This window comes from Cavia porcellus, unplaced genomic scaffold (assembly GCF_034190915.1).
Source record: "Cavia porcellus strain 051 isolate PalLab524CR breed Dunkin Hartley unplaced genomic scaffold, mCavPor4.1 scaffold_27, whole genome shotgun sequence".
Lineage (NCBI taxonomy): Eukaryota > Metazoa > Chordata > Mammalia > Rodentia > Caviidae > Cavia > Cavia porcellus.
In genome coordinates, this window is record NW_026947510.1 from 49,727,620 (window position 1) to 49,871,798 (window position 144,179).

Here is a 144,179-nt window from a genome sequence, read left to right on the forward strand (position 1 = left end):
TCAGTGTGTTTCTATACCCTGAGCACATCACTGTGCATAGCACCCAGCCCAACAAACAGAGCATTACCAGAACTGGGTGCATCTCCTTCTGCTTTTTCTTGCAACCTGAAGTTCTTTCTTCACTTGAGGTGTCTCAGATTTTCCACCTTCATCCCTTGGAAAGGGAGGTCTCTACAGATCACAAAGAACAAAAACTCTCCTTTTGGACAGAGATGCAAGAACAAATCAAGAGAGATGAAAGAATATGAATCATTCTGAACTGATTTGTCTACATCTGGAAATGTTTTTGTGTGGATTAAGATTCATGCCCACTGTTTCTCTTACAGAACTTTTGGGCTTAGAGTAGGGCCAGTGTCCTTTCTAGGAGACCCAGAAATTCCTGTGCTTAATTTAGTTTGTTTATCTCTGTCCTCTTCATGTCCCAGAGTCCTTTATGAAGACTTAGAGTTAGTAGCTTCCTGCTTTCAGTATGGTGAAGGCCCAACTGTTGGTCAACTCAACTGAAGTAGCCTACATACTCCAATTCTCAGTGTGCTATTCATTTGTACTAAGTACATCTCAGACATGCAGAGAGAGCTGATACAGACAGGGTTCAGTCCTCACTTTCAGAAACATGGGTGCAATTTTTTGTCCATGCCATGACTGTGGTCCTCAAATTTATCTGTGCATCTGAATTATCTGGAGATCTTATAAATATACAGATTCCTAGGAATAAATATACAGATTCACTGTTAATCTAACCAGACCTGCAAATCTGAATGTTGACCAACTCACCGAGTGATATTATGCAACCAGACTGGCATGTACTGGAGGATTATATTTAGAAATCACCCTTCCTATGGCCTGTTAATTATATTGTAAATACAAAGATCCAATTCAGTGCTGTCAAAACCCACTGAGAAGGTGATGATAGGATATAGAGAGAAGTCATGTGGTAAAGATCCTCTTCTGTCCCTCATTCAACCAGTCTGATTGAATTTGCATGAAGATCAAGAGGGTTTGTAGACTCTTGGGCCACTATCAACCACCACCGAGCACACCTTTTGCTATGTCATTTATTTTATCAATGGGGAAATTTATGTGAGGATCGGGGTACCCTGGGGGAACCCCTCTCCTAAGCTCTGACACTGTTGGTCTCTACCTTCTAGCATCATGCCAGTATCTGCAGGTCTCCTGAGGCTCCTGAGAAATAACATCACGGATTAGATTATGTCCTGTTGATTAGAGGTCCCTTGTGCCTGGATATGGAGGCTTTTAAAGCTCAGTTTTCAATTATTAGAAACACAACAAGGGTGGAGAGAACATTCACAGTGGAAAACAAAGAAAGGCCTTTAAAAAACCACAGCTGTAGCAGACTGGATCACTGCTCTAGAAGGAGCTAATCTGAAGTGTGAGCTCCAAGTATACTGACCCATTAGGATGATGTGTAAGCCAGTCACCAGCCACATTTAAACTATGCACCGCTAAAGCCAGCACTGCTACCATTAATGACAGAGCTGGTCTCTTGTGTGGGCCAGCCACTGAGTGAGCTAGGAGTACAGCTGAAGTACAGAGTCTGCCAATGGAAAAACATGGAGGGGAAAGAGACGAGAAAGGACCCACATTCGGAACTTGGATTCCTTACCTCCAAGGGGAAAAAAAATCTCCAATTGTGGCATTGGAAAAGTTAGAAAAGATATAGAAGGAACTTTTCAAAAAAACCAAAACCAAAAATGGAGCAGTTATTCTGTCACTCAAAATCCTGGTACTGCAGGAGAGAGGCTGCTAAGTTTGCAGCTGTTAGAGCAGAATCCTCAAGACTGAGTGATTTCTAATGAGCAGAAATTTCAAGACCACACAGATCTCAAGACTAAAAGTCTGAGACCAAGTGCTGTCACCAAGCCAGATCCTCTTGCTGTGTCATTGCATAGTGGAAGGTGAGAGGGGGAGAAAGTGAGGGAGCAAGAGGGAACCCACTCTTGACAGCCCTTTTCCCTGTGGAACCTCATGCCCTGGACATTTCCCATGATGCTCTGCCACCCAGAACTTGCTTTGGGGATTGTTTCCAGTACAGGAACTCTGGGCACATATTTAAAGAAGAGCAGATGAGGAACATTTTAACCTCTCCACTGGATGCAAGAAGCAAGAATAGGGAAATCAGGATTACATGAGCTTTTTAAAAAAAGTATTTGCTTTGATTAAAGTAAATTTATTGAAAGATAAGCTTCTTATTGAGTTTTGTACATATAAAAGAAGTAAAAAACATGTATGAATAGCTAGGTGAATTGTTATAGTGTGAATATGTCATATTTATGAAATGAGCCCAAAATGAAGGAATAGAAATTGACAGTTCTAAAGAATTTCACTTGCTATCTCCAAACACTGCTTTCCACAAAGGGGACTGCTGTGTTTTTCACTTTAAAATTTTGTAATTCTTATTAGGCCACGTCTTCAGTGCATAATGATTGCATTCATCATGAGGAATTGGTACATGTAGATAACACGTTTCAATTTTTTAAAAATCTCCTTCCCTTCCATTTTTCTCTCCCTCCCTCCCTCGATCCCCTTTTTCTTAATTACTAACCCCAGGGCCAGATTTGAATACTTTTGAGCCTTACTTAAATAGACCCCTTAAACAGTACTCTTTTTGTATCTGGCTTCTTTTGAGCTATATTGTGTTTATGAGATTCATCTACATATTTGTATACAGCTGTTCATTTTTATTACTGTATAACAATGTTCTATTCTATGAACAAGCCACAGATTTTCCTTTCTGTTTCAGACCACTAATTTCCAAGGTTTTCCTATTACGAAAAAAATCTTGCTGTAAAATTTTATTATGCTTTTAAGATAATTTTACCTTTTATCTTATTATAAAACTAATTAAACCATTTTTATTTAAAAAAAGTATTAAATATATGGCAAAATTTTTCTTGGAAGTAAAAGTTATACTTTAGTACTACCATTTTCTATAACAATAAATTATCATTAGCATACACATCTCCACAGGCCCTCATCACCATTTCCTCACTTTTTTGAACAGTGGGAGAAACACACAAATACACGAATAGAGAGTTGAGAAAGTACCTGTATTAAATATTAAGAAAATTGCAAATTTGAGTAGGGCTCTTTAGGTTGAGAAAATAAACTTATAATGTAGTTTTATTTGTGTTCTAGAATCTGAATGATCTTTTCATGTTAAGTTTGACTCCCCATTGCAAAATGGCACTATGAAATAAACCAACGTGGCCTAAAAATGATAGAGGCGTAATTCTCTTAAGCAATCTAGGGATATAATGTGACATCTTAAGATAATATCAGAGACTCATGTTACTATTCTCCTCATCTGTCATCCTGAGCATATGGCTTCTATTTCCATGGTCATTCAGTAGTTCAGTATTGTTGTTAGCAAACTGACAGTATGTCCATATTCCAAGTCAGAAGCAGAAAGGAAGAACAAAAAAGGGCATGCCAACTTCTGTCTAGGCAGAAGCCACATGTACTTGCACTTACATCTCGCTTGCAAGAATTTCAGGGAAATAGGAACACCCATATAAATTAGGGCTACTTTAAATGCAGGACAAAACAAAGTATCGGGGTAGAGGCAGGCATGAAAAGTTTGTCACAGCTTTAAAGATTAGGCAAATGCTGTATTTGGCCCAAGGGTGGCAGACCAAGGATGGGTAGCCTTGTGATCGATACCAGGGAATCACCTAGAAGACTGCAGAGCCACAACTGTACTTGACAGCAGCAGGTACTAGACGTGGTTGACTTGTTTCAAGGAACTCTCCATGACACCTTTAGGAGCAACTTTCATAGTACTGAATGATGCTTCTCCAAAATATAAGAGGTTAATGAAGGGAATACAAATACTTTTATCAAGGGCAAGAAGAGACAATGTGCTTTCCTTTGTAAAGTGGTCTTGTTTTTCACAGTATGGCATAGAAAAAATGATAGAATCTACTCTGGAGATTTTCATTCATAAAGAAAACTACATCTAGCTAAATTGGTGTTAAATGTAGCTCTTTCTGGAGGTAGAAAAATGAAGTAGGTTACATTTTAATGGAGTTTTGAAAATAGTAGTGAAAAATAAATCTAAGTTTAAATGGTTCTTGAAGTACTTAATAAAAATATTTACCAAATGACTATTCTAGCGCTCTAACATTACAGCGTAGTCACGTTTTACAAACTTTTAAAAAATTTCAAAACATTTAAATTTATTTGAAATATAGTTCTCACTGTATGTATCCAGGAAATAATTCTTAAATATTCTCTAAAGTGGCTTGGGTTCTGTACTATTTATTTCTTAAGTAATTTTCTCGGTATATTTTAGCAATAATAATAGCAATAACTAAATAAAAAACAGAGATAAAATTGTGCTTATTTACTCACTGAAATAAAGTGAGCGTGTAGGCCAAGACCAATTTCAAAAATCAGGGAGTGAGATTACTCCAGCTTTGGATCGGACACAGACTCCACTGTGTAATCAGAGTTTCTACTGAATACTTTACACAGTTGTAAGAAAAGACATTTACCAGTCAATGTAGAATGGTTGAACAATTGCATATGCTCTTCTTTTGTGAGGTCTGTACCCAAAATAACTTTACTAAAATGGCAAACAACAACTTTAGCCTTTTAATAGTACCAACCATCCAGTTGGTTTCCTTAGAGGTTTGGAAGGTAAGAGTGGCCGAGCTTCATTTCATCAAACGTGTGCCATATACTAATTCTATACAATATAGTCACAGAAAGTTTTGGATCCTTTTGACATAGAAAAATGTGATGTTCCTGGCTGAGGACATGGTTTACCTGCCTAGTATGTGTGTTTGTGCTCTTAATTTTTACAGGTAAGGGAATAGACAATAATGAGGTTGAAAGCTAGCCCAAGGTCACATGGATACTTGGGTTGAATAAGAACTGAGAGCCCCACACTAAATGATTTAAAAGGTTTTTCCCAGGGACTTAGATACTATGCTTCATTTATGTGACTATTAAAACCATGTTGTAAAGTCAGCTCCAAGCATGGTGGGCGGTGTTCCTAACTGGATGCAAGAAATGCACCCTTGATGACTAAGACTGCAGTATGATACTCCATGTTCAGGTGGAATTGATTCACAGAAGTGTTTTTTTCTTTAATCTCCCAGGATTTTCAGGGCTAATCTAAATACACAGCCAAGGTGAAGCTATTTCTAGTTTTAATGTTCTTCTATTTTCCTTCCTCGTGGTTTCAATAATACTTCCTGTTTGTCATACATACTTTCTGTTTCTTCCACCACAGAGTCTTTGTTGCTGCTCCTACTGCTGGAACTTTCTTCCCTTCTTGTCCTCAAGTGGCTTGGTGCCTCCTCTTTTTAGCGTTGGCTGACACAACCCTTTCCCTGGACACCCTACTTAAATCATAATAATATGCCGGCTATTCCTTCTTACCCTTCCTGTTTTATTTACCAGCATATCACACCCTTTAAACATGCTTTATTATCTTACTGGCTTACTTTGATCATTGTTAGTCTCCCATCACTAAAATATAAGCTCCATGAGACAGGGATGTTTGTGTGTTTCCTGTTTCTGGATCCAGCTGGAGATGTTCCAGAATTAAGAACAGTCCTTGTGATTTTGTAGGCAAATCATTCTATATTGGATTTATTGCTTACAAGAAGCTTCATATATTACTCTTCTAGATTATATGTACAATGACCAAAATATTTTCTAAAGCCAAATTTGATGTATCAGGTCTGACACTTTAAAGTCCCTTCTAGATTTCTAGGCAGCCTGGGATATAGAGTTTGGGCACAAATGCTACAGTTTTTTTTTTTTGAGAAATCATAATGATTTAGTGACAGTGAGTTAAAAATCAGATGGTTCTGTAAAATCTAGAATTTACCACTGCTAAAGTGAGCCTGGATAGACAATAAGTTAAATGCCAGTAGAATTCCTTTAATTCCCTACAAATGGGTACTGTGTCTCATGTGAGAGCTGTGACAGTTCAGAGATTCTTGAGAAGTCAGTTTTTAAGACTTTCTTTAAATGAAAAGTTAATTACCTGGTTCATTTAATAGGATATGTAAGTGGCTATAAGCTTAGGACACCAACATTTTAAATATATATTTGGTCCCTTCTACATATACATTACATACTTCTTTATTATTGATGTTTATCTACCATTTATATATATATGTAAAATGTATGTATCATTTATATATAGATAAAAATAATTCCTCTGGGTTTCTATTGAAAGACTCTCAGTGAAGCAAGTATTATTATGTTTTGGAAATCAAGTCTCTTCAGCAGTATTTGCCTTCTGGTAATAGAAATTAGCTGATTGTAGGTTAGGCAGAAGTGAATCGATTCAGAAGATAGTTCAACATGAGTATGAGAATAAAATGGAGGCAAAAATTTTCTGTTTTAAACTTTAGGCTATAAAACTATCATCGTCAGCATGTACACATTTGACAGTTTTAGTGATTAATTGCCTAAATTTGACTAAAGCAACAGAAGGTAACACATTGAGACCAAATAAGACTGCATGTTGATCCCAGAATCACACCAGCTTCAATGGTCTCTTACATTTTAATTTTACACTTCCCAGGGATTACATTTTTTATAGTGTGACAAAGATAATTAATCTTAATGTTCTAAGACAGTCAATCCACCTTTATAAGAAAAGAGAGAAATTAAACCCCAAGATTCAACACAGGGAACTCTTAAGACTTAGTGGTCGACCTATGATGTTTTTGATAATGATTTTGAGAATCTCTTTTCCTTTTGAACAAGATTAGTTAAATTTTGGAGAGTTTCTTTGTTAAAGTTACCAAGTGAGATCAATAATGACATTCAAAAATTAAAAACAAGTGTGTATTTTTTCACAAAAGAAGAAACCAGAAGTGCTAGTACTACCACATTGTCAGTGTTTCTGGAAGATGATCCTCTCCTGTGTCCAGTGCAGGCACAATGTGTTCACAGAGTCCCTCTTGTGCCTGGTAGGGTGATCCTATTTGCATCCTGCTTCCTCACTTGACGAGCTTGGGGACAGCTGTACACAATTTAATTATCATTTGTCAACAGCCCCAAATTCTGCGTTCAAATAAAAGAAGGCTGCTAGGGCACCCCACACTTCAGAATATGTGCTCAGTTGTGTTACCCAACTAGTGTGATAGAGCATCATTACGATTAAGAGTTTTAGAGCAGTGACCACATCTTTGTAAAACTGTTGCCAGTCAACTTCAGAATCTTTTTCTCATAACTCATTAGCTCATCATTTCTTTGGGATTCCCCCCATCTTCAATGTTGACGTGCCACACAAGAATGAAGGATAAGTAGCAGAGAATAAAATGGAGATCAAGCATGCCAGTGCAGGTCTCTAAAAACAAATAGTTAATGACTAACCCTAAGTTTCCTTGGGCAGTGAATTTATGACTAAGAATTCTAGTCACTTAACTCTTTGGTTAAAATGTGTCTTTCCTTACATTAGTAGTCTAGAGTTTAATATGATTTAGAGGATCATATGACCAGCTTTACCTTCCTAACTAATCCTCAAGGTTGTGTCTATTTATTGAAAATCTGCCAGGAGTATAGCTCAGTGACATAAGCACCTGCCTGGCAAACACAAGGTCGTGAGTTCAATTCCCGCTAACAAAAACCAATAAACAACAACAACAAAAACTATTTATTAAAAATCAAAGCTCAGGCAAAAGTAGATTTGCCTCGAATTTGCCAGATTGTTGGGGGGAAAGTGTTTTTACATTATCGGGACAGTTACTTTTGAATTTTTCTACTGGAAATTTTTTAAAAACTTAGGAGTTAAGGATGGGAGAGACATATCTAGAAAATATTTATATCTTATGCAATACAGTGAAAGTCTTCTAAATAATTTTTCTTTTAAAATAGGAATATTTGATTAGCATATTTAGATGTCAAATAATACAATTTGTAGAACAGTTTACATGAATATATTTATTGAAACATTGTTTATAGTAAGAAACATTTGGGAAATAATTTAGGTATCTCATAGAAGAACAAATAAATAAATTATGAAAAATTTGATTAAATAGCCATTTTAAATATTTATGAAGTCTATGAAGCAACATGTACTATGCTTACGGTGAAATAACCAAAGAAAACCCAATGTTAGTATTATAAAATGAAGAGGAACAAAAAACCAGGATGTAAAAAGGGGATGTACTGATTTCAAGTTTATTTCTTTGTATGTAAAGCTGCTAAAATCTTCATGCCTATAAATTGATTGACTTAATTTGAAGTAATGTATTAGAAAGATTTATTTTTATATAGAAGATAGACTGTGCAAACCTTACTGATACCATCTTAAAAGAAGAGAGAAGTTTAGGATACCTGAGCTTATTTTTATTTATGTATTTATTTATTTATTCCTAGTATCATGAATTGAAGACACGACCTTGTACTTGCCAGGCAGGAGCTGTGCCACTAAGCCATATTACTGGCCCCCCTGATACTTGAGTTTAAATAAAAACCCATTCAGTAAATATTCTTTTGAGTTGTCTCTTCTATCCCCCAATTTGTTCAGCATTTGAAAGTTTTGGATATGCATATGTATAATTTATGCTTCTAAGAGGAGGCCTTATTTTTCTTTAATCCTTCTGTTTTTAAAAGTTAGCAAGAAACAAACACACAAACTCTCAGCTCACAAAGAAGCACTGTAAAGAAGGACAGACATCCATAGTGTGTTTTGTTTGTTTGGATTTTGTGTTGTTTTTGCTGGTTGCATAAACACTGGCAAGAAAATTTACTTGCATTTGTAAAATTTTCCTTTATTAAGTAAAGTTTAACTATAATACTTCCTTCAAGGACATCATTTCTGAAACATATAGCAATTAAGTATCTGAACAGGGTGCATATTTTAGTTCCCAGTGGCCAAAAGTAACAAATTTATTATTTAGGTGAAATGAGTCAAATCACATAAACTAGAAGTACTTACATATAAAGTATGGAAAGAGGAAATATTATTTTATGGAGATGTAGAAGGAAGTCGAAACATAAAAACTTTAAAAATTTTTGCAAATAGCTAAAGTTCAGAATTAAAGCCATTTTTTTCTATTTACTTTTGCATTATTAATCTTTTTTGCTTTTTCTTCTGAGGATGTAGGGTCATCCATATCCCCCAATGCTGAACCAGCAGACCTTAATCAACAAATATCTGAGCATTCTGTGAATTTAGTAACATATTGATTACTCTAGATTATGCTTCTCTAACTTTGATGTGCACATTAACCACCCAGGGACAGAATTAAAGCATGGACACTAATTAGTGGGTCTGGGATGGGATCTAAGAAGACAGATTTCTAAAAAGTTCCAAGCTGATGCAATGAAACCACTTAGGAACCAGTCTTTGATAGCATCTCTCTCTGGGGTATCAAGAAACAAAGTCAAACATCTTTATAAACAGAAATGGAATAGACAATTAACTGAGATGAACCCCAGAGCTCTCGCCAGATGGTAACGGAAGAGCTGCGCTTGATCTCCAGCCCACTGCTGGTGCTGGAGGACCAACATCACCTAAAGATAATGGGAGGACTGGCTGAGTATATCTAGTTCAGTTGTTGATTGAGATGCAAGAGCTCAACAATCGTTTTTCCCTTTCTTTCTATAAAGTAATTACCACATGAAGCTGTTAGGGCATGTGATCAAATAACATTTCAGATCCTAAAAAATGGCAGCTTGCATTTTCTGTTTCTTAGGAACCTAGTTTCTAGAAAGCCGGGCACCATGATAAAATCTAATGCCAAATAGGGAATGGAGCCCCAGGGACAAAGTCGTGTGCAGAAGACATCACTTTTTAAAATCCAAAATTTAGAAGAAGACTGAATAAATTCAACCAAAACACCAGAAAGATAAACTTTCCAAAAGAGAAGTCATGTAAAGTCTAAGTGTAGGGAATGGAGGTGTGGTGGGTGGGGTTTGGGGAGGAGCAGAACTGGACCAGGAAGCTAATGACATGATGTTAAGAAAAGAAGGTTGATGCAATATACATTCATGGGGGGAAAAGTCCTTGAGAAAGTTCTAGGGATAAGAATGTCCCAGAGATTCAGAACTGAGCTGTTAAACATTCAATCTGAAGTTATTTGCCATGCATCACTTGACACAAATTTTCTTTGTGGCCCTGGACATATCCAGCCCTGTGTAGGAATTATTATGGGGTATAAAAGATTCTGGCTGCATCCACCATGATGGTTATGTGCTGTAGGGAAAGGAAGCAGGGAACTCAATTCCCTGATAATTAACAGTCTAAGATCCCCAGAGCTATTAGAAGACACAGGAGGCTTCCATCATGAGGGGAGGCCAGGTTATAAATGTTGGGGGCCATAAATTCACAATGGCTAATTTTGCATACTTCCCTGAGGGATAAATGGAGGCTTGGGATTATGGTATCACCCTTTTGAAACTTCCCATTAACTCTTTTGGGATGGGCCATCCTCTCCCACCCACTAAGACTATTAAGATTAAAAAGAACATTCCAGGGCAAGATCCTTCTTAGCATAAGCTCATCTTCATCTTCTCCTGTCACGCATTGCCTGCTGAGTCATCCACGTTGGAATCTTCTGCCAATTTTAAATCTTCCCCTAACCCTTCTACATTGTATACACCCAGTAAATAGAGACTGGCTTGGAGTATTTAGTTTCTGCCTGTCCTGAGGCATTGACCTCCCAGCTCCCATAATGCATTACTAAATTTTTCTGTTTCTTATTCCATCCTTTTGCTGTACCCTTCATATCAGCACAGGGGGATCTTGGCCAGGTCCCCAATATATATGCATCTTTTTTCTTTGGATTTTAAAAGTTCAGGTAACCCCAGTAAACAGGAGTCCTTGGGGATTTTTATATGAAATGAGGTGTTAGTAGATTAGTGCTAATGTAAATAAATAAAGGAGGGAAGGAAAATTGATTAAAAAGTCCATGCACTTTAGATTTCAAATTATAAGTGAGTAGAGGGCATTTGGGATTCTGAACAGTGAGGTGAGCTAAGAAGTATAGATTTCATTTTGGCAAAATTTATATGATAAGGTTAGAGAAGCAGATGGGTCACTCATAACCCTTTTATCAAAATTATTACAAGATTAGACTATTTCCTCATCCCCAATAAGTTTTATCTGCAAATTTTACCGTGTAGACTTAGGATAATAATTTAAGCCAAGTTTTCTGTTCAGGCTTATAACTTCAGTCTTCTTCCTTAATAAAATACCTTCTTCAATTACTATGTTTAACAAGACAACTTTCAAAAATTACTTTTTACATGTTTGCCATACATAATGATCACATTTATCATGGGGAATTTGTATCTGTACATAATATATCTTGATTCATTTTCCCCATTCTTTTCCCCTCTCCTCAACCCTTCTTCCTCTCCCAATTTCCTAAAGCTGTTCCCATTTTTCCTTCAGTTCTCTCTGTTTTTAAATCTCTTTTTTCTTTGTTCCCCCTTCCTTTTTCCCCTTTCCATTAGAACAAGTTCACCACACCCACACTAAAGAAGTGACAGCTTTTACTTCTGGCTTCCTACCTAGGACAGTCACTCTTGGAACCTTGGCACCATGAGTGAGGAAGCCCAAGCTGCCTTGTGGAGAAGGGAGCATGGATGTGAACTTGCTCTCAGGACCAACTAGCCTGCACTGTGGATGAGCCTTCTTGGAAGGGAATGGACTCCCATTCCTCCCTGATCTATGAGCCCTTGTGGTCTCCAGGATGTCATATTTCAGCATAGTATAGCAGGAAGTATAAGACATAAACTCGAAAAATATTTCTCAATGGATTTATATTCAAAGTTACTATTTTTCTATTCCTGAATATGAACTCAAAGTTTTCATTGAATAATATAAAGTATTATTCCTCCTTCTGTCTCATCATCCCCTTCCCATTTGAGAAAGATCTATCCTATTATCTCTTTTATTTTGGTGTTTCTTATATAAAAATTTGGTTTCTTATATCAAAGAAACCATATGATATTTCATTTTGTTATGTCTAGTTTATTTCAGTTAACATTATGGTCTCAAGGTGCATCCATTTTTCTAAAAATTCCTCAAGGTTTCCTTTATGGCATAGTAGTACCCCATACTGTCCGTAAATGTCACATTTTCTTAATCTATTCATATGGACATGTAAGCTGCTTCCAAAATGTAGCTATTATGAATTGTGCTATGAGCATTGATATATACATATCACTGTATTGTGATGCCTTTAATTCTTTCAGAAAGATAATAAAAGGGAAATAGCTGGGTTGAATGGAATTTCTAGTTTTAGCTCTCTGAGGAATATTCACTCCAATTTCTAAACTGGTTGTACTAGGTTACATTATCAACAATGTAGAGAGTTCCTTTTCTCCCCATAGCCTCTCCAGAATTTGTTATTATTTAGTTTTTTATTTTTTTGTACTGGGGATTGAACTCATGACTTCGAGCTTGCCAGGCAAGTGCTCCAGTCCTATTATTTAATTTCTTGATTGTGACTGAAAGGCTTTTGGCCCAGGCCAGACACTGTAACTGGAACCAGGAAGCCCCTATCTCCCCCGCCCCTAGGAATTTACCTGTGATGCCATCTTCCCCACACTTAGGAATTTACCTATGGTGCAAAACCTAGGACCAATGGGCTACTTGTGCATCCCTAATGCCCCCTTAAGTTCCACCCCAAACCGAGGCTACATACATACCCCCCACGCCATGTGTCCACCAGAGAGATCGCTGGACTCCAGCAGTGTGGGTGTCGGTCATCTCTCTCTGTGTTCTCAGAATAAAGGCCTCTTTTTGTTTTATACTTCTCATCTTTTGGAAATACTTTTCATGTTTTGGAAATAATCCTATCATTTGGTGCCGTGACTCAATTGGCAGGTGATTGACTCCTGGGACATACCCAGTTGAGTACCCCAGCCGATTCACGAACCGGATAACATCCTGGATTAATTCTGTGCTTTTTCCTCTCCCAAGACATCCTTGTTGCCAGCCACCTGCACTCACCATCGGCCTGATTGATTTCAGGTGAGCACTTTCCAGGGAACTCTTGGCACTGGGCAGCTCTATTCGACTGTTCTCCCCGTTCGTGTGGGTCTGTGGCATTTTCACATCCTTAGGACAGCCCAGGGCAGGGTTCTTTCTGGACAAACCTGTGTCCACACTCTAAAATCTCTCACGTTCTTTGGGTTCGGATAGCCCAAAGCAGAGATTTTTGGACCGCCCACACTGAAAGACCCTCACTTCCCTTAAAGCCTCGTGCTTTCACGGGCAAAACTGCTACTGACCCCACGTGAATTCCACTCATAAATCTCTCAGTGACGACTGGAATATATGAGTTTTTGAAACCTTAGCCACCGTGTGGTGCCACAAAAAAGTGACAGCTTGTTCTCTGGACCACGGCTTATTTCTTGCCTGAATCAGTCATGGGAAATGTATTTTCTAACTCCCAAAAGATGCCTTTACAATGCCTAATTTCCAATTTACATACTCTTAAAATTAAAAGTACCATAAAAACTAAACAATTAACTTTTTACTGCCAGGAGGTCTGGCCAACCTACCCACTTAGTGGCAATCGTTGGCTCAAGGAAGGAATATTTGACCCCCGCATTCTCAGGAATTTGTATGATTTCTGTCAGGCTGGCGAAAAGTTATTAGAACTTCCTTATATTCAGGTCTTTCTTATTCTGAGAACACGCCCATCTCTCATTAAGTCTTGTGCTCCTGCTCAGATACTTTTAGCTAATTCTACCGTGCTGCAAACTTTTCTGTCCTGCCCTCAGGATTCACTTGACGACATTCCTCCGGTGTTTTCCTGGCCGCCACTTCCCTAACCCCAAAATGGTTCCTCATCGTTATCTCCTGCTGTGCAATCGACTTCCCCTCTGTCTCCCAGGACCCATAACTCTCCCAGTGGCTCTAACCCCTCTGTTAGCACTTTCTTGCAGTCTCCGACTTCTTATTCTCCTGAGAATTCTCTATCCCCTACCACATTTTCACCGCCCGCCCACCATACTAGGTCTTGGTTGCTATGTCCTTCTGGCAGGCTGCGTGATTGTTCCAGCTTGCGCCAGGAACATTCTCCATGTTGTAACCCTCTGCCACATGACAGGGTGCTGCCATCTTGGGACGGAACTCATGGTCAATGGGCGCCCCCTTGTGGCTTCTCTTGTGAACAGCAACAGCCGCCCTGTTGCGATCCACATGACATTTCATTGTACTGCCGACAGTGATTCTCACACTGCAAGGCACACAGTGAAATGCCGTCTGTCTGTGTTTCCTCGTCCCAGGGTGAGTGGCAGCCACTCTGTAGCCGCTCTGCAGATAATTTCTCACACGCATCTACCAGACGGATGGCTGCCCAATGACCCTCTACTCCTCATTCTTCTCCTCAAGCTCTGCTGCCACTTCGGGAGCAAGCTGGCCCCAAGGGACTTGTTAATATACATGTGCTATTTTCCCTTTCTGATCTGTCTCAGATTACCCATAAATTAGGTAGCTTCTCTGTTGACCCACAGAATTATATCAGGCAATTTGAATTTATTACTAATTGTATGATTTACATTTTAAGGATGTTTATGTGATTCTAAATACCACTCTCAGCTCACAAGAACAGAATCAGCTGTGGCAAGCAGCATGAGAAGAAGCTGACCGCAGGCATAAGGCAAACACTGCTGATAATGACCCTGGGCCTGTAGCTGTGCCAGAACAAGATCCTAACTGGAACTATCAGAATGGACAAGGTTCAACAAAATTACATAAGATGATTAAATGTCTGCTTGCGGGCCTTAACAATATTGCTCACAAGCACACTAACTACAACAAACTTTTACAACAGGTCCAGGAGGGTCAAAACCCATCTATGTTCCTAAATTGGCTTTCTAATCCTCGCACACTAAGAGCAGTTCCAGCTTCATGTGCTGCGTAGGGCCACCTCCCAGCCCCTCCCCCATGTGCTGTCCCAGCCCTTCCTCTCCCATACACCGTTGTCACCGCCACTTACACGTTTCCAGGGGCAGTCCCAGCCCACCCCTGCGTGCTACATCCTGATGCTCGCCCCACCTCCACCCTGGGTGTGCTCTGCCGGTACGCTGCAAAACAGCAGCTCAGCGGCTCTGCTCAGGCATGCTTTTTTTTTTACAATTCAGCTCCACTCAAAAGATGATATTTTTTATTACAATTCTCAAACCATTTAATCAAGGTTATTGGCCACCTGATAATTTTACCAGCCTTGTTTATCAATCAAAGCCTTCTCCAATCTCCTGTTTAACAACTAAGGTTATAAATTCCTTTTTTGCTGGAAATCACTAGCTCTGTTCCAAGACAAGGGTTTTGTTAAAATTTTATCTGTCTTGGTTCATACTACTGCAAATAACAGGTTTAAAAAAAGTAAATGTGTTCAAAATTTGACAGTATTAGATCAGTTTTCATAGATTTATTCATGATTGGTAAACCTTTACTGCAAAATGTTTTCATTAAGATTTTACTCCAAAAGGGGGAGGGCAGACTAAAGCCTTTTTTTTTAATTCCACGTGGCACTCTATAAAAAAAAGCAGTGTGCCATCCAGATAAAGCCTACTCTCTGATCTCAAATGCCAATATTAAACATCTACATACTTACTTAATTCTACTGTAGTCCAAATCCCAAACAAAAGGCAAAACTTGACCTTCAAACCTTAGCGAGATCTTAATATGGTTTTTCATATTTTTAACACTTTGGACAGTTGGAGTTCTGAGACAGGTAAACCTACACAAGGTAGAACTGCCTGGAGCCTCCCCCCACATGGACCACACTCAAATGCAGCAGAAGACATTGGGCAAGAGAGTGCCCCATCCTGGCATTCTTTGAGACCTTACTCCAGGGCTACTGGACTGTCCTAGAGTGGGTAAGCCATCCTAACTTCTAGCCCTCACAGGAAATGTCGACACTGCCAGATTCGTCACCAACAGAAAATTGCTGCCAAAGACTGAGGGGGCTCAGGGCCAGCAGCCCCCTTTGTGGGTGTCTGTCTCGGAGTCCAAGTTCCACTAAAACTCTCAGGTAAGACATTCTCTATACTTGTGGACATAGAGGCCATATATACAGAATTCTTCCTGAGTTTTCAGGCTGCTATATTAAGTCCTCAGTCTCTATGATGGGGTATTGATGGTCAATCTATGCCATTTATAAACAGGGCCTATTTCATGCAGGTCCCAGTCCTAAATCTTAAAATGCTTTCACTCCCTTGTGTTTATGCAGGCTCACTTAGACACACTGAGGCCTCGGCAGCTTCCACCTGTTGTTGCTGGTGGACCTCTCCTCAGTGATATAAGATCACCCCCTTCCTTTCTTATTCACCAATTTGTCAGACAACCCTGGTCAAGACTGACAGATACATTTTGTCTTCTCACTTTGTTTATACTTTTTCAGGAGACATAAAAGCCTTTCCCACAACCAGGTAAACTGCTGATACAACCAGGTTACATTGACCCATGCCTAAATCAAAGTTGCTAGACTGCCATCCTGGTTTCACATCACTCAGGCTAAGACGTGCCCTTCCAGCCCTAAATCTGATCATTCTGAGCGGTCATCTCATCTTCTGTTGCCCACCCGTCTCTGTTTCACGAAGGCCTCATAGCCACAGTTAACAGGCTAAGTCATGTTTTGTTATCCACTTTGGTTCCTAATTCCTTACATTCTATTAGTGATCATTTTTACAGCAGGACTCTTTAACAGTATTGCCTACAGACTACAACATCATGCATACCAGAGACAAGCCTTACCGACCTATCTCTTAACTTTTATGCTTTCAGATGGGGGAGTAATCACCTCTCATAATTTCACTCCTCCTAACCCCATGTTTAATTTTCAGAATTCTGCCTTACCGTGGAAATGTTCCTACCTCAACATCGTCTTGATATAATGACATGTTTAAATCAAAGGCACCTTTCCTTCTGCCTCACCTGGGTCCTTAAATATGACAGTGCCATGTCTCCTCATAACATCTTGTCTCTTTGTTTTTCCAGTCTAACATACGTGCATTCACCAGTGAAGTCCTGGCTGAAACACCTGGCACTAGCTTCTACCTGGACATCAACCATCATCCCGTCGACTTCCCTAGGCTCCAGTACAGTGCCCTCTGCCAGCAGGCAGTAGTTAAAGAGAGAAATCTTTGCCCCTTTTCATAATAATAATCATAAGACAGGATATGAAAGGCTTTTGGCCCAGGCCGGACACTGTAACTGGAACCAGGAAGCCCTTATCTCCCCCACCCCTAGGAATTTACCTGTGATGCCATCTTCCCCGCCCTTGGGGATTTACCTATGGTGTGAAACCTAGGACCAATGGGCTACCCATGCATCCCTGATGCCCCCTTAGGTTTCACCCCAAACCAAGGCTACTTACATACTCCCCACACCACATGTCTGCTGGAGAAATCACCGGACTCCAGTGGCAGAGAGTGCCGTTCATCTCTCTCTGTGTTCTCAGAATAAAGGCCTCTTTTTGTTTTATACTTCTCATCTTTTGGAAATACTTTTCATCTTTTGGAAATAATCCTATCAGTGACCATTCTGTCCGGGGTGTTATGGATTAAAAACTGGAGGTCAACGTAACACCAGTTGGATTACATCAGCATGGCGCTGAACATAGATGCTTTACCTGAGAAAAGTTGCCAGCATAAATAGAGAAGTGGAGAAGGAGAAGCTAGGTGTTGATGTGTTGGTGCATTGAGGTGTTGAGGCATTGTGGGTTCTCTTAGCATAGCTGTTTGAGCCGTTGGTTCTGTTGGAGAAGCTCTGGTCCTCACATAGAGCATTGCTTCCTGGCTCCGAAGGGGAAGACATGTGGTGCTTAGTCTCCAGGTGAACTCCTCACGCTGCTTCCTGGCATGTACTCAACTGTGCTTATCGCTGAAGGAGCTCAGGGCTTCTGTGTCACTGAGGATGGCTGTGGTGATTTTCAGGACAGCCCTGGTCTTTGTTGTGAGTGTGAATTCTCAGCTCCAGCATACTTCCTTCACCTGCTGGCAAGGACTCTCTAGTTTCCACTGCTGACCTTTGGGCCTTCCCAGCACGGATCCATAAAAGAGACTGGCTTGAGGCTTTCTTGTGGGCTCTAGACCTCCAGTTGGACTTGTGTGAGGCACTGTCATGGGCTCTAGGTCTTCATCTGGACTCATGTAGGACACTGCTGTGGGATCCAGACCCTTGGCTAAATATTCTATGTCTTTAGTGTTGTGGACAGATTTCCTGCATTTTCTTGTGTCAACTCTGGGTGACCATCATAAAACAATATTATAAACTCCATGTCCTGATTCTAATGATTCTCTTCACAACCCCTGACTACAACATGGAGTAAAGTACAACCTCGGTGTTGTTTTAATCAGCATTTCTCTAATAGCCAATGGCGTTGAATATTTTTCATGTGTTTATTAGTCATTTGTACTTCTTCTGAGAAGTATCTATTTCAGTTGCTTATGTTTTGATTGGTCCTTTTATTTGGAGTGGGTCTGATTTTTTAATTCTTTATATTTTCTAGGTATTAGTTTTCTGTATGAAAAATAGTTGGCAAAAATAAGACTTTCCCTTTCACTCTGATGATTACTTCTTTTGCTGTTAAATTAGACCTTTTAATTTAATATGATGCTATTCATTAATTCTCAGTATAATTTCCTTTGAAAGTGGATTTTTGTTCAGAAAGTCTTTGCCTAAAACTTTGGCTTTAAGAGTTTTACCTATGTTGGAGATTTAGCTCAGTGATGTAAATGCCTGGCCAGCAAGCACGAGGTAGGGAGTTCAATTGCTGGCACAAAAATAAATCAATGAATAAGAAAAGAAAAGAGTCTTGCCTATTTTATCTTTTAGAAGGTCAAATGTTTCTGTTTTAACATTTTAGTTCTCTGATCCATTTTGATTTTAGTTTGATATGGCCCAAGATACTGTTCTAGCTTCATTGTTCTAGATGTGGATAACCAGTTTTCCCAGCACCATTAATTCAAGAGGTTACCTACTGTATGTTTTTGGTCCCTTAGTCAAAAATCAATAGTTGAATGTTCTTGGGATTGTTTCTGTAACCACTATTAGATTCTATTGATCCTCATGCCTGAATTTGTGCCCGTACCATGCTGTTTTTATCACAGATGCTTTGTAATATAATGTCAAGTCTGGAATTATGATGCCTCCTGCTTTGTCCCTGTTACATTCAACTGTTCTTGTGATTCTAGGCTTCTGATTCTGTGTAAATTTTGGAATTGTCTTTTCAAGTTACGCGAAGAATACTTTTGGTGTTTTGATTAGGGCCACATTAAATCATTTTGATTATACTGGTTCTATCAAAACAATTCCATTTCCTGATGTCCCTTTCAATTTTCAGCACACTATAGTTTTGTTGTAGAGATTTTTCACTTCTTTAGTTACTTTCTAAATAATTTTTGTTGGTACTATTGTGTATACCCCCCCCCAAATTGTTTCTCTGTAGGTTCTTTATTGTTTACAGGAGTGTTATTGATTTTTGCTCATTTAGGTTATATCTTGCCACATTTCTAAATTTGGTTATTAGTTCTAAGGAGTGTTCTGGTGGAATTTTGGGGTTTTCTATGTTGGGATCTGTCATCTGCATGTTATCATTTTATTGCTAACTGCGTACAATTGAGCATTCAAGGTATACATTTTCCTCTTAGGACAGCTTCATTATGTACCATATGTTCTGATATGTTATATTGTTTACTTCTAGAAACTGTCTTATTTCTTTCTTGATTTTTTCTGTAATCCATTTTTGATTTAGGATTTTATTAGTTTCCATGAATTTGTATAATTTCTGTTTTCTTTTGATTTCTAGTTTCATTGCTGTGATCTGATAATATGCACTGTATAATTTCAGTTCTTTCCATTTATTTAAGATTGTTTTATTGGCTAGTGTAGAGTCTATTTTGGAGAAAGTTTCTCATGTGCTTGAGAACAATGTGATCTGTTGGGTGGAATTGCTCTTTAGATATCTAGTAAGTCCTTTTGCTGAAAGATTTTATTTACTTCCTCTGTTGATTTTTTTTGTTTAATCTATCTTCTTATGATATTGAGGTTCCTGCCTATAATTGTATTTACTTTTCCCCTATTTTTAGGGTCACAAGTAAGTACTAATTAGGACAAATAATATTTTTTTCAAACAATTCCAAAAGTTTTACATCATGAAAGCTGGTAATCTCATGACAACCAACATATTGAAGCTATCTTCAACCTAAGAAAGGTAAACTTAGGAAAGTAAAACTTGAAAAATAAAAAAAAGGTTTACTTTTATTAGTTTGTCCTTACAATATCCAAGGAATAGGAACATGTGATGGATGACTATATCAGTTAGATTTTAGATGTGGTTTCGGTGTGTTGCCTAGTGGTTGGAGTCTTGGTTCCTAGTGTGACAATATTGACAGATGTTCTGAACCTTTAAGAGGTTCACAGATTACTAAGTGTCCTGCTCTTGGAAAGGATTAAAGTAGCATCATGGAACTCTGCATTAGTGCTCACAAGAGGGTGCTGCAGTTAGAGTGTACCTGCCTAGCCAGGTATGGTGGTGCACACCCGTAATCGCACAATCCGAGAGACTGAAGCAGGAGGATTGAAAATTCAAACCCAGTTTGGGAAACTTGGGGACTTAGTGAGGCCAGTCTCAAATTTGAACAACAACAACAATTACAGCAACACATTAAGGATGTAACTTGGTGCAAAGATCCTGGGTTCCTGACCTCTGAATTACTCTGGTTTCTTATCATGAAATGTGATCTCGCCCTCTCATACACCCACGCCATAGTGATGCCATCTGCCATGAAGCCCTCACAAGATGCTGAAGCAATCAGGCTCCCAGATTTTCAGTCTCCAAATCATGTCTCTCAGTCTCCAAAACTTGTTGCATTTAGAAAGTTAGCCTGGTTTAGGTATTTTGTTATAGTAATAGGAAATGTTCTAATGGAATATCTCCATAGATAATTCATGGCAGCACTTTTATAAACATAGATAATCAAGTGATAGTCATTTATTTGGCCTGAATGTGTATTTGTTTTTCCTCCCAGATTTACTTACATCTACTTGACCACTTACAATCATTTATATTTATGATTAATATGTTATTTTGCAATATATACAATTATAAAATGATTAAATCCATTAATATATTTACACTTCACATGATTCTCTTGTGATTTTTGTGATGAGACCATTTAAGATTTATTCTCTGTAATTTTCAAGTACACAATATATTATTATTTTGTCACCGTGTTGTTCAGTAGGTCTCTGGAACTTTTGCATCCTGCTTAACTGAAGCCTTGTGCCTAACATGTTCCTCAGGCCCTGAATCAAGGCTGGCAGCCTAAAGAGATGTCTTTCTATGGTCTGTTGGCCATTTGAGAACTTGGGCAGTGAAATGGTCAATTCATTAGAAAGAAACAGCTTGAAGCAACCCCTCACCCCACCCCATGAGCAGCTGTGAGTATGGCAGGCTGCAGCGGCCCAGGACAGGAACCACCGGTGTTTATTGGGACCAGCACCATGCTGGGACCTGGAGCACCGGGAAACCTAGCAACCCCTCCCCCACCTGGGGAGTGGCTGTGAGTGTGGCAGGAAACAGTGGCCCAGGATGGGAGCCACTGGTGTTTACTGGGACCCACACCATACTGGGACCTTGAGTGCCAGGAAACCAAGCCACCCCTTTCTCCCTTGCCTGTTTTGTTTTATTGAACTTCATATTCATGAAAGCGTGGACAGCTATTTTGAAGAGGAGGAGAGACTCTGCAACAGGTGTTTGTGACTTCCCTGTTGTCTGGTTTTGAAGACCTAAAACACCTTCCTCATTCTGTTTGGATCAGTTTTATACTATATTGTTTTGTATAAATTCTCTGTATACAAAGACATGGACAACTATTTGGAAGAAAACAAGACACAATATGATAGACAGTGAAGATCTCAGGTAGTCTAGCCTTGAAATTTATATCTCTTACATTGCTTTCTTATGTCCTATTTTGTTCTGTTTTGTTGTGTTTAATTTTACCCCCTTTAAAATAAAAATAAAAATAAGTGGAAAAAAATAAAATGTTGCTCAAAGTCATTTTGTTACTACAAATTTATAACATTCTCAGATGTTAAATAATAACGTCTCCTGTACTTAGACTTGCAGAAAGTTCCAAGAATAGTAGGAGTTTACCCCTACAAGAATTTTATCCCTGATTGCTATCTGAAAATTTGGATCTCTCTTCAAAGCTCACTGGCAATTAACTAAACACACTTATCAGCATAACAGTGTTTACTCTTTCATGATTTCTTTCACTATTTCCTGCCAAAATCATAGTGCATGAATGCATGTATGGGTTGGGGCTTAAATATTTATTTATTTGGGATTATTAAGCAAAAGGTATAGTTTTGCATTTTTCATTATAATTCACTTAGTTTCTCCATCTGTAGATGGCTTTGTTTCTCTAAAGTATTACTCAATAATTACTCAAATGTTAATGGGAAAATTATCACAGTTTCTGTAGGGTATTTACAAACAGAATACTACAGGTACCTTGCAGATGGCACTAGTAAAGTGGCGAATTTCAAGCACTATAAGGTGAAGCCTTTGCAATTTAAGACTTCTTTGTTTTCTTCTATAAATCAAGCAAGCTAGATTCTTTTTTTATTGTAGTGTGACTCATGCATACAAAAAGGGAACAAATCACAAATACATAACTTGGAAATTTTCATGAAGTGAACATATCTGGCAAATCACTACCCCAATTAAAAAGTCTGGGCATTATTCATGATCCCCATTTTAATCTCGTGGCCAAGCTAGTCATTCTGACTTCAACCTGCAATCTAAGACTTCTGAAACTTAGAACTCCACCTTATAACTTGCATTGTTGAAATTTAGGAAAACAAATCCTCCAAATACACATCCTGTATAATCCCTGAATGCTTTTAGCTGTGTATAGATATTTAGGTAGTTGAGAATATACACCAGCAGAGTTGAGTGTGTCTCCTCCTACTTAGGCCATTCTAGAAATATTGGCAGCCCTCAACAGGGGCTAGCTGAGGTGTTGTCTGGAATGCTCTGTTGCAATGTAGTCAACAAGGAGTCCACTATGAATCTCAACCCTTAGCATTTACTTCTGTCTGTCTTGCAAGGACGAAACATCATACACTTTATGAGAGTATGCTTCACAACAATAAGCAACAGTCAAGCATACTATATTTTTGACCACTATGGAAGACATAATTATGTAAAGAGCTAAGAGGAGACATTTTATTGATGAAGCCCCAATGAGTGAAAGGTATGTAGATGAAATTTCCCTGAAACTCCTCCAGCACAAGGGAAACCACTTGAACTGAAACATGTTTTGGATCTAGAGAAGAAAAATAATTGGAAACACCTGGCCCTTACATACCACTTGCTTCATGTTTTTCTTTTACAAATCTTGGAGGGGGAAGAGGGTAAGAGGGCAGTCTATTAGGGTTGAGATCTCTTATTGACCATCACCAGAGCCCTTTTGGTTGTATGTTTATACTCCCAATGTGAACGTGATAATCACACAAATGGAGACAGCTGGAAGAAATTGTAAACCATGAAATAAGTTAACTTTTATTGTACATTCTTATATTCCCTCCTAGTCTCTTTGAAACATCATGACTACTTAGTTTCTATAGTAACCATGAAAAAGACAGAACAGCCTCCACAATTTAGCCAACATGTGACTCAAAAATAATACTTAATGGTACAAGATGGCACAAAGTGAGACTAGCAGTTTCTGAAAATGTGTGTGTCTACTCCTGAAGGTCTGCAGAATGAATAAATAATGTGATATGTGTAGTCTAGCAACTAAAAAACATTTATTCTGCATTATCACCCTGGGGTTATGTCAATCTTTTCTGCTCTAATCCAAAAAGTATTTGAGAAATTATCTTGTTCAGCAATGGATATCTTCTCAGATGCTTAGACTGGAATGTTACTTCTTTGCTATCTTGGAAATACTAATCAGATTTTATCAGAGATTTTTAAGTCATGTTTTGTTTATTTTCATTTTTTGTTTTTTGGTGGTATTGGGAATTGAACTTAGGGTCTTCATATTGAGTTATAGCCCCAGTCTTTTTCAATTTATTATTTTGACAAAGGGTCTCACTAAGTTGCACAGGTTGGGTTTAAATTTGTGATCCTCCTACTTCAGCTTTCTAGACTGCTGGGATTATAGGCATAGTGCTACCATGACACAGCTTCTGTCACATCATTTAATTAAAACATTTTTGTCCGTTTGACACTTCCTATCTGCAGGATTTTTTACATAATATTATATATCCGAAGTTGAGACTAATTTGACTGGATTTGAGATAAGTATGTCTAAAAACTTCCAACTAATTATATCATGTTAGTCTCACCAATTTCTCCCTGCTTTAGAAAGCTGAGTTAGCCTATACTTCAAGGAAATAGCTTCTATGCAGAAAATCAGTTTGAACACAAGATTTATAACTCCAATCTTGCATTTGCAGAACATGCACCCATAGAAACAACACAGATGGCAGTTGGGCAGGGAATAAGAGACTGAAATCTCATGATATGTAGCATGTAAATAAAACTTGTCTGGCTGTTGACTAATCATCTCAACTACTTAAAAAACAAACACTTCAAGTTTCCCACTAAGTCTATCAAATTCTTTAAGGAATAGTCATCATAAAGTCACAAAAATTTATCTTTTCCAAAAGAAAAATTTTCCTGCTTGCTGCTGAATACCTCTTCTGCATAATGAAGGCTGGCTGTTCTAGACTTGTATCTTAGTAAGAAAGGTTTTGTCCACAGTAATGGTGATGACAACAGCAACAACAAATTAAGTGATTATGCATGATGAAATGTCACTCAGGAGATTGGAGGAGCAAAGATGGTGGATAGATAACAACTGGCTACAGAGGCTCCCTGAGATAGTCAACTTAGAATTCAACATAATGTAGAGTGGGTAGTTGTTGGGCGCAGGCGCTCAACATACCATACCCTACCCGGGACTAAGGACCACGCCAGTTTCCGCAATGTGCTATGTCCCTCTCCAAATTAGCCACCCCGTGCTCACTTCGTATTCGTCCCGTGCTGATTCTGTGGCAACCCTTGATTGACCACAGCTGGGTATATTGGCCAGAGCCCGCGTCTCATTCCAGCCCTTCCTCCTCGTGGCAGCCCTTGTGGCAGCCTGATTGGCCACAGTCAGATATATAAGCCAGAACCCGCAACAATAAAGCGGCAGTTTCCTGTTACCCACAAGAGCATCCTCTGTCTCATTGTGGGGGCTGCACCGGTCAGGGAGTCCCAAACAGAGGGAGATGAATTCTCTTGTCCCAAGAAGAAATTAAGGTGACTTGGCGACCATCCGAGGTCCTGCTGCAACTTGAGGTCCCACCATGACTTGCCGAGGTCCCACCATGACTTGCCGAGGTCCCACCATTACTTGCCGAGCCGTCTGAGGTCCCACCACTTCGACTCACTGGAGGCACAGTTACATTGAGTTCGGGGACTGGCGAACCGAATGCAGAGCTGAGTTGGCAGGGTACTTACATTGACCTGTGGTAAGTGATGGGAGTGGAACCATTCCATAAATAGGGGGCCTCTGGTGGATGACATTCTGGGACTGGGCAGGACTGAAAAGTACAAGAGGCAGCAGTGACTTCAGTCAGTTGTTCCCTTCCCAAATGGGATTGGTGGAGTGAGCCTGGGTCACATGACCTGGTTGAGACCCAGTAGGTTACCCAAAATCAAGTCCCTATAGTGGTGGTGCACACTAACCCAGTGAAGCCTCAGAAGTTGGACTGATCCAGAGGGGAGGCAGCACAAATTAATACAGTGCAGGCCACAGCAGCTTGACTGATCCGGAGGGAAGGGGCCAGCATACGCTGTCCCTGTCTGCAACTCACTAGCACACAACAGTGGGAAGGGTCATCTAGCCAGCGCACTTCAGAAGAATTGTAACCAACAAAGAAAGAAACTGGGGCCTCCTGGAAGAAGCAAAAAAGATGGAAAGAGGAAGCAACAACAACCCAACCCTGAGAACATTGACCCAAGATAGGTAAATACAAAGGAGAATGAGAACAGCAAACATGCAATATCAGACACGGCACCAGTGCACATAAAGATATATATTTGGGACCTCATAGGAGTCCAAAAGTGAAATATTTAGCCAAATAAAGCAAGATATAAGAAGATTAATAAAAAAGATACTAAGCACCCTTCAAGCAGTCACAGATGGAAGAAGGGAGGAACTCAAACAAAGGAGAGAATGATTTGGTGACGAATATAAAAAAATATAGAATACATGAAGCAGATTCAAAGAGATCACCAGAAAACTTAAAACTCTATGGAAAGATGGTAAATCAGCTTGAAAGAAACTAAGGATAGATTATCCAAACTGGAGGACAATTTTGCAATGTGGGAGTATGAAAGGGAAAACTTTGTAAAAAAAAAAAAACAAGGAAATAAGCAGTAACAATAGAAAAGCTAGAAGACAACAAAAGGATCTATAACTTGAGAATAAAAAATGTGAATGAAGAAACAAAGGAACTACAAAGGTTTATTTTGTTTGATGTGTTTATAGGAATATGTTTTGTTTTGCCTTGTTTTGTTTTGTTTCTCCAATACAGAAAGGAAATACATGATAAGAATTGTAGATAATTATAGATTCTACACATGATAGGCATGTGTAGAATCTATAAACAGTTTATGAGAACAGATCTTATGACACATGATGAAATGAACAGATACTCTGAAGAAAAAGAGACACTAAAATACCCAGTGCTGATCCTGGAGGGTCATAATGTGAAACCCAGCAATAGTATTATTCTTTGTTCAGAGTGATATTAGCCTATTTTTGTTTATTCAATCTCAACATAATTGAAGATATGGATAACTGCATGTATGTTTAAGTGTATAGGATTGATAACCATATTTCTAAGTTTTTGTTGGATAGTTGAACAGAACTGGTTGCAGTCTCGCTGTTTGAATTCCACTTTACATTATCCATTTTTGTATCTTGAACAACCATTTGTAAAACAATATGTAAACATCAACTAGTGATTTCTTACTGTTTATTTTTTTCTCTGAAGGTATGTATTATTTCTACCCATTTTCTGTTTTGTTTAGATAAAACTTTCTTTAAATAAAATTTAAAAAATTAAAAATTAAAAAATAAAAAAAATTAAGTAAAATTTAAAAAATATCACTCAGACTGAAAAATATGCTACAGACTTATAAAACTGAGGTATTGAGTCATTCAATTCAGTTAATTTTAAATTATGACCTGGAAGTACCAGGCCTTATATTTATATGTATATAAATATAGGTCAACTGCGACAGGTAGAAAATTATTTATGAGTTATGTCAACTTTTGCCAAAGTGAAAGGCTTATTTTTTTCTCCTGCTGACTCAATTCTGTAAGATGCGTACTATTTAGGTTGCAATTCAGTGGTGATTTATGCTACAGAGGGCCTTTTGATTCCTAGGCAACTTAATTATTTCGTTAGTCAGTCATGAATAATTTAAAGGAAGATTGTTGTGAAAACAAAACATTGATGAAATTTCAATTCACTGAAGAATTCTGGAAATTAACATATCATTTTGGGGGCTGAGATGAGGAAGATAATTATACATATACAATTGAAAAAATTATTACAAATCATAGATATAAAACACTGATATCAGAAGTGGTAGCAGTTAGATTTTCAAAAATTTCTTTAGCAAGTTTTCACGGTGAAGAATGTTAAATATTGGTCCCTCTTTCTGGACTATTAAATCCTGGTTCCTCATTCATAAAAACTGGGCCCAGGAGAAAGTGTCATGGGACATTCTCATCTAGAGGGGTGTTGGGAGGACTAGGAGGAGATCCCATGGATAGAGAGTGCAGTGTGGACCACTCAGGAGGATGAAGGTGTGAGCGAATGGCTTTATTCGTAGACCGATTCATCACCAGAACTTCATTAGCAGGGCCTCCTATATACAGTATAAGAAGTTTTAGTGGTTATGAATTTAATACCCTGTGTTAACAAGGTTGCATATTCTCTCTAGATTTCTAAGCAATCGAATACTCTTGACGTCAGGGCTGGTGATATATAACCAGAACCAGCCTTTTGATTCTTTATCCCAGAATCCCCAGTGCTTCCCAGTGAGTCTGCCAGTTCATGGCAGGTGACAGTCACATAGGAAAATTACCTGGCTTTTCCAGTGTTCTCTAACTTGTGGAAAGTTCTATTTCTGCAGCGTTGTGTGGTATCACCCACACGTACTGCCCATTAGTCACACAATAGAACTCCTACACAGTCTTAGCAAAACATTAAGCAAAGAAAGCATTTTGAGAGCCATGACTCCGAATACATTGCCTGTTTTTAATCAGTTGCTGCATAGAAATGTGATTAGCAAAGCAAAGACCTCAGAGGTTGAACTTTGATTTGCTTGCGTTTCTTACAATAATTGGCATTCTGTCAAATTAGCAATTTTGGAAGTGAGACCGGATTCTTGTTTGCATTATGGAACAGACTTGAGATTCTCAGAGTAGCCAAGTCCTTTTGTGATGAAAATATTTCTAGTTCCACTTTTTAAGGCTTTGTTTTTTCTTTCCCTGTCAGACAAGCTGGAGGAGGGACAATCAAACAAAGACTATCTTTAAACTTGGCACAGTAGTGGGGAGACTGTTGGCACTAGGCTGAGATCTAAACTCTGCCTTGTACTACTGACTCTAGGTAAGTTACTTAATCTCCCTGAGCTAAAGTTTCTTCACCCATAAACTGGAGATAAGTTCAGCCCTGACTTGCACACAAGCTCAAATAAGATAATGTAAAAGCCATGAAATGCTATACAAACGTCTAGCATTACAAGTCAGGAGGAATGCTTATGAATACCAATAAGAACTGAAGCCACCGTGGCCTTGTCTCTGAACAAACACGGCAGACTCAGACTCAGGAGCTGACTGCAGTAGATAAGTCTCTGATGGAAAGCTAAAATAAATACACCGCGTTTTGTTCCTGGTGAAGGCTTTGGAAATATTTTGAGGGTACAATACTGGTCGGGCCTAATGTTTCCACGAGATGGGGGTAGAAGTTCTGAGAGGACAGAAGTAAGGGCGCGAAGGAGGCCTAGAACTTTTCAAGATGGAATGGATTTAAAAAATCAGTGCTACCAACGAGTCTGCCAGAGAGGATCAACAAAAGGCCTGCAACTATGGTAGTTAAGCAAAATAATAACCGAGGAGGCTCAAAAAGGCTAAAATCTTGACCAAAATGATGTTATTTAATATCCAACGAGATGATTCAGAACATTCATTTTTCTCCAAAACAAACAAACAAACAAACAAACAAACAAACTCTTATTCTGTTTGTAAAAACATGGCCCGTTTCCCAATCATACGCAGTTTCAGGATGCAGTAGGATTTGTTTATGGTTAACAAGAGCGAAGAGTAATTGGATTGCAGAAGTGCTATGCTAATGCTTTGCAGGTTTCAGGTGCCACCGTTTGTACTTCAGCTACACTCGACTGAAGGTGATGGCACCTGGCGGGAGTGGGTCCCCATACAGGTGGAACTGTCTGGAAACTGGAATTTGATCAGTGAGAGCCAAGGCTAGATTCTCCAGATCCAGATCCAGGCGCTTGCAATTAAAGCGCCTTGGGTAATTTAATTTTGGCTCTGTGGTTAATTACTGGTTGATTTTAGTATCCTGCCTTATTAGCTGCAAAATGAAATGATTGAAATATATCTTTTTACAGTCCCAATGTCCTATGAGAAGCACCAGAAAAGGAAACTTTGAATAGGGAAGTTGTGACCATCACATATTTAGGATGCTGGATATTTAAAGATACGATACTTTGGGAATGAGGAGAATAGGCTTGTAAAACAGCAGGTGTCTTAATCACTTTCTTATCGCTGGGACAAAATATCTGCCATCCACCACTTCTAGGAAGACAGGTTTATTTTGACTCATAGTGACAGCCTATGCTTAGCTGGGTCAAAGGCAGAAGCAGCATGGCAGACAAGCACATGGAAGAGAGCAGCATGGAAAACCTGCTCACTTTATGGTGGTCCGGAAGGAGAGAGAGACAAAGAGACAGAGAGAGACAGAGAGAGACAGAGAGAGACAGAGAGAGACAGAGAGACAGAAACAGAGAGTCAGAGAGAGACAGATGCAGAGACAGAGACAGAAAAACAGAGAGAGAGAGACAAAGAGAGACAGAGAGAGACAGAGAGTCAGAGACAAGAGACAGAGAGGCAGAAAGAGCAGGGAAGGAGATGCACCCCTGCAGGTCTTGCCCCCAGCGACTCACCTCCTTTGATCACCTCCTTCTTAATAGCACATTTCACGATTGTGCCCCGAGGGCCCAATCACCTCCCAAATACATGAAGGGGAGGCATTCTAGATCTAAACCTAACAGTAGGGGGACCTTCAGAGAAGCAGGAGTGATGGTCTGTGACCATCTGGGGAGGCACAAGCTGAAAGCAAGTGGCCAGCTGAGCAAGCCCGCAAGGCTTTTCAGCATCAGCAACTGTAGGATGCAATGAACAATCCCTGTTCTGGAGGTGTTTTAAAGACAGGTTCTGTACATTACTTGTCTTATTATTTTTACCCACATATGAGCTCAGCTGGAGGGATGAGAGAGGACATTAGACTGTGTGAAGAGTAAAATTAAGTCTTCTATGTGCAGAATAGTTAAAGCATGCTGGAGGTATAGCTCAGTGACATGGCGCCTGGCAAGCGTGAGTTCCCTAGTTCAATTCCTGGTTCCCAAATGAAAAAAAAAATGCAGCATAGTGTAAGTTAGAATGGAGGGCAGTAGTTTGAATCTGAGACTAAGGAACATTTCAAAACACTTTTAGTAAAGAGGGAGAAAACACAAAGATCAGTCATAGATATGATGTGGAGAAAGACTGACATCAAGGAATTTGTGACTAAAAGTATGGGCTTGTCATCATCTTTCAGAGGAAGAGTTTGAACACAATTACTTAAGAAACATAATTGCATTTGTTAGGATCATCCTCAATTGCTTAGCTGTTGCTGTCAACATGACAAACATCAGACACATAAAGAAGCAACACAAAGTTAAATAATACAGGCCTTTTAGCAATAGTAGAGTTCTTAACTGTCCCATCATGTTTAAAAAATATATATATATGTATATCTGAAGCTCTTTCAGGAAGATACCTAGAAGCGAATAACTCAGTCAAATGGAATTTCTAGTGTTCTGAGGAATCTCCATACTGATTTCCAAAGTGGTTCTACTAGTTTACACTCCCACCACACCCCTCCAGCATTTGTTATTATTTGATTTCTTGATGATGTCCATTCTGTCTGGCATAAGGTGGAGTCTCAGTGTTATTTTAATTTGCATTTCTCTAACGTCCAGTGATGCTGAGCACGTCTTCGTATATTTATTGGCTGTTTGTACCACTGTGAACTGTCTGTGCATTTAGGCTGCCCATTTTTTGATTTGGTTTAAAAAAATTTTTGGTGATCTAAATTTTTGGAGTTCTGTATACATTCTAGATATTAGTTCTCTATCTGTGAAATAGCTGACCCCACATTTTGCAGGTTGTCTTACTTTGTTGTTTCTTTTATATGCAGATTTTTAAAAATTTTGATATGGTTTCATTTGTTGATTTTCAGCACTACTCTGGAGCAACTAGGGTTCTGTTCCGAAAGTCCTTGCTTATGTCCATGACTTCACAAGTTTTACCTATTTTGTCTTCTATCAAGGTAAGTGTTTTTGTGTTCATATTTAGCTCTAGAAATATGGTTCTGGGTTCAGTCTGCTACATGTGGGGAGTCAGTTTTCCCAGAACTGCTTCTTAAAGAAGCTATCTTTCCTCTAGTGTATGTTTTTGTCCCCTTTGTCAAAGATCAAATAGTAGAATGTGCTTGTGGTTGTTTCTGTACCCTGTGTTCTGTTCCATCCATTGTTCCTCATGTCTATTTTTGTGCCGGACAGTACATGCTGTTTTTATTGTTGTAGCTTTGTAATATAATTTCTAGTCTGTACTTTTGCTATTCTAGGTATCCTCCCAAAGGAATTATATTACATTGACACATGCATACCTGTGTTTATAGTAGCACAATTCATAGCCACTAAATGTTGGAAGCAGACAGATGAATGAATAAAGAAAATGTAGTTTTTGCACACAATGGAGTGCTACTATTAAAGAAAAATTAACTTGAGTCATTTGTAGGAAAATGGATGTCCCTTGAGACCATAGTAAGTGAAACATCAGCACAGAAGCTTAAATAACAGATGCTTTCCCTTATGAGTCCAAAATAAAAAACAAAAAGCAAAATAAAAGATAGATAGGAAGTGTGATAGATCATTTAAGAAGAACACAAAAACTGATAGTCCCCAAAGCCATATAAATACTTAGCAGAAGATCAGTGTGACTATATATCAACAGTCTATGCTCTGTTGATTTTGGAAGATATTTTTGCAAATTATTTGTCTTAATATTGTTCTACAGAGAAAGAAAATTTTCAACCGTCGCTTACTTTTTAAGGTTGAGTCAACTGCGTATTTCTTTTGTAGTATAGATATTTTTATTTTTCTTGGTCCCTGGGGAGCAGGGGGACAAACAGGGAAGGAAGGGCAGGAGCTCAGTCCAAACTGATTTTTCACATTAAAACAAATTCTAGAGTAAGCTAACGACCTCAAGAGTTTTCTTTCATTGAAGAAGGCATCTATGCTTTAAGGGCATTATTTAGCAGGGACTGGAACCAACTATCTTAAAAAACTATTATTTAGTTATTAAGCTCATGTTTTCAGTGAATCATTTAAAAAGTAAGAATATATTTGAAGACACTGTTAAAAACCTTGAAGAAATAATTATCCACCCTAAAGATAAGATGTTTTAAAACAGAGGTTTGGAGAAAAACTTAACCCATGTATAAAATTCCCATAAAATGCTTCCTGTACTTAAATCTGCCGTACTGACATGGTAGCTGGGGGGGGGGGAGTGTAGGAATTAGGCCTGCTTAGTTACCTCTACCCTGATAGGTGAGGTGACAAATGTGGTGACCTTCTTCCTTCTCTTCTACAGTGGTCCCTCAGTATCCCCAGGGGCTTGGTTCTAGCCCCTCGTCCCCCCACAGATAGATGCTTAAGTCCCCTTTATAAAATGGTGTAATATTTGTTTATAGCCTACTGGTACCCTGTTGTAATTAAGGCATCTCCAGATTACTTGTAAATACCTAAGCAATATAAATGCTCTGTGGATGATTGCTGTTCTGTGTAATTCAACGAAAATGCAAAAAAAAAAAAAAAAAATGTCTGCACATTCGGTATAGATACAGTTTTTTCCCTGAATATTTTCAATTCAAACTTGTTCAAATTTGCAGTTTCCTGACCTATAGATACAGAAAGCTGAATGTACTTAAGCAGGGATTGAAGGTCATTTTATATTAAGATAATTTTCACATATGAAACTAGTAAATCAAACTGAAATAGTGATGACTTGAATGGTTCCTAGTACAAATTATAGCTAGTCTAGAGATGAGCTATTATACTTAAAAATAAAAGATCAGAAAGCAAAATAGTATTCTAGGTTAGACCACAATAGAATACTCTGGAAAAAATAGAAAAACAACTCCAATCATACCAATTTTCTTCTTCTCTGCAAACTCAGAATTATCAAGTTAAATTTTGCTAGTACCTGAACAACAAGGAACACTATCTAGAAGGTGCATATGACAATATGGTCCATAAGAAAGAGGAACAATAATGCAGGGTGTTTCTGGCTGACAAAGTGACTTTCTTAGCCACTTGTGAATCTAATGAATCAGGATTCCATGTGGCACGTCACGGTGTAAACATTCTGTGTAATAATTTATGGACCTGGAATATAAATAGATCTCTGGGAACTTTTTCTTCAATGCAGTCAGTGGCTTTGGCATAGGAAGAAGGCAGCTCATCACTTTTCAACATCCAGAGCAGTTTGGTGGCATGAAATAGGCCTTGTAAATATTTTATATACGTCCTGTAACACTGACTAGCTGGAAAATGGAGGTTTTGAATTGTACCCTGAAAGCTAGTTCCTGAAAAAAAATAAAATGCTTTACTGATAAAAAAGCATTTAAAGAAAATTCCCATCTATAAGTTCTTGAAATTTAATTTCAAGATAAGCAGTAGTAGTGGTGTGTAGCTATTTGAATTGTGGTGGATCATGACAATTTCCTGAGTAATTTAAGCTTGAACTATTTAGCACCTAGTTAATTTAATTGGAGTATATACTCTGGCTTCTTGAAATAGCATTTTACATTGTGTGCAGAAATGGATCATTAATGACATATTTCTATAAATAAGGTTATAAGCTTTCATAACTAAAGGGCAATTTAAAACATTTGTTTTGTAATGTTGAGATGTTTTGAAATGAAAGATCTGGCTATGATGTCACCTAATTATTTTATTACTAGGAGTACTAGCTTGGAATTTTTTATTTGGGCTTTAAAGAAACATTTCAGCTCTATGTAAGAAGAGATGTAAATAGTTTCTCATTTGTCTGTTTTTTTTTAAATGGCCGATAGAAGTATAACTCTTGTATAATCTAAATTTTCATACGGCAAGAGAAGAGAAAAATTACTATCCTCAAACACATGATGTAACGTAATTATCCTTATATAAAAGTTCTCAATTTTGCAGCCTTATTTGATAACAAAACATGGACTGAACTCCTTAGCATTTAAAATCTTCCTTCAAGTTATTATTTTCTATTCAGTCTGATAGTAAGAAGACTAAATTTCTTCTATTCCACAGAATAGAAAAGTTTTGTTTAAACATTTCTATAACTTCTAGTTAAATTATTGACTAATATTATAAAATTTATGTAAAAATAATATTAACTAATGCTTTGCCCAGTCATAGAAATACGATATTAGGCATCCCAAATTGCTAAAATTTCTAAAAAATATAAGTCATGAAACACAGGCAAATAGCAATAAAAAACAAATCAGATACTAATCTGAACACATAAAAAACTTCATATCATACCTGATGGGATTTTTTATGAAAAATTACTTTGATCACAAGATTGATTAGTCAGATCTACTGAACTATAATGACCAACTGATCACAATCCCACTTAAGTAAAATTCCACAAATGTAATCTCTTGAAGTAGAGTTTACACTGATGATATTTTTAACATTTCACTCCCACATTAGATTATCTTTGTCCTGCGTTTATTTATTTATTTTAGCATATGTTTGCAATACATGATTACCTTCATTGGGGGAAGTTGCTTTTCTTTTGTAGTGTGGCTCTGCAGCCCTCAGAAATGAGAAATTATTACCATTACTACTAAAATAATATCTGCATTAAAGATAGTACCAGTGGTAGATGCACACAATTAAATCTTACTGCAGTGTACAATGTAGATCTTACATAACAGGCAAAGTGCATTCCACAGTGTGCAAATTAAGTGTATTTGGCAATAGACATACTCCCAACATCTGTCACACGTCTTACCTTCAGACTAGTTTCTGCCATTGGATCTGAGTTGGAGACAGATGAAGCTGTCTATGGTCTTGCAAGCTAATCTCAGCAAAACAAAAGCACACAGTCTCCAGGTCTCCGACCGTCTGTACCGCCAGCACTGAACAGTACCTTTGCCCTGCAGAAGGCCCTGTCCTTCCTTAGAGTAAAGCCTTCTCATTGCAATTACTACCTTGTCTTTGTTCTTATATAGCTCCAATGCAAACTTCCTTCCAGCGAAAATGTCTTATCTATTTTATTTTTCAAATTTTTATTGCAAAAATTCAAACATAAAAAAGGATCAATGAATAATACAATTAAATATGTATACTTATCACCTGGATTCAATCATCAGTATGTTGCATACTTACATTATCTATCTGTGGTTACTTCACCAAGTCATTAGTAAGTATTTCAAGATTTCTGTATGATTCTCCCCAAAACCACCAACAGAACCACTAACAATGCACCCAAGAAAAAGACAACTCGATGTCTACCACACATTCTGTATTCACATTTATTTAGTTGTCTTTAAAAAGCTTGTTCTAGCTGTGATGTTTGTTTTCATCTTCAACAGGACCCTATTAAATGAAACTAAATCTTCAGTGGCAGCAGTGCTGTGTGTACCATCTGGCTCAGACACAATGCTCCAATTTAACAATGGCTTAAACAAGACTATTTCTCCCTCATTTAACAGCCTGGCGATGGGCCAGGACAAGGCCCTGAAGGTGGCTCTTCTGTCCTCAGGATATAGTGCCACTTGGAGCTGAAAGACAGCAGCTCTAGGACTATCATAACGCCACAAAGATAGCTCAGGAGAGCTCAGACCAGATGCTACATACACATCCATGTTCACTTTCAAGTCCAGAACGCTGACACATGGTTCTGCTAGATGAAGCAGAGGCAAAGAAAAAATTCTTTATTCTTGGTGGTCACATGTAAGTTTCTCTGGACCTCAAGATTTGGATTTAAAGGGACAATGGTTTGGGGACACCAGTGAGCCATCTCTGCCACAAGGTATTCTTGGACACAGCTGAGCTATTCAATGAATTATATTAAAATTAATTTTCAGCATATTGTAATGTAATGACAGGCTTAGGCTTAATTTATGGTTCGATTATTTTTCTCCTATACTGAATAAGACTCATTACATAATATTCATTCCGAGTTCATCAATGTATTATTTTTAGTTTCTTTCTCCTTGTCAGGGTATAAACAATCAGTGCTTGCTGCTGTAACTGTGTTTTCTTTTCTATTTTTATTTTCTTGTCATCACAGTTTAAAAATAAATTTTTATTTAATTATAAGATATATACAGGAAAGCTCACAAATCAGGAATCATGGCATGATGTAAATAGGAACTTATTTATAACACTATTCAGATCAGTAAACAGAACACTGTCAGTAGTCTGGAAGCATTTTTTAAGTATCCCCCAAGCTCCCTTTCTTCCTCCCCAAAATGCTAATTATCCTGATCCTTGACACCATGGTTGAATATTATATGTTCCTGAATTTTGTATATATGGAATTATTCTTTTTGTCTCGTATCTTTTGCTCCATGTTATGATTATACAATTCATGGGTGTCACTGGGCATAGCAGTAGCTTGGTCATTGTTTATTGCTTAGGATAAATATGTGACAATTCATCCATTACCTTGTTAAACAACTACAATGCTTAGTTTTTGGCTATTACAATACAGTTGCTGTGACACATAAGTCTTTTGATGTGTACATGCATATATTGTTAGGAATAAATAGTTCATATGAATGAAATTACTGAGTTATGTGATAAGGAGATATAAGTAATGCCTTTTTGTTTTTACCTTTGTGCACTCAGATTTCTAGTCCAGTATTGAGTAGAAGTCATCACAAGGAGAATTCTCATCTTGCTCTGGAACTTAAAGGAAAGACTTTTCCTACCCTTTAGTAATATGTATGATAAATTGCTTTAAGAATTTTGTTGATACCATTTGTCAGGTTAAGAAAATTTTTTGTCCTAGTTTTGAACATGTTCTCCCTCATGGGAGGGTACTGAATTTTATAAAGCACTTTCTCTCTAGATTTACTGATATTATGACGTAATTTTCCTCTTTCTTGTTAAGTTGATATTTGGTTAACTTTTAAAGCTCAAACTAACTTTGCAATAATGAAATCCATTTTGTTTATGTTGTGATATTACCAAATAATGCCTATATCATAAAAGTTATATATTTTTAACTGATTATGAAAGTATGATGTATTGCTTCACAAATATATCTTGGTATTCTTTCTCATTTTCCTACATTATAAGATTTACACTTGATTTATTAAAATCTAATGTAAATAGTTACTTTAACAGTTTATTGACAAAATACAGAACTTAGAGTACTTTAACATACACACAAAATTAAAAATTATAAATCACAGATTTATTAGCAAGACATAGGGAAACTTTTCTGTTCTTATATATAAAATGAAGTATTATGTGTGTCTTAGTTACTTTTTACTCATTGCTGAAACAAAATACCTGATGCCCAAAGTTGAGAAAGGAAAGGTTTATTTCTTACAGTTTTTGGAGGTGGCAGTCCTCACCCAGCTGGCTCCAAGGCAGGGTGGCATGGCGGGGCCACAGTTCATGGTGGCTGCAAACAGCAAGACAGGAACAGGCAAGAGAGAGAGAGACACACCTTCTTACCTCATTACATTGTATGCTGGCTCCACCCGTAGGTGGGTGTAGCACTGACATCATCAATCCAAGTGCTAGACAATGAACCAATCACAAATGCACAATGCAAACACATGAGGCCTGGGGACCACAGACATAAACCATGTCATTCCACCCCTGGCCCCCAAAGATTCATGCACGTCCTTTATACAAAAGACATTTAGTCCATTTCCAAGAGTTGCCAAAGTCCTAACATTTTCAGCATTGCTGAGAAGTCCAAGTTCCAAGTCTTCTCCAATATCTATGGCAAACTCTTACTATAACCCTCTGAACAAATGAAACAAGGTTAAACATTTCTGAAAAGCAAAGACACAAGATAAATATTACCATTCCAAAGGTTATAAACAGGAGAATATAAAGCATTTGAAACAAAGCAAGTCCAACATCCAGCAGGGCAAACATTAAGTCCTACAGTTCCATGTTCAGCATTTGAATAAATCTAGTTGCAAGCTCCAAAAGGCTTGGGTGATTACACTCTCATAGCAAGTTCAGGGATTTCAGTTCCCACAGCTTCTTTTTTTTTTTTTTTCTTTTTTCAGCTTTCCTTGGATGATCCATATTCCTGGCTTTTCCAAATTTCTGGGTTATCAACTGCACCTTTGGCTTCACCCTTACATCTTTACAAATTGCCCTCTCAGGGCACACTGCTTGACCTCTCAGGCCCTTTGCAATTGAGGTGGAAACTGTCTTACCTTCAAAACTTGTGCATTTTCCTTGCACGTAAATCAGCACCCTGTGGATGCCACCAAGGTTTGATGCCAGCTGAAGCAGTAGCCAGGCTTTTTTCTCTCTTGGCTGTAGGGGTCTAGTTCCTGGATCACTGGGCTCTGTTTACCTGATTGTAAGGAAAAGCTTCTCTATATTGCTGCTATTCCAGAACCTTATGTGGCAGCTGCCATTCTGGAACCTCATGTAGCTGCTATTGCCATTCTGGAGCATGATGCTCTGTAGCTTTTCCCTCTGAGCAAATTCTTCCACTTTTGCAGTTTTGAGGTTGCAAAAAATGGAGACCTGCTGCTTCCTGGGATGCCCCATGGCTATCTTTCTTATTTCTCTGTTTCTTCTCAGCAATCAAAGTCTCAGTTCTATCTTTAAAATCCACAGCTTTATTGGAGTTTTTCTTCTAGCCAAACTTACAGCATTTTAAATTATCCTGCTGGGTTCTTTCCTCTTGATTTGCAACATAAATCTGGCTAAAAGCTCCCAACAATAGCCATGTTACAGCTTCAACATTTGACTACCTTGAAATTTCCTTTGCCAGCTTAATCAGTCCATTGCCTTTAGTCTTGGGCAAAGTCTCTGGGCAAAGTCCAACAACCAATGCAGTCCTTCTTCCCAGCAGAAACCTCCCAAGCCTGGACTTTACCATCAGGCTATCAGCCTTCTGGTCTCCTGAGCTCTGACCAGAATCTACTCTAAAGAACAGGCTAAGCAGTTCCAGCTCTATGCATCCAGGTAACATGTCTGAATCTTTTCAAACTTGCCCACAAAGTCTCTTGAAAAAAAAATATGGTCAGGTGTACTGACAGAAACTACTCCACTCCTGGTACCAAATTCTGTCTTAGTTACTTTTTATTCATTGCTGAGACAAAATACCTGATGCCCAAATTTGGGAAAGGAAAGGTTTATTTCTTACAGTTTTTGGAGGTGGCAATCCTCACCCAGTTGGCTCCAAGGCAGTGTGGCATGGTGGGGCCACAGTTCATGGCAGCTGCAATCAGCAAGGCAGAAACCAGCAAAAGAGAGAGTGAGAGACACGCCTTCTCCCAGCCATTATATTGTATGCTGGCTCCACCCCTAGGTGAGTGTAGCCCTGACACCATCAATCCAAGTGCTAGACAATAAACCAATCACAAATGTACAATGCAAACATACGCGGCTTGGGGCCAACCAATATAAACTATGACAATGTGTTAAAGAGTAATTTCACATTATAACAGTAATGAACTACAATTAACATTCACTCAGTTAACAAATAGTTTAAAATTCTGGCAATATAAAACTAGGTAAGAGTAATGGGAATGGGAAATCCTTTATAATGTCTGTAGCAACATAAATTAGTGAAACTCTTTCTACAGCAGCTTGGCATAGTCTTGCTGAGAATATAGATGCTGCAAATTTTAAATGCATGAAAACTAAGAAGCTTTTGTATGTGTACACAAGTAGACATGTTTTGGTGTAAGCATTGTAGTAATATAAAAGCTCCACCTACACTGCTGCAAAGCAAAACATTAACAGAGAAATAGAGAAAACATAGTAAGATTATATAATGAAATAGTATGTAGTATCTAAAGTGACTGAATTCGGACTACATATATAACTGTACTGAAATTACCCAAATTATACTATTACATAAAAAAGAGAAGGCACATTTAGCATCAGGCTACTTAAGGAAAATAAAAACACATGACTTATTTTACACATATTTTATGAATTTTTATGTATGTGATTAAAGTATAAAAATGAGAAAAAAGATGACTTACTTTAATATCAAACTGAAATCAGATGATTAGAAGAAATTTCAAATTTATAGATTTTGAAATGTGACAGCTAACATGTATTAACTCTGAATGTTAGTATATGGATGGTTTTTATAATATACTCTCTTATATATGCATATATATATGCTGGGAATCAAACTGAGGACCTTGCAGGGCAGGTGTTTATGCCACTGAGGTATATTTTTAGCCCTATATTTTTTATATTTAATATAATTTTACAAAAAATGTAGTTAATGTATAAATATGGCATATGTGTGTTTTTTGAGGTTTGTTTTATTTGCTGGTCTCTAACTGCCTGTCCAGTATATTTAAGAGAGGCAGTTAAAAACAAGACAACTATTCTTTGCATCAATGATTCTTCATTCTGTGTCTGAAAAAAAAAAAAAAAAACCCCAGCCTATTTATTATTGTTTGGTGAAAGGAATAAATTTGGTGAAGAACTTATGAGTAAATTGGCAAATTTTTGCTGTATCTTTTTTTCTTTGCCAGTTACTGAGTGTATGGTAATAATACTAAAAAGTACAGTTTAAAAAATATTGGATATTAAAAAACTGTGCAACTTGGCCTTGAAGAATCTTAGTACATATTCTTTCAAAGAAACGAGCCAGTGATTCAAGAATGGCTCTATCTAATCAGCCATCAACTAATCATTCACATCATGTCTCTTAGTGGTCACCTCTTGCCATAGAAATCAAACAAAAGTTCTTACAATTCTGTTTCTGGGAAGGAAAATCATACAGGCACATAATTTTGCACAATTTTAACAGGTTCATGGACTTTGGGAAATCCCTTTGCAAGTCTTGGGTTAACACTACCAATTTTAAAAGTTTAATTTGTAGAATTTAAGAAACTTCTAGTTGACAAAGAATAAGAGTTTGGACCCTAGAGTGGGGTGTGTTTGGAAAAGATGAATATTTTTAGCATAGCATAACTTGCAGGACCAGCTTTTCTTGCCTGATAAAAAAACAAAACAGTTTCCCACAGAGCTTCAGGAACTGTAGGTACTGCTGAGGGCCACGCTGTTTGTTTGATTCACTGATTCAACAGATATTCATCAAGAACTGTGGGAGACCCTGAACTAGAGCAAAGGTAAGTGAGTGCTTTACAATACTTGCTTTGAGAACTTTGCTACAGAAACTGGACGAATACTTTCCATTATTTACCAAGAACAAACACACTGCTTTCTCTGCACCTAAGCTGGCAACCTTTCACCTTACCTGAGGCTGGTCAGCCCTGGGGGACTGAGCCCCGTGCTGTGGCTGTGAACTGCTTCCGGGGGTGGTGCATCCATCGTGGTTAATCAGGGAGCAGTAGGGATGCCCAGGGGTACAGGGACTGCTGCACCACGGACTGCGGTTGGGCAAAAGGGTCGGTGGCGCTTCCTTTTCTCTGTAAAAGAAAATTACACACTGAAGCCCAAATGCATTTCATGTGGTGGCCTTCGTATTGAAGGTGTGATTAAAGTGGGAGCGTGTTTTAAAACTGAGACAGCATGGCTTTTCTAGATCTTGTGAACAGAACACTTATTGTAACACCCAAAATATAGCCTATAAGTGAATTCAGCATCCCTGTCCACAGCCAGCACTTTTTAAAAAAATTTTATTGGTACAATTTATATGCACATAATGATCACATTCATTGTAGAGAATTTGTACCTGTACATGATATATATATATATAATCATAGTTTCTCCTTCTCTTCCCCTCCCCCTCCCCTTTCCCCTCCCCTCCCTTTCCCCGTCCTTCCCCCTCCCCCCTCCCCCTCCCCTCCCCCCCCCCTCCTCCTCCTCCTCCTCCTCTTCCTCCTCCTCCTCCTCCTCCTCCTCCTCCTCCTCCTCCTCCTCCTCCTCCTCCTCCTCCTTCTTCTTCTTCTTCTTCTTCTTCTTCTTCTTCTTCTTTCTTCTTCTTTTCCTTGGCCCTTCTCTGTCTTCAACCCCTCACACAGCCAGCTCCTAACCCAAGATAAAATTCCTAGGGGTGCATCTCTGTCTGTGCTAAAGCCCTGGGGCAGCCTCAGCCTCCAACGGCCCCTGAGCACCCTTACCCCAAACCAAACCGTGATGCCAGGGAAAAGCAAGCAGCTGGAGGACTTCATTATTACTTCTCAAAGACCATCAGTTTTTATTGCTCAAAAGTATGTAAGTGCCCTTTCACTTTATATGTCTACATTTTCCATCTGGGTCCTATTAAAAACATCATTGTTTAAAAATTATAACGATTTATTTATTCATTGTTTTAAAACCATGACTAGATTTTGTATTCATTGTTTTAAAACAATGACTAGATTTATTTATTCATCACATATCTGTCATCCAGACATTCCCATATGGCTCAGTGATTAACTAATAAGAAGACTCCAAGGAAACAAACAAAAAAAATCCACAAAAAGTAAAACATATTTTACCTCCGAAGAATCTGCGCCTGTTTTAGGTCACACTTTGAGGTGTCTTCCTTAGCTTGATCCTGTTTCCCTTCACTGATCGTGCTGGCAGATGTTGTCCATAAAACCATGTGCTTTCGGAAGGTAGGCATTACTACTGACCGTCTGTGAAATTCGATGTCGGTGCCTAATTTTTCCCACACCTGCTTCCAGTGTATAGGAGTGTACCAGGCAACGGCCTAATGAAAATGACCCATAAATATCAGATATTGCTAGAGTTGTATATTTTTAATGGCATAGATTTATTACAATGGAATTTATATTTTTAAAATAAAATTAATTTTTATATTTATATTTCATGTTATGAGACATAAAAAGAATACGATGGCTATTATAGTTGAATAAATTACTATGTCTAACATTTGTCTCATAGTTGTTTTAGCTATGACAAGAACAGCACAAATTTACTTATTTAGCAACAATAAAAAATAAATAATACAATTTGATTAACTACAGTTAATGTTAACTAATGTTGATGTTAATATGAAAATTAACTAACACTAATGTAATGTTAATTAGCTAATATTAATGTTAACACGATCTACATTAGATCGCTGGAATTGTTCATCTAAACCATCTATTTGTATTCTTTGACTTCCTTTCCCCATTTTGCCCCTGGTTAACTACATTTTTATTGTCTATCTTACTATCGTTTCTCTTTTAAGAACAATCAATACACAAAATCATGCAGTATTTCTCTTTCTGTGTCTGGCTTTTTTCACTAGGCATAATGTCCTCGATTCATCCATGTGGTGCAAATGGCAAAATTCCCCCTTTATTTTTTAAAAGGCTGACTAGTTTTCCTCTGTACCTATGGGCCCATTTCTTTATCCGTTTGTTGATGTACACATGGATGGTTTCCATACCTTGGCTATCATGAATGTTGGTTCAATGAACATGGGAGAACAGATGCCTTTACTGAGTGACAGCTTCATCTTTCTTGGAAGGCTTGCTGGGTCCTGTGGGAGTGCTGATTTTAGTTTCTTTGGGTGCCTTTATGCTCCTTTCCACGATGGCTACACCACTCTACATTCCCACCAGCAGCATAACAAAGTTTCCCGTTTCCCTGACCTTGCCAATATTTGTCTATCTCCTTTAGGTAATAGCTATCTTTATAGGTGTGAGGTAGGATCTCACAGTAGTTTTAATTTGGGTTATGCTGAGAACCTGAGTGAAGCTGAGCACATTTTCATAAATCTGTTGACCATATTTTTGTTTTCTGAGGAGAAATATCTGCCAAGTAATCTGCCCAAGTTTCGGTTGGATGGCTTGCCTCTGTGCTGCCGAGTTGTAAGTTATTTATGAATTTTGGGTATTAACCTCTTATCAGATACGTGGTTTGCAAATATTTTTTTTCTAGTCCATAGATTGTCATTTTCTTTTGTTAATTATTTCCTTCACTGTTCAGAAGTTTTTTTAGTTTGATGTAGTTCCATTTATTTTTGCTTTGAAACCTGAGCTTTTGGCATCATAATCCAAAAGATTACTGCCAGGGGCAACATGCAGGAATTTCTCTCTCTGTCCTCTTCTAGGAATGTTATAGTTTCTTATCTTTTTTTTTTTTTTTTTTTGTCTTTTTCTTTTTTATTGGTACCAGGGATCGAACTCACGACTGCCTGCTTGCAAGGCAGGCGCTTATGCCGCTGAGCTAAATCCCCAGCCCTTATAGTTTCTTATCTTATATTCAGGTCTTTTATCTATTTTGAGATGATTTTTGTGTATGGCGAAAAATAAGGTATAACACATTTTAAAATCCGGTTGTGCGTGGCTGTGTAGATACTGTGCATGCAGGAGTGAGCTACGTGGTGAGGGGTGCAGTCAAAGTTCTGGCTTTAGTTTCCAGGTTTTAAAATTACAAATTAAGTGTACAACTACATGCTGTTCATCGGATTAGTCATCCACTGTCTTGGACTGTTTGTCCTTTTATACAAGATGAGGAGGGTAGTCATGGAGAATTCCTTTATAAGAGTATTGGGAAATTCAGTCAAATTAAAGGACTGTGGAAAAAGTCGTTGAAATATATTAATTTACAATTTCACATATTTATGATGCTTCATATTTCCACATTTTGAGAATGAGAAAATAGGGAATAAAACTGGCGACAATGAGAAGAAAAACATGTTTTTCGGGCTGGAATTCTAAGTGAGAGTTAAGGAGACTCGTGAGTACCAAAGAGAAGTGGACTCTGATTTACTTCCTGAATATGTGGTGTGTGTGTGTGTGTGTGTGTGTGTGTGTGTGTGTGTGTGTGTGTATTACTGCATATATGCAAAAATTATCCAGGGAAGTCCTGAACAGAGATTAAACTATTTATTTATTAATGTATTTATTTATTTATTGAGAAAGGGTCTTGCTATGGAGTTCAGGCTAGCCTTGAATTAACTTATGTAACCAAAGTTGGCCTCAAACTCATGGTTATCTTCCTGCCTCAGCTTCCTGAGTGCTGGGATTACCAGCATGGCATGTGCCATCACACTCAGATAACACTTATATAGTTAATTTGACATGAAAAAATTAAGCACCAAAATATATGCTCACATTCTACTTGTTCTTGTAATCTTTCAGTTCATAACATTAGAGATTTGGACATTATGCTATTACCATGCTAAGGCTGGCTTAATAAATTAAATAGACATAAAGATAACACGTAGCTAATTCAGCGAGGCTAGGCTTGCAACAGAAAAAGAGAAAATCAAAAAAAAATTTTCATAAATTCACTTTCAAAAATAACAGCATGAAAAACCCACTGCATGATACCAGTTAGGGATCCTTTTCTATAAATAACTTGGACATAGACGTTTATGCTGAAAATAAATTCATAATCTTTTCAGTGTGATCGTTAAATCCATGGTCTTTCTTAGTTATATTGTAGGGCTTCCCAAGGCAAGAACAATATTTTATTTTTCCCTGCACTGTAAAGATTTAAAATACTGGATGATCATGATGATGACATGATAAAATTTAACCTTGTCTCTAGAATGTTGTTTGGAGAACCTTGTAGATTATTTGTAGTACAATAGAAACATTCTTGGAGTTAAAATATATGGTTTTGTGATAGGTTTGTCATGTTACAATCACGTGTCTTGTAACAGCCCATTTAACTTTCAAATCCCACTTTTCTCCTTTGTAAAATACTTGAACGTTACTGAGAATCAAGTAAGAAAATGCATATATAAACAGGTATTCAGTGAGCTCCTACTGTATAGCAAAGGTCTGCTCCACGTTTGGAACTAGAATGTAAACCTAGAGACTAGGGAATCAGGCCGTGAACAAATAGGAACACGTCTGTTGGCTTTGTTTTGTTTTTGACAGTGAAGAGGCCACAAATCCTATGGGATAACAGCATGACTGATGCACAAAAAACTCTAGCCCTGTTCTAAAAATCCAGAGACTCACAGACCTCTAATTGTACAATCGTTTATAGATGAGAACATAGCAATTACATAGTTAACCGTGGGAGAGCCAAACAAAAACCCAGATGAATATTAACCATTGCCACAACAGGGATAAGATGACTCAAAAAGTAATCTAAGTCATACTTCTTTTTGGTTTCTTTTTTAAAAATGACATATACTATAATTTCTGTTTGTTCCACCTTGAAAAACAAGTGTTATACAAAAGAGAAACAAGCCCATTCTGATCTATTGAGCTACCTGCTATTTCTGGCAGAAGAAAGAAAGCTCTGTGATTTTTTCTGGAAGATATGGTTATTTTCTGTAAATAAATTATATAATTAGAAAATAATTGCAAGGTTCCGATGAAGCTTTGATCTGTCTATGCGTTACCACGTAGTAGCTCTTTTTGCAAGGAAAATCTATCACAGGTAGCAGGGTCCAGCATCACTAAGGTAAGAATGGGAATGAATTTGTTATAAAAGGACTTTGTGTTTACACTGGGGTTTCAAATTGACTTAAAGTCACATTTCAGTCTGTTCAGTTGAAATGTTTTCTAGTTAAATTAAATTATACTTAATGATTTACCTTGGGTAGGATATTCCAGTGGGATGTGATTCAGAATAAAAGGCTTGAGCCAAAGTCTTAAAGGATGGGTAGGATTTATTAGATGAAAGAGGAGTAGGACAATCTACAGAACATGAGGAGCATGTGCAAAGGCCCTGTGGCTTACACAAACAGTCAAGAACTGGAAAGTAAAAGGAGACCAGGGCACTTAGAACAGAGAGAAGGAGGGCATAGAGGAGGTGAGTTATGGAGGTGGGAAGGATAACAACATCCCTTTCAGGTTAAATTCAGCTGGCCAAACTCATTCTGACCTTCAGGCTCACAACAAGTATTTCTCCCTCTCAGTGCTTTTCCTGACTCTCTCATTTACATAGTCAGCATCTATGATCTAAGCACCATGCTGTCATCTGTCACACTCATATTTCTCTTAAATTATTATTTTACGTATTGCAATTTTTGGTGGTTACATGTGATTTCTACTAATAACACCCTCAGTTTCCTGTGGACAACATCTATCCAACCTCTGTTTTTCCTAGCACATACCACTGTACCTGACACATAACAAATATATGTAACTATTTTCAGTATGAATCAATCAACTAGTCCGTCAGTCTGTCATCAGCAAACACCATCATTTATGCTTATGTCATCCTGCAGAGATGATTTGATCCTGAAGTACTTCAGATCCCTGGGGAAAGAGATGACCGGGGCATAAAGTCTCACTGGGCTGCAGGGAATGACAATGTACAATCCAGCAGCTCGGGGACCTGGTCTGTCTGGCTCAATACTAATCACCTGCCAGGGTGCACAGAGTAAATAAAAACCACAACTGTAGTCCCAGAGCAGGTCAACACAGTGAGAGTTCAAATGCCTTCATTTTAATCTGGGTTTTGCTAGTAATTTCTCATAAGACAAAGTATATAACTTAGATTATATAACCTTATTTTCTCCTCCAATGAAAATTATTCGAATTATCATAACATTCCATTTGAGTCCTCAAAGATATCTAAAGCTCAGTGATAAAAGGTTGCTCAATTACTCTAATAAGTGCTCTGTCTGTAGGATAGCAACGGTTCTCAGGGCATATTAAGTGGTTTTTAATAAATTAGCTAAGTCTGTTCTAAAGCGAAAGTCAATCTAGGCATTAAGTGTAATATAGCAAGAAAGAAACTTGAAGATTGATGCTGATCAACATAGTTGATGTGTTAGTAGTTATATACCACAGTTAAGTTGTTTTGGAGATAAGAAATATATTTTTTTAAAAAACTTTTTGAAAAAGAAGTAACTTTTTGTTATTATTAAAAAAAAAAAAAAGACACTTCCAGGACTGAGGAAATAGCTCAGCAGCAGCCCAGCACCTTCCTGCCAAGCACAATGTCCTGAGTTCAATTCCTGGTTCCAAAAGACAGGGAAAAAAAGACGCTCTCAAACCTTGCTGGTGTATCCTTGGGAATATATTTATGCTATTCTCATCCCATGGAAAAAGCTGAATGAGAACCTAAAGTTGTCAGATACTGGGAATGTTACCCAAAGCTATCTCTAATACAGTCACTATTATTTTTTCTTTTTTGTGGAATTGGAGACGAAACCCAGAGTCCTGTGCATGCTAAGCAAGTGCTCTAGTGCTGATCTACACCCTGAGCCCTGCTTTTTAAAATTTTGATATCGGGTCTCACTAAGTGGCCAGGGCTGGCGGGGAACTTGTGACCCCCTCCTTCTGACTGGCTGAGATCACAAGCAGCACCGCCACACCCAGGCCGATACACAGTCAGTTTTAGAGAGAATAAAGTGCAGTCATTTAAAATCAAGACCGTAAACTCTTTTACTGGAATCTATCTCTTGGGAGCAGATACCGCATCTTTATTTTATATTCGCAGTGTGTAAGATAGACCCAAGGATAAAGAATCTCTATAAACAATTCTTCCTCATCCTCCTTTTCAGGCTAAGTATGTAAATAAAATCTATCCTTGACTTTGAAGCAACTTCCTAGACATAACAAGTTACCAGAATTACTTTTGCCCATCTGTAATCAGCTCCTGGGGACGCTGACACTGGGAGGTGTTGGTCTGCCTGATGTGTTCTGCCCTTTAGTGATGATGCCACCCAAGCTTTTAAGGATGGGGGGAAAAGGAACACAGGGACTATTACTCTGTTAGAGATGTTGCGACAAACCAGACACTAACCTCACCGTTAGGTCTGCACAGGATTGTTGTGCAGTTTGGACTTGTTCTAAACATGTTTTGTTCCTTCCAGAGAAAATCAGATGGTGGCTGGTGCTTTCCGTTGGACGCTCCTGCCCACACCTACAAGAAAAGAATTTGTTAGTAACACAATGCCACGGAAGTCAACATAGTCTGGAAATGTCACACAGTGTTATGCCATCTTGGTCTTTCTAAACAGATGAGGTTTAAAGAGGCCTGCTGTCTAATGGCACGCTGAATCTCTGAGCACAAGAGATCCTCCTGCCTCTGCTTTCCGAGTAACTGGGGCTATAGGTGTGTGCCACCATGTCCAACTTCAGAGGGGCTCCAAAATATAAAGACTAGAACGTATACTGCCAAGTTATACAACACCAAATAGCTATGGCAAAAATCTGATTTAAGGGGGATTAAAAAGAAATGGGGATCCTCTAGGGTCAACTAATTCCCTGTGCTCTGAGCAAATAATCTCTTTGACTTATAAGGACATGCTTGCTTAATTTGAGTGTAGGGAACCCATTTAAATGGTTAAATGATAAAAACAAAAGATATTGTACACTAAATGGAAAAATGCAGCGGAAATTTGATTTTTGGTATTAATTTGCATCCGGAAGAGAGATTAAGTGGCCCCATTCACCACCACCCCCGCCATCAGTGAGATCACGTTATTGGCAGAGCAGGTGAGAGAGACTCCTGGTGCCAGTCCCACAGGTGACAGTGTCGTGGAGTCTGTCCACTGTGGTTTAAGCTCACAGTATTTGCATCTCACGCTCACCGTTACTGTGGAATCGGCCTGCATCACGACATTTGGGGGGAATCGGTACAGAGACAGTGCCTGCCCTTTCACGTTTTGTTGGAGGCTACAATTCCCAATCTCCACTTCTTTGTCAGGAGAAGAGTTGGTGAGCTTCACAAACAAGCCCTTGACATCCACTTCAGCTATTTTAATGTCTGCTAGAGCACTAGAAAATAGAACACAAAGATTGTGAAGTGACTGGAACATGTTTGACTCACTTTAAGAACTAAATAATAAATATACTTTGTAAGTTGCCCCTAAACTACATTGTCTATTAGACATGGACATCATATACTTTGTAACCAAAGACAAATGCCTTGACCCAGTTCAGTCTCTTTTCTGGTGCAATAAAGTTGTCTATTTCACATAAAATAAAACCTAAAAGGTGCTCTATGTATCAGGACATAAATGTCCAAATGAAATTATAATTATAATGTCTTAAATTTTCTGCTGTTCAACACAAGCCCACTTAATTTATTTCTGATAAAAATGTGAAGGTAACTAGTAGCTAGTTTAATTCTTATGCAAATATAAAATGATTTTTTTTTTTTTTTTTTTACTTTCTAACTTGTTCTAACTTGAGAGCTTAGTATGTTCTAGGGTTCAGGCTAATCATTTGTATGTCTGTATTCTTCATAGGGTGGTTCACAATTCATTCAAAAGACATGAAATCACTCTGATGGGTCAGGACCAACCATCTTAAAAACAATGTCTACCTATACCAACAATATTAGCCAATAATACTTATGTATCAAGTAATTGAAAATATACCTGCATCCTTTTATTTTTATGTATTCCTGTATGTCTGTCTCTCTGTAAGTTTTATCCACAGTTGCAAAATCCAAGAAGTTCTGGGTCCCCCACCCAATTTTTAAACATATTTGCAGGAAAATATGAACTGAAGCCAAGATATTTATAGCCCTTGTTCATAGTTTGTATGAATATGCATGCTTTTCTAAGGAAAGATTAATGTTTGATTTTTTTCCATATCTGATAAGGCATTATATAATATGTATTTTATAATACTATATTAACTTCCTAAAATCCCTAAATCCTGAATTTAAAATTACATAATTCCTTAAACATTTTGGTGATGACATTGTGGACTTATAGTAACTCACTTAATTGTCACAATAACATATACCCTGCTCATAGAAATATGTATTTCTGGGGCTGGGGATTTAGCTCAGCAGCATAAGCACCTGTCTTGCAAGCAGGTGGTCATGAGTTCGATCCCCGGTACCGATAACAATGAAAAAGACAAAAAAAAAATATGTATTTCTTATAGATGGTCAAATTTATATATTTATTTCTACATTTTTTTTTCCCTTGAAGGTCACATTTAAAAAATGTGAGAAGTTGGGGCTGGGGTTTTAGCTCAGCGGCATAAGTGCCTGCCTTGCAACTGCATGATCGTGAGTTTGATCCCCAGTACCAATAAAAGAAAAAAAAATGCGAGAAACACTGAATTATCTCATTTAATTCTAAAAATCAACTGAGGCAGCCACTATTTTTAGTTTCATTTTATAAATAAAACAGGAGAGACTGAGTCCCATGCCCAAGGCCACTAAAAGTATGCTAGTATTTGCCCTCTTACCTCACTTAAGTATTACTATCTCAAAGAGATTTCAACCAGTCATTCAACTTTCCACTTGTTTAAAACCCTGTGCAGCCTTGGTGGGGTGAACAGTTGGCACATTCGCACACGCAAGCACACCCCAAGGCAAGCACAGCCCAAGACCTAGTCCTGCTGCTACTGAAATATTAGTGATCCCCCCTGGCAGGCCCTGAGTGGTGGCCTTCATGATCGGCAGGAAGCCGTCTTCTCCAGGAGCTCAGCCAGTGTCTGTTTTCATTCTTAGCAGATCACCTCATTAAAAGACTGTGGTTCTCACTAAGAGAACTGTTTTTTCTGCTTCCCACTAAGACAAGGTTCACCTCTACCGGCCCTTCCCTCTTCCACTGAAACGAAACAGGTCGGTACACTGAGTGGTAGCTCTTGGCCTGTGCTGTCTCTGCAGTATTTGCGTCTGGTGGATACACCCTATCTTTAAAATTCCCTGTCCCTTGTTTTTCCTCTGTGACACTAATTTCTCCTTTTCAGATTCCTCTTCCTTTGCCCATCTTTCGGATTCTGTTCTCAGGCTTCTTTTATTCCCATCACTCTGCAGAGGTGACCTTCCCCATGAACAGTGCTGCAGACTCCATCATCAACCCAGTGATCGCTAGAGGAAAATCTGTCATCTGGGCTTTCTGGCTGAATTTCAGACTTGTAGACACAACAGATCACAAGAGGCCCTTCTGAAGCCATCATTCTGCCTGTCGGAATCTCCTCCTGGAGCGGGCGATTGCTCCGGTGCATTGCTTATTCTCACTGCTGTGCATGCCGGAGACTTTCACGGCCTTCCTCTTCTTTATCCTTCATGCTTTACCCACGACCTAGTCCTGTGGACTGCACGTTTCATTTCCTCTGTGTGCACCACCTTTTCTCCATCTGAACGAAGGTGTGACACAGCCACAGCATCCTAACTGGTATCTCCAGGTGCCTGCTCTGGTCCACCGTCCATTTTGCTTCCAGAGTAATCTGTGTATCTGTGCAACCTGCGTGTCTCTACACCTGACACCCCACTTCCCTGCTGGGAATCCTTGAATGCTTTACAGCTTCCTTCCAGAGAAAAACATCACAGCATAGAAACCATTCCGTAGTGGTCAGTTAGCCTCTTTAGTCACTTTTCCCCACTTTGTGGCTCATGTTTATATTGAAATCACAGAGAATTCATTGCAAGAGCATACGTAACTCAAGCTGTTGCACAATTTACACACTATTTAGACAAATGTGGTTTCTCTGTATCTTTACACACACGTCAAAATTTAGACTTAATTTTTTTTTCAGCGGTAAACATAGATGTCAAGGTATCTCATTATTTTAATGTTTTTCCCTGAAAACAGTGCGGTGGAATAAATTACTTTTTGGTTAACTCATTTTTCTCTTTTGTGAATTGCCTGTTCATAACATTTCGCTCACTTTTCTATCAGTTGTTTTGCATGCTTATGATCGATGTATTTGTCAGATGGTATTTAATGTATTCATACATATTCTGCAAGGAGAGAGTTTCAAAAACCTTCCATCAATGATGTCTTTTATGATACAGTTTAAACTAAAATTTTTACTGTGGTGAAATGTATCAATCTTTCTCTTACTGTTTCTGCTTTTGTGTTTTATGTAATAACTCTTTGTGTATTCTCATTTTGGTGGAGGAATATTGGGGGTTGAATACAGGGCCTTTGCACTCAGCTGTGTCCCTGCTCCCCTTTTTAATTGAGACAGGGTCCTGCTAAGTCCCTAAATTACCCAGGCGGGACTCAGATTCTCAATCTTCCTACCTCAGTCTCCTCTAGAGTGCAAGTTTACTACCTTTGCTTCATTGTTTCTGGCTTCCTTCCTTAATGTTATGTCACATTTTCTTCTAAATATCTTAAGGATATCCTTTTAATTGGTTTGTCATCTATTATCCATCTATTGATAAGTGATCTTATTTATTGATTGATCTATATCTAAGATGTACCTCTAACTATGGTGGAGTTACCTTCTGATAAATGCATTATAAATTGAAAATATCATAAAGTAAAAATGCGCTTCATGCACTTGACCTACGGAACATCGTATCTTAACAATGTGGTACACTGGAGAGTTGCAGCGTTTATCTTCATGGTCAGGTGGCTGCCTGGGTGATGCCAGTCACTGCAACTGCCCAGAATCACAGAGGAGGAGCATCACAGAGCACTGCTGGACCAGATAAAGATCGATATTCTAAGTATGAATGCTACTAAATGTGTATTGCTTCTACATCATTGTAAAGCTGAAAAATTTTAAGTTAGACCATTGTAAGGGACCATTGTATGTGTATGTGTATGTGTAAGTATATGTGCATATGTGTTTTTCATAGAAGGGGTTAATCTTCCCAGATATATTTACTAAATTGGCCATAATCTCTCTTCTAATTCAGATTTTGATGGTACTATAGATTGAACCCAGGGTCTTGTGTATGCTGGTCAGACGTTCTACAGTTTTCAATTTTGAGGCGAAGTCTCTCTGAGATTCCCAGGCTGGCTTCTAACTTGCAATCCTGCTACCTCGACATCTTAAATCGTAGGGATTGTGCCACCATGCCCAGCTCTCTGCTGAGTTTCAATGCCATCTTTGTCATGCATCCTGTTTCTGAATATTTTAATATTTTCTTAGTCTTTTTATTGATACAGCTGTACATTTGATGCTTATTCCAAATGGCTTTAAATCCCTATGACTTTATATAAGTTTTGTTTTTGCTGGATATGTCTTTCCTCAAATTTTTTTCTTTTTTTTGGTACTGTATTAGTTTGCTTTCGAAGGAACTCCTTTGTAGAACAGAATGACTGCTTAAGATGTTCATCCCTCATCCCTGGATCCTAGGAATTGTTGTGTTACATGGGGAAAAAACACTTTGCAGATAAAATTAAAGTTATGAATTTTTTAAAACTTTTTTTTATTTAAAGAAAAGGAAACAATAAATACATGGAGATAAAAAAGGGTAGAAATAATACAAAATTACAGAAAAACAAACGGTAAGAAATCGCTGGTTGATAAGTTACATAATGTCATCTTAGAAATAGCTGTTCAGGTTACAAAATTAAAGTATTTAGAATGACATTCAAAAAGTGACACTGCAAACAGTTCTGCTCAATGATCGAACAAAAACTCAGTAATATGATTATCAGTCCTACACACTTGTTTTACATCTCAGAGAGGGTAAGATTAAACATATCAAAACAGAACAAAACAGTTAAAAAAAACAATTTAAAGAAATACAGATTTCAAAGCAAGTCCACTGGAGATCTTCACTGTCTATCTGTCTCTAGTTTCTTACAAATAGTTGTCCCCATCTTCACCCACTTTACATACTTATTGCATATTATAGACCTAATCAAATCATTACAGGATGATGAAGGCTCTCTACATATGCTGAAATTGAACTCAAGAGACCAGACCAATGTCATTCTAATCAGCGAACAATAGTATTGCTAGAATTTATATCATAATGCTACAAAATTAGCATTGGGTTTCTTAGCGTCTCTTCTTCAGAGTATCTGTTCATTACATCTTGCATTATATAATCTGTTCCCGTAAATAATTTTTTTTTAAAAAACTCATGTGTGAATTTCTACAGATATATCTATCCTCTCTGTATTATAGGGAAAACCAAGTCGTAACAAGACAGCAAAACAAATTCCTAGAAAAACATGCAATGGATAAGACATCCAACCCATTCAAATAGGTCTAATCTGATCAAACAAATGTTTAAAATTAGAGAGCAGCCTTCAGCTAGCAGGTGAAGGGAGCTGCAGCAGAAGGAAAAAAGTGGGTGCACTTACAGCCCATGTGCAAGGACTTGGGAGCCAACTCTAGGCTTTCAAGTGACTCCACTCTGGCACTCAGCAGCGAAATGGGACCTCAAACCAAAGACCACAAAGATCTGAATTTGGCCAACAGCCTCAGAGCAGGATCGTACACTTGTCCGCCTCTTTGTTGCTGCTTTCAAACTGGTAACTGTTTTGAGGAGGAAAGTAATTTCGTATGTTTGACCATCACTCCTGGGTCCTTTTCCGAGCATCCATAGATTGTGTAGGTATATGTTAGCAAATTCCCCTCAAAATTGTTATCTCCTGTCACATACCCAGAACACTGGAATGCTTGTCCCTAGAGGTTCACTTTTGAACAGTTGATATAGCCTTTCCCGTGTGTGTGTGTGTGTGTGTGTGTGTGTGATCATTATGGCTCTTATCAAATTATGGGTGTTACATTTTTAAGCATCGTTGACATCCCTGGAATTCTGCTATGACACTTTTACCTTACTGTGATTGCTCTTACTGAATTCTCTGTTGGATGTTTTTATTTTTTGATAGAAAACATTTTTGTTTTTTAGACTTTGCTTCTTCCCACAGAGATGATCACTATTTAACTTTTGTTTTTAAACAGATAATACCCTAGAATAGTCTGGCTGTCCCTTTGTTGTCACTGTCTGTATTGAATACTGATTGTTGCTTTTCGGAAATCTTTCATTAGTTAAGTGAACTGTTTATTCATTGTTTTGTTTTGCTTTATGCACATAAGTAGGATAAATTTGCTTCTCTAAAGGAAAACAAAACACTTATCATATCAGGGCACTTCATTTGCCTTCCTTTTTGATACAAACCTAAAGCTACAGGAAAACATTTCACACAATACATGGAAATTCACAGAGGCAAGCTGTTAATCTGCTATTACACAGCCTTTAGTGTTTATCTTTCCTTCTTCCCTGCAAACCCTCCATTTATCTTTAGTAAAGAAGCAACTCTTATAATTTGTGATTGGCTAAGGCTGGAGAGTGATGTGCCTACCAGTAGCCTTGGCACAAATTTGATTTGTAAAGAGTTTGAAAAGAAACAAGGTTATATTACTTTTTTTAGGAATAACTTTCCATTACGTATTTAAGCATTGATTTATCTACTTATTGGGTTCTCCATGTTTGTCCCATGTTATTTATCTGCTTTCAAGTTTCTGTTACTCTGTAAGTTGATAGAATTATCTTTAAAGTTTTAGTTCTTCCAATCTATGTCTAATTAATATCTTAAATTTGCAGCCAAGGTGATATCGTGGATATAGAAGTTGCGTATGCATGACTAGAGAAAATTCTAGTAACATCTCTGCCTTATTCACTGTTGCCTACAACCCTCCAAGGTCCCCACCCCGCCCAGGCTATTGGCAGATATAAACAAATCCTCAGAGATGGTGTTGGTGGGTGGTTAGTAGGAAAGAAAAACTGCTTCTGTTTTTAGTCGAGAGAGAATAATGGAAAATCCCAGCTAAAAACAACAGAAATCCTGTAACAAATATATGAAACAATGCTTTGAAGCTATTAGGCATTGATCATTGAAAAACAGTGATGCCTGAGAGGGAACAAATGTGCTGAGCCCTAAAATTTCCTAATTATTTCATGAGAGAATTTCTAGGCTGCATCACGGAGAGGTGGAGGGGAATGGGAGCACTAGAAAAAGCCTGATGGATCATCTGCCTGGAGGAGGTAGTGCTGGTTCCTGGGGAGACCAAGGTGGCTGTAGGTCACAGGCAAAGTACCAGACAGGGGATTGCTGCATGAAGAGAGATGCCTGGATGTGTTTAGCCTGCTTTGAGTGCTGAGCAGAGGATTCGTCTCATGTGTTTGCATTTGAGAAAATGCACGTGCATTCGAGCACATTCTCCAAGGCTGGAGGAAAAAAACAACATTCAAAATGAATAGATGGAACAGGGCTGTCGCATGGTTAGGAAGAATGTTGGTTTTTACCTGATAGCGTGAAAAAGTTTATGATTCCTGGGACACTGAATGCAGTACTTGAAGGAGTCTTGCCTCGGTAGGGGGTATAATTATCCCTAGACTAACCTTTGCTGTGCTTCAACCTAAGAGATTTTAAAAGGCAGTCTCCAAAAGTTAAAACTATTTCTGGGTTACTTAATTGTGCCCTGAACACAAATAAGGAATTTTATAGGAATATAAAGATATTATAGCTTCCAAGCAAGATAAACTCAAGATTTCTGGCAGCTACTAAAAAGGAATATAAATAAGCTGAAAAAATACAGTCCATATTACAAAGAAAAATAAATTCAAAACTGATCTAGGAGTGATACAGATATTAGAAATAGTAAGAAAGGGGAAAAAATCCTTATAATTGTATTTGAGCATTCAGAATACTACAGGAAAGGATTAAATAGGGAATGCAGAGAAATGGCTACGATAAAAAGAAATGCAGTATTAACAAAAAAGTGATCATTGCAGACAATAAGATCATTGAACCTGAAGATTAGGACCGATATCAACTTGAATGGATTAAGAAAGCCTACCAGGTTAGCAAAGCACAGTTCTTGATGTGCTGTGAATGACTGACATACAGGCCTGCCAATCGAAGAGGGAAGATTCATCTTGGTGTGTGGAATCCACCAATAGGCTTGTGGCGTGGATGGAATAAAAAGGGGAAGAAGGAAGTGTGCCCATTTCTGAAGCGCTCTCATCTTCCTCATCACCTTCGGACCTTGGTCTTTAGCTCCTTCAGCTTTCTTACATGGACTCATATCCTTGTCTCCGTGTGAGCTTTCAGGGCTTTGGCTCTGGAACAGTTGTGCACCCTTGAGCTCTCTGGGCATGCAGCTTCTGTCTCTTTAGACTGAACAGCTACTGAATTCTTCGGTTCTTCAGCAGGCAGAGCATTATGGATTCTTCACTTCTGATCCTGTAAATCTGCTTAGCAAATTCCCTTGCATAATTAACACATATTTTGTATTGATTCTATTCCTCTAAAGACAAGGTTGGGCATTTTTAGGGTTGTATGGCTATAGACTCTACTCCTCTAATGAAGCGTGACTAACAGAAAGATACAGTAACACTCTATCCAAAAAGAAACACAGAGACAAAATTCTGAAAAGAAAAAATAACAGCATTAGAAAATTGCAGTTCAATTTTAAGGGTCCTAATATGTGTGTAATTTGAGTTCCTTGAAGGGGAAATCAAAGCATATTTGAAAAGATAATGGCTAACTTTCTTTCAAATTTTTCAAATCCAGTCTGTAAATCCACAAACCAAAGAAACTTAATCAACTCAAGTTTAAGAAATGCAAATAACATTACACCAATACGTGTCATAATCAACTCTTCCAAAACCAGCTATAGAGAGAACATCTTTAAAGCCCACAGTAGAGAAAAAGGAGACACGTGTAAGCAGGGAAACAAATATATAATAAAGAAAGCTATTTTTTTATTTTTACAAACAATGTAGATAATAAGATAGTAGAGTAACACCTTAAAGTACTAAAGAAATAGACCACCAACATAGAACTCTTCACCCATGGAAAATAACTTTTTTAAACAAAGGTAAAATCAAGAGTTTTTTTTTTTTTTTTTTTTTTTTTTTTTTGGTATATAAAAGCCAAGGACACAATTTACTACAAGGCAATTCACACTGCAATAAATGTTAAAGGATATTTTTTACAGGTGGTAAAATAGTGATTGTGCATGGAAATATATCCTACAGACAAGAGAAGAAAAAAGAGCAAACATATCAGAGTAAATACACTGTATGAGACTTTTATTATTTAATTTTATTTTAAAAATTAACTAAAGGAAAATAACATGTAGAAGAAAATGTATGACAAAGGCCAGGCAGACAGAAATAAAAGTATACTATTATAAGGTTTTTAATACCACTTGAAAGTCTATCATAGATTCAAGATTTAGCACATAAAACTGAAAGCAACTATGAACATAACAATTACAACTACATAACAAAGGAGAGAAATGAATTTACTAATAATTCTCAATTCATTCAAAGCAAGATATAGAAGAAGGAAAAATGTAACATAAAACAATTGTAACAAGAATAAAAATAACACAATGGCAGACTTAATCATAAGTGTATTAATAGTCACTGTATAAATGAACCAGGGTCCAAATTGAAGGAGACTGTCAGATTCACTAAAGTGGTAAGTCTGAACTATATGGAATTTATATAAAACATGCACTCTAAATACGAATGCATAGTTTTAGAAGTAAAAGGATAGGAAAACATATATATATATATATATATATATATATAGTTGCTGTGCTATATTAATATATTAATTATTAATATATTAATTAATTAATCAGGTCAATTAGACTCCAGAACAAAGAATATTGTTAGGGATAAAGTCATTTCACAAGGGTCAGTTCATCAGGAGGGTATAGTTGGGGTTCTTAAATGGTTTGGGGCCTCATAACAAAGCTTCAAAATACATGAGACAAAATTGAATTGCAAGGAAGAAATCAACAAATTCACAATTGTAGCATATTTAACACCCCTCTTAACTGATAGAAGCAAAAAGAAGAAATGCAAAAAGACACTATCAAACAACATGATATTTATGAAGCACATTAGGCAACAGCAGCAGAATATGCATTCTTTTCAAGTACACCCTAAACATTTACCAAAAAATAATAAAGGTCAATATCCTGAATATAAAACAAATTTCAACAAATTGAAATGATCCTAACCCTAAAATATATTCCTTGACTATATGGAATTTAACCAGAAATCAACAGCAAGAAGACATTGGGAAAATCATTTGAACTGAAAAATCTGTAAAATATTTGGAAACATTTAATAACACTTCCAAATTATTCAAGGGTCAAAGAGGAAATTCAAAAGGAAATTTGAAAGTACTGTGAACTTAGTGAAAATAAAACACATTTCAAAGTTGGTAGGAAGTGATTACGCTGTATTTAGGGGAGATTTTATAACAGTAAAAATATTAGATGAGAAAATGGTGTCAAATCAGTGATGTAACTTTTACCTTAAGTAACAGGAAGAGAGGAAAGGAGAGGAGGTGGAAAGGGAGGAGAGGAGAGGAGAGGAGGGGAGGGGATGAGAAGGGAGGGGAGAGGAGCGGGGAGGGGAGGGCAGGGGAGGGGAGGGGAGGAGAAAGGAGGAACCCAAAGTAGGTAAAAGAAAAAAAAAATAGAACAAAATGAAAACCAATGAGATAGAAAGCAAAAATACAATAGAGAAAATAAATTATGCAAACACTGGTTTTTGAGAAGCTCAATAAAACTATTAAATATTAAATAAGACAAATCAGGAAAAAAGAGAAGACACAAAGGATGATCAAGAATGAAAAAGATAATATTAGTATGGGTTCTACAGGGAGTAAAAGGATGTTGAGAGAGGAATCCAATGCCAGTAAATTGGACAATTTAAATGAAATGGATGATTCCTTGAAAGACACAAACTATCCAAATTCACTCAAGAAGGAATCTGTAAACAGGATAGCCTAATACCCACTTTGAAATAGAATTTGTATGTTTTTTTAAAAAAAATCTTTCCCACAAAGAAAATCTAGATTCAGATCACTAATCAAGTTTATAAAACATGTAAGGCAAAAGTAATACTACTTGCTATGCAAACTATTCTAGGAAAAGAAAGAGGAGAGATTATTATTCCATGTGGTAAGCATTACTTTGACAGCAAAGCAGACAAATACATTACAGGAAAAGAAAAAACAGACCAATATTTTTACAAACTCAGACACAAAAGCTTGAAACAAAATTTTGCCAAAGGAATTCAACAACATATTAAAAGAATAAACATTGCCCAAATGAGGTTTATTCTAAGAATGCAGTTTGTGGCTTTAAGATTGAAAAAGAAAAATCATAATCATCATAACAGATGCATTCAAAGTTATTTGACAAAAATCCAATATCCATGTATAACACTCATTGTCTTGATTAAATGTTCTGGACCGTGATTGGTTCATTCCATTGTTCAAAATCTCATCATTTCTCATTGCCCAAAATGAGGTCCAAATTCTTCAGTCTGAAATTCGAGGCTCATTGTGATCTCTCTGTCACCCTGTTTCACATGACACGGTGATTTCTTTTACCTGCTCTCAGCTTTTCTGCCACATTCATTTTGCTCTATTTTTGCTTTAGGTTAATGGTTCTCAACACTGACTGTGCATTAAAATCACCACAGGATTAAAAAACCAAAATAAATCAAATAAACAAGTAACAATTGCCCAATTCTACCATTAGACATTTTGATTCAGTGTCAGGGAGGGTCAGGACATTAAAAGCCTCTCCTCTTTGTGATTCTATTGGGTGCTAAAAACCAATAGAGATAGTCCTAATTTCCAAATTTGCATATTCCAGACTCACCTGCCCTTCAGAATCTAGCGTCCATGGTCACTTCTTTACCAAATCTTCCCAGTCCCTGGGGCAGAAAGCAAGCTCTCTAATATTGTGGTATCTTGTGGGCCTCATAAGCATACCTATAGGTCTTTACAGACCTTAATGTAAGTTCTTACTTTCATATTTGGAAATCTTTAAAGTCTGCCCCAAATAAGTCATAATTTTAAACATGGAATGTACTGAAGACTTTGATGAAGTCCTTTGAGACAGTGTGTGTAGATTCTCCTGATTCCCAGTTTAAATGGCAGCAGGGCATGAGTGATTGGTTTCAGGAGCATGACATAAGAGAAAACATTTTTCTTTATATATGACACTTAATGCTACCAAACGACTTCTCTTTAGCTCTTTAGCACCTTCCATCAATATGCGTTGCTTACTAATGTTTCAAACTAATGTTCATACAATAAATAAAGGTTAAATGAATGACCAGATAACTCAGCTCTTCTAAAATCCTAAATTCAACTTCCTTCCCATTCAATTCTTTTTGCCATAAGTATAACAATAATAAAAGCCCAATGAGATAAAAATTTATATCCCTTCTTTTGGTTTGAATTCAAGAACCTACGAGAAGAAACAAAAGTATTAAGTCCATTTGAATGATTTACCAACAATAAAAAAGGTTCTTGAATAATTGAGCTAGCTGTATTTGTAGAGATGATAATGTAGCATGATTTCTTTTGGCATTTTTTGAAGAATTAACATTTTTTGTTCAGTCCTCTAGCAAATTGAGTCAATTGCTTTTAATTGCTCAGAACATTAAACAGTTATATTGCAATGAAATGCTTAGGGTTTAAGATCAAATAGCTCTAACAACAAATCACAATTGTTTTCTGTTACCTTTCTGGTCCTATCCCAGAGGACAATATTAAGTAATTCAAATAGAATTATTTGGATTATTATTTACCTGGATATAGATTTACCAACTTCTTCAAGAATTGCGGAGAAATGTTTGTTAGGATCCTTGGCATAGGTTGAGCGTGCAATAAGTTTCTTGGGATCACCAAACAAAGAAAGGAAATAATCCTCTCCATCTCCAGCTACTGATGACTCAGGATCAAAGATTTGGTTCTTTGAAAGCAGCATGCTGCTGTTTCCTTTCAAAGTAATTAAATAGGGAAGCAAGCGAGAGATGACAACAAATAAATACACAGTAAGAGAACCTTAAGCCATTCTCTTTATTTCCTGTTGCTGCAAAACTGTATTTCTCTATATATCTTACTGTCACTGTCAAACTCAGTGAGAAGACAGATAGAAGCCTTAAAGGAAAACCTAAATAATAATCAATATTTTTAGTGATGTCATCAATTCCTGGAGATGATTCACATATCTTAAACTATGAATGATATTGTTAGCACAATGACTAAGTGATTATTTACTTGTAGTATTTTATTATTTAGTATTACTAACATAGTGACTAAGTAATTATTTAGTTATACTATAATATCAATTATTAGCAAAATCGCTAGTTCAGTCATTTTTTAGTAGTTATTGAATAGGCAAAATATTTGAGTCTGCCAAATTTGTGTATGTTAAATGTGAGTATATCCTTAGTGCATATAAAACTTATTTCCCCTTAAATTATGACTCATAAATGAAAGCCTCAAATGAATTATTGTCTACTAATGGTTCTTGTTTTTGCCAGATAAAGACTTAAACTTTCTCTATCAGCTAAAGTGCATACTTCGTTAGGAAGATAAAGTAAGGTTTAAGTAGATTCTAGTAGCCTTGAGAAGTTTGCTATTTTGAAATTTTCACTAATTCAGATCAAAATACAAAAGAGCTCATAATTTTGCATATAAAACCACACCAGCTGAGTGCGGTTCTGTGTCCACCAAGAGAGAAGTTCTGGTACAAAGGTGCCTTACGGTGAAGTGGAAAAGCACATGTTGTGGACAGAGACAGCTCTGCAGTTGTGACCCCACCCTACCACTGACCACACCAGATGACTTGGACTTACCATTCAGTTTTCCTGAACCCCGAATAAGGACAATGCTACCTTGTGTAAGGAGACACAAGGACTGGAATGGGACAGGCATGTGTGTAGCACAGTGTCCAGGATTTAGCTGCTACTCAGAATATGACAGCTAAAAATTTTTGAAGAATTAAGACTATCTAGATTTGCTCTAAGTTTTTATCTCTTTAACAATGGCAAAGCAAGGTGAAAGATTTAAAGGTATAAAAAAAATCATAGTGTGTGTGTGTGTGTGGTTGTTTTGGTGCTGGGGATTGAGTCCAGAAGTTTAAACATGCTAAGTTACAAGAGTTATTAAAAGATTCCTCAGAGAAACACTTAAAATTGAATTAGTTCTTTCCTAGTCAAGCAAGTTTCTACTTAATCCTTAAATTCCTTTGGGGAAGGATAATGTATGACATGCTTGTAACATCTAAACGTGACTGATGAAAGTCTTGTAGTTCTAAAGGAAGAGAAACATTAATTTTTTTCTCCTAGTTTTTATTTCATCTGGAACAACAGTGAATGAACCAAATGAAGCAGGTCTCAGTGGGCTCAGGCATCCATTTACAGAAGCAGAATCTACACAAAGTAAAGAAGGTAACACCTCAGTGCATCTCTCATCTTGCAAAGAAAGCCTTAGATTTTGCTTACTGCACACTAAGAGCTTTTATAGTTTAATTCAAATATAAAACAAATTTTATGAATAGCTATACATATATATCAAATGCATGCACATGTATGCATATACATATATGTTTACATATGTATATGTAGGGTGGGAAATTTGTATTTCTAAGCATATGGATTTTGGTTATTGCAAAAGGCCAGTATAAACTTAGATACCTTCTTGAAAAATTTATCTTTATTCATACAAACCGTGAAACATAAGAAATATGACTCTAAAGGCAGCAAGATAAAACCAGTATGATACTATGTCAAAAGTTTAAGACAATACCGAAAACAAAGTTAAATATAGATGAGAAGCAGCCAGACTATAAATATGCACAAAGTGCCAGAGGAAACAGAGGCTTCAGATAGTCATGGGAGTGTTTATGGTACCAGCTTGAAACATGTTACTTGATTGCTAATTGAAACATAGCTTTCAAATTTAGAATATTCTAAGAGGACATGTTTACAGGTGTGTTAAAATTTACAATTAATTTTTGCTGAGCAATTATTATGTGCTATATTATGTGCTTGGCCATTTTTAAATGTATTTTAAAGAGGGTAAAACAAACATAACAACACAGAACAAAGCAGATCAGAAGAAAACAATGTAAGTGACACAGATTTCAAAGCAGGACAACAGGAGATCAACAGTGGCTGCCGTCTTCTGGGAGAACATGGTGGATAGATAACAGCAGCTATGGAGGCTCTCTGAGATAGCCAGCTTGGATTCCAGGAATGGTGTGGTGTGGGGAGTCCTAAGCATGGGAGATATACCCTGCCAACCCAGGAACAAACTAACCTGAGAGAAACCAACTGGAAATGCAATCCTGGTGCTACGACTGGAACAGCTAAAGTCTCATGCTGAAGCTGGAACCCGCACCTCTGGAAACCAAAGCTTGAATTTCCTGCCACCGCTGCTGCATCTGAATTGGCACAGCAGGGATAGAGATGTGAAAGCTCTGAGAGTGGGAATCAGGAACTGAATTGAGAGCACAGCTGGTGGGGAGCTCCGCATTGACCTGCGGTGAGAGGAACAGGGACCCTTCCATAGACTACGAGGCTCTATCAGAGGACATCCTGGGACCAGGCAGACTAGCCAGAAAAGGATGCTGCAGTGACTTCAATCACATATTCCCCTCTCAAGTGGGACTGGTGGGGAGCGCTTGACCTGGGTGATGCTGCAGACTAATAAGACCCAGTAGGCTAGCCCAAACCAGGTCCCTGTGCCTGGCAGTGCACCCTAATGCAGTGAAGCCTTCAGTAGGTTGACTGACCTGGAAGGGCAGGCCCAGCATAGGCTACCTAGGTCTGTGTCACCCCAGTACACAGCAGTGGGCAGGAACACCTAGCTGGCGTGATTCAAACAAACTGTAACTGACAAAGAAAGAAACTGGGCCTCCCATAAATGCTTGTATGAAAGGAACAAAAAGTATGGGAAGAGGGAGCAACAAGAAAGGGTCCTCGGTCCCCAATCTTGAGAACACTGAACCTGGAAAGGTAAATGCAAAGGAGAATGAGGACAGAAAACATGTAATACCAGGCACAGCACCAATAGACATAAAGTGGTATCTCTGGGACCTCATAGACAAGTTCAAAAGTGAAGTATTTAACAAAATAAAGCAAGATATAAGTAGAATAGTTAGAGAAATGCTAAGTACCTCCCAAGAAAAAACAGATGGTGGAATGGAAGAACAGAAAAAAAGGGGAGAATTGTTTGATGGAGAAAATAGAGAAAACATAAAATACATGAAACAGGTTCAAAGTGATTACCAGGAAACTAAAAAATCTATTGAAAGCTGGCATAACAGCTTGAAAGAAACTAAGGATAGATTATCTGGAGGACAGATTTGTAATGTGGGAGCATGAAAGGAAAAACTTCTTAAAAATAGCAAGGACACAAGCAGTAACAATACAAAGGCTAGAAGATGATAGGATCTATAACTTAAGAATTAATAATGTAAAGGAAGAAGCAGGGATACAAACAAATGAACTGCAAAGGCTATTCACAGAAATAATCAAGGAGAATTTCCCTAATATGGGAAAAGATAAAGATACTCAGATCTATAAGGCATACAGGACCCCAGCCACCTACAATCCATACAGAGCTACACCCAGGCATATAATAATCAAAATTCCAGAAATCCAATATAAGAACAGGATATTAAAAGCTGTCAGAGACAAGGAACAGATCACTTACAAGGGAACACCCGTCAGAATACAGCAGATTTCTCGGCACAAACCATCAAATCACAAAGAGCATGGGGCAAAATAATTCAAACTTTGAAAGACAATAACCTCCAGCCAAGATTGATATATCCTGCACAACTGTCCCTGGAAATTAATGGAAAAACAAAGTGCTTCCAGGATAAAGAGGAACTAGAGGAATTTGCAACCACCAATTCAACTCTACAGAGAATACTGCAGGACATTCGAAAAGAGAAAAATACCAAGATTCCAGAAACAGTGGCAAAGAGGCCACAATGAATGTAGCAGAAAGTGAAATGAAGAAGACAAACTGACAACTAATGACAGAAAAAGAGCTCAACAGAAATGAGGCAGAGAAGGTTAGATGGTAGGAACAGCTATTTTGGAGAAAACAAGGCATCATAATAGCTAGTGCTGATTTAATATCACCTTGTTTTGAAGTCCATCAAGCTTTTGTTCTTCTGTCTCCATTGGTCTTAACATGTTGTATCTTATTGGATTTTATTATATGTGATAATATAAACAAAAACTTTTATAGACAAGGAGATAATACAGAAACCATTGTTCATTTTCTGTTAGTTGGTTCTAAATACCCTGTAATACTGTCATTCTCTTGAAGGGCTTTACATTGTCTTGATATGTTTGATGCTACAGTATATGAAGTTATATTCAAAGATTTCAAGGAAAGAGACACTATGGTAACTCCTTTTATGTTGGGATATCTTGTGGTGAAACACTGTTTTGCTTAAATGGTTATGTTCTGACCTGTGCTGTTTTGTTATGTCCTTTTATCTCAATCTCCTTTTTTATTACTTATTTTTATCTTTTTAATTAAGGGAAAAAATAAAAAATAGCAGGATATATTATAGTAACCCACTTTGATTTCCTATTAGCTTGATTTGAAACACTGTATTGCTCTCACCATCTTGTTTTGACTGATTTTACTCTATTCTGTTTTGCTTGATAGTACCAAGTTTGAGAGTATAGGCAACAACTGTGAAGACAATAAGATTCACTATGATGTCCATTCTGGTTTGACTAATATCTTCTTTTGAAGTCCTGTAATGTCTCCAATGTTTTGGTTTTATTGGTTTTGTTCTTTACTGTTTTGTTCAATATTATTATAACTGATGATATAGGCAATTTTTTTTAAGATGGCAAGAGGCATTATGGTAACCATTGTTGATCACCGTGTATTCTGTTTTTACATTATGTACTAGGTCCATCCTTTTGATTTGACTGACTCTGTTTTGTTATGTCACATTTGTTTTTATTCTCTTCAAAAAAAATAATAAGAACTGTGGGAGTAATAAAACCCAAAATGTGTAATTGTCATTGTAAAAAAAGAGAGGAAAAGAAAGTGCTCTAAAGGATATAACTGCATGTATATTTAAGCATAATAAGATAGATAACATTACTGAGTTTTTGTTGGATCATTGAACAGAACTGTTTGCAGTCTCACTGAATGTCTACTTTATATGCTTTAATTTTGTAACTTGAACAACTATTTCTAAGATGACAATATGTAATCTATTAGTGATTTTCTACTGTTTATTTTTTTTGAAATTCTGTATAACTTGTACCCTTTTTCTGTTTTTTTTTTTTTGTTTTTCTCCTTAAATAAATTAAAAAAAAAAAAAAGCCAGTGGCTGCCATAATGTCTCTTGTTTTCTTCTAAATAGTTGTCTGTATCTTCACACACAAGGCCATTTTTGCATATATCTTACCTAAACAGGATTATAGTAATCTTGTGGATGACGTCCACATTCTGCAGGTGTGCATGAGAGAACCCTGTGCCTCATATCAAGAAGGCAGAAAAAGTTGATTCTGTTTTCAGGGACAATGATGTTACCTATAAACCATGAAAATTCCTCTCCACCTGTAATAGACACCCCAAACTGTGGGGATTGCTGAGTGCCTTGCTGAAAACAGTCAGAACTTTTCATCTTGAAGGCAGTACTATCCACATTCCCTTCCCCCTTTAAGTTCACTTTATTGCTTTTTTTCTCTCTGCCAATTTATCATCTATTTTATATTTCTGTTTTTTCTCATTTATCTGTTTCTCACCTGAGGTATAAGTCTCCTAAAAGCAAGAAGTATTCAAGGTGTTGCCTAAGCCTTCTGGCAGCCTTCAGAGGAAGAAACCATGAATGCTATGCACAGCAAATGTTAATCTTGAGTCACTGCAGAGCATGCTAGCAATCAGTTCACAAAAAATCATCACTCCACTCACAGTAATCATGCTTTGATATCTTTAAACACAAGTGTTTGATCTGTATTTTGCTTACCGAGCATGTTGTCTGTTTGGGAAGAGCTCATTACAGTTGATTTTGAAGTCAATGGCGGCCCCGTTGACAGGGTTACTTTACTGGACAGGTAGTAACTCAGGGACATTCCAGAGGACACGGACTGTGACATGGGTAGTGTCATGGGTTGTGAGTCTATCTTCTTTGAGAAAAAATGTACTGAAGACCGATGTCTCGTAGGGGACGCTCTGAGTTTGTCTTCTTTTCTGTGTACACAGCCATAATATACAAAATAAGAAAGCCAAAGTGGCCATGGATAAAAGAGGCATATTTGTCACCATTGCCCAGAGTTCCGCTGGTCAGAGCACTTTGCATCTAACATGAATATAATAAAGCTCATATCTCCAGATTTAGTAATTTATTTAACTTTAGCATACTTTATTGTTTTTAAAGTTTAGATTGAAAATCAATAAATTATTATTATAGATGGTTTTTAAAATGTGTAAAAGTGATAAAAAGAAAATAGTCACATAACGCCACCAACCAGAGATTTTATCATTTCCTTCTAGGCTTTTAAATACATGTTTTAATCAAAGCTGAGACGATAAACCATTTATACTTCAATTTATCTCTTATAGTTCCTTTTTCCATTAACATAAAAAGATCATAATTCTTGTTTAACATACTGTAATATATTATACCATTTTTATTTTCCATTGCTGCTTAATCAATTTTTCTATATAAGAAAGACTCTATAGCTAATATCTTCTTTCAAATATGCTGTGTATGTGCATATAGGGGTGTGTGTGTGTGTGTGTGTATTTAACATTTACATTTGGAACACTGTCCAGAGGTCTGAAACTCTTACTCTGAAAAACTGAACAAATGGTGGGTTCTACTCTCCTTCCTTCTGGGGTTCCATATCTATCCACTTAAGTCAGAACTTAAATATTTTGCCACGGGTCATCCATAGCACTTGCAAGTTACTTGTGCCAGCCTGTTTCTGGATTTGTTTTTGTTTAAAGTTTCCATGGCGGATGAGGGCCAGCAGCTTCCTGGTTCGTCACGTTGCTGGGTTTACCAAAAGGTATTTGCAATCATTTGGTTCTCAACTGTGGAAGTTCTCTTGAATATTAGAAATCTTGCAGCTGGAAAGATTTCTATTCAAAATGAGACTCCTCTAAATATATCTCTAAAGGCATAGCCATCTGACCACAGATTTTGAATAAAATTAAATGACAATGGCTTTGAAAAGTGCATTTTTACCAGCTGAGTGCTTAGCTTGAGTGCTTACCATTCAGCTGATAACTTCCAGCACTCATATCTGTCAGAAAAGCTCTAGCCCTTGGAGACACACTCTTGAGTACGCTGGGAAGTCAGTGGGAAAGAGGCTCCAGCGACAGATTGTTGGTGAGGAACATTTCATCTCTGTCCAGCCAGAGACAGGATGAGATGACATGCTCCCTTCACTGTCTCGAACGAGCAGAGAAAGTGCTTTTCTCTTTCAAGAGTTTTTCCTTATATCTGGGATTCATCACACATGAGCTGTATCTTTTCAGCACGCTCTTATTGTGAGCTCTCATGTTTTTTCTTTTAGTAAAACAACAGCATTTCCATATAAATTTAATTTCACAAAAGATTCCCAAATAAGTCTCAAATGTTATAGTCAGAGAAATCTGGCCCTGGCACACAGGGCATTTTTATTTTTGTGGTTGAATAAGAGTTTTCCAATGTCTGAACACATCTTGGCAAGTACTAAACATCTAGGGAATAGGCACAAGTGATCCAGCCCATCGTCTGAATCTTCCACTCACCGACCTATCAGATGCTCTTTGGAAGAGGAATTTTTCTTAGTTCTAGGTTAAGTTTTCCTTTAGCTCAAGGAATTGTCCAAGCTCCTTTTTGATATTTTGCTCCCTCTACTAAGCCCTGAACTAGAAGCAATTACTAAAGCTTATCTCAGCATCCCAAGGTTACTGCTGAGATTTGGCAAACATTAGTTTCCCACTTCTAAAGTAAAATATTAAAACAAAACAAAACAAAAAAGACAGTCTTTGAGCTGGGTGTGGTGGTACAGTCAGTATATGCCTGTAATCTCAGCTACTCATTTTGGCTGACGCAGGCAAATCACAAGTTTGAGGTCAGTCTGGGCAACTTTATTAAATCCTATGTCACATAAGATTTTAGTAGCTAAGTGTTAGAGCACTTACTTCTATCTCTAGTACTGCAACAAATAAAACAAACAAATAAAAAGCAGATATAGACTGAATAATAACTATAGGAAACCTAGGACCAAAGAAACAAATAGCTTTAAATTATGTGTACTCAATAGCAAAAACCATGTTGCAGAAAATGCTGGGAAACTAATTGACAGAATGATATATATTTGTGGTAAAAACATAGCTGTTACTTTAAACAATACCCTTTGTCGACATTTCCAAAACCAACGTTCTAATAATTTTTTTGTCCCCAGGAGAGTCAAGTGATTCTAAGTTACACGCCAGGGACTTTAACACCTTGAATGGGAACTCTGGAATCTCAACTAGGTCTGACACGATGAAGATGTGTTTAGATGAGTTTTCCTGTTACTTAGAGATGAGACAGCAGTTGAGGAAATAGATGTATTGACAGTTCATTATTTTCAGAAAGTCTGTGAGATCTGTCGCAGGTCTCATTACTTCATAAGGTGTTTTTTTTAGAGGTCAAGCACCCCATCATTATCCCCCTAGGACTCGGAGACCCCGCTCTCCCCATCTGTGCCAATCTTACTGCTCTTGCGTCTCTGTTTTACTGTTCTGCTTGTGAATTTCACCCTGCAGGGTCTCTGAAGCTCCCTGGGTCTCTTGTGTGGCTCTCATCTTGGCTAACACAGACGTCTCCTTTCTTTCCTAGGAAAACAGATCGTGACAGTAAGCAATGCAGAGCTCTGAATTTCAAGGCAGAATTTGCTTTTAAGGTGACGTCACCTGTGAATCCAACTATCTTCAGTTTAGCGGATTAACCATTTTCTTTACTGCAGTGATGTCAGAAACAGAATTCTCACGTGGATATGTAACTACTGACATAGCTAGTGCTTATGTTGGCTGAGGACGGAGACAAAGCACAATGAAGGTGTGTAGCAATCTCTGAAAGTTTCTTGGGGCGGGGGTGAGGTAACCAGCAAAGTGACCTTTGTGACAATCACTTTCACATCTGGCCAGCACTGCCTCTTAGAACACTGTGAGGTAATGTCTCCATAGTTACAAGGGCCCAGTCTTAAAACAATTGCTATGATGACGCCAGGTCTGCTTTGCAATCCACAGACATTAAATCAGGTCACTCATTTCCTACTAGGCAGACTTGGACACTGAAGTCTTAAGAAGTCATATTTGGGATTTTTGAAGACCAGTATATAAATACTGAGGAAATTTAATACAATTCCTTCCTCTTTCTTTTTCTACTCTTTTTTCTTGTCCTCTCCTTTCCTGGCTTTCTTCCTTTAGATAAATGCTTTGAAGTCAACAAAACAGGTAGGCATCACAAATAAAACACAGATAAATTTAAGGCAAAGAGAAGCCCATTAGTCAAAATAGTGAAATTAAATCCAGAAAACCTAAAGTCTTCTAAAGTTCACCAGCAGCAAGATTTAAGAGAAATCAATTTAATTTCTACTCTGTGTAAAAGCCTCACACTTAATATTTCATGATTATGATCATAAAAGAATAAAATTAACAGATATGAAACAAGTGATTCTATAGAGCAGTAAGATATATTAATTATAATAATTACTGGATAAGTGAATTCATTTAACAAATATCTAATGAGCATCTACTAGATACCAGGAGCAAGCTAGGATCCATAAATTAATGATTCTTGATTTAAGAAATAATGAAAAATATCTTCCACTGTATTTGAAAATGGCTTTTATCTCAGAATGATGAGAAACATTTAAGTACAAAGAATAATGAGTATTGCGACGGTTTTAATAAGTTGAAAAGAAAAAGTTAAGAAGTATATAATAAGATAGTTAAACTATAAGAAAGTGAAATCTAACTATATTTTCTCCATCTTGGAGATCAAGCACAATTACTTATCAGTTCTACAAGCTTATTATGTAAAATTAGCATCAGGAGACTTATGAATTACACCTAATTTTGGAAAAGAATTTAGAAATGTGTTTATGATTTCTTGTCACTATCCTGGTATCTCTACTTTACCAGTCTGTACAGTTTCTTAGATGTTAAAAAAAAATCTTCTGTTTAGACTACTCATACTAGACAGGAATGGTGGTACATGCCTTTTTTTTTGGTACAGGGGATCAAACTTATGACCCTGCACTTACAAAGCAGGTGCTTATGCCACTGAGCTAAATCCCCAGTGGTGCATGTCTTTAATTCCAGCCTTTGGGAGGCTGAGGCAGGAGGACCACTGTGAGTTCAAAGGCAGCCTGGGCTGCAGAGTTCAAGGCCAGGCTGAACTCCATAGCCAAACCTTATCTCAAGACAAAAACAAAGCAAAATCCTACACATAGCATAAATTTATTATGTCCCCACTTATTTTATCAGGTACCCTATTTATATTTTCCTACATAATTTGGAGGAAAAATTTGGTCCACTGAGAAAACTTACGATAGCTTAAATTCATGGGTATTTCAGTGTTCCTCCCTCATACAGAGTATTTTATGCTCCTCAAATTACTGCATATATGCAGCAAAAAGCAATTTCCCCTTTTCTGCTACTCAAACTCATCCAGTGGTTGTCAACAGAAGACAAAGTGAATCACTGAGAGAATTTTGCAAACATCAGAGGACTTTGCCAGTAGCCATAAACATTTTTTGTTAAAGCTGCTTACCAATGAGGAAAAGGCCTTAATGACCACCATGTGGTAATCTCCACATTGTTGGTATAACTTATTGGACATAAGTAATAACAGTAACAGCAATTCCAACAACGGCAACAAAATCAACCTGAATCCTCTAATGCATATAATACAGAGACAGAAGAGCATGTTAGCTAATAGACTAACAGATTTCAGACACAAATTTCAGAGTAGTGGCATATACCTATAATCTCAGTACTCAGGAGGCTGAGGCAGGAGGATCACCCCAGATTTGAAGCCAGCCTGAGTTACATAATGAGTTAAGCCTGGATAACACAGCAAGACCTTGTCTCAAAAATCAAACAGAAAATCTACCCCCCAAACATCACAACTTTTGTAATTTGTTGGCAAAACATATCCTAAATCAAACTATAAAACTGTGTAGGGGGTCCCGGGATACGGCTCAGTGTCACAGTGCCTGCCTGGCAAGCGCAAGAGTTCGATTCCCAGTACCAAAAGAACAAAACAAAACAAAAATAAAATACTAACACATTTCAAGCAGAATCAGACCTAAGGCTATTTTTACTGGGGATATAGCTCAGCGGCACAGCGGCTGCCTGTACAGTGCCTGACTGGCAAGCTCAAGTCCTGGGTTTGATTCCTGATACCAAAACGAACAACAACAAAAAAAAGAACACGATTTAGAATCAAATCTCTAAAAATGCAAACAATACAGCTATATAAAATATTAGAAATTTAAGCACACTAGATATTTAAAGATATTGAGGCCTAAATGGTAAAGATTTGCAGTGTGATATATTATGATTGTAGTTTTTTTTTTAAAACAGAGCTTATCTATGAGAGATCTACACTACATAAATCTTTGTAGGTAAAACTTAAGACAAGAACAGAGTGCAGATTGGACAGAGATGGGAGAGCCAACCCTGACTTGTAACTGCTAATGCTGTAACAGATACATTGTGCATCATGCTAGTTTTTACTGTCAGTGTTTAAGGTTCTCCATAATGAAAAGGTTATAAAACAGAGAACCCATTCGGGATAGCAGAGCTCATCCATGTGGTTGTGCTCGTTCAGGAAGGAAGGGGGTCGGGGTGAGCTGAGGGGGAAGAGCACACCCACTGTGCATGCTATACGAAGGTCATCACACAGGTCGCTTTCTGGAGCCTGGACAATGGGAATTTCCCCATTTTCCAAGGGAGCCAGGCAAGTGCCTCTTGCAGTGTATTTGGCCGGTGAGTGGCAGAGTTGGGGTTTAGTCTCATTTATCTGTGATAAAAACACCTTCACTCTAGTTGCTTTTTTGTGTTTTAATTCTTGTCTAATATATTTATGACTTCTTTTGTGGTTATCACTTAAAGAGTCATCCACGCCCGAACCAGCTTTGTCCCGGGCTTTTTCTCTTTTCTGACTTAACCTTGCTTTTTTTCGCAGCTTCCTGGCCTGGTGCCTGTTCTCCTCTTGGGAGAATATCAGAATTTTACATGCACGACTAAAGGCCCGTAAGAGTAGATAAAGGTTAAAATAGGAAGATGAAAACCAAAGTTCTTGACATCAGCTTTTTACCTTGATTAAAAAAAATTAAAAGTGGCAAAATTCAATATCCTGCAATTTTAAAAACAGGCAAAATATTCCATATGCACAGTTTTGAAGCAACCCAAAGGGTGGGCTTCGTACATTCTAGTCTTCTGTCTCCACATATGGAGAACATCTGCACAGCAGGAGATTTTTATAAATTGAGAATATAAATAAAATGCCTTGCGTGAATGAAGGCTGTATACAGAAAGGGAATTTTGCTTCCCTCTCCAGCCATGGGGAATGTGCAATTGAGCAATTCGCAGTTAAGAATTGCAATATAAAACATTATGACATGTTCCATTATCTAAGATTGAAAGAGTTTAGCGTACAGTTTTAGGAATACCATTTCCTATCTGTACCTCCATAAAGATAATATAAATTCCCATTATAAAGTATCTGTGAGCTTAAAACTACCAGCCAACTCATTGTCATCACACAGATCTACATCGGACATAACTCAGCCCCAGACATTGAGGCTGTTGTACCCTGAACTCAAGGTCAAATGAAGGGCCCGGTGGAGGTGCTCAAAGAGGCTCAAGGGATTCGTTGGGAGATTCAGGTTTCACATAGTTGTCGGGGGCTTTCCCCTCACAAAATTCTGGTGCAGAACCATATAAAGATTTTAGATCTATATTTGTGATCCTAAGAGTGGAACGCTGATTTGAATGCTCAAACATTCATAATGATTTCAGCAATGGTTTTAAATAAGTGCATAGTTACTTGACATTTAATAGTTGGTGTATTTTAGGATTATCTTTTATTCATAAATATCTTCCATTCACGGTCTTCTAGAGGAATATAGCACATATTTTTCTAGGTTTGGGCACCCCAAACTGGTTCAGGGTACAGAGATCCAGAACACTTGATGTTATTTGCAGAACATTTTGTTCTTCGTGGGATATAAAAATATGAATACCTGTGTTAATATTTTACCTATGTACTATTTTGTATGTTTTTACAGCAAAAAAGAAATCTATTTTATATTATTTGTATATCATATAAACTCGTAACTGCTGGCCTATACATGTTAAAAAAAAATTAAACATCCAACTAACTGTTGAACTGAGACCAAATGGTTGGTTCTGAGTCTATCCACTGGTAGAAACTTGTGATTTCATTTTCTGCAGGAAACCTCTAGCAGAAATTTGGAGCCAAAGACTTGCAAAAAATTATTAGAGAATTCCAGGCATGGTGGTGTATGCTGGAATCCCAGGACTGGGGAGGCTGACACAGGAGGATCTTTGTGAATTCAAGTCCAGAGTGGGCTACATAGTGAGCTCAAGTTGAGCCTGAACTATACAGCAAGACCCTGTCTCAAAAAAAATTAGAGAACAATTTGAATGGAGAAAATTTTAGCGTCCCCCCCACCCCGTTTTTCCTCTCTTCTTCTCCCTCCTCTCACCAGCTGCCTGGCTCTCTTCCTCCTTCTGCAACAGAAAAAATGCAGTCCTCACTCTGTCTTATGGCTGAATGCAGACTCTCTGTAGCCCTTGGATCACCGGCACCCCACCAGACACTGGCTAAATATATCAAAAGCTTAGCCTAGGTGAGAATGGATAAGAGAGTAAGGGTGAGTCACTGGAAACCAGAACATGAGTCTTTCTGGTGGTGTTAGGCATAAATATCAGACTACGCAGTTAAACGAAGCCCTGTGTGGAAACCTCCAGGCAGGCAGGCCCTCCCCTTCCTTCTCTTTCCCATACACACAACCAGTCTGACCAGGGGCAGTTAACATCAGCATCATCCATTACTGATGATAGCGATCAGTGGCAAAGAGCCTTAGAGTTTTCATCAAAGGGAATCAGCTATTCTGGAGAAACTCCAGATATAGTCCACTAAGTGAAACTGTTGCAATTATTCTAGCCCTTGAAGTAGAAACAAATTTAAGTTGGTCAACAGAACATTTCCCCCTCCTGCACAAATAAGAGAATAGAAGGAATTAGGGGGATGCCAGGATCCTAGTCTTTTGCATGAGACACACCTCTAACCTTCTGTAGGAACAGACCAGACACTGCCTCCCACGTTCTGGGATTACAGGTGTGCACCACCTGGCTCAGCTAAAATATTTTTCTGGACTTCTCTTTAGCTGATCTGTTACTTTTAGTTTTATTGTAGTTTTGTGTTTGTTTTTGTTTCTCTTTCAGTTTTCTGAGTAACTGTTTTGAATCAATTGTGCACAAATGCTGTTGCTACTGCTACTATTTGCTATCATTTATCATGTTTCCTACTTCTTTTAAGCATTATAATTAAGTTATCTCATTGCATCCACATAATGATGTATCTTCTCTTGACAAATGAGGAAATGACAGCAGTCAGGACCTTTCTGAGTCACATAGCTATGAAGTGGCAGAGTCAGGTTGGAATTCACTTCTGTCCGACTTCAGAGACTGAATCTCCACCCACTGCCTGGAAAACAGCACCGCACTAATGCAAGACACCTGGACAAATGCATCACGTCCATGAAAAGACATGCTCCTTGCTCTTCTGGAATTTATTCTTTAGATAGGATATCAGTATACGGGGAGTATGAAAAATAAATACATTTAATGCATGACAGAATGTGATAAGAATCAAGGGAACGGTTCTACGAAGGCAGTGAAGCAATTTGTTACCTTTGCCTGTAGGGTTAGGAAAGATCTCAACGAGGAGGTGAGTTATGGGCGGACCTCAAGACCGAGAACAGGAAGGAAGGCTCTGATTAACTCACTCTTCCACGCAGGCATCCACTCAGCAAACACGAAATGTTTTTATTTAGTGGCCAGGAAGCACTTGTGCATATTTTTCTGGAAGGCAGCAAGATGCAAGGCAGAAAGCACACCTGGACCCGGCACAGGCCTCCTGACTGGCGGAGGTGGACAGGGCGTGGGCGGCGACGCAAAATAGATGGACACAGCCGCGCCTGGAATACCAGGCAGTGACCATGTTCCTCGTATGCGTTGCATACCTAGTGTTTGCTCCTGGAAGATTAATAATTTGATGAATTACAGGATACTAAAAGAAACTTTTACTGTTCCAGTACATTCATTCTTAGTGGCTCTTAAAGTATTGGATTCTCTTTAAAAGTTGCATTGGTGTGGTATCAGTTTATTCACGATGAGGAGAATCTTCTTTATCTAGCTGGAGTAAATTTCATTCTGCTATTGTTGCTAGGTATAGATAGAATAAAGTATTGAGCAAAATTAACAAATCACATTTCTTTAGCATGTGTGACCTGCACAGCCGCATGCTTGCTTTAATGTTCTGTTTTCATGAGCTTAAATTGTTTAATAACCTTTCCCCTCATTCTCTGAGTCTTGCTATGTGGTCCAAGCTGGCCTCAAACTCGAGATCCTCCTGCCTCAGCCTCCTGGGTGCTAATTGTATAGGTATAGTTTTTAATACTTTTTTTTTAAATCGGAGAACCTACAAATTTTGTTACTAGCTCTCACAAAGTTAGTTTAAACACTAGCTCCTTAAAGATAAAAAACAAATGATCTCAGCAAATGGAAATGAAAAATAAAATTAGTCATTTAGGAAATTAAAGATAAAAGATGCTTCTAAAAACAAAGATTTGAAAAAATTTGTGATCTCATATTTATGTAAATAATTTTTAGCTGCAGTAACCATGGGCATTGGAAGCTATGCAGTAGGAAGGTGGTCGGGCCTAGATGAAAAGTGAAACCCTGTAAATTTTTGAAGCCAGATGCTTTTGAGGACAAAGAAGGGCTCCTAAATGGTTTTTCTATGACAAAATGTGCAAAATAACTTCTCCAAATCTCAATTTCCTCTTCTGTAAAATGGGGATATAAAGAACACTTTAAAAAGAATATGTTATAAATTACATAACAGGGCACACCAAATTCTAAATTTATTATCATTGACTTCAATGCTAAATTTTGCTCTATATTACATTCAAGGAGTGCTGTGACTGTATTTAATGCACGTGGCAAAGTGGTATCTAGAGGACTCCTTAGATGAGACCTATGCAAAGAATGTTTTCAATTATCTTTCCAAAGCGTAACAACAATTTAAAGCATTTTGAGGGATTTATTTTATTGTTTGGTTTTTTGAGACAGGTTCTTGTGCTGTAATTCAGGCTGGCCTTGATCTCACGAGGCTGGCCTCGCTGGGATCTTCCTGCTTTAACCTCCCGAATGCTGGGATTACAGGTGTGCCCCAGCACGCCCAGCTGCTTTGAGGGATTTATGTGTGTACAGAAATCTGTCACTTTTCTGGCCTCATCAGTCTAATGAAGTGCATATACTGAAGTTTCAATCAGAAAGGGATCCAGACCTTGAATCCTTCCTTCCTTCCTTCCTTCCTTCCTTCCTTCCTTCCTTCCTTCCTTCCTCCCATCACTCATTTCCTCACTGCTCACTGACTCTCCCTGTGATGGGCTTGCTTCCTCATGGACAGCCCTGCTTGATCTCGGGTCCCTGTGACCTCCTGGGAGCTCCGTCTAGTGGCTTTCGTCCTCAGTCTCCCTTCTGGGACACTGACATGATTGACCTTGCTTCTGTTTGCACCGTTTCCTCTTCTGATTCTGTATGATGCCGCCCTCTCTTCTCCTTCTTTCTTATATTTTCACTAGCTCCCTTTCCTCTTCCTCTTCTCCAGTGGAGTCCCTTGGGTCATTTCTTGACTGCCTTTGTCTTCCTTTTCTGTCTTCTTTGGTAACTATTCCGTTTTATATCTTCAGCTATTACATCTTTACAGCTCTAAAACCTCTTCAGTGTCGGTGAAGATTTTAGAGACTGAGTTCCCCACTGCAACCTCAAACCCTCCTGTTGGTTGAAGCATGGCAACCCTGCAGATAAACCTGATTATCTGATGCTTGGCCTCTGGGGCGACTTGACTCGCATGTGGGGGCTCCGTGCACCTGCTGTGGCATAGGTCTGCCACCACTGCTCTAGGTTATACTACTTCCCTCCTGAACTCTAGGCCCACAATTCTTATGCATACTGTAACTCCCAGATGTTTTCAATCTTGCTGTCTCTAATGATTAGGAACTTCCTTAAAGCAAACAGAGCCCCACCCAGTGCTGGAGTAAGTGAGCATTTAGGTTGGATGAGGGTCTACAAATAGTACTGTAATCTTTTGACTTCCTTCCACGTGCTTGAGATTGCGGTGCTTTGAAAGGAACCAAGCTATTTATTGCACAGCATTTCACTGAAAAACTGAAAATTCCAGCAAGGCCTAACTGGACAACTGGTTTACCCGGTCCTTTTGTGATGCCCAATTTTTCTCCTGGTTCACTGGGGGTGAGTTTGGGAGTATACTTGTCAAAGGTCAATGTTGTTCCCTAGGAAAGTGACAACTAGAAATGGGGGCGGAATTGGTTACTTAGTCTAAATCAGTCCTTTTACTCATGGATCAATATTGTTTTCAACATCTTTATTTGGCACATGGGTTGCCATGGTCCCTGTCAAGGATCATCTTTGGTATGTTATGGTACTGCCCTTGATTGGACTTGAGTTTGTCTCACCTGGTCTAGATAGTCTAAGAATATCTTTCCAGGGAGACTATTGTTGATGTTCAGAGCTCTTGTAAAACTTTCTGCCCTTGGATACAGCTCGAATCCTGCTTTGCTCTCCTCCACAAATAGCACAGCCAGTATTAGAACATTAATAATGAAGATCCTTAGGATAAACACCATGTACCATGTTCCCTTGTGTTTACCATTTTTTCCCTAGTGTCACGTTCTGTCAGTCAGTCTCTTTCAGCCAATCACTTCTTCATCTTGGTCAAAGGTTTCTCCTTTGCTATCTCGGAACTATTTGCCAGTTAATTTATCTCCATCCTAATTCCCATCTCTTCCACCACTGGCATGCTCAAATGAAATACTCAATTTGATCTCTCTTGTGACCTAGTATGATCCATCCAATATTTTAACCAAAATAAACTGCATAGGATCTGTATGTGACCTCCTTTCTCTCATGCATGCCTTCTTTCTGGGTATTCCTACTCATAAATAATGCTAATCTATTCATTTTTCCAAGCCACTGTTTCTTCTCTAAAAATGTTATCAATTCCTGTTTCATAGAAGATTAAATAACAAGAATATTGCATTTTCAATAGTATTTGCTATTTTAATGAGTATCATTAACATCTGTCTCATTCTTAGTGTTTTCTAATTCTCCTGAAACTAGGTATGACTTCTCTTTTGAATATCCACAAGGCACACTTTCCCTTCTTTCCCCTGACATCATTATTTTCTAAAGTAAAGTTACGTCTGCACACGCCTAAATTAACCATGCTAGACCCTAAGCTCTCTGAGGCCAAGGGCCATTTTTGAGGGATCCTTTTTCTTCCTTTGGTGCATAGAAGAGACCTTCTAAATATTTACAAAAGGAAGGAGCAAGATCACCATGTGATAATTATAGCTTATCACAGTCTTTACTCACCAGATTGCATCTTGATGGAATTACAAATTAACAAATCCCATTACCCCTGGCAATCACACAGTGAATCATCCATCTGGAGGGTGATTACCTGACTCTCTGGGAGCATCAGTAGGCTCCAAAGACAGGCAAAAACATAAAAAAGGTAGTGTGCTACTGCTCAGAAACAGGAGAGGAGGAAAGCATTTGTCCTTGGAGAATCTCCTTGACTCTAAAGCGAATGGAGTCCCATCCTTTTGGTGCACTGTTATTTTATCAACTGGAAGAAGAAAGGCCCAAAATAAGGGGTTTAGTAGGAGACTTTGGCATAAAACTGGGACCCCTTCAGGGAAAACTTAGATTTTCAACTTTAGCTTTGAGAGAGGAGAAACAGAAAAATGATCCCTGAGAATTTGAACTTCAAACCGTTACTCACATACAGGTGAGGCCTGAATGCATGCTGTCAGTGTGATGAAATTTAGGAAGAGGATTAAACTGTTCTCGTTTTTCTGTTAGTGAGCCCGTGTAATTGCTACAAATGAAAATTTTTCTAAGCAGTTAATTCTAGGTCAATAGCTCTGCCATAAGACGCCAATGATTTTACAATGTATACCAATTTCAGTGGTGTTAGATTGTGCAAAATGTCATCTGTTGTAAGGACAGAGAAGTCTGTAAATACCTCAATGAGGGAAGATACGAAGTGAAACAAACCTCTCTTTCTATCATGTTTTGACCAGGGCCATTCATCTATCTTCTAGACATCAGGAAGTAATTTCTGGGTTTACAAAGTAGATTCTGAGTGGGTGGAGCATCTCCGGGTTGCGCTTTTTCCTGTTCTTTTTTGTTATGCTCGAGGTGAGAGTCTATATGGATTTGGGAGGTGACAGTAAAGACCAGTTTTTCTAGTCCCATCTGGCTAAACGCTTCTTCTTTATAAGGCCTTGGCCCCACTGGTGATTCGTCCATGGAGTGCTATATGCATTAGTGGGTTAATCCACTGGAGCATGCCTTTGAAGGATATATCTTTTGTCTCACTCTTCCCCTGAGCTGTTTCCCAGGTGCCAAAGTAGCAAAAGTGAGCTACTTTGCTTCCTGATGCCTTCTAGCATGATGTTTCTGCCTTGGAGTCAGTCAACATGGACAGAAAATTCTGATCTAAGATAAGCCATTTCCTTCTTTAAATTGTGCGTGTTTGCACAACAACAGGTTTGCTGACTAATACAGCATCTCAGAGTACAACAGGAAGTGACTTAGTCATGCAAGCAGACATTCAACATTACAGGGCTTATACGTGCACCTGCATACTCGTGCACACCATTACAACCTGGGAAGACTGGCCTGCCATTTCATATCCCTCAAAGTAAACCTGAATGTGAAATTGTCCTAAAAGAGGGCATGAGGGACCCTACATAGGAGGAGGAAGGGTGATCCGGTACATGTAAAAGGTAAATTTCAGTGAATACTACGGTGATGGTCTCATGGAAGCAGAAATGGTTTGAGAGCTGTAGTTTCCTGAAGGATGGAAAGATAGCAGCATCAGAAGGTGAGACTGTGCCAAAAGTAAATTGATCAACTTTGTAGATCTTTTCCCTCTGGGGATCATTATGAGAGCAGAAAACCAAATAAAAATAAAATATAATTTCAGTGTGACTTCTTGAGACACTGACCACACTGTACGCCACATAAACATGTGTAGCAGTTCAGTACAATACTATGTACAGTAAACGCAGGGATTGTGTAACATAGTACTGCTCAGTAATAAAAATGCACCATTCCTCTACAGGTGTAGACTAGTAGAGTTTCAGACTATGAACCAATATTTGGCAAATCCCTCTTGTTACCATTTGCCAAATCTGCACCAGAATTTTATGTACAGTCTATTACTATATAACTTGGAATTCACTACAACAAAATAATGAAAACACTCTTCAAAGACCTTTGTCAAGGATATTTGCTAATTAGCCACCCATAAAGTAATCAAGATCTAATTTTCATTAGAACAATAAAATCCAAGAACTATACCGTAATTTCAGGTTTTAAATATATTTTGCTGTTTATAAAATATGATGTGGATCTATACATTGACCCACACTATAAAAATTAATCAAACTGATATAATTTAAGAAGATCTATTTGGCAGCCCCATTCCATTCTTTGGATAAATGAAAACATGATGAGAAACGATAGCATCACGCTCAGACAAAGCACTAACCTAAGAAATGTTATCCTCAACCTAACTTCTCCCAAAGGAGGTGTAATTACATGCTTTGGCTCTAGGGGGTTTCTTTCCTAGACCTCATATTGTTAAGTGAGTGCGTGTATGCATATAAGGCAACAAATGATTTAATGAAACAGAATAGGTACCACCAGCCATCCTATAATTTTTCCATTTGTTTGTTTGCCTTCTTCTCCTGGGTGTTCTGCACGACACACTCTACCCCAAACCAAGCTCATTAGCTTGCTCACATTCCAAATATCCTGGAGATGTTATCTCCATCTGCTTGTACTCTCAGTAAAAACCAACCAAGTTGCTCAGACCAAGAGCTTTGGATTCACTTTAGATTCTTCTTTCTCCCTCTCAGTGTAGTCAACCTGGCATTAGGTACAGTCAAAATGTCTCTGCGTCCAGACAAAACTGAGAGCATTCTTTTAAAACCATGAAAATTTTATTAGTGCAGATTAGTTATGCATAGAATGGGTTTGGCTTCCTTATATCCACACATCTGTAGCATGCTTTGATTATTTCCATGCCCCTATACCTCCTCCTCCGTTGATTAATACTATAAGACTCTCATCAAGTCTCTTCTGAACTATCAAAAGAGCCTCTAAAACTCCTTGCTTTCAAGTAGATTTTCTGTAGCATGTTACAAAGCATAGATATTTCAGTATGGGTTCTCTGTGCCCAAAAAGAAAAGAAAATCTCCTTTGCTTGACTGTGGCCCTTCGCAGTATGGCCACTGATGAGTTTCATCATCATTTTGAACCACACAATTGGTGGGATTTATAATCAAACCACAGAAAGCTACTAGAAATTTTCCAACGCCACTCAGCCTGTGTGTTGCTTAGTTGTTTGGCTGCATAAAATGCCATGTTCTCTCTTGTGCCATGAAAAACTCATATTCTTCGAGGCTTAGGTTATAAGTCATTTTCACTTGTAGCTTTTCAGGGTCACTTCCCCAGTCTCCCTACTTTGCATCTATGTTCTCCTAATCTCTATATTAGTGTTAACTATACCTTTAAAAGCAAAACTAACATATAATCAATTTGCATTTCATCCATACTGATGGTTTTTAGCCAGTGTCTGCTTTAACTGGTGCTTATTCAATATAGTTATTAAACCCTCTGAAAAGCACTTCTGACTATAGTGAATTGAGACTATTAACATTGATGGTTATAACTGATATGTCTTAACTTACCTTTGTCATATTGTTTTCCTGTTTTGGTTCCCATTTTTCCCCCATGTTTAATTTCTTGCATTGCCTAGTGGATTCATTCTGTTAGGGCTCATAGAGCATAATCCTTTTTTTGGAATGTCCTTCTGTGCATTTTAGAGTGCTGGCTTGATATTCATGAATTTCCTCAGTTGTTGATTGTTGGTGATTTCTTTTGAAGTGCAAAAACTTTTTAATAATATGAGACCCCAGTTGTTGATTCCTTTAAATGTTTTCCATGAGGTTTGCATTTTGTTTATGAATTTTCTGCCCACTTCTGTATCTCAAAGACTTCTACCTACCTTGTCTTCAAGTAGATTTAGTGTTTCTGTTTTAATATTTAGATCTTTGATCCATTTGGACTTTAGTTTAGTGCATGGTGATAGACATGGTTTTAGTTTCAGTCTTTGGCATGTGGAGAGCCAGGTTTTCCAATATCATTTATTAAAGGGCTGTCCTTCTTCCAATGAACATGTTTAGCTCCTTGTCAAATATCAGGTGGCTGAGTGTCTTTGTAGTTGTGTTTGCATCTTCTAATTTGTTTCATTGATCCTCAGGTCTATTTCTTTGCAAGTACCATGCTGATTTTATCACAGTAGCTTTGTAGTATAGTTTCAAGTCAGGAATTGAGATGCCTCCTGTCTTGTCTTTGTTGCTCAGAGTCACTTTTGCTCTTCTGGTTTTCTTCTGTTTCCAAATGAATTTTAGGAGTGTTTTCTCTAGATCTGCAAGGTATGTTAATGGTATTTTGATTGGGATTGCATGAAATCTGTACAACACATCCCCACTGCCATAAGGTGACCAGCCTCCTCTACCACATGCCTCTGCCATGGCATCCCACTTACTACAGGTCAAAAAGCAATGAGGTATAACAAGCATTGGGGATGAAATCTCCATTCTGCTCTCCAGCACCAAGAATATAATTTTTTGATCTCACATATAAATGAGCTCATATAGTATTCATTGTTCTATGTGTGACATATTTTATTTAATATAGTATCTTACCACATTACATGTTGTCAATATGGCAATATTGGCAATATGGTAGTAAATATTGTCAATTGTCAATATTGGCAATATTGTCAATATGGCAATAAACATCATAAATTCCCTTGTTAAGGCTATATATTATCACATTGTCTTAAACAACATTTTCTTTATCTGTAATGTTGGTCAGCTTCCTGTCCCTGTGACAAAATACCTAGGAAAATCCATTTAAAGGAAGAAAGATTTATTTTGGCTCATGGTTACAGAGAGTTGGGAGGAGGATGGTGTGGAGATATTGGTCAAAGAATAGGAGGAATCAAAGTTAGGAGGAATCATTTCAAGAGATATGTTGTATAATGTGGTGATTCTAGTTAACAACAATGGATTCATTTTGAAAATTACTACTAGAGAATTTAAGCATTTTCACCACAAAAAATAAGTGTGGAAGGTAATACCTATGTTAGTTAGCTTAGTTGAGTCACAGTACCTTTCAAAACATCATGTGCATAATAAATGTGTACAATTTTGTCCAATAAAAAATATGTAAGTCAACATGATGAGTGTTGATTCATGATGCAGATTCATGGGCCCTGGAATTAGTGATCTTTTTCAGGAAGTTAGGGATAGGGCTCAAGTCTGCATAATTAAGACCTTTTCTAAATCATGGTACAAATACTACTTTAAAAAAGATAGCAGAACCATCTAAAACTGGAAGTTATATTCTTTGGAAAAGCTGTGGCTGTGAAGTAGAACTACTCTTTTTCTTGGCATAGATCAGGGGGAGACACAGGGAGAATGTTTTTATACCTGATTTGTGTGGAGTGAAATGCACATTCCATTTTTTAAAAATATCATCTCATTTTACACATATAAGAAACAATGGGTGGAGGAGAGAGAAAGTGGCGGCTTGCTAGGAAGCTGGATAGAGACCTCTGTGGGGAAAAACAGCTCAGATGCTAGAATTTGACAACATGGAGAGGGCCAGAGGGTTGGAGAATGATTCTTATTAAGCCAGGAGGAAACCAAAGGTAAAAATAAAATTAGGAAGAGGAAGGAAGCACAGGTGGAGGGTTGAAGCCTAACACGCTCACTGAGACCTGTTCCGTGCTGTGCTGGGCATGCCCTGGAGTCGGACCATCCAAAGTCGCACTGAAGCCACAGCGGCTGATAACGGGAGTTGATGAGTCCTGGGCCCTTGATGGGAGGACGCGGCACAGTTTGGAGTGGAGCCAAGGTGGAGAGCTTTATTGGCTCTCAGTGAGTACTGGAAATTGGGTCCTGGGGCCCCGCGGAGCAGCCTGAGCTGCCTGGCAGCACCAGAGGAGGCCACAGAAAGGACCACGCACCTGGGTGCCAAAGCCAGGTGCCATGCAGTTTTTTGAAGAGGTAGGATGCTGATCTAGATGTGGAAAAACCACATCAAGCTAGAATCTACGTCTGTGGAGGAAGGAAAATGGGAGTGGAAGGCTGGAGCCCTACGAGCTCACTGAGACTGGTCTGCGCTATGGTGGGAACACCATGGAGTCAAGTGATTCAAGGTCAAGCTGAAGCCATGGCTGCTGATAACGGGAATTGTTGATTCCCGAGCCCTTGGCAGGAGGATGCAGTGCAGTGCGGAGTGGAGCCAAGATGGAGAACTGCATTGATTCCCGGTGAGTGCTGGGGATTGGATCCCATGGCTGCTGTTGCTGGCTGGAGGACATCTTGGAGTTGGGCACCATGGTGGTGTCAGTCGGCTACCCCTGGCACAGAGAGGGCTGGTGGGCTCTGCTGGGGCTGAGCTACGTCTCTGGTTGGGACCCAGTAGCCAGGAACATAACTGTCACAACTCTATGACGTCTACAAGGTACAGCTTAAGTTGCTGAAGGAAATTGTGAGTTGATTGGCTCAGAGGCTTGAGGCTAGACTGCACCATCCCTGCATCCCTGTGTGTACCTCAGGTAATAGCAAATTATAATTATTATAATAGCAAAACTTTAGTCAGCATGCTTCAGAAAGACCCTAAGCAATATGGAAAGGGCCAGAGACCCCAGGACACACTTGTCTGAAAGAAACCAGAAACATGACAAGAGATAAAAAAAAAAAAAAAAAACCCTCCAGCCACTGACCTGGGAAAATAAGCCTAAGAGAGGTAAATACAGAAGCGAGCCAGTGCAGTAATCATGCAATATTAGACACAGCATCAGTGGACATAAAGAAATACCTTCATGACCTCACAGCCAAATTTAAAACTGTACTTCTGGTCCAAGTGAGGCAAGATATAAAAAGATTAATTAAAGAAATGATAAGCCCCTCCCAAGAGAACACAGATGGAAGAATGGAGGAACTCAGAAAAGAAAGAGAAACCTGTGATTAAGAATATAAATAAAACCTAGAATACATGAAACAGATCCAAAGAGATTACCAGGAAATAAAAAACTCCATTGAAAGCTGGCAAAATACCTTGACAGAAACTAAAGTTAGCCTTTCGAAACTTGAAGAGAGATTTATGATGTGTGATCATGAAAGAAAAGATCTCTTAAAAATAAAAAGGAACCAGGAAGAAACAATTCAAAGGATAGAAGATGACAAGAAGATTTATAACTTAAGAATAAAAAACAAGGCTGGGGATTTAGCTCAGCAGCATAAGCACCTGCCTTGCAAGCAGGCAGTCATGAGTTCAATCCCCGGTACCGATAAAAAGAGAAAAAAAAAAAAAGAATAAAAACCATGAATGAAGAAGCAGGAGTAACAACAAACGAACTACAAAGACTATTCACAGATATAATTAAGGAAAACTTCCCAAGCATAGGAAAAAGAAATGATATCCAGATAAATGAGGTATACAGAACTCCAGCCACCTACAATCAAAACCAATCTACACCCAGACATATAATAATCAAGATTCCAGAAATCCACCACAAGAACAGAATGTTACAAGCAGCCAGAGTAAAGAAGCAGATTACCTACAAAGGAAAAGTTATCAAAATAATGACAGACTCAACAACACAAACTCTCAAATTGAGAAGAGCCTGGGGGGAAATAGCCTAAGCCCTGAAAGAAAATAACCTCCAACCAAGACTGATGTATCTGGAAAAACTCTCCCTCAAAATTAATGGAGAAACAGGATATTTCTAAGACAAGGAGGAACTGTGGGAGTTCATGGCCACCAACCCAACCCTACAAAAAATACTGAATGACATTCCAGAGAGAGAGAGAGAGGAAAAAATACCAGGATTACAGCAACAGTGGCAGAGAGGCCTCAATGAATGGGGCAGACAGTGGAATGAAGGAATAAAGTGGACAAATAATAGCAGAAATAGAAGAGCAGAGATGAGGCAGAGATGGTAAGCTATAATCTTTAATATAGATAGCCTTGAATAACAAAAAAGAAACACAGGCAGAGTAAATTAGGAGGCAGGATCCATTGAGATGCTCTGAATAGGAAATACACTCAACCTGAAAGAGGATTAATAAACTGAGAGTCAAAGATGAGAAAACAATGCTATATGTGACAGGAAACCAGAGAGAAATAGGGACAACTCATCCATCAGCTGCGAGATAGGTTGGAAAGTCATGACACTTTTGTGCAGTGTAGAGCTACACAGCTGGAAGGAAGGAAAACCTGGTGGCTTTACTAAGTAAAGGAGTACAGCTCAAGATCAAGCTCAGGGATAAAAGGTTCAGCAACACTCAGATAGATAACAGGTCTAAAAACTAAAGGAGCTAGTGGGACCCAAAATATACAAAGCATCCTGAGAAGGGAAAAGGTGAGGAACTGCCTAAAATAGAAAGGCAGAGGACATTGTTATAAGTGTATCAGGATTTAGAAGCCACAGTAGTCTTATCACTCTGTTTAGTTTGATTATATTTTGTTCAGGTCTGTCTATTCATATGAGATTTGAGGGTACAGACAGCTAACCCCCAAATAGCAGGTTATACCATGGTAACTGTCCTTAATTTCCTATTAAACTGAAACCCTGTATTACTTATATTGATCTTATTTGAAGCTGGTTTGTTAGACCGCTATTTTGCCTTGACTGATTTTATTCGAATTTGGTATGCTTGATAGTATCAAGTCTAAGAGTAGAGGCAACTACTCTGAAGATGACAAGATATAAAAGATATCCATTCCGGTTTTTATTATTAACTGATTTCAAGTCCTACAATGTCTTCAAAGTTGTGTTTTTATAAAAATAGCTATGTAATGCTATGCTTAACTATATAATGCCAGATGATGTGGGCAATTCTATTGAAAATAACAAGAGAAATCATCTAATATTGTGGTCTTACATGTCTTTTTCATCTCATGCTTTTCTAGGAATTTGTTTTGTTGTCTTGTTTTGATCTGTTTTCCCTATAATACAGAAAAGATAGATATACATATAGAGATTCACACATGGGAAGAATTTCTAAACTGTTTATGGGAACAGATTATATAATATACGATGTAATAAACAGATACTCTGAAGAAGAGACACTAAGAAACCCAATGCTAATTCTGTAGCTAAAATCTAGCAGTACTATTATTCACTGTTCAGAATGATATTAATCTAGTCTCTTATGTTCCATTTCAGCATACGTAAAGATAAAGACAGCTACTACGAAGAGAATGAGAGACATTATGGTAGTCATTATTGACTTCCCCAAAATCAAGTCTTGAAGACCTAAAAAGCCTTCATCATCCTGTAATGATCTGATTAGTTCTATAATATGCAGTATATATTCAATGTGTATGAAGATGGGGACAGCTATTTGGAAGAAAACTAGAGACAGTAAGACAGACAGAACTCCAGTGAACTTGCTTTGAAATCTGTGTTTCTTTAAATTGTTTCCTTTTGAACTGTTCTGTTCTGTTTTGTCATGTTTAATCTTACCCTCTCTAAGATAAAAATAAGTGTGTAGGACTGATAATCATATTACTAAGTTTTTGTTGGATCATTGAACAGAACTGTTCGCAGTGTCATTATTTGAATGTCACTTTGTATGCTTTAATTTTGTAACTTGAACAACTATTTCTAAGATGACAATATGTAACTTATCAACTAGTGATTTCTTACTGTTTATTTTTCTGAAATTCTGTATTATTTTTACCCTTTTTTCTGTTTTTTTTTCTCTTTAAATAAAAAAAAAGAAAGAAAATGGGTAAGTTGCCTCAAGCTGATGGTCTATTACTAATTTTTTTTTTTTTTTGTCTTTTTTGAGACAGGGTCTTGCTATGCGATTCAGATTGGCCTTAGGCATATTTTGTAGCCCAAGCTGGTCTTGAATTTGCAATGATCCTCCTGCCTCAGCTTCCCAAGTGCTGGGGTTACAGGACTACCATGCCTGGCCTATTTCTAATTTTTGACTTGTGCTTGAGCTAATGAATAATGAATTTAAATGTAAAAAGTCTATCAAGAAAAAGGGGAATATTTTGAGCAAGATCTCAATATGCAGGAAAATCAAGACTTCACCTGGTCTTGATATCTTTTGAAGTAGTAGAAAACTCACAAAACCACATATACGAAAACAAAGTTTAAAACTGCGGCAGCCTAAAGTTTGCATTTAAACAATTCTCCATATCAATATTCTGCAAATACAGGTGTATGGTAAAGCATCTGTATTTGATTTACATAATTAGTTTTATGTTTCCTGTTAGTTACATAATTTTAAAGTTAGAATCCAGTTTGAAATGTTGTCTTTAAAAGGCACACTGGTGCCACTTCTGCAAAAAGTTTATGTTCTTTAAATAGCAAAAAGATCCTTACAATATCTTTAGTTGGTATGGAAATATCCATTTTAGTTTTTCCTTTTTACCCTTCTTTTAACTTGTCATGGAGTCTTATCTCATTATTAAGCATGCTGTGGATTTCACTGTCTTTTTCCTTCCCAGTGATTCCAGCCGAGTATTTTGTCCTTAGTAACACCTACCTGGATAAACACATCACCCGGGGGAACAAGGATCTAAGGCAGCATCTGGTGAACAGGCTGCAGAGGCTTCAGCAGAGGGAGGGAAAACAGTGATGTGGCCACCAGAGAGTGACAGGAGAAGAGTGAGACCTGATGGAGGGGCTGGGTTCTCAGGCTGACCTGTCAAGGGGAGGACTCAGGCTTTTACTCTGAAAGAAAACGAGAGCCTAGCCTTGGGGTATTGGCCAAGCAGTGGCTGGATCAGCCTTCTGTTTTAAGAGGAAGTCTGCCTTCTCTTTTGCAAACAGTCTGAGGGAGAGACAGAAACAGAAAGACCTGAGAGGAAGAGAATGCAGCCATCATCCAGGAAAGCTGTTGACACAGCGCGTTGTTTGTGAGGGAAGTAATGAGAGGTGGTCAGACTCTGCACATAGTCTGGAGGCAGCACCAGCAGAATTTGCTGGTCGTTTAAAAGTGAGCTGTGGGAAAAAGGCGACTTGGCCACTCTAGGGATTTAGATTTAGGCCTGACCAACTGAAGGAACTGAGCTGCTAGTTTACACACACATGCACACACGCACTCACACACTTACGCACTTTGTATAATATATGCATGATTTTTTTTCTCACTTAAAGTGCAATCAAAATCACAAGTGAACTGTGAGAGAGGCCAGTTGGTTTACCCAAAGTTAACTTGTTTGTCCTTTAGTATTATTCGATGTCACTACTGAACCTATTTATTTAGCAATAGCTATTAGTTTCTATACAAATCTCAATTTTGGGGTCAGTGAACATCTTGTGTGACATTTTGACTTTTGCAAATTCACAGATTTCACAAACCGTAGCTGAGGACATTATGTAGACTTAGGCAAGGGTGTAGCACTGGGTGTCAGCTGTAATTCAGAACTCTCTGGTCCACATCCTGCAAATATGGCTGAATCCAGCTCTGACTAAGAGTCAAGACATTTGCATTTTTAGTATCTGCTTTCTTATCAGCAAAGAATGACTAATTTAAAAATATAACTGACAGTTGATTATTTAGGGATTTGAGAACATAACACTATAGCTTCAAAATAAACTATCATCATAATCTTACTTGTATTTGTTTTCTTTTGAACATGTGGAAAATGTATATTTTCATCATAGCTGGGGATCTAATACATATTCAGTAAGGAATGTTTTTCCTTGGCCAAAAATCCAAAGTATGGGTTCTAAAATATTATATTACTATCAGGTTTCTAAGCTTTTTTTTCTATTGAAAGAAACACTAGTAAAAACCTTTTCCAAGTAAAATGGATCATACCTGTTGAAAACATTATTGGCTCTCATTTAAGAAGCTGATTTTCATAAAAGAAGCTGATCTCGAGGATAGCTGCCACTTGGCATACGTTATATTGGAGAAACGAAGAGTGTCTTGGGCCAAAACAAACACCTGAATCAACCAATTGTGTCCCTGAACTCTTTCATGTCTCTGTAACACATTCAGGGTTTTGGCTTTAAACATTCTTTCCCCAAAGGCTAATCCTCAGAAAACTCTCCACTCTTTTAGAATCGTTGGCATTTTATGAAACCTGGCAGCGTTGTTGAGTCCTACTTGCTAAGACTTACAGCGTACTATGGACTTAGATTGCAAGCTTCAGCTGAATTTAGATATAAGGAATTACAATTGCAAATTGTTCTTTCTGCCAAAAAGCACAGGCTGCCATCAGTACCTTACTCTGTGATGAAACAGGTCATTTTAATCCTCTGTAGTCAGTGGAACAGTGTGGACAGGACCAACCAAAAAGGAAAATGCTTCCTAACTCAAGGGAGATATTTTCAGCTACCAGATGCAGGCTTATGTACATGATAAAAAATGTAACTCCCCCTCCCCCAAGTAAAGTCTTTTAAAGTGATTTCAAATGCAACTGACAAAACCTACACTCCTTCAATAAGATACTTTGTAAATTTGCCAACGTTTAATAACACCAGATCATACTGAACTTGATTTCCAGAAGCCAAGTGAAAAGAGATTAGAAGCAATTAGACAAGAAACTGTGTTTATTTGAACTTTAAAGATGTGGTCTCTGTTTTCTTGTTTGTTTGTTTGTTCGTTTGTTTTTTCCTCCATTGGCAAGGTGTGCCTGACTGGGGAGACAAAAGATTGCTCCCTTTGTGCTGTTTATTAGCACAGGCAGTTGGTCTGATTAGTGAATCAAATAATTCAATGCCAGTGTGAGACCATAGGAATCATAATCTTAGCTTTTTTTCTTTTTTTTTTTTCCTGATGAGGAACACTAGTACCAGAGGATGGACTCACTCGCGCTTGGTCATTTTTCCAGCTGGTAACAGGTCTGGAATTGACCTTTCCGATCTCATAGTCTCAAATAGAAGATTATGCCATTTGAATATTAGTATCTCTTTTGCTTGCACATAAAACTTAAATATTTAGAGGATGCACTAGGAAAAGGCTCATTTTATAAGCAAGTAGACATTTTAACAGTAAACATACCATTTTGATCTTTTTCTTTTCCACACTCTCTTATTTTATGATGGTGAAAATTCTCCATGGTGATACTTCTGTAAACTCAACTCTCAAGTCCCAAACCAAAAGCCATCATACCGTCCACTGGGTCATCAGTTCTTACTCATTCCACTTCCCAAGCAGCTCTCATCCTCATCCGACTGCTTTAAGGCCGCCTTTATTATCTCTCAATGCTACAGTCTTTTATTCACCGTCTTTGCTTCCGATCTTTTATTTTTCAGGGGCATAAACTGCCTCTTGTGCTCCATATTCACGTGTTCATGTCTTAGTTTACCTTGCAGTTAGGGGATCATGTGGCTGAGTCAGGTGGCAGTTTCAGGGATGTTTATAGGACAGCTGACGGGCACACTTTACCTCTTTTTCTCTCTCCTTCTTAGCCTTGCTGCCTGGATCCACTGCCATCCTAGACACGAGAATGGGGCAGGATATTAAAGCAAACATATAAGAAAAGGTAGAGTCTTTGACAGCAGACTCTCCGTGGACATAACGAATGGGACCAGAGGCTGGCTTTAAAAAAAAAAAAAAAATCTTAGTTTAGTTTATGAGTACGTGTGTGTTATATGTTTACATTCCTGTGGGAAGTTGGTACATATATAACACACCTTAATCCTAATTCCTATTTTCATGCCTTTTCCCTTCCTTTTCTGTCCTCTGCCCATTTCTTGATTCCTTTCTTTTTCTTTGGTACATGTTTGAAGTACGTAATGCTTACATTTCTTGTGTGAATTTGGTGCACGTACAGAACACATCCGAATTCCTTTGTTTGAACCCCATTTCTTTCTCTCCCTCCACCTTTTGCTCCATCTCTTGATCCCCTTTCCCTAAGAAAAATATTATCTCTTTACTTCCTATTACCTATCTTTTGTTTTGTTCTTTAATTATACTTTGGGTTTCTCATATAAAAGAAAGCATATGATATTTAAGTCTTTGTATCTGATTTATTTCACTTAACATTATGGTCTCAAACTGCATCTATTTTCCCATGGATGACTCAAGTTTATCTTTCTTTATGGCATGTAAGTGTTCTATTATGTATAAATATTACATTTTCTTTATCCATTCATTTGTTGATGGACATAGGTGCCACTTCCAGAATTGAGCTATTATGAATTGTGCTGCTATAAACATGGTTTGCATACATTACTGTGGCATGCTGCACTTAACTCTTTGGGGATGATACCTAGAAGGGACATGGGTGGGTCTTCTGGAAATCCTAGTCTCAGTTTTATAGACTACTTTTTAAAGCAGTGTTACTTAGGGTTATTGACAATCCAACAAATTAATCTTAATACTTAATATAGAGCTAAAAAACTAAACTCCACAACACTGTGTTTTGTTTCTACAACCCAGATTTGGTCATTTCATAGCCAGGAAAAAATATCTGAGAAAAACAATTAATAGGAGGAAAGATTTACTTTGGCTCACAGTATCAGCAAGTTTAGTCCATGGGCTACTGGTTCCATTGATGTGGTCTTGAGGTGAGGGGAACATCTTGACCAAAGGGCTTGATGGAGTGAAGCTGCATCTCATCTGGTACCCAGGAAGCACAGAACAGGGGAAGAACCAGAGAGGAAGGAAGCTATAGTCCCTGAGGTGTGCCCCATGACCTGTTTCCTTCAAGTGGGCTCCACCTCTTAAGTTTCTGTTATCTCCCAATAAGGCCATGAAATGATTTCATCATAATCTACAGATGAAATGAGAGCCCTCATGATCCTATCACCATCGAAAAGCCCCACCTCTGAGCCTATGAGACTTTTGGGGGACGTGTTCAAGCTAAACTATAATGGCTATGTTCTAGTGCTCAAATGGCTTCCTGTTTCTTATGGAATAAGATTCAAAATCCTTGATAAATCATCAGCCATTTATGCAAGGTCTGACTTCAGACTTCCACTGTACCCTCCTCTCTCTATGCTTCCCTCGTGCTCACAGTTTCTGCAATGCTGAACCACAGTTGTTCACTAAATTCAGGATCTTTCTCCCATCCTGCTTCCCTTTGAACCTTTCATTCATCTTTCTAAAATCACTTTGGATTCCTCCTTCTGAGCCTATCCTTAACTCCTTGAGCCCTAGAGAGTTACTCTTAGGTGACTTTCACCTTGTTCTTGCTTTTGTCACTGTCCTGAAACTCCATGAGAACAGTTTGTCTTCTTTCTGGAAGTAGTAATTCACTATGAATAAGAAGAAATCACTTTTTTCCCTTCCTTCCTTGTTATGGTCAGAAAAGGAATATTGCGTAGGGTCTCAATAATTATTTAATTGAGGTATTGTGAATTGAACTCAGAGAGTGTTTTAGGAAAGAAGATGATAAAATATAATAGAAGAAAAATTCGTGAATCAAGGAAGATTTTTAAAATTAGATTATCTGTGTATAGTTGACAACATCATCCTTTGGCTCTAATTATGAGTGTTTACCAAGGACCACATTCTTGAGCAGAAGTTTGAGTATTTATACATTAACTGACTATTCCATATTATATTTTCATCAACATAGAATACCAGCAAGTTATTCTAGGCTACATATTTAAGATCCTGGTAGTGAGGAGAAACAGGCCATTCTTTAGAGGTAGTAAATATGAACTGTGAGTATATAAAAGTTAATTATTGAGTATTGCAAACATAAAATGTTCAGGAATATGTAGTAACAAAACAAAAATAAAGCTGGTATCATAGCAACTAGACAACAATTTAATCAAACCTCCTAACGCATCTGAAATTAACATAGATTTGTAAATTGAGTAAAATGGGAGACATAAGTGGACTAGACAAATGTTAGGTTGTTTTCAGTTAATTCAAATTTTACCTTAAAGGGTCTCATATAAATTTGGGTTAGAGGAGGCGGCAGTGGCCATGTGCATATGAGTGTGGCAGAATTTGAAGAAGCTTCCCAGGCTTACTGGAAAACACAAAATGCTAGTTATCAATTTGAGGGGAGTAAATCCTTCAGTTCTGATCATGTCTTTCATAGTAATGAAACCACTACAAATATATATGAAGAAATGGCTCTGTCAATCATCAATTCTTCCATACAAGGTTATAATCGGATTATATTTGTCTATGTGCAGACCACTTCTGGAAGAATGCATACTGTGATGGGCTTGGAAGATTGTTTGGGAGTCATACCCAGAGCAATTCATAACATCTTCCAAAAATTAAGATAAAGAAATTCTCCTGTGTGTGTCTTACATGGAGATATACCATGGAGCCATTACAGATTTGTTCTGCAATGCTCAGGACATGAAACCTTAGTTAATTCAAGAAGACAACAACGTGAATGATGGAGTTAAGGCAGCTTTAAAACACGCTCTTCTTGGACACTTGTTTCCCACAGGAAGCCTGTAGAGGCTAGGCAAAACTATCAGTGTGTCCCCATGTAGCTGTGCAGGCTGGGAGAAGAAGCAGCCTCACCCCTGCGTCCCCACAGCCATTGGGAAAGCCTAGGTGTAGCCTTGAAGGACTGGAGAAGTTCACCTGTACCCTACCACCTCCTCAGGAACTGGGTTCAGAGAAACCCAGGTGCCTGGCTCATTCCACTACACCATGGACAGATCGCCAATGAGGGAAGCACCTGGGTGCTTCCAGCTCTTCCAGAGGAACTCAGGAAAATGTCAAGAGGACGGAGCAAAATGCGGCCTCTGACCTCCAACCCACATAGAACAAGGTTAGGAGACACAGACACAGAAAAAATTGTAGTTGCACACCTAAAATTTCTAAAATAATAACAACTGAACTTAAGAAACATCTTTATGAGGCTGTAAAAGAAATAAGATCAGAAATAATATCTCAAATAAAAGAAGTGACAACCATAAAGAAGGAATTGCTGAGCATATCTAAAGAGGACATACACTTAAAAAAAGAGCATTAGGAAAATGGCGGAAACCTTGAGTGAAAAATATAAGAAAGATTTAGAATGCATGAAACAGATTTAACGAGACAGCCAAGAAATTAAAAACTCAATTGAAAGCTAGTGAAACCACTTGAAAGAAACTGAAGATAAACTTTGAAACCTTGAGAACAAGTTGGTAGCTAGTGATCACAAAAAGAAAGATTCAAGGATCCAGGAAATAACAATTCAGTGACTACAAGATGATGCAAAGAGAAATAATTTAAGACTGACAGGTATCAGCAAAAAAGCAGAGGTCAACGCAAATGACATAAAAAGATTGTTTGCAGAACTAATAGCAAAAAACTTTCCAAGCGCGGGACAAGAACCTGACATACCAATAAGTTAAGCATATTGAAGTCCAACTAGCATAACCAAAATAATCTACACCCAGACATATAATAATCAAGATCCCAGAAATTCAGCACAAGAACAGAATACTAAAAGATATTAGAGCAAAGAAACAGATCACCTATAAGGAAAACCCATCAGTATCCTGACAGACTTCTCAACACAAACCATCAAGTCAAGAAGAGGCTGGAGTAAAATATTTCAAGTTCTGAAGGAAAACAACTTCCAAACTGGATGGATGTGCTCTGAAAAACTGTCTTTCATAATTAACAGAGATGTAAGATACTTCCTTGACAAAAACAACTGAAGGAACTCATGACCACCAAACTTGCCCTACTAAGAGTATTGAAGGATATTCTAGACAGAGATAAAGATGACTAGAATTCCAGCAGCAGAGGGAGATCCAGCAGGGCAGGATACTGGACAGAGGGGAAAAGGAGGGAGCCAATGGCAGGAATATAGCATGGCAGAGATGGTGCACGTTGGCCATAACCATTAATGTAGATGGCTTCAGTTCATCAATACAAAGAAACACAGGCAGGGAGGATCAGGAGGCAAAATCCATCAATGTGCTTTATACAAGAAACATTTAACTCAAAAGAAAATTCATAGACTGAAAGTCAAAAGAGAAAAAACAATGCTCCATGTGACAGGGAACCAGAAAAAAGCAGGGGTAACTTCCTCATCGACTGCAGAATGGATAAGAAAGAGATGGTATTTTTATACAATGGAAGCTACTCAGCTACAAAGGATAATCTCAAGGCTCTTTTAGGTAAATTAATGTAATTTGAGATCATGCTCATGGTGAAATGGTTTGGATTCATATGGGTGAGTATCATGTTATCTCCCTAGTATAAAATACTAAAGGAGTTAGTAGAATTCAAAATGTTCAACAGAAATTGTGAAAGTGAAAGAGGAGGAAACATCTAAAAAGAGAAGGTGGTAGCCATTGTTAATTTCCTATTACCTTGTTTTGAAGTCCTATATTGCTTTCATTGTTTTGTTGATTTTATTCTGATTTGTTTTGCTTGATTTTATTACGTACAGTGGTACAGGCAGCTATTTTGAAGATAAAAAGAGGCATTATGGTACTCTTTGTTGATTTTCTATTGTCTTGTTTTGAAATTCTGTACTACTTTCATTGTTTTGTTTTGAGTAGCTTGATTCTGTTTTATTTTATTTGGTTGTATTCATTCTAAAATAAAAAAAAAATTAGTGTTAGAGTCAAAGTTGCAGGACAAAAGTTAGATCCTCAAGCTCTGGACACTTCCAGATGGAATATGGGATCATACTAAATCTCATAATATTGAACAAAAGAAGTAAAGTCCAAAAGAATGTTCACAACTTAAAGTTCAAAAGAGACCCCACAAAATTTTGTTATTTAGAAATGTGTATATGAATGACAAAACTATCAATTAACTAAGGAATTGATTGTCAAAAAAGCCATGATCGTTGCTCTTTTGGGAGGAAAAGATGAAATTGATTTAAAGTTGAATTAGGGATGGGGAATCTGGGGCCTGGGGAATATTTATTTCTTGACTTAGGATGTATTTACACAGATATTTCCTTGAAATTGTTCATTAAATTGTGCATTGATGTTTTATATATTTTGTTTAGTCAATATTACTTAGTTTAAAATGAGAAAAGTCTTTTTACAATTTTTTATTTTTTATTTTTTTGAGACAGGATCCTGCTGTGTAGTCCAGGGTGGTCTTGAACTTGTGGTGATCCTCCTGCCTCATCCTTCTGAGTGCTGGGACTATAGGCACGCACCACCACACCCAGAAAAAAAGAAGACAAGCCTTTCAATAAAAGCCGAACACCTCAATATGAAAATGGGCAAAGAATTAGAAATAAGGTAGTCAAATATTACAAATATACTCAGAATTATTAGTGACAAGGGAACTACAAGTTGAAATCACTATGAGATACTATTTAAAACTCACAATATGTGCTTAAAGGTATGACAATAATCTTGATGAGGCTACAGAGGAAAAGAGACTCTTGACCAAATTAGAAAATAACTAGGAATTATCTGGCATTGTTAAAGACATGTATGCCCAAGACCAAGTAGTTACTGTTCAAGCCACATCATTCTTATGTACCCAAATTCTAGAAACAATTTAAATGCTCCTCAACTGGAAAAAGAATAACACTTTTCATAGGCAACAGTTAGAGACAAATCGACTAGAGCTACAAACATCTACAGGAATAGATCTTGTAAATTTGCAAAGGGAAATAATTCACTGAAGGAAAAAAGTAAAATGTTTTTTACATAAAGTTAAAAGCACTACATACACACATACAAGCATACATGTGTATGAAAGTGATCACATTCTGAAGAAGAGCAAAAATTGATGAACATAGAAATCAGGATGATGGATGAGGTTACCATTCAGAGACTAGAGGTAGGCACTGATGTAACACAGATGACTTCAACATCATTAATGTTATTTTACTTATTTATTTTTTAATTTGGGAAGTTAGCTTTATTTTTTAAAGGGAATAAAACAAAACTAAAGAATGAAATGAAACAAAACAAACAACGAGAATGATGTTGGATTTCAAAAACAAGACAGTAAGAAATTGACAATAATTACTATATTGCGCACTATCATCCTCTAGGTAGTTGCTCAGACTATGAGATATAGCATGCAAAGTTAATCAAACAATACAAGCACTAAGCTGGTTTTTTACTTCAGTTGCCATCATTGCAGAAATTTCAGGCGTGTGACTTCTAACTTCTTCTGTGTGTATGTCTCCTGGACTTATTTTGGGTGGGCTGGAGGTCTGAGATTGCACCTTGCTCCCTTGTCTTGACATTTTCCCGTGTTCCTCGGAATCAGCCAGTTGCTGAGTCCTGGGTGCTTCCTGCACTGGATGCCTGTCCAGAAGTGCAGAGCGTTGGGTTAGGCACCTGGGTTCCTCTGATTTGAGGTTCAGGGATGATGGAGAAGTGCAAGGCATGGCTTCTTCTCCTCCAGGTCCATGGCACCTGGCTCACCGGGGGATGTGGCTTCTGTTAATTTTATTTTTGTTCTACTTATTAAGCTGGATAATATACACAAGTTTGCTCATTTTACATACTTTAAAGTTATATATACTTTTAAAATGTTACATGCTTCATTTTATATTTTTTACCTAACAAGTTTGGTTATTGTTTTGGGACGCTCAGTTACCAGCCAAGTTTCCAAGAAGGGATTGTGATTTGAAAACTTCATGATAGGAATATTCTCCACAGAATTTAATGAGAGAGACTTTCTAATCTACAGATTAGGCTTGGGAGTCTCTTCATTATGCAGATGACCCAGAGCCCCTCACTCTGTGAGTCCCTCGGGGCTTGTTGGAAAGTGTTACACACAAAGACTGAGTCTGAAGAGGCCATCCCCTACCCTACCCAGGTTACTGCAGTGAGTTGCTGTACTTGTGGGAATTACAATCCCAGAAAAGATTCAACTCTCCCATAAAACAAAACTGATGCCTTTGTATCAAAAGATACAAGTTTGTTAGAAAAGTAAATTGGTATTTAATTATCATTCTTCATGTTCCATTCTTCCTGAAAACCAAGTTAATTCTTTTTGAAATGGTCCATTAACATCCCAATTCTTATTTAATAATGCTAGAAAGCATGTTTTTTTGTTTTTTGTTTTTTTTGTCTTTTTCGTTTTTATCGGTACCAGGGATCGAACTCACGACTGTCTGCTTGCAAGGCAGGCGCTTATGCCGCTGAGCTAAATCCCCAGCCCCTTAGAAAGCATGTTTTATGTAATAATGTCAAAAACTTGATTATTTCTAACAATTCTTCTTTTACACATATAAATTTATTTTTATTAATAATACTAGAAATTTAGTATGGTACCAAGATATACTAAATTTATCTAGCCTCTTCATAAATCTATCAGAAAAGTATGAACAGCATGACTCTGGTTGTAATTTGTTAATCCTAACTTTTGTGTGCATCCAACTAAAAACCCTCAACTTTCCTGCTGATTATTTTTGCCCATATCTGTCTTAGTTACTTTCTTGTTGCTGAGACACAATAACTATGTATTTGCAAATTAAAGGAAGAAAGGTTTATTTTGGCTCACAGTTTGCAGAGGTTTCAGTCTATGGTCTGCTGGTTCCAAAGCAGAACAGCACAACAGAGGGACTGACAGAAAAGCAGCTATTTACTTCAGCTTCAGGGGAGCTGGGAAGCAGAGAGTCAAGGGAGAAGAAAGGAAAGGAGGTAAGCCCTGAGTTACCCAACTCTTCCTGCCAGAGCTGACATAAGGACAGGTCAGCTATTCTGTCCCATAATCCAATCGCCTTTCAGAAGAGCACATGAGGCTCTTGGGAAACATCCAAATAGAAATCATAACAATATCATACCGGCTTATCTTGTCTTAAGACAGAAAAGTAAGTGGCAGAAAACCTCAGGTGTTCTAGGGGAATTCTCTGATTTTTTTGTTCATTCTTAAGATGCTGCTTAGGTTGAGGAGCACAGGATCTCTGCTGGTGACTCTGCTTTGTCTCTCTTCTGCACAGGGACCTTTCTCCTGCTCTTTTTTTGTGTGGCCTTTAATTGCTGAAGGCCAAAAGATTTAGAAGATTATTTTCTAAGCAAAAAAAAAAAAAAAAAAAAAAAAAAAAAAAGACTCATATCTGACTGAATCAAATTGCCTACAAAATCATCCAAATGTATTCCATAGGAATACATTTGGATTTTTCTAAAGGCTGGAAATTATGATTTTCAATTTGTAATTTGGCCTTTGGTCCCTGTTAATTTCAGTCACTTAGAACTAAATGCAGATGAGAAGAGGAAAGAAAAATAGTTTTAAAAAGATCAAGAATTCAATATTTTTTAAAAAATATATAAGCTATTACTACTCTTTCTTTCTTTTTTTCTTCCTTCTTTTTTAATCCATCCCAGTGAACTGCCCCTCCACTGAATTTTGCACAAGTTTCTGTAATTTACACTGAGAAACATCTGGACACTTGGTAAAATTTTCCAACAAAATTTCTGCATGGACGGAAATGTTCTGCGTGACTATAAAGAGCAGGAAGAAATGGGAGAAGTAAATAAGTGGTGAAAAGTTTCTGATTCACCACAGTAAGATTCCACCCCTCTGCCATCTTGCCAGAGTTCATTGTTTAGCTTTTTGATGTTCTTAATTATGCAGCCTTTATTTTTGTAGAGCAAAGATTTAGTATCACAATTTCATAAAAACATAACCAGATGTATAATTCTTCTAACGTTCAAAATTCTATCAAACACATGTGTTGACTATCTCAATAGCAGCATTGCAAAAGTGCCTGAAAAACGAAGTCCTCTAATTTTCAAAACCAGATTTTAAAAACTTTCTTACAAAACTAGTTTGATATTGGTACATCAGAGTCTGTGTTCATAGTCAATATAGGAACAGGGAAGTCTTTGGTACATTCATTATTAAATAATTTCTAGAAATGGCTTGATAATCTTTTACCGTAGAAACACCCAGGTGTCCGTAGTGATGTGTAGCTTGAAAAACAGGAACAGCTTCCTCACAAAGTGACATACGACTTGCTAGTGAAAAATGAACTAAATTTTTTGATAGGAGAAACTGCAAATAAAGGAAATTAAAGATCTAGGGAACAGAAAGGTCAGTAATAAAAACTAGAGGGAAAGGTGAAAAAAGTTGGCTGGTCTTGAATGCCAAGAAAAAAAAATGACATAGACACACAAAAAGCACCACATGAATAAAGGAAATTTTATTCTTGAATCAACCCCCGTACATTCCCACCAACATACCCATACCTTTGGTACCAACATACCATACTCTTGGTAACAGGGAATCTGGGGCCTCCTGAAAGCACCTGATCCAGCTTTGTTTAGTTTTGCTTTTGTTCTATTTGCCAGGATTGTTTTCCTCGATTACTATGAAACCAAGTTAATGGGGCAGGAAAAAAGGCAGTGATGAGCTGAATTAAAGTGGGGAGAGTGCAAATGGAGCAGAAGAGGATGCAAAAAGATGAGTAGTACATGTCACAGTGCTTGGGTCTGAGGAGCTGGGAGAGAGGGATAAGTCACAGAAGCTTTCAGTGTTGTTCATTTGGACTGGGGAAATGGTAGTCCCATCAATCAGACGCAAGGAACTGTCAGGAGAAGATTTTGGTTTGGTTTGGCCCTACAGAGTTTGAGGTAATACCAGAGGCTCAATATGTAGGAAAATCAGGAAGTAATTTTCCTTTAACAGTCCCAACTTTGGATGTAGAGTTTCAAAGCAGTGCCTTTCAGGAGAGCAATCTGTGAGAGAAAACTTGAATGCAGGGGATTTGGGGAGTCAGAAGAGGCAGAAAAGAGACCATGCACTGCAGGCTAAGGAGGCCAAGCAGGGACAGTTTTATCAGAGACAGTTTTATCATCGTGTTCCAGGACAGTCAGAGCGAGACGCCAGGGCTACCACGTTTGGTGAGTAAGAAGCACCGATCATTCAGGAGTAATTTCAGAGGGTATTAAGGACAGAAATCAAATCAGATGGAGTCTGATTAGACACTGAGGAAAGACAACCACAGTGATGAGTGAGTTTTTTAAAAAGATGGCCAATCAAGGTAAGATTAATAAGATCAAAGGAAGCAGCTGGGTGTTTTGGTGATTATGGGGAAGGCTGTTTGGTTTGGTTTGGTTGTCAGAATGGGAAGCTTAGAGCAAAGCTACGAGGAACGCACTGCAGGGAGCGGGTGAAGATGAGGGACTATGTCCATAAAGGAGCCGTTCGTGGGTTTGGATGGTGAAGTGTAATCCACCCTTAATGTTCTCAAATATTATGGTTTAGTGCTGTCATTCAAATATTCTATTTCAGGATATTTGCCTTCCTTAGGGAAGAAGAGTTGTTCATCAAAAGTTAGATTGGAATGGGGTTTATTTTATGTTAATCTTATTTAAGTGGTTCTGTACGCATTTAGATTTCTGATTCCTCACATTTCATCTTTGTTCACTTTCCCTTTTTATGTGTGATGGATTTTAGAGTCAACTTCTATCAGTTTAAGTATTTTTCTCCTTGAAACAGCAGATTTCAATTCAGGCAGAGTGCTTATTAAGCTTATCTTACCACCTTAGCCTTCAACATAATTGTACCTATTCAAAAGGATATTTGTGTGTTCGATTAGGCAGAGCGTTTCTTTCTACATTCCCTGCAGCATTAAGAAAAATACTGTGGCAACTTGATCAAAAGATAGCAAAATTAGAACTTTTCATAGTAACTCAAATGCTTCTTGTGAAAACAACTGAATAAACTGCCTGAGAAAAGAATATAATTTCCTACAACTAAACAACTCAATTTGGGATTTTGGAGGTCCCTAACTCACATAGACACACACACACACACACACACACACACACAACTTTGTTCCCAGATTGCAAGGTTTACTACCTTGGGAGACTAGATCAGCTTCCTGATAAACAGGAAAAGTGCCTCTGTTTGTTTGCTAGGGTTTCTGTAACAAACTACCATAGATTACATGGCTAAACAATGGAAATTTATTTTCTGACAGTTCTGGGAGGTACAAGCCTAAGACCAGGTTGGCAGGGTAGGTTTTTCTGAGGCCTCGCTGTTTGGCTTATAAATGATCACCTTATTGCCCCTGTCTTCATATCACATTCTTTCTGTTCACATCTTTCTGGGTCCTGGTTTGTTTATGAGCATATCAGTCATACTGGATTAGGGCTCATCTTAATGACTTCACTTTAAATTAATCACCTGTGAAGAAACTCCGTCTTCCTATTCTCTTTTATTTTGTTCTTTATTTATAATTCGAGTTTCTCATATAAGAGAAACCATGCAATATTTAACTCTGTGTGCCTGATTTATTTCACAAACATGTACTAATAAAAAAAAACTTTAAAAAGAAAACCATGAATCATCTGTATAGAATCTGTCTCCCAATACAATCATAGTTGGAAACACTGAGGGTTAAGACTTCTGCATATAAATTTTTGGAGAGTGAATAATTCACTTCATAAAAATGACAGAATGAGACTCGGTTTAAAAAGGGAAACTTAAGTAGCAAAATAACTCCTTGCTTACCGGATAAGATACAGGTATTTGTAAGATTGGCAAAAAACTGTCCCTAAGGTCATTATGGGTAATGTGTTCACCATGAGTCAGGGATGTGACTTAGTAAAATGCCTAAGCACAATCCCTGGATATATAAATAAAGCCAAAAGAGAACTTGTGAGGTAATTCAGCAATGATTATTTGTAGTAATTGGAAGCATCCCTTCCAAATTTGAGCTCTGAGCCAAAGAGGGATGCCAAGATTTAGAACAAGGTAAGAGGAGAACCATACAGAATTACATGATTTTAACCATTAAAAAGTAAAGATTCTGAGATTTCTCAGCCCAGGAATGAGGCAGCTAAGGAAATATTTGTGAATATTTGAGTCTTTAACTATTGGTTAGAGAGTAGACTAGTACAAACACTGTGGAAATCAGTGTGGAGATTCCTCAAAAAATTAGGATTAGAGGTCCCATTCAACCCAGGTATTCCCCTTCTGTGTATCTTCCCAGAAGGATTGAAAAACATCACACCACAGTGACATATGTGAAACCATAAGGTTCAAAATATACAATAGTCACTGTGAAATGGGAGGAAACTGTTCAATAAAAAGAAGAAACTAAGATAGGAGAAAAGAGAAAGGATAGAAGGGAAAATAAAAAATGCAAGTTTGTTATACCATTAGTGTCACTTAGTTCACTGAATAGGAAAGGTTGTGCTAGTATTGAATGAAGAAATTTTTATGCTCATATTTTGTACTTGAGTGACTAAAGATAATGATGTGTAACCTATCAACAATTGTTACTTTTTCATTATTTTGTTGTGAAAATTTGTTTTACCTTTTTTTCTTAATATTAACAAATAAAGTAATAAAAAAAAATTTGAGTCTTTAACTCGAAGAAGTTACTTAGAAGAAAGAGATCTGGGGTTCTTCAGCTCACAGAGAGTGAAAGGGAAGAAACAGGTTTGTCATCACTGTTTCTTAACACAAGCAATTTAGCTGTCATGAGAAAATATTTCATAACGATGTAAGTTATAAAAAAAAACTCTTGAGTTTACTAGGACAGTTTTAAATTTTTTTCAAGGGATTTTAACATGATTTTGTCTCAGGTTATGAGGATGGAGAATATAAACAGCCATTCATTTACTCAATAATTTTTTATTAAAGGTCTACTTGGCACTATTCAATCCTCATGAAGTTTGCTTCTGGTGGGGAAGACAGCCAACACATGCACAGAATGAGAAACAGTGATAAGCCTTATGTGGCAAATAAATAAAGCATGATAAAATAAAGCAATGCGATTAATGGTATTTTAGACTGAATGGTCAGTAAAGTGCTTTCTGAAAAATATTTAAACAAAGTCTTGGATGATTCAATAATAATAGCCAACATTCATTTAGCAAGATTTGTGCCAAGCTCGGTCTCATTCAATCTTTATAACAGCTTATTTTACAAAGTCAGAAACTAAAGGTCAGAGAAATTAAATAACTTTCCCAGGAGCTTACATAACCAGTAGGGCTCACAAGCTCTGGCTGAATTGTATTTTTCTGTAGAGGTTGTTAATATTGACTTGATTGAAGCTGGGGCTCTGGTGGGCATGGAATTTTTATTTATTTATTTTTATTCAGTAGTGCTGGGGAAACTGGTGAGTTTTACAAAACTTGTGGGCGCATGCACAGCCTCCAGTACCATCTGTCTCTTGGTTCCGAGGTGGTACCAGAGCCAAACACTTGGCTGGTATCAATCAAGCCAACAAGGCAGCTGTCTACTGAGAAGACAAGAAGGGCATGTGATCTCTTGTACAGCGGGAGGGGGTGGCATTTTCTAGGAAAATGGAGAGATATCATGGTCATGGGGGGAAGTAAGGGCCCCTGATCATTCAAGTGCAAGTCATGGGAGAGGTGGAAACAGTCGGAGCTCTCATCTAAAGGCTTCTACGCTCTCAGAGAGTAAAAAAAGGGGGAAAGTAACACAAATTTCATTACCTAAGGATTCACGTACATTTCTTTAAGGTGATATAATAAACTCCTTACATACTCTTCACATACTTAACAGAAAGCGAGTATGATGGCGGCTACAGAAGAAAATACACTAACTGTAGTGTTGAGTGATATATAGGTGAGTAATACTAGTCTCAAGTGAGAATGTGTGAGGAGGGGAGCTGTTGATTCCTCCTGAGTCAAAAGAGGTTGCACAGGATGAAATTTGAAGCAGCTCTTGAAGGATGTCGAGGTCACAGATAGGTACTGTTCTACATATTTAACATTCACAGTGGTCCCGCGAAAGGTGGGAGTTACTACTGTGTGCATTTTACTAGTAAGAAATCAATGTGCCGCCCACATAGCTAATGTGCGCAGCACTGACAATCTTGTCCAGTCTGGCCCCAGTGCCTTGCTTTTTCAATTTCTTCCCCAATCTTTACCTTTTCAGATTTTTCTCATCTCAACCTAAAAATGCTTTTATGACTTCCTATGTATCCTTCTGTGGTTGTTTACCTGCCAGGTAACTGCAGGATTTTACCTAACTTGGACATTTTGATTGATTTCAACCAAGCCTGCCTATTAAAGTCACTAGGGGAGCTTTTATATGACTGTAAGTCTCAGTCTGAGCCACTAGAGATGGTGTTTAATTAGTCTTGATTGGAGCTCAAGCATCTGTGCTTTTAGAATCATTCCCCAAGTGGTTCTGCTGTGCAGCTGTGAGTAAGAACCACTGGCTTAGGTAAAAGTGCAGTGTTGTAAGGGACAAATTGAAATGTTTTATGCTTGCAATACTATCAGTGATCTTTGCAATACTTTGGGTGCTTTGGGTTAAGAATTTTCTCCTTTATAATGTATGTTGCACTTTAAGTTGGAGTAATACGTTAAGTCTACAAACATCTTAGTAGGGATTGTGTTCACTCTTATTTATTGTGTCCTGAGGTATGTATGTTGGGAAGAGCATTACAACACCTCAGCCTGGGAAGGAAAGGTAATCGAGGAAGCAGAGAATCCAAGTTGAACAAACAGCCAAGAATTTGTTTTATAATTTGTGAAGTTATTTGAAATGAATATGAATGCTTAGCAATGTAATTCAGTAATTGTCTTCAAGACCAAATCAATTGCTAAAATGATCTAATGATGACCTTGATAAATTTTAAGATCCTATTTTGGCTAGTGCACCACAGTAATGGCTAAAATACAAGCTTTGACATGTTACCAGGGCATCCAGCACAGTACTTAAAACCTAGTATCATTCATTGAAAGAGTGATATTCGTCAGTCAACTTCCTATGACATTATTTGCTCCAGCGTAGAAAACAGACTAGTTGATCGCTTAAAAGTCTTTGCCATACAAAATTCGAAGTTTGTCATAATGTATTTTCATCTTTTCAGTAACAGTTTCCAATTTCTTTGCTATTACAAAGAACATCATGTTGCAGGCTTACCTGCACACTGATTCAGGAGTTTTTCTGGGCTATATTCATGGAAACAAAATTTCTGGGTTGAGAATACATGTGTTCTGAGCATCAGGGATGTTTCCCATTGGTAACCAGCATGAGATGGGAAAATCAGCAGGCAGCCCAACACCAGAACACCAGGTACCTGTGCCTAGCACTGGAGGGAGAACCAGCCATGCCTCAGAGAAACTGCAGCGATGCAGGAAGTGCCTGGGACCCCACAACCTGCTTGTCCAGAAGAACCCAGGAAAATGTCAAGACAAGGAAGCAAAAGGCAGTCTCTGGCCTCTAACTTATGCAGAGAAAGTCCAGGAGATAAAGATGGAAAATATTGGAAGCCACACACCTGAAGTTTCTTAAGTGATGGCAACTGAAGAAAAGAAACAACTTCATGAGGTTTAAAAGAAATTAGATCAGAAATACTATTTCAGGTAAAATAACAAATGAAAAACGTAACAAAAGAATTGCTGAGCATATCCAAAGAAGACACTGATAAAAAAACAGAGAAACATATGGAAATGGAAGAAAACTTGAATAAGCAATATAAGAAAGATTTAGAATGCATAAAACATTCAAAGAGATATCCAGGAAATTAAAAACTCCATTGAAAGCTGGCAAAACCACTTGAAAGAATCTGAAGACAGACTTTTAGACCTTGAAGACAAGTTTGCAACTAATGATTGCAAAAGGAAAGATCTCTTAAAAGTAACAAGAATCCAAGAAATAACAATTCAATGACTACAAAATAACACATAGAAAAATAATTTAAGAGTGATACATGTCAGCAAAAAAGCAGGTTTGAACACAAATGATAAAAAAAAAAAAACTATTTATAGAGGTAATAGCAGAAAACTTTCCAAGCATGGGAAAAGGACCTGACATAAGGATAAGTGAAGTATATAGATTTCCAGCTAGCCATAACAAAAATAAATCTACACCCAAACAAATAATAATCAAGATTCCAGAAATTCAGCACAAGAACAGAATATTAAAAGCTATTAGAAAAAAGAAACAGATCACCCATAAAGGAAAGCCCATAACAATCATGACAGACTTCTCAACACAAACCATCAAGTCAAGAAGAGACTGAAGTATTTCAAGTCCTGAAAGAAAACATCTTCCATTCCAGAGTGATGTACCCTGAAAACCTATCTTTCATAATTAACAGAGAAATAAAATACTTCTTTGACAAAGAACTGAAGGAATCCATGACCACCAAACCAACTCTACAAAGAATACTGAAGGACATTCTAGAGAGAGACTGAGATGACCATGGTTCCAGGAAGAGCAGCAGAGGGAGATCACCAAGCAGGTAGGCAGTTGAACAGAGGGGAAAGGTAAGGTGCCAATGGCAGAAAAATAGCACGGCAGAGACAAGCCAGTGCATGTTGATCATAACCATTAATGTAGATGGCTCTTATCCACCGATAAAAAACACAGGCAGAGTGGATCAAATGACGGGATCCATCAATATGCTTTGTACAAGAAACACATTTAGCTCAAAAGGAAATTCATAACTGAGAGTCAAAGGAGGGAAAACAATGTGCCATGCGACAGAGAACCAGAAAAATGCAGGGGTAGCTTGCCCAGTTATTTCAGAATGGATAAGAAAGAGATGGTATTTTTATACAATGGAAGCTACTCAGCTAATAAAGAAGGATAATCTCAAGGCTCTTTTATGTAAATAGATGCAACTTGAGATTATGCTCACAGGTGAAATGGTTTGGACTCATATGGGTGAACGTCGTTATCTCCCTAGTCTAAAAAACTAAAGGAGTTAGAATTCAAAATGTTCAACAGATATTGTCAAAGTGAAAGGGGAGGAAAATCTAAAAAGGGAAGATGGTAGCCATTGTTAATTTCCTACTACCTTGTTTGAAGCCTTCTGTCCTTTTCATTGTTCTGTTTTGTTTGGTTTTATTCTGTATTGTTTGTTTGATTTTGTTATAACTGATGGCACGGGCAACTATTTCAAAGATAACAAGATGTATTTATGGTAGCCATTGTTGATTTCCTATTATCTTGATTCAAAGCCCTGTATCACTTTCATTGTTTTGTTTTGATTGATTTTATTATTTGGTTTTGTTTGATTTTATTATGTCTGATGGTATAGGTGGCTACTTGGAAGATAACAAGAGGCATTATGGTGGCCATTCCTGATTTCCTATTATCTTGTTTTGGAGTCCTATATCATGTTTACTGCTTTGTTTTGATTGGCTCTATTTTGTTTTGTTTGCTTTGCTTTTATTCTCTTCAAAATTAAAAAATAAGAATATATGTGTTCTTCCATGTTTGTAGATATTGCTAACTCAATTTCCAACTTCATACGCCAAATATAGTCATATGGTGCGTAACAATGGCATTCTGCGTAGTATGTCATTAGGTAATCTTGTCTTTGTATGAACGCTATAGAGTGTGCTTACACAAATAATACAGGCCAAGTGTTGTTCATGACCCCAATCAAGAAGCAAATAAGCAGATGTATGAGGTTGCTGTGAGTGACACTGTTCTACAATGAACTTTATTTGATAAGTAAAAGGAAAACCCTAAAATAATGATTAAAAGTATAGCGTAGGAAACACATACAGCAATAACATTTATGTATTATTATTATTATTATCAAGTATTAAATACTGTATGTGATGGTATGTGCTATATTTCATATGAATGGCAGTGCAGCAGGTTGTTTATACCAGCATGACCACACACTCATAAGTAATGCCCACATGAGTAATATGGCATCACCATTCAGTAGGGATTTTTAGTCCATTATCTTATGGGACCACTATCAACCTATCTTCAAACGAAACAGCAAAAGGCAGCTATGATTATTAAACACAAAAAAGCAGAACCTAAACAAAAATGTTGTCTTAAAATGCAAGTTGGCTTAAAATGCAAAAGTTAGAGCTGCTTTTCCCCAATGTATGTAAAGGATGTAACAAACAAACTCACCCTTGTACATTCACCTTGAATATTCAGCTCACTGAACAGCCGAAAGGGAGCCACGCCCCTCTTTTCTTATCTGGCCTGGACGCTGCTTAGGAGAATACAGTCTTCAGACCTCCAGATGATCCTCCAGGGCAGCTTGGCAGCTGGGGTTCAAACTGAAATCCAGGACAGAATGACAGAAGGCGGCAAGCATTTGTTTTGTCATTTTTTTCTAAAGCCAATTCCGAGCCCGCTTGGCACCTCTGTGTTTGTCTTCCCTGCTCATCCCCCAGGAACGGCAGCGTTTTGACAAATGGATACTGAAGCCAGCCTGACATAATTAATGCAAAAGATTTCTCATCAAGACTGACTGTATGTGTACCAGTTTCTACAATTTTTCCAAACAGTGATTGTAAAGACTATTGGCCAACTTGTAAACTCTGGCTTTGATCAAATAACTTAGAGCTAGAGTAAGGGTCTAACCCTTCTCAGGGAACTTCTGAACTTTATATTTCCAAAAGCTTCACTTTTAATAAATATGTAGGAGATGTACAATGGATATGTGTGTGACTGTGCGTTTTATGATTTAAACTCAGCTTTAAGGCTGTTTTAATTTGGGTGTACTATGCTGAGAGAAAAAAAGAAACCTTAATTATTTCATAGTTTAAGTGACAACAAAGCTACTCTTCCAGGGGAGGCAGGATTCCCCAGAAGGGCTTTTGTTTTATGCAAGAGCAGTATCCACAGTCACTCTCTATAGTGTTTTCAATGGGCACTTCAATAACAGAAATGGGCCTTTTTATCTGACAGTAGGAATACTCTCTCAGCCTAATTCCATTTAATGTTCTCAAGTCTAATTTTTAAAGTGAAGAAAATAGTACTATAGATTCTCTTTTCCTTATGTTGTTTCTTTAAAGAGTATGAAAGAGGGTACAAGACACCTCTTCAGTGTAAATGTTACTTTTTCTTCAGCAAAACAGGAGACAGGTGCTAACTTTTCCTGCCCGAGCAAAGCAATGAATCTGCTTCTATCACTATGAGGCTCTCCTGGTTGTCAGTGGTCCAGATATATTTCTCACAGAGGAAGGCTTCCACTTTGAATTTTCTCAGGACTGATTTTCTCCTCCACGTTGAATGCAAGATTATTAAATTTGGCACCGCAGTGTCAGGTGCAGGGTCACCTCAATTCATAGATTCTATTCAATATATCCAGTGCTCACAGCAAATGGGGATATGGAAACCAAACAGTAGAGGCTGGTGGTTCTTATGGTAAAAATACAAATATGGTGGATGCTGCTGCTGAGTATCATGCAAAGGAAGGCACGGTAAAGGAAGGTCATGAAAACATCACAGTGTGCCCTCACCCACTTTATTCACCAGATTTGGCACCACGCAACTTCTGGTTCTTCCCCAAAGACAGTATTACCATGAAAGGTTAATTTTTTTTTTACTAGCTTAAAAGAACCGGTTTATTTTCCCCCTTCAAAAAGTGAATATATATTTGCAATACATAATAGATGCATTCATCATGGAGAACTGATAAAATGCTAATTTACTTTCCCTTCTCCTCCTCTCCCTCTCATCTCTCCCATTCCCAATGTTTTGAATCAGTTCAGGACATTTGAGGCAGTCACAACTGTGCAAATAAAGACACAAAACAAGACTTTCAGAATAGCTTTTGAAAGTGGCAAGATTGGTGTGTTAAGTGTCTTTGAAGACAGATGAAGTATTTTGAAGGTAATTGAGTAACTAATTAATTTGCTATGATAATTACTATTTACTGTAATTTACTATTTTCTGCTCTATTTTTAGTCAAGGTGCACAGCATGATGATTTGATGTATGTGTACATTTTGTAATGATTTCAACAAACTACCACAACCAGCACCACCTATGTTTGACATTAGTTTCCCAGAAATGGCTTTTTGTATCTTAAAATTTGTACTCTTTGGTCAACATCCTTCCAGGCTTATTGAATGAATAAATCTTTTTACTCATTTTTTTCTTTAACTTATTCGTTTGTTTGTTCATTAAAGAAACGTTTATGGAACTTCTAAAAGGAGGCTTTATTCTGCAGAGCTGAGACATAAAAATGGACAGAACAAAGTCCCTCTCATCCTGAGGACGACATTCTTGATGGAGGTAACAGACTCGTGCCCAGCAAAGTGTGGGGAGAGCAATCAGCTATGGAGAGGACTTTAGCTAGAAACTAATAGGGAGTTCTGAATAGAGAATTGATGCAATTTACTTCCAGAGTGAAAGGATCATCTGGCTGCTGTGGGGAGAATAAATAGGAAGAAGGCAGGCAGGAGCAGAGGGAAGGAGGAGAAACACTGAAATCCTGAACAACTTTCACTAATGGAGCGGACATGAATATGTAAGAAAGACAGGAGTAAGCCTACAGTTGGGGCCATTTGAAGCAGTTGTCACTTCTGTTAAAGTCTGCAGAGAAATAGATTTGAGATGGGAGGAGTATCAAGCGTTTGGGTTTGAATGTGTCTGACTGTCTTAGTTACTTTATGCACGTTGCTGAGACAAAATACCTGATGCCCAAGTTGGGAAAGGAAAGGTTTATTTTTTACAGTTTTTGGAGGTTTCAGTCCACACTCAGTTGTCTCCAAGACAGGCAGGCATGGCTGGGCTGCAGTTCATGGCGGCCGCCAGCAGCAAACTCAAACCAGCAAAGAGAAAGACACACCTTCTTCCTGCCATTACATCACATCCTGGCTCCACCCCTATGTGGGTGGAGCACTGACACCATCAATCCAAGCACTATACAAAGAACCATCCACCACAAATGAACAATGCAAACTCATGAGGCCTGGAGGACACAAACATAAACCATGACACTGACCATGCAGCATTTCCTATAGGTGGTGGGTGAGACCATTCAGTAACAATTCTGTAAAACTGCAGCATCTTCTGAGAACCAAAATGCCCTCAGGACGCACCAGCCAGGGTGAACTAACCCAGATGTAGCCATGTGTAAAATAACGTGGCAGTGACAGGCAATGAGCCGCAGAGTTCACGCGTGACCCACAGGTACTGATGTAGAACAAAGTGTTCTGCTGGCCAGAATTGCCTTTGACCTTGAGTTTGTGACCTCTGAAAAACAATATCAGCAACAATGGGTTTTATCCACTTACCCTTAGTTAACACTTACACATAGTTTCTGCCTTCTGTCAAACTGGCATGTACCTCAGACTGCCTCATTCCTCAATATATTGTTTATGCCATAAATATTTATTAAGCCTTCCTCTGTGGCAGCCATAGTTATATGAAAGATGTGATGGCAACGGTACAGTGTCAAATAATATTTAAGATTATGTTAACATCTCACATATTCAGAGATAACACTGCTGAGTCTCAGCTATGCAAAGAAACCAAACAAAACACATTAAATGTGAGCATGTCAGAAGGATTCTTAGCAGGTAGGTGTATAAAATGTGATTTCCAGCATTAAAGTTCATGTGTTTAATTCATAAGATTTTTTAAAGATTCATTTTCCTACATTATGCATGATTTTAACACACTTGAATGTTGAGCCTCAAGCAGATAAATCAGAAATAAGCTGGCAGAAGGAAATGTGTTAACAGAGGTGCATAGGAAACTAAGACCGATGTGAAAGTACCATCTTCCTGCTAGACAGGAACAGATTATACATGCACGTAAGAAATCACAAACACACACAAGGACATTTTTTTTTTTAAAAGATGTGACAGTCTAAGGAAACTCCATGACTTCCTGCATGGATAAAAAACTGGTCAGAGCTCAGAGAATAGTACAAATGAAGAAATCATTATTTTAAAGTACGGAGGGTGCTTTCGCTCGTGTGTCCTGCTTTGAAAGATGGGAAAAGTTATTTTCCCTGAAAATGATGGCTGTACACATGGAAAGCAGTTTTTCTCAGATATTTGGAAAATCTATCAAACATCTGAATTATCTCATTTTCCTACATGGTTAAGGATCTGTTGTGATTTTGCTCACACGTCTTCAAGCCACATTCAAAGCCAGCAGATGCTAAAATACACCGCAGGATGTGCCCGAGTGTTTACCCAGACTCCCAGACACTTTCACATCCTCATCTACTCCTCCCCGTCCCAGGAGTCCTCTGTCCAGCTCTGCCCCCGCTGCTGTGTCCTTCCTTAGCACTGCATTCGCAGATTGGACTTGATGACAGGATTAGCTTCCCTAGGACTGACCTTGGGACTCGCTGGGCGCCTATCAAAGCCCAAACCGGCTCTGGCACAGACTTGGCTGGAACTTGGGTCAGAGTCACCCTGGCCCTTGTTACCACCCTCAGATTCAACATCCAGTGAAAGCATCTTTCACTCACAGAAATGACACAACCGTGATGCCAGCAACAGAAAGGCAGTCCGAGCTGTACTCAAGTGCCATTGTCTTCAATATCATAATCAAAATCATAAATCTTAGATTTAAAATTGTCCTACAAATTTGTCATCAGTTCTTAATCTGACTACTGTCTACATTATCAAACTCCCAATTTTCCTTAGTTTCTAACATTCATTTATGGGGGGAGGTCATGTGGGCAGAGTAAAAATGATCAAGATGAACCATGTATATGTACCGATTTCCCAAGGTAAATGTCATTATGGACCGCAGATATAAAAAGAAATATTTACTTAAGAAGCAAGTAACCAGGGTTCAGTTCACAGCTGTGATACAGACCAAAGGTAAAAGGATAAAGTAAGGATTAAACCAATGACCTCAGCTTATTTAATGTAGGAAGATCACCCAACCAGACACAACTAGAGAGGCCAACAGTTGGAAAGTTAAGTGAATACCTCCAACCCATCCACTTTCTCATGGAAAATAAGATCTTAGTGTTAGGGCAAGTTCAGCACTCATTTCTTATTATGTAAATAGGAAGTCACTATTATTAAGAAGATATTGTCAAATGAGTAAAAGGCTTTAATAGCATTTACATGATTTTAATAGTAATTTTTGTACAAGGAAAAGGGATATTGAACTATCATTATTTGCTTCATTTAGTCCTATATTGTTTAGGTTAAGATTAGTTATGTTTTTCAACATGACCTTGCTTTTAAAATATATCCACACAAAAAATTAATGTCTGCCAACAAGTTATTTATGTTCTTTGTCCAAAAGCAAGTGAAGTAACACATATGCCAAAGACCATAAAGTGCCCTCACAATGGGAACTTTCCATTATTTTAGTTGCTATATGGAAAAACTGAGTTCTGTAGACCAAAAGTGAATAATAACATTACTATAATCACAATACACCTAAGAGTGCTGGGCACACACATAAAAACACATTTGCCACACACACACATACACACTCACACACAGTAGGGTGGTATCAATGGGAGTATCTCTGCAGCTGTGTTCTTTCCCTTAGACCTCATTTATTCCTCTCTGACCCCTCATTTATTTCCTAATACCGGAGTGTAAATTGAGCGTGACCATCTCCACATGAGTAATAGTGCGACTCTGAGCTCACAGCCACTTTACAAATCTCCTTCGACCAATACGTGCTTGGTCCTAAGTTCTAATTTGCAATTTCAGGCTCCTGAAATATAATAAATTTCCACCACAATTCACTAGTATGAGGTTGAAAATAATCAGACCTGAATGCTAATAATAAAAGACAAAATGAACTCAGAGAGTCAGAAGATGGGTATTTTCTTTTGAGCTCACCATTTGTACCTATGTCCCTGAAGACACTCCAGGGCCTCTGTTTCTCTGTATATCAGGGTAGTACCCTACACAACATCTAGGAAAAGATCCTTGTATCCTCACAGGCTGCTCTGTCACTTCTGTAGGGTTCTAGAACATTCCAAGCTCCTCCAGTTGGGTACAAAGTTTGGGTGCCGTCAAGTCCTTTTAACTTTTTAAGCTTATTCATTTCAGACTCCTCTGATTATTATTTCCCTTCTTGTCTTCCCCTAAGTCATGAATGTTTTTAAGCACAAAGTCTTTTTTGACCTGGTTTGTAGAGCCTTCCCTAGCTCAGGATTATTTAAACCCATGATTCCCATGCCTGGGACTGCCTATTCCCAAGCCAGCACCAGATAGATGACCTGGGCAGGACCTCTGCCTCCTGGGTCACGTACTGTCCCTGTTCCCTAAAGCAACTGTCTTAGTCTGTGAACTGAGAATTAATTCAGAGCTCTTGACAAGTTGGATGCTTGGCTCATCTTCCCTTATAATCTACTTTCCCTCTGTTGGAAACTGTATGACAAATACTTTGGGTGCCTCTAAACCATATAAGAGAAAAATATGATATAAAAATGGCTATTTGATTAATTCAAATTTCTAAACAAAAAATAATCAAAACCTTTCCAAAGATAGTAAATGAAGCAGGCTTCTGGGCCGCCATCTTTGATCTCAGCACTGGGTAAACCGGTGTATTAATTTTGATAAAATTAATAGATCTGAACATTCATAACACCTATATGTTTTTGCATGTATATTATACTTCAGTAAAGATTTCCTCAAAGAGAACAAACCATAGGTTGAAAATGCTATCAGTGATATTTCTCCTTGTAAACATTAGTTATAACTTCCTTTCCAGAGGAGTATGAATTGTTGGAACACTCCTATTGGAAGTAAAACACTAAACACAATTTGGCTAGTCACCTAGCTATTCCCTAGTCTGAATTTCCAGGTAGCAGTAACAACAAACTATAAGTTTTATCCTTTCTTAAAGTTTGAGCCATAGAGCAATTTCAATGTGAAACAATGTAGCAAGAACATTTGTACTTGCTTTATAAATTTATAAGCGTAAGGTGTGCTATTTATGTCAAGACTAGAGTTGCATTGAAGCACTAACATGAAGCAAGCCTGGTTCGTGTAAACTTTTCCAGTTGAACTATGGGAATACTCTTTTTAAAGTACTAAAGAAAGTAATTCACTTTAAAATGCTAAAGGATGTAATTTGTTCTGGTCTCCCTCATGATTTAAGAAAACCTAGTGTACAAAAGCAACATTTTAGAAACAGGCAAAAGGCTATTTGCACATAAAAGATTCTCCCTAAAGTAATTTAACTTTCTTTAACTATGAAACTAGAAATAAAATTTGGTTTATAAAATTTTGTGTCCAAACAATTTTCCTAAGACATATAGTACCAAACACAATAAAATGTATTTTTCTTCTATTTTGTATCCTCTTTGAAAGATAATCAGTTGTCATTTTCTGAGCATCCAGATAAAATTTCAAAAGTTATTAATGTGTATATTTCTCTAAAACCTTGTTGATGGCCTGGAAAAAACATAAAACTTTGTTCTTTCCTGAAAAGGCAATGTTTGTAATATTTAGAGGATAGACTACAATAGATATTGAAAACCTTGTTTGGTAACTTTTAAGCATATTTATTTCTGGACTGGGAAGTTCTTTACAGCTGATAGAACTTTTAGCAGAATAATCGTAAAAGATTGCACCCACCTAATCTGAAACCTCAAAAATATATCCTCAATAATTTTGAACCTCACTTGTGAATATATCAAACAATGGCTTTTCTTGATTAGATTTATATGATGGTTCTTTGGAAGGAGGTTTCAAAATAGTTATTTAAATGGATGTTTGATATATTCTTGTACTGTTTTCACAGAAAAGTAGTGATTTGATATGCCTAGTAAAGCACATTTTGTACTAAAAAAGGAACTATTTCATGAAACCAAGTAATATGCCTGTAAAACACCCTCATGCTGTTTTTCTTCTATCTGAGCTGATACTACCATGCAAATTTGCCTTGGTAAGGAGGATGTTGGATCAAATCTCTCTGTCACTGTTACCTATGACTTTCCCTTTTTAAAAATTTTTATATGTTATTTTAAAGAGATTAAGACAAAAAAAGACATAACAAAGCAGATCACAACAGAACAATGTAAGCAACACAGTATTTCACCACAAGACAACCTATAATTAACAGTAACTACCATAATGTCTCTTTCTTTGAAATAGTTGAGCATAACTTCATATATAATAGTATCAAACATAACAAAGTTACATAAAACCATTCAAGAGAATGAAAGTATTACAGGGCAGTCAGAAACAAATAACAGAGAACAAACAATGGCTACTACATTATCTCATTTTCCATAGAAAATTTGTTTATAATATCACACATAATAAAATCCAATAAGATACAATATGATAGAACCAATAGAAACAGAAAAACAAAAGCATAGTAGTTCCTTACTTCAGAGTAAGATGATATTAAATCAGCACTGACTACTATACTGCCTTGTTTTCTTTAAAATAGCTGTTCATATTATCACAGATAATAAAATCAAACAAACCAGGATAAAATCATTCCAACTAATGAATGCAAACATTATAAGGCTTCAAAGCAGTGTAATGGGGAATCATGATTACCATAAACTTTGATGTACTCTTACCATTTCTTACATTACGGAGACTATATGGTATACATACATGTGAGTTTGATTTATTTCTCTTATGAGTGTGATCTCAAGTTGCATCCATTTATTTATAAATATCTAATGTGATCATTCTTTATAGCTGAGTAGTACTCCATTGTATAAAAATATCACCACTTTTTTATCCATTCCTCAGTTGATGGACCCTTAGGTTGTTTCCAAGATCTGGCTATTACAAATTGTGCTGCTATAAACATGGGTGCACATATATCACTGTGGTATGATGTTTTCAGTTCTTCTGAGAAAATGCCTAAAAGTAGAATAGCTGGGTCGAATAGGGCTTCCAGTCCCAATTTTCTGAGAAATCTCCAGACTGACCTCCACAATGGTTGCACCAGTCTACACTCCTACCAGCAGGGCAGGAGAGTTCCTTTTTCCCCATAGCCTCTCCAGCACTTGTTGTTGGTAGTTTTATTGGTCCTGGCCATTCTTTCTGGAGTGAGATGGAATCTCAGTGTTGTTTTAATTTGCATTTCTCTAATGACTAATGATGATGAACATTTTTTTATGTATTTATTTGCCATTTGTATTTCTTCATCTGATAACTGTGTATTCATCTCAGCTGCCCATTTTTGGATTGGGTCTTTGAATTTGGGGGGTCTGATTTTTAAAAATTCTTTATATGTTTTAGACAGAAGTGCTTTGTCTGAGGGACAGGTCACTAAGATATTTTCCCAGTTTGTGGGTTTTCTTTTCACTATGCTGGAGATTTCTTTTGACATGCAGAAAAATAAGACGTGATCCCAGTTATTGATTCTGGGAAGTATTTCCCGTGTGGTTTAATTCCTGTTCATGAATTGTCTACCTACCCCTATGCCTACAAGATTTTTATCTAATTCGTCTTCCAGCAGATTTAGTGTTTCTGTTTTAATATTCAGATCTTTGATTCATTTAGATTTTAGTTTAGTACATGGTGATAGGCATGGGTGTAGTTTTAGTTTTCGGCAAATGGAGAGCCAGTTTTTCCAGCACCATTTATTAAAGAGACTATTGTTCTTCCAGTGAACATGTTTGGCCCCTTTATCAAAAATAAGGTGGTTGAGTGTGTTGGTAGTTGTGGTTGTACCTTCTAATCTATTCCGCTGATCTTCAGATCTGTTTTTATTTCAGTACCATGCTGATTTTATTACAGTAGCTTTGTACAGTAGCTGATTTTATTACAGTAGTTAAGGATTATGATGCCTCCTGCCTTGCCTTTGCTGCTTAGAATTGTCTTTGCTATTCTAGGTCTTTTCTGGTTCCAGATGAATTTTAGGAGTGATTTCTCTAGATCTATGAGGTATGTTGATGATATTTTCATTGGGATTGCATTGAATCTGTGTGTAATAGTTTTGGGAGAATGGCCATTTTCACAATATTTATTCTTCGTATCCATGAACAAGAGATGTTCTCCCATTTTCTGAGATCCTCTTTGATTTATTTTTTAGGGTATTATAATTTTCCCTGTATAGATCTTTTACTTCTTTCGTGAGATTAATTCTTAAGTATTTCATTTTTTGGATGCTAGTGTGAAGGGTGTGGCTTCTCTTATTTCTCTCTCAGTGATTTTGTTGTTAGTGTATAGAAATGCTATTGATATTTGAGTACTGATTTTGTATACAGCTACATTGCTGAATTTATTTATTATATCTAGGAGTTTTTCAATGGAGTTTTGGGGGGTCTTCTATGTAGAGTATCATGCCATCTGAAAATCATGATAATTTAACTTTCTCTTTTCCTATCTTTATCCCTTTTATTTCTCTCTCTTGTCTAACTGCTCTGGCTAGTATTTCTGATACTATGTTGAATAGGAGCGGTGATAAGGGACATCGTTGTCTTGTGCCTGATTTTAAGGTAAAGGCCTTCAGTTTTATACCATTTAATATGATACTGGCTGTTGGCTTGTCATAAATGGCCTTTATCATATTGATGTAAAGACTACCTCTTCCAATTTTCTGTAAGGTTCTTATCATGAATGAATGTTGGACCTTATCAAAAACTTTTCTGCAGCTATAGAAATAATCATGTGATTCTTACCCTTGGCTTTATTGCTGTGGTGGATTACATTTATTGATTTATGTATGTTGAACAATCCCTGCATGTCTGGGATGAATTCCACTTGATCATGGTGTATAATCTTCTTGATGATTTGCTGCATCCTATTTGCCAATATTTTATTGAGGATTTTTGCTTCTGTATTCATTAGGGAGATTGGCTGTAGTTCTTTTTTTTTAGTTGGGTCTTTCTCAGGTTTTAGTACTAGAGTAATATTTGCTACCAGAAATGACTTAGGAAGAATTGCTTCCCTTTCGATTTCATTGAAGAGTTTGAGGAGTGTCGGCATTAAGTCTTCTTTGTATTTCTTGTAGAATTCTGCAGTGAATCCGTCTGGGCCTGGGCTCTTCTTTGTAGGTAAGGACTTAATTACATTTTCAATTTCATTAACAGAAATTGGGTTATTCAGCAGTTTTACATCTTCTTGACCTAGCTTTGGTACTTCATATGCTTCTAAGAATCTGTCTATTTCTTCTGTGTTATCAAACTTTTCAGAGTAGAGGTTTTTGAAATAGGTGTTGATGATCTGTATTTCCACAGAGCCTGTAGTGATTTCACCTTTTTCATACCTTATTGCATGAATTTGAGCTTTTCCTTTCCTTTTTAAATAAGGTTGGCCAACTAGCCAACCTAGCCAACTAGGGTCTTATCAATTTTATTTATTCTTTCAAAAAACCAACTCTTTGATTCATTGATTCTTTGGATTATTTTCTTAGTCTCTATTGCATTAATTTCTGCTCTAATTTTTATAATTTCCTCTCTTCTTTTCGCTTTGGGCTTGACTTGCTCTTCTTTTTCTAGATGTTTGAGGTGTAGCATCAGGTTATTTATTTGTATTCATTCTGTCTTCCTGATGTGGGAACTCAGTGCAATAAATTTTCCTCTAAGGACTACTTTCATTGCATCCCAGAGATTTCAATAAGTTGTATTTGTATCTTCGTTTGCTTGTAGATATTGCTTAATTTCTTCTTTAGTTTCCCCTGTGACCCACTGATTACTCAAGAGGGTATTATTCAGTTTCCATATGTTTGTGGGATTTTTGCTGTATCTTTTATCAGTAATTTCTAATTTCATGGAACTATGACATGATAACATACACGGGATAATTTCAACTCTTTTGCATTTATTTAAATATGTTCTGTGGGCTAGTATATGGTCTATTTTAGAGAATGTCCCATATACTGCTGAGAAGAATGTGTATTATAATTTTTTTGGATGAAACACTCTGTATATGTCTACCAAGTCCATTTGTTCGCAGATTGATTCAATTTTGTTATTTATTTACTGATTTTCTGTTTGGTTGATCTGTCCCTTGGTGTCAATGGTGTATTAAGGTCTCCTGTTATAATTTTGTTATTGCTAATTTGATTTTTCATTTCTACTAATACTTGTTTTGTATAACTGGGTGCTCTCGAATTTGGTGCATATATATTTAAGATTGTTATCTCTTCCTCTTGAAGTTTTCCCCTCACCAGTATGTAGTAACCTTCTTTATCACTCACTATTATTCTTGGTTTGAAGTTCACATTGTCTGAAAACAGAATAGCTACCCCTGCTTTTGTTTTTCAGGTCCTGTTGCATGAAGTATTGTTTTCCATCCTTTGACTTTCAGTCTATGAGTTTCCTTTTGGGCAGATGGGTTTCTTGTAGGCAGAATATGGTTGGATGTTGTTTCTTGATCCGTTCTGCCAGTCTGTTTCTTTTAATTGGTGAATTGAGACCATTTATATTAATGGTTATAACTATTACATCTTGGTTTATTGTTGACATATTATCTTTCTGCTGTTGCATCTTTATCTTTCTGTTCTGTTTAATTGTCTGCCTTGCTTAGTGTTTTTTTTCCTATGTGTATCTAGACTGTCTTTCAGTAATCTTTTCAGGGTTGGCTTGGTGATCATGAAGTTCTTCAGCTGTTCTTTGTCATGGAAGTATCTTATTTCTCCATCCATTTTGAAGGACAGTTTTGCAGGGTACATCAGTCTAGATTGAAAATCATTTTCCTTTAGGGTCTGAAGTACTTCATTCCATGCTCTTCTTGACTTCATTGTTTGTGTTGAGAAGTCTTCTGTGATTCTGACAGGTTTTCCTTTATAGGTGTTCTGTCTTTTCTCTCTAACAGCTTTTAATATTCTATTCTTATGTTGGATTTTGGGATGGTGATTATTATATGTCTGGGTGTAGTTTTATTTTGATTATGGCTATTTGGAGTTCTATATGCTTCAGTGATCCTGATGTTAGTATCCATTCTCATGTTTGGGAAATTTTTAGCTATTACTTCTATGAATAGCCTCTTTATATATTTGTGTTGTTCCCTTCTTTTTCATTTATCCATCAATCTTACGTTGTTTTTCTTTGTATCATCTTGCAGCTGTTGAATTGTTATTTCCGGATTCCTTGTTATTTTTAAAAGATCTTTCCTTTCCCGTTCACTAGCTGCAATCTTGTCTTCGAGGTCTGAAATTCTGTTTTCACTTTGGTTGAGTTGGTTTTGACAACGTTCAATGGAATTTTTGATTTCCTGTATATCTCTTTGAATCTGCTTCCTGTGTTGTTTGTTTCTTATATTGTTCATGCAGGTATTTTATCTTTTTGTTTTGTTCCTCTAATTTTTAACTGTGTCTTCTTTAGACATGTTCAGCATCTCTTTCATTACTCTTATCATTTCTTCTTTTACCTGGGAGATTATTTCTAGCTTGAATTCCTTTAAAGCTTCCCAAAATTACTTCTTTATTTCAGTTGCTATTGTTTCTGGTATTTCAGGTGTATGGCATATATTTTCTTCCATGTACATAACTCCTAGGCTTTATTGGGAAGGGCTGGAGGTTTGACATTGCATTTTGGTCTTTTGTTTTGTCATTTTTCCATATTTCCATGTTTCAAGTGTTGTTCCAAGGCTTTCCCTGGGCATGTTTGAAATCATCTCCTATGCCCTTCACTCTTGGGACTGAATGGAGGTTGATCAGCGTGGTCTAGTCAGTCCCACAGGACCTCCTGTGTCACCTCCAGTGTTCCAGGAAGCTGGACAGGTACCTAACCACTGTGGATGATGGTCCAGAGCTCTCCCTGGGCTAGGACCAATGCACTGGACCAATGCACTTCACGTTCTCTCAACTCCCCTGATTGAAGAAGATCACTGGGTGTAATCTAGTCAGACTGAAAAACCTCCCAAACCTAGTCTATTGTGGCTGGAAGTTGGGCATGTCCTTAACCACTGGGAGCGATGATCTTAAACTCTCCCAGGGTTTGGGATGGTGAGCAGGAACTCACTCCTGCCGGAAGCCCAGTTCCCTCCTATGGCAGCACAGCTCCCAGGACTGAAAGAAGGTCATTAGGTGTGGCCCAGGCAGGCCTAAAACCTGCAGAACTCAGTCTAGTGTGGCTGGTAGCTGGGCGCATCCTTGACCACTGGGAGCGGTGATCTTAAACTCTCCCGGGGCTCGGGATGTTGAGCAGGAACTCACCTCCTCAGGCAGCACAGTCAATCTATGCCTTTCAATGGCAGAATTCTTTCTCTATAACACTGCTTGGGACTGACAAGAGCATATTGTTTACCTTCTCATTCGGCAATGGTGATGTGCCTGTGAAAGGTGTCCATGCTGGGAAGTGTCTTGTCTTTCTCTTTCCCTCTTGAAATATCTTTGAAAAACTCTAAGTGCAGATATTTTTGCAAAAAGGAACAGTTCCAAATTTCATGAAGACTTTTCCCATGAAGTACTTGTGTACAATTATTAATGAGTTCTTTCCACTGGGTCATTTTGTGTCACTAGAGAAATGTTAACATGTCCTTTAGGACTTGGAGAGAAAGCAACCCTAGAAAAAAGCTCTAGAGAGAATCACACTTTATGATGTGAATTTGTGAAAGTATTTTTTGGAAAGAAATCCTCCCATATCAACATGACTCATTCAATTAATTTTTCTAGGTTCTTTATGAAGTTGTAGATAACTTATCACTTGGAATCACCAAAGGATACAACATTAATAAATTTTCTAATTGTGTATGTTTATTCCATGGATAATATGGTAATAACTGTGTTTTACTGCATATTCATAAATGTAAATTTACTTGGGGAAAACATCTTTCTTGCAGCCAATATTTTCCTTCAAGAAAGACCAGGGATGTTAAAGATAAAATTGAATGCAATGGTTGAATTACATGTATGATTTTAAGTAGACTTCAGATATTTTTTGAGAAAACATTTTGTACTTTTATTATTTACCACTTTCAATTTATATCTATGGTTTGGGAACCTGTGTTAGTCCATTTCCCCATCCCTGAGACAAAATATCCGATACCCAGAAGGTAAGGTAAGAGAAGTTATTTGGCTTTTAGTTAATTTAGTTCAGCCCAAAGTTGGCTGACTTCAAGGAAGAAATAGTATGGAAGGGCCTGATGGAGAATAGCTGATTCCTCCAGGAAGTAGAGAGAGAAGGGAGGAACCAGGGATGAGAATGCACCCTTCTGGGGTACTTTGCAGTGACCCAATTCCAAGACTGCCCCATCTGCTAAGTGCACATTCAGCTACTGAACCCATCAAAGGAGGACTCCATTGATTAATATGGTGTTACCATATGGTGTTATCCAATCACTTTCAAAAAGCAACTCCTCTGAATACATGAAACTTTCAGGGAACATTTTTGATCTAAATCTTAGTAGAACTCATAAATAATATGAACACTTCTTTTGTTTAACCATTCCAGCTGCCACACACTAGCTATATACTTGTAACCAGTTCATGATACCATTTCATCATCTACAAGGACTTCAGCTTCTTTCAAACAATAAAATTATACAATCTTAATTATTGGCCTACTGAAGCTTTTTGCATACTAAAGTCTTCAAACTGGGAATATTACTTATATGGGTGGAGAGCAATTACAGAATGATCAAGTTAAACATTTTGAAACAAAAGATTTTTTAGATTAAATAGGTTGATCTTATCTAACATAATCACAAGCATCTTTATAAAAGGTCACAACAGAAGTTTGAGTCAGAGAGAAATCTATGTGAGTGACAGTAAAAGCAAAAATCTGAGTTATGGGGCCCCCACCTAAGAAACGCTATTCTGCTTCTAGAAGCAGGAAAGGACAAAAATAAATTTTCTTGAGAACTTCCAAAAGGAACCAGTCCTGTCAATACCTTGACTTGACTGCAGTTGGACTGATTTTGAAATTCGGTCTTGCAGAACTGTAGGAGAATACATAGGCATTGCATTACACTAGTGCTGCTTCGTGGTAATTTGCTATAGCGAATATAGGAAACAAACTGATTATTTTATGGAGAAGCACTTTTCAGTGATGGTGTGAGGGGCACTGTGAGCACTCTTCCCAGTGATGCAATCACAACTAATGAAAGTCCCAAAAGCTTCGGCATCTTGCTTCCCAGGGAGGTGAGACCGAAGTTCCACTCTGAGTGACCAAGAATAGGCACTCTTCTTCCAGCCCAGCTTAGTGGTGTCGTTTCTCCCAGGCAGGAAAAGTCACCAGTATTTCTTATCTTCTCCAGCTCATTGTTGTAGAAACCTCCAGACTCATATACTCAAGAAGCCTGGGGCTTTCTTCTTTCATCCAGCCTCTACTTATAAAGGTGGAAATTTTACCTCATGCCTGACAGTCAAGAGTACTGAGTCCTAATCAGCCTCTCCCTGAGTTGCTTGTGAGATGGGGCTTCCGTGATGACCGGCAGCAAGCCAAGAAGAGCAGAGTTTACCCCCTCACAGACCCTGAGTACTCTGCACATACAGTGTGGTGTCAATCCAAGGGACATTGATGCTGTCCCCTCCCGGTTCCAGAGCAGCAAAGCAGAGTTTATGCCTCTGAGGAGGAGGTAAACTTTTCAAGCAGAGAGCTCTATATATGTATCTCTCTAAGTGGGTCAGGCTTTGATTTTATTTTGAACAGAATATGAGGAATTTTAAGCCCTAAGCACACTATTGACAATGATGAAGACTTTTATGGTGAACAGTTAAGTGGGAGGCTAGTAATTCCATATAGCGATAAATAAAATGGCACACAGCAAGATTCTCAGCAGAAAGAAACAAGGAAAGACGCCATTGAAAAGAGCCCTACTGGTGCAGAAACAAGCCTCAAGATTAATTTCAAAAAGATGTGTTATTGCCATAGGTCCTTTTTCAGTTAAGGGGGAATAATAATATGTCTCCTACTTGGTAACATTATTAATAATACATCCTTAGAAAGCAGAATAATGTCCAGTAAATGAAAGGTATTGTTATTAAATTTAAATTGAAATTAAATTACCTTAATTCATCAAGTAATAGAGTGACTGCTTTTGCTATAACTTACCTATAATGGTAAATACTTAAAATACATACTTGGTATGTTTCACTAAGCTTTGAGATAAATAATACAAGGCGTATTACAGAATGCTATAACTTAACACACAATTTAGAAGTTATACTAAACAACTGATGAAAATTTGACCCTGTTCATTGAGGTTTTTCTGTTTTCCCATCCCAAAGTTTTTCTACTCTTGCATAATAAGTATAGCATTATTACTTTTACTATCACTTATAACTATTATAGGATCCTCATTTTCAAAAAACAGCTTGGAATTATTTACGCTAAAAAAAAATCACAAATCCTAAAACTCAGCTCTGCAGCCCAGCAGTTTTTGCTTACTCCATAATCTTGTTAATCCAAATGTCATGATGCTCCCAAAATGTTAAAAAAATTTCTTGAATTTAATGGAATTACTTTTATGATTTAGATGTCAGTTTTGAATAGAATTTATGTTAAAAAGCCTCAGGTAAGAAATTACCTTTAATTTTATTTTGGGTGTTAGGATACAGAACTTGCTTTTCACAATGTAACCATGTGATAGATCAAATGTTTATGGCTTGCATCCCCACTTCTCCTGTTACATATGTTAAAGCCCTAATCCTGACTCTGATGGTCTTTGGAGGTGGAAACCTTTGAGTGGTCATTAGGTTGAGAAGAGGTTGTGATGGTAGAACACCCATGGTGAGATGTGTATCCTCGTAAGGGGATGAGGGACTGGGACCTCCCTACCATGTGACAAGGCAGCTGTTATGGTTTGTGTCTGGATGTCCCCCCAAAGCCCCATGCAGTCATAAGGGGATTTCAGGGGCTGCCAAATCCACAGTTTGTAATTGATTCATTGTCTAGTGCTGGGATTGGTGGTGTGTGTGCTGTACTTGCCCTGGGGCAGGTAGCCTGCATGCAATATAAGGAAAGGAAAGAGGCTTGCTCTTCCATCAACCCTTTTCCCCTTTTGCTCTTGCTTTGCTCTTTTCTGTCAGTGCTGCCATGAACAGTTGCCTCTCAGCCATGTCACCCTGCCTAGGAGCCAGCTGAGTATGGACTGAAACCTCCACAAACTGTAAACTAAATATACCTTTCCTTCCCTCATTTTAGGTGTTAGATATTTTGTCTCAGAAATTAGAGAAAAGTAAGCAATGCAACAGCCATCTATGACCCCAGCCATGCTAGGACTATGATCTTGAACTTGACAACTTTGAAATCTGGGAGAAATAAGTATTGTTAAATCTATCCAGTCTACAGTGCTTTATTGAAGCAGCCATAAGTAACTAACGCAACCTAGCCCTCTCTGGCCATTTCAGCTTCAATAGTAAGGGCACCAGAAATAAACATTAGCTTTATTCTTCAAATGTAACCTTCTCCTCCTTTACAAAACATAAACAAAAAACCCCTTTTTTAAAAATACCATTTCCCTTTCTCACTTCAAGAGCATTCATTGACAAACTGTTTCCTAAGTGTCTTATCTAACATATATTTTCAACATTTGGAGTGAGTGTACATAAATGATTTGATAAATGCAATGTGCCAACCACTGTACTGGACATTGGAAATAACAAGCATTCTTTGGAACCCAAAGCGGTTTGGTTCCAGGACCTTTATGAGTATCAAAATCTATGGATGCTCAAGTACCTTATACAAAATGGCATGATAGTTGCACATAACCTGTGCCCCATATGCACCTCCTGTATACTTTAAATCATCCCTAGACTACTTACAATGCCACATACAATACAAATGCTATGCAGATAGGTACTATATCATACTGTCTAGGGGATAATGACAAAGAAAAAAGTCTGTTCAACACAAACACAATTCTTCGGCATATTTTTGATCTGCTGTTGGTTGAATTTGTGGATGCAGAACTCACAGATTTGGAAGGTTAACCTCATAAAACAAAATCACATCCTTTCCAGAAGATTAATATTCCTTTAAAATAAGCTTCTCAGGGACTTCACATTCTAGCAGATGAGACGGAAAACAGTAATTTTTAGATTGAGACAAGATTTAGACAGTAATCATGCAAAAATAAAAATACTATAATTTATAATGTTATTTATAATTAGAATGAACTGAGAAAAACCATCTTAAACAGGAGACAATTGTCTTTTCTTTGACAATTGTCTTCAAAGAATTGAAGAAAAGGAATTTCAGGCAGAATGACCAGCAGAACCAAAGACCTTGACACTGTGATGTGCTTGAAAAATAAACAAGAGACCAGTGTGGAAGGAATTAAAGTATATAATAGCAGGAAACTAAAAAAAGAGAAACAAGGGGCTGTTAACACAGGGACTTACAGATGAAAGACATATGATAAATAGGACAGAGGGAGGATCTGATTTACATATTCCTTTTTCTTTGTAAGCAAAATATTCCTGGATGTTCTGCAAATGATCCTTTTAGCTCATTGGCCAGGATTATGCTACACGAACACTTTGAGTTATTAACCAATCACTGATAATAAGGATGGAACAATAATGAATAATTAAGGATCTCTTGCATGATTCATCACCCCTGGCCCTCAAGATCATGATCCCCTAATAACTGCATAAAATCAAGTTTATACTGACAAAGCAGAAGGCGGGGGGCGGGGGGGGGTGTGGTTGGACACACACCTTATAGGAAATACCACAGAAAATCTGTTTGTTATCCAAACAAAGGTGCCATATGGTCAGTTGATTGTATGTCACGGAAAAGATGTTGAATGGATAGAAAATGAAGTGCTCTGCTTATATAAGATATTTAAAGTCATGGACTAGACAAGATTACTGGAAAGACTGTATGGATTTAGAAAACAGTCCGGTATTAAATCCTGGCATATCTAAATATTTTGAGATAAAATAAAAGAAGAAATTAAGAAAAAGATGGGCCAGAGATAGGGGATAGAATGTGTTGGTCTTAAAAACCAAGCAAGAAGTTTTCTAAGAAGAGATTGGGCAGTTGAGTCAGATGCTGTGGAGAGGAGGGTGAATAATATAGAAACAGAAGTACACATAATATCTAGTGGTATGAGATGGAAAAAGCAAATTCAATGAATTGTTAAGCAGAAGGTTCATAAAGCAACCAAAGAATATCTGAGACCCAAAGAGGCATTTTGTGAAGGTTTTTTGTGAAAAAAACAAGAGAAATAAAATATAGGACAACATGATGATCAAGGGAAGTCTTTGGGGTTTTGTAATTTAGGAGATTATGGAGCTTGTTTATATGTTGCCTGCAGAGAAAGCCACTGTGTTGTAGCATAGAGTATTTAATTATGAGAACAAAGATACTTTAAAAGTAGAGAGGGGTGGTGGTGGAATGACTGATCTCTGATAGGAGCAAATATTTATCTCATTTCAAAAAAAAAGAAAGAGAGAACATCATAGAGATTAAGAGATATATAGATTTATTTAATAAGATGAAGCTGTCCCTACCTGATGGTTTAGAGTTTTTTTTTTTTAAAAACAAAATATGAATCTAAGCTTGCCTAGGAAAGGGGAGGGAGACAGTGTGGGAGGCTTGGGAGAAGAGGAAATATGAAATAGTTATTCCAAAGACTTAACAGAGTATTTTATTAAGGAATGATAGAGAGACTCTTTGGCATTCCTGAGGGCATAGTTGAGGTTTTTGGATCACAAATTTAAAGCTTAGCCAGACAAATAGTTGTGAGGTCATCTCCAGTAAAGGCAGGCATTCAGAGATGGCTGGCGGGGCTCATCAGGGGTAGAGTCAAACCAGGTAAGTGCAGGGATGGTAGAGCTGGAAAATTCCAAGCGCTTTCAAGTGAATGATTTTAATAATGGGTCATTAACTCTAGTTGGGGGAAAGCAGAAGCAAAGTTAGGAGAGTAGTGGAAATATGAAAGCATGACAGCAGTAACAGACTGGAAGTTTCAATAAAATAAAGGAATCATTGCCAAGGAGATGCCCGAGTAAGGACCTAAAAGGGTAAGTGGCAGTGACCATTAGAGCAAGTTCTTATTTCTAAGAGTTAGATTGCTCAGACATTAGTACTTTGCATTTACTGTGGCTTTTGCAAGCAGATCAAAGTACTGACTGAGCCCAGCTTGCTAATAGAGTACCATTACGTGTGGCTAAGAAGTAGCCATATGATTACAGAACTGGTAATGTGCTAATTCTGTGATGACATAATGGAAGGGCCACAAAATATCTGAATAATACAGCAGCATCCCAGCCTAAGGAGAAAGTAATTGGGCTTGAGTCACAGCAACCTGCTTCAAGCAGCAGCTGTATCTCTGTGACTATTTCTTAACTACTGTGTATCCTGGATTGTTCTTTTAAGATGGGATTTGGTTACCTACCTCAAGGGGTCGTTAAGGACACATTGGGAAAGATGTCATATGTAAAGTGCCTGTAAATAATATATTCCTAGTAAATATTAAGCATTGTCAAAATTAGAACCCATCCCTGCTGCTGTATGGCGGTTTTGCATACACTTTGGGAAGCCTGCAAGGTAGCTGTTGAAAATAAATGCCAAAGAGAAGACTAAAGAAAAAATTGTCCCCACAGAGACTGCATAGGTGAGCATGAATCATTAATTGGTTATTGTACTATATTTAATGATTTTGAAGATAGCCTTGAAGGTCTGATGGTTACTAACATTCTAGAGGTCAGGAATAGCATCACAATATCTGGATAGATTTTTTAAAGTAAATAGTGAATCTTTACTGTCTATTTGTTGATACAAATGTATGCAACCTCTGTGGAAATCAGTATTAGAGAGACCGCAAAAATCAAATTCTGGAAAGACCACTTAACCTAGCTATTCCTCTAATATAGCTAGGTAACTTCCCAAAAGATTTAGGCACATTATAATAAGTGATACAACAGAATTCATAATAGCTAAATATTGGAAGCAGACTACATGTCAGTTAACAGATGAAATGTGCTATTTATGCACAATGGAGTACTGGTCTTCCATAAAGAATACATCATTTATAGAAAAAAAATGAACCTGGAGAAAATAATGTTAAATAAAATAAATCAGACACACAAGCTTAAATATCACATGGCTTATTTTATACAAACAACCCAAATACAAAAAGGAAAATAAAAGATAGATAATGCAAAGTAAGGGATAGGCATTTTTTAAATGGGAATTGGATCGAGAGATAGAGAGAGATGGGGAGAATGATGGAGAAAGACCTGAGATGTGTTATATTCACGAATCAACTCCCTACTAGGAATATAGTAATTATGTAATGTATAAATTTGCACCCCTTGAATGATCAGTGATGTTGAACATTTTTCCACGTAGTTATTTGATGTTTCTATTTATTCATCTGAGAAGTGTGCATTCATCTCATCTGTCCATGTTTAGATTGGGTCTTTAAATCTGGGAGGACTGATTTTTTTTAGTTCTTTGTATGTTTTCCATAGTAATCTTTGTCTGAGGAACAGCTGGCAAACATTTTCTCCCATGTTGTGTGCCGTCTCTTTACTCAGTTGGTGGTTTCTCTTGCTGTGCAAAAGCTTTTCAATAGGGTGAGATACAAGTTGTTGATTCTTTGTGATAGTTCCTGTGCAGTCAGGGCTTTGTTCATAGTCTTTGTCTACACCAATGTCTTCAAGAGTTTTACCAACTCTGTTTTAATATTAAGAGCTTCGATCCATTCTGATTTTAGCTTATTCCATAGTAAAAGATGGGTCCAGCTTTAATCTTTGGCATATAGAGAGCCAGTTTTTGCAGCACCATTTAAAGAGGTTATCTTTCTTCCAGTGAATGCATTTGGCATTTTTGACAAAGATAAGGTGGCTTAGTGTGTCTGTAGTTGTTTCTACATCTTTTATCTGTCTGTTTCACTGATCTTTGTTTTTTTGTTTGCCAGTATCACATTGTTTTTATCACAGAGCTTTATAGTATAATTTCAAGTCAGGGATTGTGATGCCCTCTGTCTTGTCTTTGTTACCTAGGATTGCCTTTGCAGAAAAAAGCTACTTGCCCTTCTTAGCCCTTCATGTTTCTTTGCCTCTCTTTTTCTATAAAGCATATTTTCCCTCACCTGTTATACAAAGAAATTGCAATGTATACTTTCATGTAATTTCATTTTGGAATTCTGTCACCTTATATAGTGTGTTCTTCCAAAATATAATCTTTTCTACTAACTGTCAAGTTGTCATCAGCTTTTTGTATTGAAGGAAGATTATAATACTGAAAAAAATTATGTAATGTAAATGTGTACTGATAAAAAATAAAAACTGAAAAAAATAGATTTTGATGACTTTATATCTAATAGATGTCTTAATCATTTAATAATATTATGTTATAGATAATAATAAACATTTTCCTTATAGAATTTCTATAACCCAGCACAAACCATGTTTTATTAAGATTTGAGTAAAAGAATAAACGAAATGTGTGGTTAAATCTGTGACAGTGATTGTATTCATTTTGTCTCTGATATGTTTGTATACTTTCTGGCATTCACCAGCTGAATGAATGAATACAATAGTTAATTCATTTTATTTTCTGAATTCTCAGTAAGACATATAACAAGACATTTACTCTTCTTTTTAATGGATTTATTTTTAAATCTTGAGGGTCTGGGATTTAGCTCAGTGGTGTAAGTTCCTGTCTGGCAAGGGCAAGGTTGTAAGTTTGATCCCTGGTACCAATAAAATAAAATAAAATAAAATAAAATAAAATAAAGCCTTGGAATTGGGTAAACTTTTTCTACTTAGCTATAATGCTTAATTTTGTCTCTTATAATTGAGTAAAAAAACACAATTTTGCAACTTCCGGGAGAACATGGCAGACAGATAACAGCAGGCACAGAGGCTCTCTGAGATTGTCAGCTTAGAATCCAGGAATGATGTGGTGTGAGGAGTCCAAAGCAAGGGGAGATATACCCTGCCAACCCAAGAACAAACTAAGCTGAGAGAAACCAACTGGAAATACAACCTTGATGCTATAACAGGAACAGATAAAATCTCAGCGCGGAAGCTGGAACCTGCACCTCTGGAAGCCGTGATTTGAATTTCCTGCTGCCGCTGCTGTGTCTGAATCAGCACAGCAGGGAAAGAGATGCGCAAAAGCTCTGAGAGCAGGAATTGGCGAACAGAGTTGAGAGCGGAACTGGCAGGGAGCCCTGCATCGACCTGCGGTGAGGGAGAGGAACAGGGACCCTTTCATAGACTAGGAGGCTCCAACAGAGGACATTCTGGGACCGGGAAGACTAGCCGGAACAAGACACTGCAGTGACTTTAGTCGCCTATTCCCCCTCTCAAGCGGGATTTGTGGGGAGCGCTTGGCCTGGTGACACCACGGACTAAGATCCAGTAGGCTAGCCCAAACCAGGTCTCAGTACCTGGCGGTGCACCTTAGCAGTGAAGCCTTCAGTAGGTTGACCTGGAGGGGCGGGCCCAGCAGAGGCTACCCAGGTCTGTGTCTCCCTGGTACACTGCAGTGGGAGGGAACACCTAGCTGGCCCAATTCAAATAAACTGTAACAGACAAAGAGAAAAAAAACTAGGCCTCCTATATACACTTGTATGGAAGGAACAAAAAGTAGGGGAAGAGGGAGCAATAAGAAAGGGCCCTCAGTCCCCAATCCTGAGAACACTGATCCAGGAAAGGTAAATGCAAAGGAGAATGAGGACAGAAAACACGCAATATCAGACACAACACCAATAGACATAAAGCGATATCTCCGGAGCCTCATAGACGAGTTAAAAAATGAAGTATTTAATGAAATAAAGCAAGAAATAAGTAGAATAGTTAGAGAAATTCTAAGTACCTCTCAAGAAAAAACAGATGGTAGAATGGAAGAACAGAAAAAAAGGGGAGAATTGTTTGATGGAGAAAATAGAGAAAACATAGAATATGTGAAGCACGTTCAAAGAAATTACCAGGAAACTAAAAACTCTATTGAAAGCTGGCATAACAGCTTGAAAGAAACTCAGGATAGATTATCTGAACTGGAGGACAGATTTGTAAGGTGGGAGCATGAAATGAAAAACTTCTTAAAAATAACAAGAAAACAAACAGCAATAATACAAAGGCTAGAAGATAAGAGGATCTATAACTTAAGAATTAAGAACATAAAAGAAGAAGTAGGGACACAAACAAATGAACTACAAAGCTATTCACAGAAGTAATCCAGGAGAATTTCCCTAATTTAGCAAAAGGTAAAGATACTCAGATGTATGAGGCATACAGGACCCCAGCTACCTACAACCCAAACAGAGCTACACCCAGGCATATAATAATCAAAATTCCAGAAATCCAATATAAGAACAGAATATTAAAAGCCATCAGAGACAAGAAACAGATCACTCACAAGGGAATACCCATCAGAATTACAGCAGACTTCTCGGCACAAACCATCAAATCATGAAGAGTGTGGGGGAAAATAATTCAAGCTTTGAAAGATAATAACCTCCAGCCAAGACTGATATATCCTGCACAACTGTCCCTAGAAATTAATGGAAAAACAAGGTGCTTCCAGGATAAAGAGGAATTAGGGGAATTTGCAACCACCAATTCAACTCTACAGAGAATACTGCAGGACATTCTAAAAAAAGAAAAATACCAAGATTCCAGAAACAGTGGCAGAGAGGCCACAATGAATGGAGCAGAAAGCAAAATGAAGAAGACAAACTGACAACTAATGACAGAAAAAGAGTTCAATAGAAATGAGGCAGAGAAGGTTGGATGGTTTGAACAACTATTTTGGAGAAAACAAGACATCATAATAGGTAGTACTAATTTAATATCACCTTGTTTTGAAGTCCCATCAAGCTTTTGTTCTTCTGTCTCCATCAGTCTTAACATGTTGTATCTTATTGGATTTTATTATATGGGATAATATAAACAAAAATTTTTATAGACAAGGAGATTATACAGAAACCATTGTTCATTTTCTGTTAGTCGATTCTAAATACCCTGTAATACTATCATTCTCTTGAACAGTTTTACATTGTCTTGATATGTTTGATGCTACAGTATACAAAGTTATACTCAAAGATTTCAAGGAAAGAGACACTGTGGTAACTACTTTTATGTCGGGATTATCTTGTGGTGAAACACTATTTTGCTTAAATGGTTATGTTTTGACCTGCGCTGTTTTGTTGTTATACCCTCTTTTATCTCAATCTCCTTTTTTTATTATTTACTTTTTCATATTTATCCTTTTAATTAAGGGAAAAATAAATAAAAAATAGCAGGATATATTATAGAAACCCACTTTGATCTCCTATTAAGTTGATTTGAAACCCTGTATTGCTCTCACCGTCTTGTTTTGACTGATTTTCCTCTCCTCTGTTTTGCTTGATAGTACCAAGTTCGAAAGCATAAGCAACAACTATGAAGACAATAAGATTCATTATGACACCCATTCTGGTTGACTATTATCTTCTTTTGAAGTCCTCTAATGTCTCCAGTGTTTTGGTTTTATTGGTTTTGTTCTTAACTGTTTTGTTCAATTTTATTATAACTGATGATATAGACAATTCTTTTTTAAGGTAGCAAGAGGCATTATGGTAACCATTGTTGATCACCTTGTATTTTGTTTTTACACTGTGTATTATGTCCATCCTTTTGATTTGACTGACTCTGTCCTGTTATGTCGCATTTGATTTTACTCTCTTCAAAAAAAAAGTAATAAGAACAGTGGGAGTAATAAATCCCAAAATGTGTAAATGTGATTGTACAAAAGAGAGAAAAAGAAAGTGCTCTAAAGGCTATAACTGCATGTATATTTAAGTGTATGATAGGTAACCATATTACTGAGTTTTATTGGATCATTGAACAGAACTGTTTGCAGTGTCACTGTTTGAATGTCCACTCTATATGCTTTAATTTTGTAACTTGACCAACTATTTCTAAGATGACAATATGTAACCTATTAACTAGTGATTTCCTACTGTTTTTTTTTTCTGTATAACTTGTACCCTTTTTCTGTTTTTTTTTTCTTTTGTCTCCTTAAATAAATTTTTTTTTAAAAACCACAATTTTATAGCAACTGTCAAATAATTTTTAATATTGGTAAAAGTAGAGACCAGGACAAATTATTTAACAACTTTTTTCTCTCTGTCTCTGTCTCTGTCTCTGACATATCTGCTGTGTTCTTACTATTATTATTTATTTCCAGAAGTTACCAGAAGATGAATTGCTCAATATAGAGAATATAATTTTAAAAATTTAAGGATTTATTTTCATTAGTGTATAATTAATATTTATTGAAAAGAAAACACAGATAAGACAAAAGAAACTACAAAAATCACTGAAAACTCTACTTTTGTAAGACATCTGATTTATACTTTGATGTCTTATTCATTCTGTACATGCATGTTTATTTCTATATCATGGAATTACACCTGGTATTCCCTTTAAACATTCTTTTCTCCCTTCACGATGGACTCTGCAATGTTTTGCTTATAAACAGCATTTCAATTCATTACCTTCAGTTTCATTTTCACATTTATGAAAAAATACTGTTCCTAGCTGTCCCTGGTTATGACTATTCCCAAAGCGTCAGGTGATTAGTGTAGAAAGGAAATGATGTAATTGCTTGATGGCCGAAAACTGAGTATCGGTTTCTCATGTAGTCAGTGGCTCTGGATCCTGCAAATTCCAAGACTTCCTGCTGGCTCGTGAATACCATTCCCCCAATCTTCTGTGACACTCAGAAACCTGGCACACAGAGCCCTAGTAACAACTCAGTGGGCCAGGTTTCCTTAGCGACAAATTAGTCACACGATAGGATTATGGTCCCGAAGAGCCTGTCACTGAATCCAGGGTGTGAGGGGGTAGAAAAAACATAAAGCAGGAGGTAGGAATGTGGCTACCAGAGGCCTCGTGGCCTTCAGAAGAAGTCAGGCCAGGCGCTCACTAATCTCATGCTCTGAAAGGGGTCCAACAAGCCCTTAAGGGTTTTATAGGATCTCATCTGCTTAGCCAGTTTAATCATACAGATAATTAATTTTTTAAAATTCTTACGTAAGGTAGCCTGCAAGCAAAGAACTTTTGATGAATATTTCCCTAAGCACAGGCTTTACACATTCCAAGTTGGGTTAACAAGTGCAGTAATCCTTGCAGTGTTTTATGTATGCACCTCGGGGAACTGTCCTCTTGTTGGATAAGCTGGATTTACCGATTTCTCATCTCATTTGACAAGTATTTATCTGGCACTGAGCTAACTGCTGGGGAATCATATAAGGAACTCAGTAATCTTTCACAAAGATTTCATACATGCTCAATTGCCATATGTAGCTGGTGAGTACCACCTTGGCTAGCACAGGTATGGAACATGTTTATCACTGTATAAAATTCCACTGGACAGTATTAGCAGAGACACCAAGAGATAACCATGCCTGTTAATAAATTGTGTCTGCTTTTGTTTTTGCTTTTTGAGACAAGGTCTTACTATGTAGTTCAGTCTGCCTTGAATTCACTGTAGCCAGGTTGAACTTGAACTCACAGAAATCTTCCTGCCTCTGCCTCCCAAATACTGGAATTACAGGCATAGCCCCAACATCTAGGCTAAATTATGTTCCTGAACCTATCAAACTGAATCCATGCTTCAAATTTTTGCTGAATCTTTGTATGGTCGTGGCATATTTATATAAACAAGTTTTTTTTTTAAGAAAGCTTAAGGAGATATTTAAGAGAAGATTGATGACTGATGAGTATTCACTGGTTAGGCAGGTTTTCAAAAACAGTTTATAATTATACACCAGTCTAGTAAGCATTTCAAACAATCTTCCCCACCAACATAAGCGTTTGCACTGGGAGAATAACTACCTTGTGCTACTGACATTCAATATAGCAAAACACAATATATAGTTAGGCAGTAGTAATGATAATTGATATAAATTCACACCTCAAAAAGTCTTTTTGAGAAGTTTGAATCTCAGGGGCCAACTTTTGGTCATATCTAATTAAGTAATTATTGTTTCAATTTCACAATGTCTCTGAAGATGAGTTTTAGGAATGAAAGTATCTATTCTGCACTTACTTTGTTCCTCTTGTTTGTGCATTATGCTCTATCACTGCTTTGTCATCTTTCTTGCTTTGTGCTACTTGTTCTTTTTGTAAAGGTAAACTCAGTTAATAGCACGTAACATGATTTGTAAGCTGCTATACTTTAGATCTAAAATATGCCCCCAGAGCTGGGCCTACAGCTCAACGGCATAGGCACCTGCTTGGCAAGCACAAGGTCTTGAGTTTGATTCTCAGTACAAAAAAAAAAAAAAGAAAAAGAAAAGAAAAAGAAAGAAAATAAAAGAGCTTAAAATTCTCCCCTACACACAAATTTCCACATGTGTAGAGGATAATAGGAGTACGGCAGATCTATACTCATCAGTGGAGCCTGGTTGGAGGTGGATCTCTGGAGGCGTGACCTGGAAGGGTATATTATTGTCGCTGGCTCCTTCCCTCACTCTCTGCTTCCTGGCTGTCATGGTTTGAGTACTTTTTCCCCATCACACTCATCTGCCATCTTATTTCTGCCTTGGAGCCAGAAGCTGAGGACTAAAACCGTGAGCCAAAATAAACCTCTCCTTCAAATTGAGAATGTGAGTCTTGTCTTAGCCACAATAAAGTGGCTAAAGCATCAGCCAAATTATATTGGAAGCAATATTTGACCACAAGCTTTTACCAAAGAGCTGGGTGTTCCCTATTATTCCCACTCTTCCCTGTGGCTGTCTCGCAGGTCCTGATATGGACAAGGTGAGGGATTTATTGTCAACACTCAGTATTAGGAAATCTGGTTTTATTTGTTTTGGGTTAGTTTTTTTGATGAATGAAAATATACATATTAGTGTTAACATTTTCTTCTCTCATTCTCATGAATAGAAGATCTTGCTTCAAGGTCACTTGATCAGACTACAGTAAGAGGTTTTCAATCTGTCAGATAATTTATGGGTTCTATTGGGATTAATCTTCTCAAATATTTTTTATTTTAACATAATTTAGTTTTCCCCAAAGTTATGACAGCCTATAAATGTTTATAGGTCACCAAAATATTTTTAAACATTTGAAAATATCTGAGATTCTGTATATGTGTACCATAAATGTGGTTATTAGTTTCCTAGCAGATAATATAAATTGAGAAGTATCAATTCTAGTGGAATGATATTCACTTTAAATAAGAGAAAAAATGTAGGATTGAGAAAGTTTAAATAAATTTTCCATGTTTTTTACTTGGTCAACTGCCAACCATATTGTGAATACAGTTCTATCTAGTAATCCCACTGTTATTTGGTGGTGGTGTGTGTAGGGGGTGTAAGATAAAAGCAAAGATGGTTTTTAAATTCTTACAAGGACTGAATTAGATGTATATTAACTTCCTAAGGCTGCTATGGTAGAGCACCACAAGTAGGTTCCTTAACACAATAGCTCAGAGTCTCACATCTGAAAGTTAGAAGTTGAAAATCAAAGTGCCAGAAAGATTGGTTCCTTGATCCCTCTGATCCTTCATGACCCTCTCCAGTTGTCTGGTCTCTAATCTGCTCTTAATTTGTCAGTGTATTGTTCTATTTTCCTAGATTCATCTAGGCTTATGGCATCCAGCCTCCCTTTCAAATGACTCTCTATTTTCCTGTGGACAGATTGCCAGGACCCAGACTAGCTCCAGGATTCTGATTTTTTCAAAGCCCTTTGGTGGGTACAGCTGAGTTGGAAAGGATAGTATCTGCCAGGCACGTGCATTAATCCGCAGTATCTGGTATTATATACTGCCTGGCATTGAGTATTATAGGACAAAAAGTAGACTGAAATTATGCAGCAAAGAAACATCATATTTTAGAAAGAAATCATCACAAGTCAGTTCTCTGGGTTTGGTGTTATAAAAAATGTTTATTATAACACAGGCTGATGTGGGTGAAAAGCTAGAATCAAAAATATAGTCTGTATTCAATTTCATCACTTTCGTTACTTTCTGTTATAAACTATCACCAAAGTTAGGTTAAACATATATAGTAGAAAATCTGTTACACTGCATAGGCAAGTGTGTTTTGTAATTAGCAGAACTAATAATCCACTTTAGCATGCTAGATTTCTATTCCTGTGGCTGAGACAATATTTATCAATAAATTTAGCAAACTTGTGATGATTAGATTAAGTATGTAAACTTCCTTGTAATTTTTATATAGCAAACTTCCTTCATAGATTTCTTATTTTTCAATGAAACAAATTAATTCTTTAATTTGAGAAACTTCAAAAGAAAAAAATGAATACTTTTCAAAGTATTCATTGTTATTAAAAAGGAAATAAGACAATATAAAATTTAGTTAGAAAAAGATGCTGCATAAACTTGTCTATCTAGAAAATTAACTTATTAGAATAATGTTTCTCCAAGTTAATCCATTTTTATCTGTATTATTTTGTATTATTGGTTGAAATTTTTATATTTATAGTGTTGGTGATTGAGTTCAGGACTTCATATATA

At 37.6% G+C, this 144,179-nt stretch overlaps 1 protein-coding gene and 1 pseudogene across 1 annotated transcript; one reads left to right on the top strand and one right to left on the bottom strand.

Annotated features, from left to right (window-relative positions):
* Positions 1-21,259: 21,259 nt before the first annotated feature.
* On the top strand, positions 21,260-21,366 carry LOC111757046 (small nucleolar RNA SNORA2/SNORA34 family; annotated as a pseudogene).
* A 16,560-nt stretch (positions 21,367-37,926) lies between these two features.
* Lmntd1 (lamin tail domain containing 1) lies at positions 37,927-72,015 on the bottom strand. Its single transcript, XM_063238410.1, has 10 exons — positions 71,830-72,015; positions 71,633-71,751; positions 68,906-69,129; positions 62,694-62,883; positions 49,984-50,170; positions 49,194-49,313; positions 43,016-43,230; positions 41,830-42,001; positions 39,748-39,822; positions 37,927-38,028 (listed from the first exon to the last, which is right to left on the bottom strand). Exons 2-9 carry the CDS (start codon positions 71,719-71,721, stop codon positions 39,814-39,816), a joined length of 1,206 nt encoding a protein of 401 aa, XP_063094480.1. The 5' UTR covers positions 71,722-71,751; positions 71,830-72,015; the 3' UTR covers positions 37,927-38,028; positions 39,748-39,813.
* Between the last annotated feature and the right edge of the window lie 72,164 nt (positions 72,016-144,179).

Coding starts and splice junctions, on each gene's coding strand:
- Lmntd1 (XM_063238410.1), bottom strand. CDS start 71,721: ATGAGAGCCACACAAGAGACCCAGGGAGCTTCAGAGACCCTGCAGGGT. Junction 50,171..62,693: donor GTTGGTAAATCTATATCCAG/GTAAATAATAAT, acceptor TCTATTTTCTAG/TGCTCTAGCAGACATTAAAA. Junction 43,231..49,193: donor TGTGCAGACCTAACGGTGAG/GTTAGTGTCTGG, acceptor CATTTTCATTAG/GCCGTTGCCTGGTACACTCC.